This window comes from Sciurus carolinensis, chromosome 4 (genome assembly GCF_902686445.1).
Source record: "Sciurus carolinensis chromosome 4, mSciCar1.2, whole genome shotgun sequence".
Lineage (NCBI taxonomy): Eukaryota > Metazoa > Chordata > Mammalia > Rodentia > Sciuridae > Sciurus > Sciurus carolinensis.
In genome coordinates this window covers 47,944,143-48,088,321 of record NC_062216.1, presented here as the reverse complement: position 1 = coordinate 48,088,321, position 144,179 = coordinate 47,944,143, and the positions used below count along the sequence as shown (strand labels likewise).

The 144,179-nt window shown below is 40.6% G+C and overlaps 2 protein-coding genes across 2 annotated transcripts; one reads left to right on the top strand and one right to left on the bottom strand.

The window, feature by feature from the left end:
- The first annotated feature begins 23,280 nt into the window (after positions 1-23,280).
- Positions 23,281-78,003, top strand: LOC124982694 (prolow-density lipoprotein receptor-related protein 1-like). Its single transcript, XM_047549664.1, has 33 exons — positions 23,281-23,308; positions 25,896-26,009; positions 28,966-29,085; positions 29,497-29,739; positions 30,532-30,645; positions 32,186-32,305; positions 34,463-34,588; positions 35,121-35,324; positions 36,430-36,598; positions 36,919-37,087; positions 37,907-38,132; positions 38,858-38,983; positions 40,634-40,858; positions 52,913-53,224; positions 54,290-54,502; positions 56,936-57,127; positions 57,788-58,003; positions 60,035-60,273; positions 61,594-61,723; positions 61,954-62,138; positions 62,928-63,114; positions 63,644-63,862; positions 64,255-64,438; positions 65,349-65,550; positions 65,639-65,803; positions 66,111-66,311; positions 67,079-67,628; positions 68,013-68,138; positions 69,633-69,743; positions 72,725-72,961; positions 74,707-75,184; positions 76,605-76,713; positions 77,883-78,003. Exons 1-33 carry the CDS (start codon positions 23,281-23,283, stop codon positions 77,910-77,912), a joined length of 6,270 nt encoding a protein of 2,089 aa, XP_047405620.1. The 3' UTR covers positions 77,913-78,003.
- Positions 78,004-84,605: 6,602 nt separating this feature from the next.
- Cldn23 (claudin 23) lies at positions 84,606-86,179 on the bottom strand. The gene has a single exon (XM_047550141.1). The coding sequence runs from the start codon at positions 85,762-85,764 to the stop codon at positions 84,880-84,882; it is 885 nt and encodes a 294-aa protein (XP_047406097.1). The 5' UTR covers positions 85,765-86,179; the 3' UTR covers positions 84,606-84,879.
- Between the last annotated feature and the right edge of the window lie 58,000 nt (positions 86,180-144,179).

Sequence of the window (144,179 nt, the reverse complement as noted above, 5' to 3'; positions counted from 1 at the left end):
GCAAACAGGGGACCAATATTGGAGAAGGATACTTGCAAGCTGACTGATGAACCAATAACTAGCTAGGATGTTCACAGATTGACAAGTGGTTGGGAGGCGGGGAAAATGGCTGCACCAGAAAGGGCGGGGGAGCAGCTTTATACATTACATAACCCAATCAGTGAATTAATCCCTGATGGGATTGATTGAAGTGGTAGGGTGTGACTGGAGGAGAAGGGAAGTGGGGCCTGGCTATGGGTATGTATTTTGTATCTGGAGAGTGGAGTCTCTCTCTCTGCTTCTTGATGATGTGAGCTGCTTCCCTCTGCCACCCTCTCCCACTGTGATGGGCTGACAGATCTGGCTCCATAAGAATGTTATAGGCCAGACTCTAAAGGAAATGATTGAATAGACTCCATTTCTCTCTAAGACTCCATGTTATGTAGGAAATAATTTTCTCCCATGGGAACACCCTGCCTCTGTACCCATCCTCAGTTACTTAGCGTGACATGTTTAGCAATACAAAATGACAATTCTTATGTAATGAAAAATTGCTCTCTTTTGATCTCTATTGCTCTTAACCAATGTACCATGTGAACGGTGATTGTGTGGATGTTAGTAACCATTCTTTAGTTTGTACCTAGGTAAGGGTTGTTTTGATCCACTTTCCCCTCTGTTGATGATCTCATGATGTTAGTTTGTAATTTTGAATCATAGCAACACTTATGATTGATGTGATTTTTGGCATAAGAACCCCTACAACCCTATGGTTGGGGCTGTTCTCTCAATAGCCATTTTTGGGGGCATTGTGTGAGACAGCTGACCAACTTAATAAAGACTCTCAAATTTGGACTTGTCAGTGGTGATTGGTCTGTTCTTAAGTTGCGCCCCATAACACCACCATGATGTTCTGCCTCACCTTGAGCCCTGAGGAATGGAGCTGGCCTTCTATGGACTAAGCCCTCAAACTCTTCCTCCTCTACCGTTGTGCCAGTTGGGTCATTTAGTCACAGCAGCAAAAAGGCTGACTAAAATACTGTTCTTACTGATTTCATGTTTGAACATGTCAACATGCTTTCAAAAGAAATAGCTACAGGAAAACTGCACGAACAACAGTACACGCAGAAGCCGGGCATGCACATGGATGATCCCAGTGACTCAGGAGGCTGAGGTTGGAGGATCTCATGTTCAAGGCCAACCTGGGCAATATAGCAACTCTGTCTCAAAATAAAAAATAAAACAGGACTGGGGATGTGGTTCAGTGGTAGAGTGCCCTAGATTCAACTCCCAGTAACGCACACACACACACACACACAATATACTTAGAGAAGTGCTAACTCCTCCCTGCTCCCTTTTTCTCCATCTCCCAGTCCATCTACCTCTTAAAAATATATGCTCTTTCATCCTTTTTCTGTTTTTGTAGTGTTGGGATTGAGCCTAGATCCTTGAACTTGAACATGCTAAACAAATGCTCTACTACTGAACTCTATCCCCAGATGTACAACCTCCCCATTCCTACAGTTATCACCTATTTCAGGTCATCTTAAGGTTTCTCTTGTAATTGTTTTTTTTTTTTGTTTTTGTTTTTTATTTTCTGTATCAAAAGCATTTATTAGCACTTAGAATTTATAGTTCTCTCAGGACTCCAACAGGGTACAGATGGAACACTCAAATTTGGGTAACCTGTCAGGTTTGGTGGCCCATGCCTCTAATCCCAGTAACTTGGGAGGCTAAGGTGGGAGGATCACAAGTGTGAGGCCAACCTCAGCAACTTAACAAAGCCCTAAGCAACTTAAGCCCTAACAAGTGAGACCCTGTGTCAAAATAAAACATAAAAAGGGATGGGGATGTGGTTCAGTGATGAAGCACCCCCTGGTTCAATCCCTGTTACCAAAAGCAACAACAACAACAACAAATAATCAGCTCATCCAAGGGGAGTTTCTTCTCAAAGAGACTTAATAACACTGTGATAAGCAAGAGAGTTACAAAGCAGAATGCAGAAGTCCAGGTGAGTTACACAAAGAACCCCTCACCCCCGCCAGGTGGATGGAAGAGGGGGCCCTGGTGGTCGCCCTACTGTGGGAGGGAGAAGAGTCCAGAGTAGTCTCCTTGGAAAGAAGTGCACTTCCTCAGAGGGAGAGCCAGCCCAGAGGACCTTGCCAGGTATGGAATAAACACTCTGACCTCACTCTCTCCCCGTCCTCCAGTCTCCTGCCAGTTGAACCCAAATGACACCCGAGGGCAAGGGAGCCCATAAAAGAGACTATGCTTGATCAGGCTTCCAGAGCAGAGAGGACAGAAGGGGATATTTATACTCATTTGCAGCATCTACTTAAATTATATATTTTATAAGAATATATATTTCCTTCACAATTTTTTGTATGCATTCTTTTTTTGGTGGGGGCTTCTGGGGACTGAACTCAGGGGTACTCAGTCACTGAGCCACATCCCCAGCCTGATTTTGTATTTTATTTAGAGACAGGGTCTCACTGAGTTACTTAGAGCCTTGCTTTTATTGAGACTGGCCTTGAATTTGTGATCCTCCTGCCTCAGCTTCCCCAGTCACTGGGATTATGGGCATAAGCCACCTGGCCTAACTTTTTGTATATATTCTTAATTTTTTTACTATATCATTAGGTCTTAGATTTGAATTAATTTGTGTTTTTTCCCTCTGGAATATAATTTCCTTAGTAGTGGTACAAACAGTGGCGATGAACTTCTGAGTCCTTGGCTGTCTAAAAATATCCTTCTTTTCCCTCACATCTGAGTATTAGCTGCCCATACAGGATTCCCAGCTCAAAATTCTATTGAAAGTCTGCATATGAGAAGTTTGGTGCTGACTTGGATTCTATTCAATTTCTTTTCTCTGTTCAAAATGTATTTTTTCCATCCTTGGTATTTAAAAATTTTCATGGTGCATGGCCAGGTGTGTGTCAGTTCTCATTAATTTTGCATGGGAATGGGTAAACACTTTCCAACAGACAATAAGTCTTTCTTCATCTCAGGGATGTTTTCTTTATATTTGTGTTAACATTAATTTTCCTTCATCAAATGCTTTTTCTCCCTGTGAAACTCTGACTATTCACATGATAAAATTCTGGGCTAGGGCCTTGATTCCTGTCTTTTCACTCATGTTTTCTATTTCCTTGCATTTTATTTGGGGTTCTCAGCTATTTCATCCATTTCTCTTCAAATTCCAGTTCCTTCCAGCAGTGACCCCTGTATTTCTCTATTCTCTATTGAATTTCTAAATGCAGAAGTCATGTTTTGAATTTTGGAATGTCTTTTTCCTCCATTGGCATCTCCTAAGAGCTTTTCTGATGTTTTTGATTCAAGTTCTCTCCTGTCCTACCAGGGTCGGTCTGCTTCAGTAGAAACCACCAGTCCTTTTAGCCAGGCTGCCTGTCCTTCCCGGGTGACTGCCTGTTCATGGCGGCGAGGTCCCAAGAAGTCAGGCCCCAGAGATCCATGCCAACTGGTGAACCCGCAGAAAGGGATCAATGAGGTGGCAAACCAGTTTTATGGTGGATGAGGGGAGGTTTTAGGGTTTTGAGGATAGGAAGAGAGAAAGGTTGGGGAGGGGTTCAGGGGAGAGAAGAAAAAACTCTTTCTTATGATGATGAAGCTTAGAAACAATTCAATCCTCATGCAGCTCAGTTCAGGTTCTTTAGTTTCCCAAAAGACCAGGTACAGCAAAAATGCAAAGCACCAAAATGAGATCCAACAGTTTTTTGATTTGGGCTTCCTCAGACAGCCTCAGCATCTGCAGTCTGTACCCTACAGCCTCCGTACTGGAGAGTCAACGTATCCACTAGCCATGGACTCTGCTCTCTGTGGGGCATGCCAGCAGGTTTCTGCATTTGTCCCATCCTCTGGAGAATCCAGTCTTCAGATGTGCTTGAGAGACTTGTGATGCTCAGAAAAGGATCCACAAACCAATAGTCTCAGCCTTACTTGGAAGTTTGTTAGAAATACAAAATACAAACTCTCATCCCAATTCTATTGAAAAGGAATGTACACAAAAATAAGATATTTGATAACTTACATGCACATTAAAGCCTATAAAAGCAAGTCTTGGTCACTGCCCTCAGCCATGGACAATATAGGTTATCTCTCTTTTTTTAGTTTTTGGGTGGTAATAGCAAGGAGGTGTGTCTTAGTCTATTTTATGTTGCTTTAACAAAATGCTTGATGCTGGTTATGTAATGTAATATAAAGCTGCTCCCCTGCCCTTTCCACTGCGGTCATTTCGTGCCTCCCAACCACTTGTCAGTCTGTGAACATCCTAGCTAGCTACTGGTTCATCAGTCAGCTTGCAAGTGTCCTTCTCCGTTATTGGCCCCGTTAGCCTGGCGGAATTCAACTGCTTAAGGCTAGCTTCCCACCATCTTTTTTCATGCTTTCTCTCTCCTCCTTGCTTTTCACACTCTCTCCTGCGCGCACTCTCTCTCTTTTCCTCTCATTTTCTCTCTTACCCTGCAGGGAGACACTCTGTGTGCTTAATAAACCCTCTTATGTCAATTCCCGTGTCTGGCGTGATTTTCTGGGTTCTTACATGTTAACGTATAAATAAAAGAGGTTATTTGACTTAGAAATTTCAATTTCACAACACACCACAAAAGCATAAAGGTAACCAGTGTCATGCGGAGGGGCGAAACATGTGGAGTGGCCTTGTTTTTTAATACCAATAGGCTAATGAAAGCGGGCACTCCTTCTGATACCGCCATTTACCGGTGACCAGTTCTGCTCCCTCTAATGTCGAAGTTTGAACACTAGAGAAGCACACCAAGGCAAGCATATTAAGCAGGTTTTATTTAAAAGTAATAATACGGACTTCTCCCGGGAGGGAGAAGGGGGCCATCGCCAATGTTCTAGAATTCCAAGAAGTGAGCCCACCCTATATCTTTCATAGGCTGAGGTCTCTTTTGTTCTCCAGATCTCTTCCCCCTTATGTCTCCTTCCTGCCTATGGGACTAGACCTGGTTTTGCAGGTGAGATGTAAAAAGTGAGAGGCGGATGGATGGGGAAGGGGGAGGGCCAAAGTGATTCAGCCAGGCAAGGACCCAGGGGGCATTGATTAGCAGCTCCATGCTTGTAGTCCTTGATAAAGGCAGGGAAATTTGGTAATCAATGGGCTCCAGAGATCCTTGACTTTCCATTCTCCCAGGGGCAGCCTCCAACTTCCAGAGGCAGATGGCTCTCATGGCCTCCATTTCCTCGATTTGACCTGATCCCCTATTTCTACACTAACTGCCTGTCCCCAATTCTGGCTTCACTTCTGGACCATTGTAATCCAGTCATGAAGTGGGGTGTCCCCATGACCCAGTCATCTTCTGCTGGGCCCCACCTCTCCAGGGTTCCCCCACCTCAACACTGCACACTGGGACCAAGCTTCAAGCACATGCGACTTTGGGTGGGGGGCACCCATATCCAAACCATAGGAGGGTGGGAAGATGGAGGGTCTGCAAATGTAGGCTTAACCTGACATTTTCTCAGAGTCTCTTCCATAGAGGTGTTCAAGGGTGTTATTAGATGTTGTAATAACATGGTTTTAGATTTATAGAATGCTAAAGTTTAAACATATGTGAAAGAGGACCAGCTCCCACCATTCAATTTTATATACCAAGCCCAAAAGGCTAAGAACCTTAATAAAAGCCATACCGCCAATAAGCAGCACAGCAAAGAATAGAATTCAGCTCTCCCCAATTCTAGGCCATTCCTTTCTTTTCCTATTTCACTTCCCTGATGTTATGGGGCAGTGATTTGTGTTGTTATTTCATCAACAAACGTGCACTGATCTTCAAATATCAGCAGGATAAACCTAAACCAGTACTACATTGAAATGACAACAATAGCAAAATGCAAAAAAAAAACTAAAAACAAATAAAAGGAAATAGAAAAATAAAGGAGAATCTGGTAAAGGAAGTTTCAAGTCACATTCAAAACAAGACAATTCTTTCTCTTAGTCATGATCTTGCAGTATTCGGTAAAGAGAAGCAGAAAAAGGAAATTACTGTCTAGAGGAAGATCTATCTTTAATTGGGTGAAAGAGAATCTGAAATGACTGTGGCTCTGTCTGCTGAAGAGAAATACTGACACTGAGCACAGAAAGTGGGCAACAGATGAGAAGGGTTGGATCTGGGTGAGTTCAAAAGGACGGGGGCAGATGTAAGGGAGGAAGAGGTAGAATTGGTGGAATTATAGGACCTAGTGGACACCAGATTGCACAAACAATGCCAGGGTTAGGACAGGACAAAAATCACTAGGTATTGGTTTTTCTTGTTAGAAATTTATTATGGAAGTAAAGCCTATGGCAGGAACACTGTCCCCATACACTTGGATGCAGCTCTGGAATCTTTACCTGTACCATTTTTGGCCCCTACTTACGATAATTCCATACTGCTACGACCTAACATTTATGCCCTCCCTCCCCAAAATTCACAATACCTAATTATAAAGTGATCGTATTATAAGGTGGAGTCTTGAAAGGGGAATAGGTCATGAATAACCTTCATGAATGAGAAGAGAGGCCCAGTTTATAAAAAGGATCCCAGAGAGCTGCCTCACCCCTTCTATCACGTAAAGACACAGGGACGAGGTGCCATCTATGAGCCAGGAAGGAAGTGAACCTTATCATATCTTGAAATTCCAGAACCTTGATCTTGGATTTCCCAATCTCAGAACTATGAGAAATAAAGTTCTGTTCTTCATACGCACCCTAGTTTATGATATTTTGTTACAACAGTCCAATGGACTAAGATGTGTGATTAAAATTTGCCACTGTTTTTTAAAAATCTTTTATTTGTTCTTTTTAGTTATACATGATAGTGGAATGTATTTTGGACAAATTCTATATACATGGAGTATAACTTCCCATTTTTGTGGTCGTACATGATGTGGAGTTACACTGGTCATGTATTCATATATGAACATAGAAAAGTCCATAGAGTGCAGGCCATATAGCCCACCTTGTAGAGTGCCTGCCTCTCATGCTGGAAGCCTGGGTTCGAGTCCCCAACACTGTGGGATTGTGGAAATCACAAATGAACAAAAAGTCCATAGAAATTTCTAATTTATTCTACTGTCTTTCCTATTCCCATCCCACCTCCCTTCCCTTCATTCCCCTTAGTCTAAATCCAAAGATCTTTTATTCTTCTATATTCTATTCTTCCCCCACCCCTTATTGTGTGTTAGGATCCACATATCAGATAATATTTGGACTTTGGTTTTTGGGGAATTGGCTTATTTCACTTAGCAAGATAATCTCCAGTTCCATCTATTTACTGGCAAATGCCATAATTTCATCTTTTTTATGGCTGAGTAATATTCCACTGTGTATATGTACCACATTTTATTTATCCATTCATCTGTTGAAGGGCACTTAGGTTGGTTTCACAGCTTAGCTATTGCGAATTGAGCTGCTATAAACATTATTGTGGCTACATCATTATAGTATGCTGATTTTAGGTCCTTTGGGTAAATGCCAAAGAGTGGGATAGCTGGGTCAAATGGTGGTTCCATTTCAAGTTTTCTGAGGAATTGCCATACTGCTTTCCAGAGTGGTTGCACAAATTTGCAGTCCCAGCAGCAAACAATAAATATTGGCCACTATGTTTTAAGTTAAAGAATAGTGATGCTGTAAATGAAATGCCAATGAGGTACTATTTTTTCCTGCTCTATAACTGCAAGACCTTTGACTCAGAAACTCAGGTTGAGTCTCCAGGTCATGCTCTTTGGAGAAGTGTAGGAAAAGGAGTAAACAGTGAAAACACAGCAAAAAGAAGTTAAAAGGAGTGAGCTCATTTTTACCAGTGATAACCTTTTAAATAACTTGTTAGGAATGGACAGGGCAACATTTTACATTGAAATAATAAGTGACACAATTTTAAGTGGAAAGTGAAAATCAAATGGACTATGGAGTGCATATCTCAAGTACATGTGGTCAAAATCATTGGCGAAGAAGCAGGTTGTCATTAAAATGGGAGCAAACAGTAGTTTTCAGTCTGTCTCGTGTTATACCAACTTATATTAGCCACCTGCTAATTATCTAACTCAAATGGATGCATGCAAGGTAGACTCAGGGAAGATGAGTCTCTGGTGTTTTATATTAAAAGAGATGGGTTCTTCCAAAGTGACTCAGTTTGCCACATTGCTAAATAAATGGCTGGGAAAATTCACACAGATTTGACTTATAAATGATCCTTTTTTCTTCAAATCACTGCTAAAGTTTCATCTCTTTCATGAAATCTTTTCAGATATTATTTCCTGGCACATCATCTTTCAACATTTATTCCCTTCAGTAGCGTGATGCACACATGGACACCCACACAGTCCTCAGTTTTCCAGCATGAAAGAATAAAATGTGTTCATGAATCAAATCACTGACAGAGATTTATTATGCTTATCATACACGTTATAAAATTTCTGCTAGAAAATGGAATTCATGTAACACTAAATAATTTTAGTAACTGACGTTTCTGTAAAGCTTTAATAGCAATTTTCCCCATTTTATTCTTAGTTGTAACCTCAGAATGTCTGCCAGTGCACTTTGAAGGATCACATTGCATTTACAATGATCACAGATTCATTGTAATGTGTAGATATATGTCATTATCTACACATTACATCTACATCTAATGTGTAGATATATGTCATTAGCACCGAGTGCTAACTACATGCTCTCATTTTCATGAGTCAATGTTCTCCTGGATTATTCCACGAATGACACTATATTTCTTTAGTATTAACTTATGTTTATCATCTAGTGAGATGGATTTATCCCAGGAATGTAAGGTTGGTTTAACATCCCAAAGTAGATCAACACGATATACCATGTTAATAGAAAAGGGATAAAAATTACATGATTGTCTCTATAGATGCAGAAAAGTCATTTGACAAAATTTAGTGTCCTTTTGTAATAAAATCACTGAACAAAGTAGAAATGGAAGGAACTTTCCTAACCTGGTAAAGGGCATCTGTGAAAAAAAATTACAGCTAACATCTCACACAAGGGAGAATGCTTTCCCTTAAGATCAAAAATGTTACTGGTTCTGTTATTGCTAAACAGCAGTCCCGGGGGAGACCCAAAAGCCTCCCTACTATCCCAGAGAGAATAAAGGCTCCAATCATGCTCATTGGTTGGAGGCAAGGACAAGGAGGATACAATTCTTTCCAAGGAAATTCGGGCACTCTTAGATAGGAGCTCAGATCCCAAATGGCCAAAAAGTCAACCAAGTACTGCTTTACAGTAAAACTCCAGTCTTCTCACTCCAAGAAGCATGGTTTTTGACAGATCAGAATATTTTATTTTTTCTTTGATCATTCAGATAATTTTTAAGATCTTAATTATGAACATTAATTTTATTACAGATCTGTGGTTCATGGATTTGGATGCCAGGGTTGTAGCCCATCTTACCCTCAAACCATTCCTTTTCCAATAGGTCTCATTTATGGTGGCTTGTCCCGACCCACGGGACATCAACGCAGGACGGCGAACCTAAGACCGAAGGAATGAAAGGGACAAGAGACACAGGGAGTGACAGCAAGACAGGAATTCTGATCAAGCTGCAAATTTTTATTGTTCTCACGGGTATTTATGCTGAGGAAATGAGGGGTATGACGAGACGCAGGCTGGTTGGCTGTGTTTTTCTTTTGGGCTCCTGATAAGGTGCAAGTTCGCGGCGGGAAGGTGAAATCCCGGAAGAGAAGCGGGGGCGGGCCATAGGCAGAGCTATCCGCCGAGAGTGGGGAGGGGGCGCGCTCTGGGAATCCGTCAACCGTCAGCTGCAGGGTGTTTGTGCAGGGGAGGCAACTGCAAAATGCTCCCTGGGCTGCTGCTTATCATAAAGTTCAGAACGTTCTCAGAATGAGAACTTCTTCTTGGTCCCTGACAGTGGCTCTTCCCTTCTCCTGAGGCCACTGTGGGAAAGTCAGCTCTGTGTGCTGGGCTGATTTGTGTTCCTTTAGTAAGCCATGAACCCATTTACTTAGAACTTCTATAATAACTGTGCTCTACTTTCTACACCTTCTCGCCATCTGGATCTTCTTCTTACTTGTTGATACTCAGGCTGGACCTAGTTTGAATCTTTGTGTGAATTGGCTTCAGAAGACTAGCTTGCCATCATCCAAGCCATGGCCCTCACAAGTCCCTTCTTCCTCCTCCTTCCCTAGCCTTGATTAGCTTCTCTTCCCCAATATGCTATGGAGAAAGACAGACAAGGCACTATCTTCAAACTGCAACTGGAAAGTCTTGAGGAGGTATCAAAATAGTTATTTTGGAAGGGCTTTATATTATGGATGTTTCCATATCTTAAAATATTTTTTTAGACTCTTGAAGTTTTCTGCAGGGCAAATTATGTCACAAAAGAAAAATATGTATTTTCCTTATAATTATACTTTGAATATTGTCAAACTGACCCTTTGAACATATAAATTCAACTGGGGTCCTTCCCCATTAAAATTTCTCAAAAATTCTGCAGAACTCAGCTTAGCTCCAGTACTTCCTGTTGTGAGACCTGCTATCTGTTCAGCCTCATATTCTGCCATCACCCCTATGAAAATCCTTTGTTCCAGGGATCCTGTACTAACAACAATTTCTTAGGACACACCTCTATTCCCTCATATTTTCTATTCTGTTTGCCTGGAGAATGTTCTTCACATGGATGACTATCAAAAATCAGCTCAGTATCATACCCTGTCTGAAGTTTTCCCTGATTGTGCTTCTCACAGACCTATTCCTGTCTTCTCATCTTTGCTTCCATTAGACACCCTGAGAATATTCTGAACAGGCTGATCATACTATCCTGTAGCATTAGGACAATTATTCATTTGATGGTCTGTTCCCATTGCCCTAAATTGTAGGGCATTGTATTAGTTAGAGTTCTCCAGGGAAACAAAATGGAGTTAAAAATACAGATATAGATTTAGACACAGGTATAGATATAGATATAGATTTGTATTTGTCAGGGTTCTCTAGAGGAACAGAATCAACAGGAAATATGATTACAAAAGGGAATTTATTAGATTGGCTTACATGACCAGAAGCTGGATAGTCCACAATAGCCATCTGCAGCTGGAAAGCTGGAAGAACCAGCTGCTGCACAGTTAAAGAGGTGGAAGCCCCAGAACAAGAGAGATCAACAGTGCTACCCTAGTCTGAGACCAAGACTTCTGGAAACTCCCTAGAGAGTCACTGGCAGAGTTCACTATCCCACATTCCAATCATTCCTAGACAGGCCTTCATGGACACACCCCGAGGCCTCTTAATCATCGGCATCTCTTAATCTAATCAAGTTGACAATTCAGATTAACCATTACAGATGTATAGAAGAGATTTACAATGAAGGATCGGCTCACATAGTTATGGAAGCTGAGGGGTCCCATGATCTGTTGTCTACAGGTTGGAGACCCAAGGAATCTGGCGATGTAGTTCTAGATCAAACCCAAAGACATAAGAATCAGGAAAACTGATGGTCTAAACTCTGGGTCAAGTCTGAAGGCCCAAGAACTAGGGCTGATGTCGGGGGCCCTGCTGGTGTCAGTTCCAAACTGAGGCTAAAGACCTGAGAACCAGGAGCACCACGATGTTTGGAGCAGACGATGGATTCCTCAAGCAGTGTGACTTGGCCCTTCTTCTGCCTTTGTTCTATGCAGTCACTTGAAGGGTTGGATGATACCCACCTGCATTGGTGAGGTGATTTTCATTACTCATTCTACTGATTCAGGTGCTAATATTTTCCAGAAATATCCCCACAGACACACCCCCAAACAACAACTGGACATCCCATTGCCTAGTCAAGTTCATACATAAAAGTAACCATCATAGATATGTATCTTTAATCTTTTTGAATCTCCAGTGCTTGGCATTCCACAAAGTTACATAAGTCCTTACTACCTAGGGAGCAGAATAAAATGTCTTGAGAGCTTGTTTGGAGGTTCTAGCAGGGGAGCACAGCTACTCATATACCCTTGACCGAAGAATGGTCCTCCTCTGTCGGGGAAGGTCGTCCTCTTCAACCGAGCCCACAGCTTCGGGAGGGACGCACATGGAGCGGTGAGGGAGGAAGGGGACACCAGCCTAGCCAGTCAGATCAGCCAAATCAACCCTGGCGATCGATGGTGTGACAGATGTCGCAGCCAGATCGCCCTCACATCCATAAAATGTCTTAATACTGTTTTTTTCTTTAAATCAACCAGAGCTGAAAGTGATTATGGTTTTATTATTATTGATTATGATTATGATGATAATAATTGTATTTTTTAAGCAACTAAATCCCATGAAACATCTTTTAGATTTGATAATGACCCTTTTCTAGAGCTTATCAAAGGCTGAATCATTAAATTAGAAAGAAGGGAAAAAAATCCTTAAAAACAGAAGAAGCTTTAAAAGTAGTTCAACTTGATTTGATATTTATTGTGTACTTCCTTTGCAAGACACTGGTTACCAAGATACAGTTCACTTTCACAAAATATCAAATTTTTAGAAAATAGTGAAAAAGCAACCACTTAGCAGGAAAATTTTTAATGTTTTTTTTTTTTTTTCCTGCATAAATGATTCTAACTACAAAGGTACGATCCTAAATGGCAAATATCCTCACTTTTAAGAAATTACCACTTCTTCAATTTTGGTGTTAGCAATCTATATTACTTTCCTAGGAACAACATAACAAACTACCATGTGGTCAGTTTAAAAGAACAGAAATTTATTGCCTCGAAATTCTGGAGGCTGAAATCAAGGTGTCAGCAGAGTCAGTCTCCCTCTGAATCTCTAGGGGAAGGATCACTGCTCTTCCAGCTCCTGGTAGCCCCAGACCTTTGGTTTGTGGCAGAATAATTCCTACCTTTGCCTCCATCTGTACCTGGCATTTGCCCTGTTCTCTTCACTGTGTTCACCTCCCAACACATATGTCTGTCTTCAAATTTCCCCTTTTTGTAAGGTCACTAGTCATGTCGGCTTTGGGTCCACACTCAAGACCTCATCTGAATTTGCTTACATCTCTAAATACCCAACTGCCAAATGAGGTCATATTCCGAGATACCAGAAATAGGGATTTCAATATATTCCTTTGAGAAGACATAATTAAATCCATAATTCTAACAAAGAAGAATATGGACAATTATCTGAAAAACTAATACTTTTCTTATAACCAACCAGATATCTGTGCAAGGCCAGATTTTCTTCATATACTGAAACTAAAACAACATATCATAACAGATTGAAAGCAAAAGCACATATGAGAACTACAGCTGTCTTCTATTAATGTCATTAAAGAGATTTTGAAAATGCAAAAGAGTGCTACTGTTCTCATAAATTGTTTTATTTTAGAAAATATGATTGCTCTTCCTGGAAATGTTATGCTAACACATAAGAGGTTCACCATTGTTCTTTTGATGGAATTCATAAATATTCTTTGAAATCTTTGTTTTAATTTGTGATATACCAAATATTGATAGAAAAAATTCTTTGGGGAGGAGGGATCCTTAGTAATGCTTAAGTCTTTACTTTAGGACTAGTCTTTCAGCTATTAAACACTAGGTATTTAATAACTGCTCAGAACTCAGATGTCTTTGCATGAAATTTGCACTAGTTGATCTTTGTCTGGCTTCATGAAGTCAAATCCTATACATGTACAGCTTAGAATTTAGTCAAGAACTCAAATGAACTCCTATACAGATTTTGGACATCGTTTTTCCAAAAAGAGTTCCCTGCTCTCCAGCACTCTGCCCTTACATTCTAGCTGCTTCAGGTTCCCTGAACTTGGATCTCTGTACCACATCTCCACAGTTCTCGGAGATCCCATACTACCCATCTTCTTCCAGGTTTAGTAAAGTGCCTGGGTGAAAAGTCCAGAGACTGTAAGGGATATTGCTTCCTTTCTCTTAGGAATCAATTTCCTGTGCTGCCTTCAATTCCCTATGTGACATTTGGCAGATTTCTGAAAAAAAAAAAAAATCATATGATTTTCCATTTACAATCATTGATTGTAATTGATCATATACAACTGATCAATTTTCCAGTTGTATAAAGGTATAGGGTTGATTTTTCTACCAGTCACTGTGACTTATGCCTTTTATGAAGTTACATCTTAATTCATCTTTCCAACCGTCTGAATTTCTTAACTGTTCTCAGATGATACTTACAATTATAAGCAACCACTCTTAATGGCATCAAATAAAACTTACATACTTCTGGTATTGGTATGTCCAGTTCAATTTGCTTCAGAGACACTTTTTGAAACCGAAGCACTTAACCACCTCTATGCTATAAATAAGATGCCCCAAAGGCACCTCATGCTACAGCAGGAAAGGAAGAACTGAGGACAGTTTCTTAGTCTGTATTTCACCACAAACAGACCTTGAGATAAAGATTTTAGTGGAATAGCATTATCTGGAATGAGATTCCAGAAAACACCTGTGGAGAAATAAAGAAATTGAACAGAGAAGGAAAAGGAGCTCCAATGTAGTCTACCTGTCACTGTGGCCAACTAGAAAACTGAGAATCCATGTAGAACATGCTCTTCAGAGTTATTCTACTATAGGGTAAAGGAGCCGGGGTATTGAGCTTGCGGTTTCTGTCAGTTGCTGGATGACAGTATTAACTCACTGGTGTTTCTGATAGTTCACCTGAGTGGACCCAGTGGGTTACACAGGCCACAAAACATGCTCAGGCAAAGGGAATCTGGTTACTGCATTTAGCTAGTATGTACAGAAATGGCACTGGACTAGAAGATACAAATGAGGCACAACAGCTTCTACTACATACAGCAGTTTAGTTGGAGAGTGGTGTGTGCAATTTGATGTAATTCACACCAACATTAGGCCCAAAGATGAATGTAATCTCTGTTATGTTCTACATGCCTGAGTTGAAAATACTTAAGCCAAGTAGTTTGTTGTTACACAACCTTTGAAGTTTAAAACAATATTTTTCGTTTAATATCAAAATATTCTTTTCTTAACTCATCATTGCTTATTTTTGGATTTAGTCATAGTTTTTCTTCATTTTTGAAATATCAGATTAAATATGAAAACATGCTATTATTCCTTTTACCCTTGCCCCATGCAGTCTGCCTTCAACACTGGAACCAAAGTGATCCTGTGAAAAATATAACATAAAATATAAAATATCTCCTCAAAAATCTTCCAATGATGACCAGTAGAACTTTCTGGGATGATAGAAATATGCTATGTCTGCACTATCCAATATGGTAGCCACTCACCACAGAGCTGCTGAGCACATGTGGTTGTGAGCACATGTGTCTAGGGGCCAACTTATTGGATGGGACAGTTCCAATGGCTCCCCAGAGCACTCAGAGCAAAAACAGAAGTCTGCAATGTCTGGCAAGGCCCCACATAATCTGTTGACCCCAACCCCTTCCACATCTCTGACCTCCTTTTCTCCACATTGCCCTGGCTCACTCTCCATTATCTGTATGTTCTCGCCGCACCTTGAACATGAAGATCTGCTCCTATATAGGAGTCCTTGTACTTGTTTCCTCTGTCTTTAATGTTCTTTCTTTAAATAGTCTCATGGCTCAGTCCCTTACTTCCTTTAATTGCATTGCTCAGAACATTTACATTTCATGTGCTTATTGATTTAAATCTATGCATTTAAGCCTACCATCCTACTGTTTGTTTTATGTTTGTCCCATCTGTTCCTTGCTTTATTATTTTTTTCCACTTTCTCCTTCTCTTTTGGGGTTTATTAAGCTTTTTTTGGATAACATTTTATCTCTACTATTGGTTCCTTAGTTTCCCAGTTTTTTAACCTCTTTGTTTTATAATTTTAGTGAACCTTTAGAATTTACAGTCTAACTTCAAATAATATTATACCCCAATCCATATAGTAGTGTACCTATAATCATTTACTACAGTATACTTTCATTTCTCCTTCCTGTTCTTTGAGTTACTATTATCATATATTTTATGGCAATGAAATATACATTATGCATCCTAAAGCTCATTTCAATTATTTTTGCTTTTAGAGGTCAACTATTTTAAAAAAGAAAAATGATAACTAACATTTTTATTTACCTAAATTTTTGACACTTCTAGTGAAAAAAGGACCCTAAATGTGGTCTATTTACCACTTTGGCCAAATGGAGGTAAACTAGAAAATGGAGAATCCAAGTAGAACATGTTCTTTAGAGTTATTCTACTATAGGGTGAAGGACATGGGATATTTAGCTGCTAGTGTGTCACTCAGTAGTGGAAGGCTGCTTTGTTCCTTGTGAAGATTCTAGGTTTCAACTGGTATCATTTTTTTGTCCATAATAAAAATTTCTTTGACATTTCTCATAGTACAGGTCTGCTGGTGTCAAATTTTCTCTTCAATTTTTGTTTATCTGATAAATTTTTCATTTTGTCTTCATTTCGTGTGTTCACTTTTTCTGGATGTAGAATTCTACATTTGTTACTTAATTTTTTTCCTCTTAGCTCTTTAAAAATGTTGTTTTGGGACAAGTGCTGGGGAGTGATATTGGCCAAATTATATTTTTATATTATGTGCATGTGTGAATATGTAACAACAAATCCCACCATGAAGTACAATTATAATGCATGAACAAAAAAATATGGGAACAAAAAGACTGAAACATAAACACCTCCTTCCCAAAAGATGCTATTCCGCAGTCTCCTGGCTTGCATATTGTAATTGTTAATTTGAATTGTCAACCCTATTAGATTAAGAGATGCTGATGATTAAGAGGCCTCTGGGTGTGTCCATGAGGGCGTGTCTAGGAATGATTGGAATGTGGGATAGTGAACTGAAGTGGAGCCCCTCCCCAAGTGTGGTCCGCACCGCCCAATAGGATGGAATAAAAGGTGGAAGAACAAGGAAGCAGATGAGGATGTAAGCTTGACTCTTCTTGAGTGGGTTCTTGATTGCTGCTTCGATCCTCTGAGGATATTGGACTTTCACTTCTTTACTCTTCCAAAGCGAACTCTGCCAGTGACTCTCCAGGGAGTTTCCAGAAGCCTTGGTCTCAGACTAGGGTAGCACTGTTGATGTTTCTTGTTCTGGGGCTTCTGTGTCTTGCACTGTGCAGCTGCTGGTTCTTCCAGCTCTCCAGCTGCAGACGGCCATTGTGGACTATCCAGCTTCTGGTCATGGAAGGCAATCTAATGGCTCCCTCTTATAATCACACTTCCTGCTAATTCTATTCCTGTAGAGAACCCCAATACACATAGTTTCTCACAAAAACTCTGCTGTTATTCTTATGTTTGTTCCACTGCCTGCACATGCATCTCTTTGCTCTGCAGCTTTTAGTATTTTTTCATCATTGGTTTTCTGTTATTTGCTTATGAAGAGACATCATGTGGTATTTTTGTATTTATTCTGATTTAGCTGTTGAATTTCTTGGATAATTAAGCTTATACTTTTTAGCTAATTAACAATTTTTTCAGCTATTATTTATTCATGTATTTCCGCCCCCCTTTTTTTCTGTGACTTGCAATATGCTGCATAGCTTGTATTGTCCCACAGGTTGCTGAGCCACTTCATTTCAGTTTTCTTGCCCCTGTACTTCATTCTGAATACATTCTATTCTGTATTCAGATTCAATGATTTTAACCTTTGTGTTTTTTGATCAGTTATAAACCCCATGGAATGAAGTTTTCCATATCTAAAAGTTCCATTTGGTTCTTTTCAACAATTTCCTTTTCTTTACTCACTAAACTGATGTTTTCTTTAACATCTTTTAGTATGTAGAACATATTCATAATAACTATTTTAGAGTTCTTGTACCTTAATTTCATTTTATGTCTTTCCCATTGATTGCTTTTTCTTTTGATTGCTTTTCTCCTGCTTTTTAATGTCTACTGATTCTTACCAACTATCTGATAGTGTGAATTTTACATTGTTGAATTCTCCATGGTTTTATTTCTTTAAAAAGCACTGAACTTTCTAAGACAGGTTGTCACATAACGGTTAATTTCTTTATTTTGAGAGTTATTTTATAGAAAGTCTCAAGTATCATGTGTTATAGGACTATTTCTGCTCTATTTGTAAGCCATTGATCTCTGAAGTCTCTACCAATTGGTTTTGGATTTACTGAAGTCTTTTCACTCTTGTTGGAGGGGACCTGAATGATTACTAACTTTACATAAAATTTGGAAATCATTTACAATTTTCCAACACCTTTTTCCTCTTCCTGTATGTTTTAGTCAGCTTTTCCACTGTTATGTCTAAAATAATCTGACCAGAACAACTGTAAAGGAGGAAAGGTTTATTTGAGGGCTCATGGTTTCAGAGGTCTTAGTCTATAGAAGGCTGGCTCCATTCCTCAGGGCTCAAGGTGAGGCTGGACATCTTGGCAGCACAAGGTGGTAAAGGGAAGCAGCTCATATCACGGTGATCAGGAAGTAGAGAGAGAGAGAGAGACTCCACTCTCCAGATACAAAATATGCACCCCATGGCCTCGCCCTCAATTAACCACTTCCTCCAACCACACCCCACCTGCCTCTAATTACCACTAGTTAATTCTATGAGGGATTAATTCACTGAGATTAAGTTAAGACTCTCAAAACCCAATAATTTCTCCTCCGAACCTTCTTGCATTGTCTCATATGTGGGCTTTTAGGGAACACCTCATATCCAAACCGTAACACTGTCTTTGTGGTTTCAAGGACTTTCACCCTATGCCTTCACAAACCAGTTCAGCCTTCCTATGCAGATTTCTGAAACTCTTTATATAGATTCCCTCACTTTGAAACTCCAACTTGGAAATTTCCTGAACTCTGATCTCTGCCTCCTTAACTTAGTAAGACTGCCAGATCTGTTTGGGGTTCCTCTCCCTGGGATATAGTCTGGGTATTGCCTCCAGGTACTGACGGGGCCCCCCAGCTGCCAAGCTGCTCAGCTGGCCCACTGGTCCCTGCGGACAAGTGGCAGCAGAGCAGTCGGGGAGTGGTGGAGAACAACCTGGGCTGGCTGGACAACAGGCAGCAAGCATAGGCTGAGGCTGCATGGAGCCTGCCATGCATACTTGGGCCTAAGAGGAGTGGACAACACCACCTGCGAGCCAAGTCACGCTGACCTGCCATCCAGTGCAGACACTGGCTCCACATGGCCCTGCACTCCCAGACCCAGCTCCCCGACCCAAGCATGTGCAATTCACTGACCTCAACCTTCAGCTTCCTGAGAAGTGGGGAGAAAATGGAAGTAAGGCAAACCTGACTGGGATTCAGATCTAAACAATAGCGTTAGTACCTTTCCAAACCCTAATTAGCATAATTTCGGGCCAATAGCGTTAGTAGTTTTTTCAAAACCTGATTAGCCTAAGTTTGGAACAATAGTGTTGACCCAAGTGCTATATAAACCTCTAGACTAGAACACTGAAACCGCAACCTGGTCAGATCCCCTCTCACCCCGTTGGAGTTCTGTTTCTATGCACACTCCAATTGTGCATAGAAACACATCCTGCACATCCTGGTTTCCACTCATCCTGATCTTTTGGGGTTTTACACTTTGAGTTCATGAAACAAGAACTCAGAGGAAATTGACTGAGCTGCTATGGTCGTTGCAACTCTGGAGGACACAGTCCACCATTGAGAGCTGCAACACGTTTTTTGACTGCAGAGGCTTGCAACTTATGCATCTCACCTGCCAGTAGACAGGGAGGGTGAGTTTCACCTCAAAACTCTGGACTTGGTAAGACATGAGTTTCTTTCTCTCAGTGATCACAGTTCTGAACTCCCTGTTGTCCGATGTGTCAGAAAAGAATTGTTTCTTACATTTTATTCAATTTTCTAGTGGTTTGTGATGGACAGGTAGATTTAAAGTCTTTAGTCCCTCATGACTGGAGTGAGAAGCTTTCTTTATCTTTAAATATTTGTTCAAATGACACCTTCTCAGTGAGTTGTCTCATGGCAATGATCTTTAGACTTGCAACATCCCTCCCCCCCATCAACATTCCGCATTTCTTTTACCCATTTTATTTTCTCCATAAGAGTTATCACTTTATAACAAACTACAAAATATTTGAACTTATTTTATTTATTATTTTTCTCCCTCTCCTGCCAGTCACATATACTACAATTAAATCTCTACAAAAGTAGATTTTTAAAAATCTACTTTGTTGATTGGTGAATCCCCTGTACTCAGAATGGTGCTTGGAATATACTAGGTGATTGTTAATGTTCAGTGACTTCAAAGGTGTGAATTTCTATGCTTATCCATAGGGGATCTGCTTTAAAACTTTGTGGAAGAGAATTCAAGTAAAATAAACATAAGAACTACAAATCAATATAGCACTGCATTTAAACAATTTCAGGAAAGAAATCAACAGATGAATTTCAAGATTCTCAAGGCCAAGTCTAGTTCTGTGCTGAGATGAACAGTGTGGGCATTACCTGTTGAGGAGGTTTCTGTTGGGGAGGTGAGCTTGGAGGAGATAACAGGAGCCAGGTTGTTAAGCACTGAGGTTTAGTGGTCTGGGGAAAAGCAAGAGGATCATTCTGAATAGGCTCTTCTCTCTTTGCCTCTCTAACCACCCATGCTGCCTGATCTCTGAGCTGTTGACCATATGGAGAGTCTTCAGGGACAGAATAAGATCAACCATGAGGGATACAATAAAGGAACAGTAAAGTTAGGAAGAGAACAAGGATAAGATCACTGGGGATCTGTATTAGCTTGTTGCTGCTCTAACAGATTTCTGTAAACTTAGGGGCTTAGCCCAACAAAAATTTATTGTCTAAAGATTGTGGAGATTAGAAATCTGAAAGAGGTATTATAATCAAGACTTCAGTCAGCAGGGCTCTGCTCCTTCTGAAGGCTTGGAGGAGAGAATTCATTTCTTTGCCTTTTCTAGTTTCTAAAAGTTTGCCACATTCTTTGCCTCATGATATCCAGTCAGCGATTACATCACTCCAACCTGTGTCTCCATTACCAACTTTCCTTCTCTGACCCTCCTGTCTCCCCTTTTCAATACAAGGATTTTTCTGATTAGCTTGAACCGCCCCCCCAATAATTCAGGATAATCTCCCCCATTTTAAGAACCTTAATTTAAACACATCTACAAATTGCCATTGCCATGTAAAGTAACATATTCATGGGTTCTAGGTATTAGAATGGATTTCAGGGGCAGGGGATATTCTGCTTACCACAGGCTAACAGAATAGATTTAAAAGATGAACTGTCAAATTGTGCAGAGAGAGACAAGAAGAGGAGAACACGTGTGACTCAATGAATGAGGTTCAAGAATATAGTAATTTAAAAACATATAAATGTCATTTCTATTACTTGTATCACCTGTCTGTAACTTTCTCAGCTGGCATAGCTATTAAGAGACAATGTTATTTATAAAAATAATAAGGCCACCATTTAGATGGACACATGTGTAGACTTCATGTTTGGGTCCCTCCCATACAATTCTGATGTTGAAACACTAACCCCTAATGGGATTGTATTAGAAAGTGGGGACTTTGTGAGGTAATTTTGTCATGAGGGTGGAGCCTTTATGGGGCTAGTGCCCTTGTAGGAGGCATGAGAGAGAGCTTGGTTATCTTCCTTCTCTTCCCCTCTCCCCCTACCCCATCTGCCATGTGAGAACGTGGTAAGATTACAACCATCTGAGAACTAAGAAGTAAACCCTCACTAGATCCTGAATCTACCTAAGACCTTAATCTTGAACTTCCCAACCCTGCCAAAACTGAGAAAATGAAAGTCTGTTGGTTAAGTAATTCTGTGGTAATGTGTTGTGGAAGCCCAAACTGACAAAGACAATAGGTAATCTCATTTAGCTGAGATTTGATCCAGGTCGGTGGGACTCCAGTTCCAGCTAATTACTTTGCTAATTTTAATGCCTTGATATGAGGAGAACAGGTCTATATTCTTAGTAGTCTGGATGATTCTATCATGTTATTGAATGCCATTAGGCATCTACAATAATCTGGCTTCAAAGCATCAACATTTCAGTGGAAATCAATATGACACCTTCAGAGATTTTTTGCTAAAACTAGACAGGTCTTTTAAATTGGCATATGCAATTAGAGCATACAGTGAATTTAAAGGAAACTTCAGAACATATGGCATTCTGAAGTCTTCAAGTGCAGTTTGATGGAGCCACAGTGAAAATGAAGAGGAGGTATGATTTTAAAGAAAGCTGTTGAACTACAGTGTTGCAAATAAAATCTAAGAAGGCACTTTGCAATTCAGTTTTCTGTTTCTATTTTTTCCTAGTGTTTTATTGCTGCCTCTCATTCCCCCCAAAATATAAATGTTCCTTGCCAGTTTAACATAATAGATTCTAACTCCATGTTCTTTCCAAGAAACTGACATTCACCTCTCCTGGCATACTGGAAAGATGAAATGTCACAGCTTAGCTAAGTGAAGGGGACAGGGTGGGCAGTGCCCATGAGAATTTACCACAGACCCTTGTTGTTATCCATCATCTCATTCTTAAACAGTAGTGTGTGAATAAGATGACCTCAAAGATCTTCTAGCCCTAGTTTATGGCCCTACGGGGGTTATACCTGACTCTGGTTGAGACTGATCAAAAGTGATCTTCCAGTCCACGTTCAAGTGTTTGTTGAAGTATCCCACTTCTGGCAGCCACACAGACTGAAAGGGGAATGGTGTTCTCCGGAGTTTTTATGTTGTTACTCTTGGTTGGCTGACCATTAACCCAAGAAGGTTGCTGCCTGCGGGAAGCTATCATCACAGACCCGGCCTAATTCTCCCTAGATGAGCTGGGAAGGAAGGGAGGAAGAAGGGGAATAGCTCCAGGAAAACAGCGCCAGAGGCACCTGCAGCCACAATAATGCCTCCGGTTTGGAGTTATTAAGCCTTTGCATTCCCAGCATGAGGTCAGAGGACCAGCAACAAAGTCGTGCGAGGGCGATGGATTTAGACTCTCTAGTTCTGCTCCAGACCTTGAGCACATTAAGATTTCCAAGTAATTCATATGCCCTTAAATATCGCTGACCGCGCCTTCCTTGCTCCTAAAGCCAGGACCTGAATAAACTGAGTATTGAGTCTCCGCTCTCCCACTGAGGTAGGGGACAGCCGCTCCTCACCACTGACGAGCTACGAGAGACTGATGCGAGGGCGCAGCAGTTCTCCCTGGGCAGCCCACGTCCTTCCCGAGCAGGTGCTCCCCGGCGGTGCCACGGATTCCCAGCTCCTTCCACGGCTCCTCCCCAGTGGTTCCAATGAGCGGCGGGCGCGGGAACTGGAGCCGCCCCCCGCGCACCCGCGCGACTCGCTGCTACTCCCTGCCAGTTCTTTTCTCCCGCGAGCGCGGCTCCAGCCCGGTTTCCCGCACAACCATGGGGAGCAATAAGCTCCTTTTGCTGGTGCTGGTCGCGATGGGCAGCGCCAGGGTCTCCAAGGCCGGTGAGTGGGGTCCGCGGGCGGGGATGCCCTGGGAAGGGACAGTACCCAGCGCTGCAGGTGTCGCATTCGTCGCGGTACAGTAGGAATTGGAGGCAGAGAACCTGGGGCACCTGATGCCGGGTGTTGGGTCCCTGGATCCGCCGCGGTGAGTTATGCAGGAGGTCATAGGAGGGCAAGGCTAAGCCTTGGAAGTGGCCGCTCTCAGGTCCCTTGACAATCCTGCAGGTGGGGAGAGGGGAGGTAGTCTCAGCTAACAAATCGGGAATCTTTTTCTGTGTCCTCCAGCAGGTGGGTAAAGGAGCTCTCTCCACCTTGGGGGTGCCGCGCACACTCTTGCATCTGGGCTCATCCTTCCCCTCAATGTCCAAGCCGGGTGGGATTCACTTTCTGGCCCTGGTCTCTCATCCGCCCACTCCCGGAAATTTTACAGGCAGCAAATGTAGCATTTTGGAGGTCCAGGACCTCGTGAAGAGGTGCCTCACACCAAAAAACAGCCCAGGGGAAAGAGTGATGAGGCCTGAGGTGCAGTTAGGAATGCATTTCCTGTGGCACTTGTTGATGTCTCTTAGCTATAGGCAGACCCCAAGGCTGAGGTGAACTGGATGGAGGTCCCGGGGTGACTGAGGCATGCACAGGTCCCCAACCGTCAAACTGGGGGCTGATGATTTAGTCAACTGTAGGAGATGTTCAATGTCTATGAACCACTTGCCCTCTGGGATTGTTAATGCTATAGGACATGTGCTCCTGATTGTCCGTAATGAATAAAAGGCACGTTTAGTCATTTTAACTTACAGGGTCAAGGTACTGTTGACATCTTTGGAGGAGGTGTCTTTTTACAACAGTTGTTTTTCTCCTAGGAGAGATTCTAACCCTCAGGATTCGTGGTTAACATGGTCCAGTGTCTCTGTGGTGGCTTATCTACTTGCACTCTTCTGAAACAGGATTTAAAGTTACTTGTCCTTTTTTTTTTTTTTTTTTTAAACAGTGATTTCCAATATCATCTACTATGAAGACATCTTTATTATCTGTTTTAGAACAGCATGTAATCATTGTCCTTAATATGTTGACAGACTGAGAATACTATGGTGAATTTAATATGTAAATAAATGTATTCAGTAAATTTCTTATGTAATCACACAACCCGTATAGAAATAAGTAATGTTGAAACCAGTCTGCAGATAATGTGTAGAATCCTTATGCATTTTTGTTTCCCACTGGAGAATCATTAGGACAAAATATTGTTCGAGTTCTGACTCCCATGATGGGTAGTGTTTGAGGGTTGACTGCAACCCCAATTGAAATCCTTCTGGAAAGATCTGCTGGAAGAGGTAGCAAAAGAATTAATGCTCTGTGAGCACACAGTATGTACTGTGCCAAGCAGCTTTGTGCTCATTTAATCCTTGAATTTTCCTCTTAGGATCACTTATTTACTAGTCTTATTATACTTATTGTGTAGATATTAAAACTGAGGTCCAGAGAGAGCAATTAACTCTCCCAGGGTCACATTAAATAAGTGGTCTAACCAAAATTCCTACCTAGGTGGCCTGGTAACTTAGCCTTTGTTCCCATGACAGCAGTTGCTAACATCGACTGGTCTCAATTTAATAATTTTGTTCTTGAGCTAAGTGAGATAGGCTGGTTGAAATGTGAGTAGGCAGTGGAGTGGTTAGCTGTCCATTGATAAGCAATATTTCCTTGGCATTTTATTTTTAGTGTTTTTATACTTCAGACTTTTAAAATCAAATGTGGAGTAACTACAGAAAGCACTACCTCAGAGGGACTCCGGTCAGAACTGGGACATTGTCCCTTCCCAGGAGGAGTGGTCTGTACAGGGGCCTTTTGTGATCCTTTTCCATGGCATAACTGTGTACAGATGTTGCCAGGAGTAGGACTTGTTGGTCTTCTCCACATGGTGCAGAGACTTCTAGTACAGGATTTGGCTTAGGCTTTGCAGGAATCATCGATTGACTTTTTTTCTCTGAAACTTATGTCAGTATAGTAAATTAAGTACAGTTGGGCCTCTGAGGCCTCTCTGTATCTAGCTTATTTTTAACCCTTAATCATTTGAAAAGGTAAAAAACACAGACTCACAACTTGAATTAAACAGTATGAATTGGTCCCTTGCAAGTGACTGAAAACTTATAAATACATATATCCTGGCTATTAGAGGCATGCCAAAGATATTATGTAGAACCAAATATTCTAATATTATTTTAAGATGTATCTGTACATATCAAATACTTGGAGCCTAAACTTGTAACTATTTCCTACTCCGAGGCTTTGGGACCCAACCAGAGCTGGAAGAAGCACTGTCCTTGTGTCTCTTGGCACACAAGTGTGAGTTGGCTTCTTTCTAACAGGGAAATAGGGAGGCACATAGCAAGGCTTCAGTCACAATTCCATGGCACCAGAAAGAGCAGGTTCCTCAGGAAAGTCACTGGTGAACCTTCATGGGGTTCTGGGGTACTGAGTTCCCCTGGTGTTTTCCTGAAAGTGAGTTGAAGGAAGACCTTCCAAAATGACCGCTCTGTTGTACCCAAGGAAGCCGGGCACTCTCATGGCTCTGCTTCTTGATCATCTAATGCAGATGAAGTGGAGTGTAACAGGACCCGGCAAGCTGCGTGCGGTGAAAAGTGCATTCCTGTGACCTGGCTCTGCAATGGTGAGCAAGAGTGTGTGGATGGGACTGACGAGCAGTGTGGTAAGTTCTTCTCAAGAATAAATTGTGAGCCAGGCGAGGTGGCGCATGCCTGTAATCCCAGCAGCTCGGGAGGCTGAGGCAGGAGGATAGTGAGTTCAAAGCCAGCCTCAGCAAAAGTGAGGTGCTAAGAAACTCAGTGAGACCCTGTCTCTAAATAAAATAGGGCTGGGGATGTGACTCAGTGTTCAAGTGCCCCTGGTACCAAAAAAAAAAAAAAAAAAAAAAAAAAAAAAATTGTGAACTTGTCCTAGATTGCCAATGCAGGTTGTACATCCCTAATCTGAAAACCTGAAATGCTCCAAAATCCAAAACTTTCTGAGCACAAACATGACACCACAAGTGGAAAATTCTGTACCTCACTTTGTGTGGTGGCTCATAGTCAAAATGCAGAGGCACTAAAAATACTGTATAAAATAAACTTCAGGCTATATGTATGAAGTGTATATGAAACATAAATGAATTTCATGTTTAGATTTAGGTCCCATCTCCAAGATCTATTATTATGTATATGCAAATATTCTAAGATTTTTTTAAAAATCCAAAATCTGAAACACTTCTAGTCCCAAGCATTTCAGATAAGGGATACTTAATTTGTACTAGATTGACAGTGTCCATTCTCATGGATTCCAACTTCTTAGAGGGTATGCAAACATGATGAATTCTCTGGGTTGTTGTAGGCTCTCAGGGGTAAGCCTGGGATGGTTCTTCAGATGTTGAGAGCATTATTGTCAGAACAAGGTCTGAACCTTCAACTTAGATGTAACCATATGCAGTGAGTTACTCAAACTAGAGTAATCCAGTGATTGGTTTCTCTTTAGGAAACCCTTGAAGACCCTGGTACATATAGTTTCATTTGGAATATAATCAATTAGTTCAACTTTCTAAGTTTAGAGAAATCGTACAATGAAACAGCCACTTTGCAAATTGAGCATAAAGAAAACTATAAAACCAATAGCCAAGTCAGCCACTTTGCAAAAACTTTGCTGAAACAAAGCTCAAAACTGGGTCACCTGAGCACCAGCATGTGTGGGAAATTTCTTAGTAGGTGACTTACATCCTTGTGTTATGATTATGGAAGGGAAAAAAAATCCTCACAAAAGGAGAAAAACCCCAAGGTACTTGGTGAATACTACATCCCTTTTCTTCACCCTGCCTGAACATTCCTGGGTGGTCACTTACTACAACTAACTTAACATGAATATTTGAACTGGGGATGTAACTCAGTGGTAGAATGTGTGTTTAGTATGTTCAAAGCACTGAGTTCAATCCCTAATACCGCACACACACAATAGCAACAATAACAAAAATATCTCCCCCAAAACAGAACAACTAACAACGACATAATATTACAGATTGGAATAAACTTTTTGACTTGCAGAAATGTCTTGTTCTGTGCCCCCCATACATTTTACATTTACTCTCTAAGTTTACTTGCTGCCAGTAGGCATACTTAGATGGAAATATTTGAGGGAACCAACAGTGTCTAGATTGTCTTAGATCTTTAACTGCCTTGGCCAATATAGTGGCTACTAACCACTTTTGGGGACTTAAATTGATTGAATTATATTAAATTTAAATAAAACTCAGTTGTATCATATTACCCTCTTTTTGAAAATTTTTGCAACATTGGGGAAGGAACCCAGGGCCTTGCACATGCTAGGCACATGCTCTGCCACTGAGCCACCCCCCAGCCCACTTGTGCATTTGAAGTGCTCATCAGTCACATGTGACTAGTGGCTACCATTTTAGACAGAACAAACACAAAACATTTCCATCATCACAGAAAGATTTTCTGGGCAACTGTATTCTAGAAGGACGGTGGGAAGGATAAACCTTACTAATTTGCTAGGTGACTATCCCTTGGTAGGGGACAAGTATGTCAGGGGAGAAAAGGACAAGCAAGTTCAGGGTTGATTCTGGTGGAAAATTGTTAAGTAATTATTCCTTTGCTAATTTAATACATAATGTGAAACCCAGGTTTGTTGATTTTTCTCAGTAGCAATGCAGTGAGCTCTTTTTGGGCAGTGCTATATAGGCTATATGCAAAAAAGAAGTCCCTCACTGGGGGAGTGCATCAGAGATAGAGGTGTGGAACCACAGCAGAAAGAGAAGGAGACAAGGGAACTCCTGGAGAGGGAACCAGAGGGGGTTTCCTTCAATGTGACTACACAACAGCAAGATGGGGTGTCTCTGGGTCGGAAAACTCAAAAGGGCAGCAGAGGGTTGGACTTTTTGTTTGTTTGCTCTTTTGCTTGTTTTTTGGTACTGGGGATTGAACCCAGGGGAACTTTACCTCTGAGCCACATCCTCAGCCCTTTAATTTTTGAGACAAGGTCTCACTAAGTTCCTCAGGGCCTTGCTCAGTCGCTGAGACTGGCCTCAAACTTGTGATCCTCCTGCCTTGGCTTCCAGAGTTGCTGGGAATACAGGCATATGACACTGCACCCCACAAGGATTGAGGGTCTTCATATCACTGTAGGGGAGTTCCTGGATGAGTAGGGTCTTTGGTGTATGTGGCAGAACAAGAATTTCAGCATACACCAGTCAGAGACAGCAGACAGGTTTATTTAGGAAAACAGAGACACATTTAAGGGAGAGTGCAGGCTATCTTAAGAGAGAGACACTTGGGGTAAAGCAATTCAAGGGGGAATGTTGGCTGTCTTCAGAGGGAGAGACAGCAACCTGTGGTCTGGGTTGTTGACAGTTATAGAGGGACAGTAATGAGGGGCTGGACTAGCGGTGAATTCAGGGCAGAATTACACAATTTCAGGCCAATTTTCCCTGTACTTGTATCTTGCTTACATGATACTTTTTGCTGGCAAGGACTCAAGCTGAGGATGTGGGCTAAGGGCTTGGACTGGGCTGCTCACATGAATCCCAAATTGAAAAGCTGCCAGGGTCCTGACAAACTCCTCTTCCTTTGCTCCTCTTCTTGAACACTGTCCCTGGCCTGCAGAGGAAGCATGTGCTGGACATCCCCAAGCCTGGCAGTGTGACAATGGCAGATGCATATCCATCAGCTGGCTTTGTGATGGTGCTGGGGACTGCCTAGATGGCTCTGATGAGGTTGATTGTGGTACGTAGGACACATTTTTAACGTCCCCTCGTCTTCTCTGTTTTTTAGCAGTATTGATTGACATCAATGATATTAAATGAAATAAGAAAGTCTTAAACAGCTGAATGTCATAGGCGCTAAATCTAGATACTCTATTATTTCTGGTATTTTAAGGAAGTTTTTAACTCACTTCTCTCTGTTTTTCAAAATAACCCAAAATGAAAGAGACTATTAGCTTCATTTTCATTTTGAAAACCTCTTCGGGGTGAAACGTCAGTGTATAATGTTGTGACTGTGTCTCCAATGGTTGGCATCTCTTTTAGTTCTCAGGGTTCTGTAGACCAAGTCCCTGAGCAAGCCATAAATACCCATGGAGAAGTAGGTCCATAGTACGCTGGTTCTGTCTCACCAAGCCAACTCCTGCCTTTTCAGACTTGACAGTGACAGCATGTCCAGACCATAAGGTCCAGTGTCCAGGAAAGTCTCAGTGTCTGGATGCCGGGGAACTCTGTGATCTCCATCAGGACTGTGCAGATGGGTCTGACAAAGCACACTGCCCCCAGAGCCATTGTCCGGCTGGGCAGTGGCAGTGCCAGAACAAGGTGTGTGTGATGGATAGTTGGAGGTGTGATGGCATCGACCAGTGTGGTGACTACTCAGATGAGCACATCTGTGGTGAGCCTTGCTTTCTTCCTTGTGCTTCAAGGGCAGATGTACTATGTGGGCTGCTTTATGCAAATTGCATTTTAATCCCTACAACTGAGGCTGCATCCCTGTATCTAAAAACAGGATGCTTCCTAGCAGTAACCAACATGCAGTTATCTGTGGAAATGTAAAGCAGTGCTTGAATAGGAACGCTGGAGAGGGATGGTCTGAGTGTTGCCTGGAGTGTTACCACTATTCAGTTACAGCCAATCCATGGAAAGCCTACTGACAGATGACTCTCAGTCTTACGTAGCCAATACAGAGGGGAAAAATTCCTCCGTAAGGGTGTTAAATCCCCAAAGACGAGTACTACATTTGGCAAATACTACATTTCTCTTCTGGATCTCACATTGCATGGTAGTTGTTACTGACTTCTTGGTGAACCACACCATATTGAGTATCCAATATACTTAGATACTCAAAGTCTAACATTTTTATGATAATGTGAAAATCAGTCTTGTGAAGAGAATACTTTTTTCTAGGTCAGGTGTTGACCAACTCTAATACTACTTCAATCACAACTGTTTAATACAAGGATAATCAATTTAATACTGTTTCCATCCAGCATGCAGATGTCTTACCATCTTCATGATGAAATCTAAGGTTTTACTTCTCTGAAAAATCTATCTTAAAAGATAAAACTTTCTTACCTAGAATTGCCTTAGTGTATAGAAATGATACCACTTTACCCATGAAAGAGTTGTCTATTTCTACCATTCCCTGTGAGTATTAATGAAAAAATATGCTTTGCTTCCTACACAGCTTCCTGTCCAGAAGGCATGGTTGGATGTGATGAAGGGAGATGCATCCCAGAAACTCTGATGTGTGATGGGGAAGCAGACTGTGCAGATGGCACCGATGAACCCACCACGTGTGGTAAGGAACCAGTTGCTTAGCTTAAGGTGGGAGGTGGGAAATAGGCTTAAACAGCTGACCTGCCTTAGTTACCATGGAGTCTACCCTTGGAGAGACTGCTTGGACTAAACCTCACACAGAAGCAATTCTCCTTCAAGGATGGAACTCTTTACCAGTTATAGCCCCTGGCTTTGGTCTTTTGAGTGTGAGCACATATTATCTAAGCTACCAAACTTTGAGGACTAATTCTCTTTTTGTAACTTTAGCTAACCAATTCAAGCCATGTCGCTTCTGAAATCCTGGTAGAAGGCCAGGAATGTGTGTTCGAATGTTGTTAGCGTTGTTATCAGAACAAGGTCCACACCATCAATTTAGGCTTAAATATCTATAGCAGTGTTCTCAAAACAGACTGAACCAGAGGTTCCACTACAAGGACCCCTTGAAGACCTCAGTGCACACAACTACCTGTGTATAATCAATGACTCAAAACAACTTTGCAAATTGAGTATAAAGAAAACTACAAAACCAGTAGAAACCAAGTCAACCGTTTGGCAGATGTCATGTTGACTGGGAACCAAATCATTTGTTTAAGACAAAACCATAAAATTCTCTAAGGATTTAACAGAGACCAGACTCAGGAAGACTCATGTGGCTACTGAGAAGCAACTCCATCCTGAGAACAATTCCTTGTTCTCACTATAAGAATCACTGTGGTTCAGGTGGGGAAAGGAGAGTGGGGAGTCTCTCTCCTAGTTATTTTGTCATCTGTCTCCTACTTCCTCCCCAAATCTGGTCTTAAATATGTATGACAAAACCTCTTTAGTACTGTAAAATGCTGCCAAAGAAATTTTGTACTAAAGGAAAATGAATTTGAGATGTTAAAAAGAGGTGGAGAGAATAGAAATTCAGTAGATTAGACAATGGGTAATGGAGCGAAGGGCGGGGAAATAGGAAAAGGAAAGTGGAATGAATCCAACATAATTTTCCTATGCACATATATGAAAACATCACAGTGGATCCCACCATTAAAAGAATGGGATCCTAACTAGATCAAGATATATTCCATACTTGTATAATTATATCAAAATGGATTCTACTATCAAGTATAATTCATAAGAACCAATAAATAAAAAAAGATGCTAAAAGCATAAACAATGGGAGAAAGTATAGGTTTCTGATTCTATATTGATAATTCAATAGGATTCAAAAGCCAGTATATCACTTCCTGAGGTCAGGGGTCTCAGTCACTCATGCATTCCAGAGAATGTAGATAGGAGGTCTCTGGCCCCTGTGCAAGGACAATAAATAACACCAGCATTTGAAATCATTCACACTGTTGACCTGGAAAGAAACTCCTCCTCCCCTGCTCCTGGGATTCCTATCTTTTGCCCTTCCACACTCCTCCCCCAAACTCCATGTTTCTAGGCCAGAGGGTAGGTCAGAGGTCAGTAATAACCAGTCATCTATTGCTCACCCAGGCCTAGAAGGTATGTGCACAATAGAGTTTATAAAATGATGGGTCTGCTTTCAACTGTTTTGACCACTTCCCTGTCTCTACCAGGTAAAAACTGCTCTCTGGTGAATGGTGGCTGTGAGGGTCAGTGCAGTGACACACACTGGGGTGTCCAGTGTTCCTGTGGGGCAGGGTGGCGGTTGCAGCCCGACGGGCAGAGCTGTGGAGGTCAGAACTGGTTTGATTCATCTTTTTAAAACATTTTTTAATTGCAGTAAAATGCATATAATTGCATATAATTGTAAAATGCATATAATGTAAATTTTACCATCACAGCCATTCTTAAATGTATCATGCAGTGCCATTACCTACTTTCACCATGTCGTGCAAACAAGCATTACCACCACGCATTTTCAGAGCTCCTTCACATCCCCAGTAGAAACCATCCCCATTAAACAATAACTCCCTTCCCCCCGACTCTTTCTCGATTAATTTGTCCATTCTGGGTACCTCACACAGGTAGGATCATACTGTAATTATGCTTTTGTGTTTGTCTTACCCAGCAGAGCATAATGGCTTCAGAGTTCATCCATGTTAGCACATGCACCATAGCATGCTTCAGGATTTGTGTCCTTTTTAAGGCTGAATAAATAGATACTACATACAATGTCTGTCTGTGGGTGGATATCCAGGTTGTTTTCCTCCTCTTGACTATTGTGAAGAATGCTGGTGTGAACGCAATGTACAAATATCTGTGTGATCATTCCATTTTCTGGGGATATACCAGAAAGTGGACTCACTGGACCATGTGACAACTGCTTAATTTTTTGAAGAGTCATCACACTGTTTTTCACAGTGGATGCACCATTTACTATTTCCACCAGTAGGGCACAGGATTCCAGTTTCTCCACATTCTTGCCAATGCTTTTGTTCATGTCCTCTTTTGTAGGAATTGCAGGGCATCTATTGCCAAGTGAGAAAGGGTTTCCCTATGGCGTATATCACACAATGTTTTAAACTTAGCGTCCTTTCCCTATGGACTATATCACAGAATAGAAAGACTTGTCATTTCACGGCCATGCCTAAGTTCCACAGCGTGGGTAGCAGGACAGAATCTGAAATTTGAGCCCATTGTATGTTTCCCCTTGCTTGTCCTGCTGGCTGACACCAGATCCTTCAAGACTCATTTCTCCTCTTTGTAAAGTGAGATTATGGTTCCAGAATGGCTAAAATTAATTTCACATATCTTTATTATTCAGTAAAAGATTATGACTTCTGCCCTACTACACTTGTCTACAAAAAAATACAGGAAGGTATTTTAGGTTAAAATCTGATTGTGAGGGTAAAGGATCTATTGTTTTGTTGCTGTGGCATAAGGGGTTAGTCAGCCCTTCCACCCTAAAGCCTGATCAGTGTCCCTACTCAGTAGTGCCTTCTCATGACTGTACCTGCTTGTATCTTTACCCACTTGGGAAGGCTACAAGAGAAAAGACTGGTTTATTACATACTATTAAATAGTATTATTAGATAGTACAAAGGCTTTTGTATTAGCAATTCATTAACAATGGTTATGATCCTATTTTAGATTTTAATTCATTAATATTAAATTTTAATCATTAAATTTGATCAATTTTACTAATTCAATAGATGATTTAATTTATTAATACTTCATTAGACATATGAAATCAGCATCTGGTCATGGCTCTAGAAGTGTTTGGGTTTTGCAGCCCTCTGCCTGAGCCCTGGAGCACCCTTCTTGGGTTTCTGACCCATTACAGGTTTTGGCTGACCCCTGAGCCTGACTGTAGCCAAGCGTTGCTTATGCTTCTGGCATGGGAAAGCATTATTCTACTTTAGGACCCTGCGGGTTTGAAGGAATAATGTTTTCACATCAGTTCTTCTAAGAAACCGTTTTCCTTCCTGCTTATAAAATAAAGAAATAAATCTCTCCTGGTTTTGGGACTTGCGCTCTAATGGGTCCCAGCCATTAGGCTTTGAGATACTATTGTACCTTATCTAAATCCTGCCGGTGAGACCTGAGAGGCTTAAGCATTTTCCATGACCCCATGGTGCCAGCAGTGAACTCTAGGCTGTAACATTTGTCATTCTCAAATAGACTCTGGCAAATCTTATCTAAGAAATGTCGCTAGGATAACATAAATGGGTATTCTGTAGTCAAACACCTGGGGTCCCAATGTTGAAATTTTTCCTAAATTTTATTAATGTGAGTGGGAGATTGTTGGTGGCCAGCACTGACTATTCCAGGGTCTGGTACAATGATTTCCATAAAATGCCAATCCAGGCAGCATCTGAAAAGTGGCTCCAAAGGACAAAAATACTGCAGAGATTGTTTCTGGATTGCCTCTAACTTATGACTGTCATCAGATGTAGATGAATGCTCGATGGCGTTCAGTCCTTGTGGCCAACTATGTCATAATACACCAGGCTCTTACTCCTGTGACTGTATTCAAGGTTACCAGCTCAACAATGGGAGCGAATGTCGAGTTACAGGTGAGTTTCAATACCAGAAGCAAAGCCCAGCTCCTGTGCTATTCTTAGCAGTAATTGCAGAGAAAAGTGATATAGGGAATTCATTTTTAAGTCTAGTACTAGAGACGACTCCATTGTTTTCATAAAGAAGCTACCATTATACCATTCATGCTCAACCTGAGTGTCAATTGCATTAAATAACTTAGTTACTCCGCAGTCTACTAGGTATTCCACAGACCCAACAAATATAGTCTTAACTTGCCCTGTGCTTCTATAGAAATAAAACACTCAGTTACATTTGGCTACTGTGTACCTGACTTGGACAGGACTTCTGTCTAGGTCAGAGAGGCAGTCAAGTTCCAAAGATTAGTTTCAACATGTTGGGAGTTCAGAGGAAGGACAGAGGACTAAGGTGGCCCACTAGATCTCTAAATACTTAGTCCAGAGTTTAGGGATAGGTAGATTTGGGTATGAGAGATGGGATAAATATTTAAAGGGAAATGTGTGGAATAAAGCTACAAAATTATTCATCTCTACTGTCCTTTGATTGCAGATGATGGTGTTAAAATTCTTATAGCAAGAGATCAAGAGCTTGGTGTCCTGGATCGAAAAACAGGCATCTATGAATCTCTGATACCTATAAAATCAAGACCCATTTCTGTTGCATATGATCTTGAGAGAAGCACATATTTCTGGGTAGATGAAGTCTTAAATGTGTTTGTCCTTGGGAAACCAAACTTTGTTCCCCTTTACCCAGGTATATTTTTTGGCACTAAGAGCCTTAACTTCTTAAAACTACTTGTGTTAGTTAACTTTGCATTACTGTAACAAAATACCTGAGATAATAAATTTAAAAAGAGGAAAAATTTATTTTGGTTCCCACTTTTGGGGATTTCAGTCTGTGGTTGGTTGGTCCCACTGCTTTTGGGTCTGGGGTGACTCATCATATGGTGGGAGTATGTGGTAGGGGAAACTGCTTACCTCATGGTGCCAGGAAGTAAAGGGAGATAAGAAGAGACTGTCCCACAATCCCCTCAAGCTCCTGCCCCAGTGGCTTAAACCTCCCACTAGCCCCCACCTCTTATACGTTTCTGTTACCTTTCAACAGTGCCACAGACTGGGGACTAAGCCTTTAACACATGGACCTTTGAGGGACAGCCCAGATCCAAAATGTAACCCTACCCCCTAGTGTAAGAAGCATGCGTATCCATCTGTACCACCTCCTGGACAGGCCTGTCATGAAGCATGCAATATATAAAAGTCTGGTTTCAGATAAGATTGCTGTAGTTCAGGTCCATAGGAGCACCATAGAATGTAACTTGCAACATGAAATTGTTAGTATTAAAGTACAGAAGGTCTTGGAATGTAGCCTCAGGCCACAGTTGGTCTCAGAGGCCCACACTAGGTATGTGACCTCAGGCAAGTTCTTAACCCTTTGATCTGCCTTCCATAAGATGAGGGTACTAGTACTTGGCCTCATTGTGTAAGTTTGGGGACTAAACTAGACAGTGCGTATCAAGAGGGCTTGTTTGCTGGGGACACAGAAATGCCCTGGGAGCAGTTCAGAGGTAGTTTGTAACAACTTGCCCGACACTTTTACAAGAACTTTAGTCTAAACCAAGGTCACTTCATAGACTGTCAGATTTCTTAGTTAAGCTTCTGCTTTGGTCCTCCTCCTTCCCTGTCACGCCTGCGTGTTGGAAATACCCTGGCACATCTCTGGCCCTTAATCCTTACATTTATTTGCCTCACTGTATAGTTCAAAATCAGAAAATGTAGCAAAGTTGTGTCCAAGTCTCTGTTTGCAAGGTAAGAGAGTGTAGACAAATGCGGGAACATAAAACTATCTCCTTTGTCCCCAGAACTTACGGCAGTGAACAGCATCTCCTTGGACTGGTCCACAGGACAGTTGTATTGGGCTAGCAGTTTTGCAAGGGTCATCTGTGCTGGCTTAAGTGACGGCAGAGGCTATGTCAAAATTTTGGAAAAGGATCTTGTGCCAGAGCAGCTAGTAGTGTTTCCTGAAAAGAAGTAAGTAGCATTTCTTGCGGAGTATATTGGAAATCACTGTTTATTTGGGATATTTAAGTTAATAAGGGACATATCAGTCTTTTTCAACCTAGATTTTATTGGCTCCCCCAAATTCTCAAGTTTGAATCTTCAATTGAATTTTATGGAGTCAAACTTTTCAAAGTCCAGTGACTTGAGTGCAGAAGCAGAAATCTCTAGCATCAACAGCAGTTTAATGATATGAGACCAGTGCAAGAAAGCTATACAAGTCAGGCGGTAGAGAATTAAGTACTCATGCCTGCAAGTGAAGGGACCCTAACAGCACGCACCCCTGTTTGCAGGTACTTGTATTGGGTGAATCGAGGTGGGACAGGCGTGAGGACTGTGGAATCTGCAGGCATGGATGGCTCTGACAGGAAGGTGCTTGCTGTCCTAACCACAGAGGAGCCTTTAGGACTGACACTGGACCACGTGACTGACAGGCTCTACTGGATCAGTGAATATAAAAAGGTACCATAGTTAGATCCAAAGAGAAAATTCAAACTCTTTTGGTGGGAACTTGGTTTGATTCCACAGGGAAGTACAAAATTCTCTTAAGTCTTGCATCAACTCTCTGAAATACCTTCTGGCCACAAAAATCGAGAAGAGCCAGGTGTAACAGCACAACACCTTTGGGTGTAGGAGACCATATCAACACAGCTTGAGAGAGGAGGTGCTTTTCTTCAGTTCTATAGTCAAACACTGTAGGAATTTTCTGGAAGCATTGGTCCTATTCTGTGTTGTAGCCTGCACACAGAATCTTTTAGGATTACTGACTACATCCTTGAAAGCATACAGTTACTGGGCTACTTGTGTCTCATACTTAGATTTCTAGGACTTACTATTACAGTTCATGTTGTCCCATTTTTAGAAAGGCCTATCTGAAAGACCAGGTCTTGTGAGTCACATTTTTAGGCCTCTGATCTTCTACCTGTGATTTTCGCTAATCAGGGTGCCTCTTTGTACTCCCACGGCCTTTTCTGAAAAGAGATAGGATCCCTACTCAGAAGGCAGCACATGGTGGTGCAAAAGGGTTTGGTATAGTGTCTAGTTCAGACAGTAAGTTATAGTAACTCCCTGTGTAGTCCATCTGTGGCCCTAGTTTGTCCAAGAAGCAGTCCAATCTGCTGATTCCAGCATTAACCTCCTTGAATCCTTAGACACATTCATCTCTATCAAGTTGCTATTGCACAGATATATTTAATCAGTATCCAAGAAACTGATGACATTAATGTCGTCAGCACTTGCTAAGGCTACCATACTCTCATAAGATTCTAATGCTTCCTTCAGTCCATAGAGACAGTGAAGGTGGATGGCAGCGGGAGGTACTCCTTTCCTGAGATCTTCCTGGAAGATGAAAACCCAGTAGGACTAGCTGTCTTTGAGAACTCTTTCTTCTGGGCCAATAAGACACAGCTGTTTTATACCTCACCCCGCAGCCCAAAGGAGAGACAGGTGTTACTGGATACCTCCATGTCTGCTTTCTCAGTCCTCCACAAGTCCCTGCAGCCTAAGAGTAAGTAAATGGCTTGCTTTAGAAGTGCTGATGAATCAGAATGCATAAGAGTGAAACTGCCCGAGGTGCTAGCTGTCTGTGGTAGAACTCGCTATTTGGAGGCAGGGAAATGTTCTGGGTATCCTTCCAGACTTACCTACATAGGACTTGTAAGGAAGATGCATTGAATACCAGCATCTATTGGGGAAGTCATTCCAAGTTATATGCCTGTGCCAGTCCAAAGCATTTGCTAGATTTATGAGGCATTTAATATAGAAAATATAGGATAATAAGTTGTTCACAGAGGGGCTGAGATGACTTACTCACCAACAGGACAATGGATAAAATGGAAAATTGAACAAATTCTTGTGTTCTGATAGTAGGAAGAGTCAACTTAGATAATACTTCTTAACTGGATCTGAGAAACTAACCAAAGTAGAGAGGCTAGGCCACTTAGGGAGTCTTGGCAATATGCAAGGCCCGCAGTCATGTTGCCTTGACTCCAAGGGAGGAGGTGTTACTGATGGATGCTTTATTGGCCTAACGTAAGATAGGTAAGTAACTGCCACTCTCTGAAAGACAGTAAGAGATCAGTGGAGTTCAAAGGTCAGCACACCTAATTAGAAGGTAACCAGTGTATCTGGGTTCCTCTTAAGGCAAAGTGGCTTAACTCTTCATCATTATTCAGTTTGGAACTAGTGTGGATAAGTACATCTGAACCTGTCTCACATGATGTTTTATAGCAGGCAGATACCCAGCTTGTGCTCCAGGTTCTTGCAGCCACTTATGCCTCCTGTCTCCTGTCCACCCCAAGGGCTATAAGTGTGTTTGTCCTGAAGGAATGTTTCTTTCACATTCTGGCACATGTAGTGGTAAGTATGTTGGGTAAAACGGGTTCAGCTCAAGGAGGCATCTTCCATGGTAGCCTGGAAATAATGTAGCTTCCATTTCTCAGTCAGCTGGTTTTGTACTGACAACCTACTCTGAGGACCAGTTTTGTTATCAGGTCAATTTGATTCAATTTTTTCTTTTGATTGTGCTAAAATATACAGAACAGAGAACTTAGCATTTTAGTCATTTCTAACTGGCATGAAGTACGACCATCACCACCATCCCTCTCCAGAACTTCTTCATCTTCCCAAACTGAAAACACTTTTCCCATTAGACATTAACTCCCTATTCTCCTCTCTCTCCAGTTCCTTTCAACTACCATTCTGTTTTCTGTCTGTATGAATCTGCCTATTTTTGGTACCACTGTAACCAAAAGTTTGGTCCTTGTCCCCGATGCCAATCCAATAACAAGGACATGGTTTTGAGAAAAAGGAAAAAGAAAGTTTATTGCTCTGCTAGCAAAGGAGAAACACAGGGGACTCCTGTCTCAGAGGCTGTGATTTTGCCCATCATGGGGAACAGGGGGTTTTTAAGAGATGATTCAGAGAAAATGAGATTAAGGAGGAGACATCAGGAAAGATAAGATCAAGGAGTAGAAGGTTAGGGAAAAGAAGATCAAGGAAAAGTTCAGGGAAAAGACTGGGAAAAAGAAAAAAAAACATGTAAGTTTCAATGCGACAAGGGATATAGTTAAAGCATCAAGTGAATCCCTATTATTCCACACTAGGTGAAATTGTGGGATATTTGTCTTTTGGGTCTGCCATATTTCACTTAGTATAAGTGGTTCATCCATGATGTAGCAAGTGTACATTCCTTTTAAAAGTTGAAAGATATTCTATTGTATGTACACACCATATTTTATTTATTTATCCATCTATTGTTGGACAGTTAGATTTGATAAACTTTAAATCAAGTTTTTCATGAAGACTTGCAAAAAAGTTGATATAAGAAATAAAGCCTTTATATTCTTATGACTATATTCTGATTCATGTTTATAAGCAGTCTCTACTGCAATATCATTTTACTTCAACCTAAGTTCTCCATATTGCTGTTTCATCTTCAAAATATTAAAGGTGACATAATCCATTGAACTTCTCTATCCAACTTACTGTTGGGGCTGTTTCCTATAGAATATTGAGGTTTTTAAGGATAAATTATATAAATTATATAAGGATAAATTATATAAATTCTAATAACTTTTACAAATTTGGTTTATGGGAACAGCTCTGAAAGAGATCATGGTGTAATAAGCTATATTGGCAAACTCATCAGCCTGAATCCCAGATACACTCAAGTAGCTGAGTAATACAGTGTTTAAAAGCTTTTAGTAGTAAGACATTATTAAAGGAAGCAGAAAGTTCTTCAGCCCTCATTCTTGCAATGTGCCCTAGCCTTTCCTCAGAAATCCAGAAGACCCAGGGTCTTGGGCACACTGAGCAACATCAGCATTTGCCCAAATGACCCTCTTCTCTAGAAGCTATAGCACACGTGTTGTATGTGTGCTTCAGAGGCAAATATTATAAGACCCCTTTCTGTCAGCACCTGAGGTTGAGATAGGGGCACTGCTAAGGAAGAGGTCATGGGTTTCTCTGACAAAGGTCAAATAGCAAATCTCTTTTTTTCTTTCATAGAATTAAAACTTGTGGTTTCTTCTGGCAAACGTCTGTACTTGTTGAAAGTTGGCTTTATGGGAACTGCCATAGAGAGAACTCTAGTTGAAGAGCATCCTGGGAACATCTATTTATTGGATATTGACTGGAAAAGGAACCTCATCTATTGGACAAATGCTCAGGGACATCTGGTCTACTCAACTGGCTATTCCGGACAAAAGCTAGAGATCTGGACAGCACGTACTGGTAAGTTGGGAAGGCCATCTTGTTTTCCCCTGCTGCTTTTATTTTCTGCATTTACAATAACTAGGGCCAAAAAAATCTTATTCAGTACTGATTTGAATAAACTTTCATGCCAGTGGAAAAGCCCGACTTCCTGAAGGTTCTACCACCTCTCAGTAGCACCATAAAGTGAAGACCAACTCTTCACTGATTTAGGTGTTAAATATCTCTGATTTATTCTTGGTCTTGGGAGCTATGAGCAGATTGTCAGAAAGCTACCATGACTCAGGGAATCCTAGAGCTTGAGTAATAAGACTTTAAAAATTTTGCATTTCTGGCCTTAAATCAGGGGAGGATAGAAATGGACCTTTCATTCTTCAATTTTTGCATTGCAGATTTTTCTTATACTAATTTAGAATTTACTAATTTGCAATGCAGATTTCAGAGTGAATTAGCAAGATATTTTCTTAATATATGATATATATACTTCCCCCTCCCACACTCCTAAATGCCACACCCCATCCTCAAGTTCCGTGTACTCGGCCTAACTGTCAACATCTGCTTTATAAAGGAGATCTGCGACTTGAGTTCAGTGATTAGAAACTAGATTTCTGAACATCTGTCCTTGGGTGGCCTGCCAAGTACTAAGGACAGGCTGTACTGAGAAAAGTGCTGTATTGAGATACGTGTCTCCCAGTCATCCTTCAGGGCAGTATACCCTATCAGGGAGCCCTGTGGGTGAGCACAGTGACTGGCAGCAGCTTCCGAGTGATGTTCAGGAGAAACTGAAATGGGCCGTGATCCTTCTGTACATCTGGCGGTTGTCTAGGGAACCCCTTATCGTGAATATCTTCTCACTTAATTACAATGCTGCCTTCTCCAGTTGGCTGATCTTACTAAATGGTTTCTGTGTTACAACTGTTATATCAGCAATTTGCAAGAGAGTGATAATTTCATTTGAGGGGGTCTCTAATGTCAAGTATTGAGTCCTTGTGTCTGTGATAGTCTTTTGTTACTGTAAACAACACCTGAGATAATCAACTTATAAAGAAAAAAGTTCAACAAATAAAGAAAAAGAGGAAAGGTTTCTTTTGACCTACAGTTTTAGAGGTCCCATTCAGGCAGATTTATTGCTTTTAGGCCTCTGGTGAGGATGCTGGGTGGTAATAGTGGGGAGTGCATGGTAGAGCAAAACTGGTCACCTGTGACCAAGGAACAAAAGAGAGCAAAAGAAAGTGGCTGGGGGCCCATGATTCCTATCCAGGGCACACTCTCACTGACTTAAAGACCTCCCACTAGGCCCCACCTCTTAAAGGTTCTGCCACCTCTCAAGAGCACCGCACACTGATGACCAAACCTTCAACACGTGGATCTTTAGGTGACATTCAAGATCCAAACTATATTAGTGAGACCCTGTCTCAAAATTGACAAAAAAAAAAAGGGTGGGGAACTGGGGATGTGGCTCCTCAATGGCTAAGCACCCTTGGGTTTGATCCTTGGTACCAGAAGGAAAAAAAAATCCTGAAGATTCCATTTTAGAAATACAGTACATATCTCTAAGAGCCAGGGAATATAGCTTAGTGGCAGGTCATTTGCCTGCAATTCACAAGGTGTTGGGTTCAATCCCCAGCAACACACACACACACACAGTAGTGTAGCATGGCTCAAAAGACATTCACTGACCCTGATAATTGGGCTATCAACAGAATCTACAAAGGGCCAAAGTTAAATCTACAATTCCAGAAGAGAGCTCATAGTCTCTGCAGATGGCAGAACCCAACAAAGGAAAGGTAGCATCTGCACCAAGGATGGCCAATCTGTTCTTACTAATTTGTCAACCTTAAGTCAGTTCTCCTTTCCCAGGCAGAGTGACTTCCTGGCTATGCGGAGAGCTCAGATGTATGTTTATGGAGGTTCCTCCCCATGAAAATGTGAGGAATAGTAACACAATGCTCCCCGACTGAGGCCCAGTAAGTGGGAGTGACCTGCAGCACATCAGCCCTGTTCTGACTTCCCTCTTCTGCCCCTGTAGCCCACCCTCATGCCTTGCCTGCTGGTGGTCTTCCCTGGTAGTTAACATTTGAGTTCTTGCTGTGATACCCAGGGGTGTGCTAGAAAATGTTAACAGCCAGCTCTTTAGAGAAAAAATGTGCACATATATACTTACAAATGTTTAGAATAAAGGAATAAAGATTACTGATGTAAAGGACATCAACCTACAAGTGTTAAAACACATGATATTCTTTATTTATTTATTTTTATTGTAAACAAATGGGATACATGTTGTATCTGTTTGTACATGAAGGCATACCATTTGTATAATCATACATTTACATAGGGTAATGGTGTTTGAGTCATTCTGTTATTTTTTCCTCCCCCCACCCCTCCCGCCCCCCTTTTCCCTTTATACAGTCCCTCCTTCCTCCATTCTTGTCCCCCTTCCACTCCCATTATGTGTCATCATCCACTTATCAGCGAGATCATTTGTTCTTTGGTTTTTTGAGATTGGCTTATCTCACTTAGCATGATATTCTCCAATTTCATCCATTTGCCTGCAAATGCCAATAATTTTATTATTCTTTATGGCTGAGTGATATTCCATTGTATAAATATATCACAGTTTCTTTATCCATTCATCAATGAAGGGCATCTAGGTTGGTTCCACAGTCTGGCTATTGTGAATTGAGCAGCTATGAACATTGATTTGGCTGCATCTTTGTAGTATGCTGATTTTAAGTCCTTTGGGTATAGGCCAAGGAGTAGGATAACTGGGTCAAATGGTGGTTCCATTCCAAGCTTTCTGAGGAATCTCCACACTACTTTCCAGATTGGCTGCACTAATTTGCAACCCCACCAGCAATGTATGAGTGTTCCTTTTTCACCACATTCTCACCAACACCTATTTTTGCTTGTATTCTTGATAATTGCCATTCAATTTGGGGTGAGATGGAATCTTAGGGTAGTTTTGATTTGCATTTCTCTTATTACTAGAGAAGTTGAACATTTTTTCATATGTCTGTTGATTGCTTGTAGATCTTCTTCTGTGAAGTGTCTGTTCATTTCCTTAGCCCATTTGTTGATTGGATTATTTGTATTCTTGGTGTAGAGTTTTTTGAGTTCTTTATAGATTCTGGAGATTAGCGCTCTATCTGAAGTATGGTTGGCAAAGATATTCTCCCACTCTGTAGGCTCTCTCTTCACATTGCTGATAGTTTCCTTTGCTGAGAGAAAGCTATTTAGTTTGAATCAATCCCAGTTATTGATTCTTGCTTTTATTTCTTGTGCTATGGGAGTCCTGTTAAGGAAGTCTGATCCTGGGCCAACATGTTGAAGATTTGGACCTACTTTTTCTTCTATAAGGTGCAGGGTCTCTGTTCTGATTCTAAGGTCCTTGATCCATTTTGAGTTGAGTTTTGTACAGGGTGAGAGATAGGGGATTAGTTTCATTCTGTTGCATATGGATTTCCAGTTTTCCCAGCACCATTTGTTGAAGAGGCTATCTTTTCTCCATTGCATATTTTTGGCCCCTTTGTCTAGTATGAGAAAATTGTATTTATTTGGGTTTGTATCCGTGTCCTCTATTCTGTACCATTGATCCACCTTTCTATTTTGGTACGAATACCATGCCATTTTTGTTACTATTGCTTTGTAGTATAGTTGAAATTCTGGTATTGCGATTCCCTCTGCTTTGCTCTTCCTGCTAAGGATTGCTTTAGCTATTCTGGGTTTCTTATTCTTCCAGATGAATTTCATGATTGCTTGCTCTATTTCTATAAGGTACATCATTGGGATTTTAATTGGAATTGCATTGAATCTGTATAGCACTTTTAGTAGTATGGCCATTTTGACAATATTAATTCTGCCTATCCAAGAACATGGGAGATCTTTCCATCTTCTGAGGTCTTCCTCAATTTCTTTCTTCAAAGTTTTGTAGTTTTCATTTTAGAGATCTTTTACCTCTTTGGTTAGATTGATTCCCAGTATTTTATTTTTTTTGAGACTATTGCAAATGGAGTTGTTTTCCTCATTTCCCTTTCAGCTGTTTCGTTGCTTGTGTATAAAAATGCTTTAGATTTTTGCGTGTTGATTTTATAGCCTGCTATTTTGCTGAATTCATTGATTAGGTCTAGAAGTTTTCTGGAGGAGTTTTTTGGATCCTCTAAATATACAATCATGTCATCAGCAAATAGTGATAGCTTAAGTTCTTCTTTTCCTATTCATATCCCTTTAATTTCTTTAGTCTGCCTAATTGCTCTGGCTAGAGTTTCAAGGACAATGTCGAATAGAAGTGGTAAAAGAAGACATCCCTGTCTTGTTCCCATTTTTAAAGGGAATGGTTTCAGTTTTTCTCCAATAAGAATGATGTTGGCCATGGGCTTAGCATAAATAGCCTTTACAATGTTCAGGTATGTTCCTACTATTCCTATTTTTTCTAGTGTTTTGAGCATGGAGGGGTGTTGTATTTTGTCGAACACTTTTTCTGCATCAATTGAAATAACCATATGATTCTTATCCTTAAATCTATTGACATGATGGATTACGTTTATTGATTTACAGATGTTAAACCATCTTTGCATTCCAGGGATGAACCCCACTTGATCGTGGTGCACGATTTTCTTCATGTGTTTTTGGATACGGTTTGCCAGTATTTTGTTAAGGATCTTTGCATCTATATTCATCAAGGATATTGGTCTGAAATTTTCTTTCCTTGATGTGTCTTTGCCTGGTTTGGGTATGAGGGTGATATTAGCTTCATAGAATGAGTTTGGTAGGATACCCTCCTTTTCTATTTCCTGGAATACTTTGAGAAGTATTGGAATGAGTTCTTCTTTGAAGGTCTTGTAGAACTCGGCTGAGAATCCATCTTGTCCTGGGCTTTTCTTGGATGGTAGGTTTTTAATGGCTTCTTCTATTTCATTGCTTGATATTGATCTGTTTAAATTGTGTATGTCCTCCTGCTTCAGTTTGGGAGGAGCATATGTCTTTAGAAATTTGTCAATGTCTTCGGTAGTTTCTATTTTGTTGGAATACAGATTTTCAAAGTAGCTTCTCATTATGTTCTGTATCTCAGTGGTGTCTGTTGTGATATTTCCTTTTACATCATGTATTTTAGTAATTTGAGTCTTCTCTCTCTTTCTCTTTGTTAGTGTGGCTAAGGGTTTGTCTATTTTGTTTACTTTTTCAAAGAACCAACTTTTTGTTTTGTCAATTTTTTGAATTGTTTCTTTTGTTTCAATTTCATTGATTTCAGCTCTGATTTTAATTATTTCCTTTCTCCTACTACTTTTGCTGTTATTCTGTTCTTCTTTTTCTAGGGCTTTGAGCTGTAATGTTAGGTTATTTAGTTTTTATTCTTTTCTTGAATGCGCTTCATGCAATGAATTTTCCTCCTAGTACCACTTTCATAGTGTCCCAGAGATTTTGATATGTTGTATCGTCATTCTCATTGACCTCTAAGACTTTTTTTTATCTCCTCTCTGATGTTTTCTGTTATCCATGTTTCATTCAATACCATATTATTTAGTCTCCAGGTGTTGGAGTAATTTCTGTTTTTTGTTTTGTCATTGATTTCTACTCTCATTCCATTATGATCTGATAGAATACAAGGCATTATCTCTATTTTTTTTTTGCATTTCCTAAGGGCTGCTTTGTGGCATATCATATGGTCTATTTTTGAGAAGGTTCCATGTGCTGTTGAGAAGAAAGTGAATTCACTCATTGATGGATGGAATATTCTATATATGTCTATTAAGTCTAGATTATTGATTGTGTTATTGAGTTCTATGGTTTCTTTGTTTGGTTTTTGTTTGGAAGATCTATTCTGTGGTGACAGTGGTGTGTTAAAGTCACTCAGAATTATTGTAGTGTAGTCTATTTGATTCCTGAAGTTGAGAAGGATTTGTTTGATGTACAGGAATGCACCATTGTTTGGGGCATAAATATTTATGATCGTAATGTCTTCCTGATTTATGGTTCCCTTAAGCAGTATGAAATGTCCTTCTTTATCCCTTCTGACTAACTTTGGCTTGAAGTCCATTTTATCTGATATAAGGATGGAAACCCCTGCTTTTTTACTGAGTCCATGTGCATGGTAGATTTTTTCCCATCCTTTTACCCTTAGTCTGTGGATGTCTTTTTCTATTAGTTGAGTCTCTTGCAGGCAGCATATTGTTGGGTCTTTCTTTTTAATCCATTCTGCCAGCCTGTGTCTTTTGATTGATGAGTTTAGACCATTAATGTTCAGGGTTATTATTGAGATATGATTTGTAATGCCAGTCATTTGGGCTTATTTTTGGTTTTTAACTTCGCTTGGTTTCTCCTTTGAGTGGTTTTTCTCTGAGGTAGTTTCTCCCTTTGCTGACCTACATTGTTGTTTTTCATTTCCTCCTCATGGAATATTTTGTTGAGAACATTTTGTAGTGCAGGCTTTCTATTTGTAAATTCCTTTAACTTTTGTTTATCATGGAAGGATTTTATTTCATCTTCAAATCTTCAAATCTGTTAGTTTTGCTGGGTATAGGATTCTTGGTTGGCAACCATGCTCTTTCAGAAATTGAAATATGTTGGTCCAGGCCCTTCTAGCTTTTAGAGTCTGGGTTGAGAAATCTACTGCTATCTGTATTGGTTTCCACCTACGTGTAATCTGATGCTTTTCTCTCGCGGCCTTCAAAATCCTATCTTTATTTTGAATGTTTGGTATTTTCATTATAATGTGCCTTGGTGTGGATCTGTTGTGATTTTGTGCATTTGCTGTTCTGTAAGACTCTTGTATTTGATTTTCCATTTCACTCTTTAGGTTTAGGATATTTTCTTATATTAATTCTTTGAATAGGTTGTTCATTCCTTTGGTTTGTATCTCTGTGCCTTCCTCAATCCCAATAATTCTTAAATTTGGTCTTTTCATGATGTCCCATAGTTCTTGGAGATTCTGTTCATGGTTTCTTACCATCTTCTGTTTGTGCAACTTTATTTTCAAGATTAAATATTTTGTCTTCATTGTCTGAGGTTCTGTTTTCCAAGTGGTCTAGTCTTTTGGTGATGCTTTCCATTGAGTTTTTTATTTGGTTTATTGTTTCCTTCATTTCATGGATTTCCATTTTTTTTTTTTTTTTTTTTTTTTTTTTGAGAATCTCTATCTCTTTGTTGAAATGATCTTTTGCTTCCTGCAGTTGCTATTTCAACTGCTTATTGGTATTATCATTCATTGCCTGCATTTGCTCTCTTATCTCATCCTTTGCTTTGTGAATCATCTTAATCATGTATAATCTGAAGTCCTTTTCTGACATTTCTTCTAACATACTGTAATTGGATTCTATTAATATAGAATCTAGATTTGTTTGGATCATTTTCTTCCCTTGTTTTTTCATGTTGTTCATGTATCTTCCCCTCTAGCAGAGCAGATCTGGGGTATTGTAGATTCCCCCCTATAGGCTTATAGTGGTCCTATAGATTTCCAAAACCTTTTCTTTAAGGGGAGATCAATATTAGCAGTACCCAATTCAGACAGTAAGCAATCCTAGACCAAACAGCCCCTATGAGAACATTAACAATATTGTCATAATAAACAGAATGAGCTCAATTATTATTTTCAGTATAACAAACAGATTTGCAATAAGGTCTGCAGTTTCTAATGGAGGACAAAGATGATGCAGAAGGATGTAGGATGTAGCTGTTAATGGGATAAAAAAAGAATATACAGAAGTTCTAGATAATAGAAAGGGTGAGAGTGTAATCAAAAGAAATTGGATGTTAGCATGCAAAAAGGGAGAAAGAGACTCTGAGGGAACAGGTAATCAAAAGGAAAAGAGAGCATGAAAAGTAAAGAAATAAAAACTTAAAATTGTTCAATAAAGAGAAAAAAGAAAATCTACACTATAACAGTCATATAGTATTCAAACCTCCCAGTCTTCAGTAGCCTGATGCATGAGAGGTATCTGACGATGAGCTTCAAGCCTCCAGCAGGCGTCTCAGGATGGGATTTGCCCCACCTAAAGATCAGAGCTACGGCTTCCAGGATCATCCAAGATGGCCGCTCTGGCTTCCAAATGTGTTGGCAAATGAGGAGCTGCAGCTCAGGATGTGGACGTGGTCGGCTGGAGGTCCTGGAGGCGGGGTGCAATCAGTCGGTCTGGGGTCCTGGTGATAGGGCGCAGTCAGTCGGTCTAGGGGTCCTGGCGGCAGGGAATAGTCAGTGGATGTGAGGGCCTTGGGCTGAGGGATCCTGGAGACCGGGCTCAGTCAGTCTGGCCAGGAGTCCTATGGGGTCTGGCTGTTGCCTCAAAATGGCAGCGGCAGCCACGTGTGATCAAACCTGGAGGTACTGTAACAGTGAACTTCCAGGCAACAGCAGGCAGCTGGTGCTCCACTGGCGGTCTGTGGTCAGTTTGCTGACTGCTGTCGGATGATCGGGAGGTGAACCTCAGGCGGTGGGTGATGGATAGGGGTAAGGCAGGCAATGGACAGGCAAGAGGCAGGCAAATGGCGGGTAATAGGAGCCTGACAGTGAGCAATGAAGAAACAGATATCCTCTGCTTGAAACCAGAGTTACGGAGTGATAAGGAACACAGCCTCCCTGTAGTCTGCCATCTTGGATCCTCTGATCGATATTCTTTATTGTAAACTTTTTCATTGTTATTTTGATTGATTTTCATGGAATGCTTTTTTATGGTGAAGTCTGAGATCAGAAGCCATTCAGTTGGTTGCAATTCAATTAAGTTTTGATAATCTGTGAATAAATGCTTGCTTACTATCTGATTAGTTAATGACATTATTGAAGGAGTAGTTTTGACTTGAATGTGGTTCCATGCTTTTGTTTCCATAAACAAGTAAGACAAAGGTGAAGTGATAAAAACTTGGAATTAGTTCATCAGTGACATAAATGACTTCTTTGCTGAATGGGATAATAAATTTCAAATACTAGAAAAATGTTTCCTTAACTTTTTATGGTATTTAAAGTGTAATGGCTATAGACATGACACAGGCAGGATTAACCTTATAATTATTTACACTTTCTCTATTACTTTCCTAAATCTGGACTAGGATTTGGTAAATGTTTTGTGTAAAAGACCAGATAGTACCTATTTTAGGTTTAGTGGGCTCTCTCTTGTTATATCACCAAAGTAGTCATAGATAGTGTGTAAATGATCAGCTCCATTCCACTAAAACTTGTATCTACAAAACCAAGCAAGGAGATAGATTTGGCCCAAGGGCAATTGTTTTCTATTCCATGGTCTACAAAACAAAATAAAAAAACCAGTCAAACCCTGGTTTGTAATATTTACAATTTGCACCATGTAAATACTCCCACGATGACAGATTTCAAGCTACAATGTGACATTATTAAATGTGGAGTTGGGAAGAGATGTGTGAGCAAACCTTTATATAGTATCTCCACCATATGGGTACAATTGACATAAACATACAAGAGTACAGATACAAGTTGAGTGGCCCTAATCCAAAGATCTAAAATCTAGAATGCTACAAAATTCAAAAGTTTTTGAGTACCCACATAATGAAATAAGTTGAAACCTCCATGACTGGTCTGTATTTTAAAAATTTTTAAAAATTTATTCTTTTTAGATATACATGACAGTAGGATATATTTTGACATACATGCATGATATAACTTATTCTAACTAGGATTCCATTCTTATAGTCATACATGATGCGAAGTTTCACTGATCATGTATTCATATATAAACACAGGAACGTTATGTCCGATTCATTCTACTGTCTTTCCTATTCCCATCCCCTCTTCCTTCCCTTCATTCCCCTTTGTCTAATCCAATGATCTTTTATTCTCCCCCACCCCCATTATTGTGTGTTAGTATTCGAATATCAGAGAACATTTGGTCTTTGGTTTTTTGGGATTGGCTTATTTCACTTAGCCAAACAGTCTCCAGTTCCAACCATTTACTGGCAAATGCCATAATTTTATTCTTCTTTATGGCTGAGTAATTTTCCATTGTGTATATGCACCACGTTTTCTTTATCCATTCATCTGTTGAAGGGCACCTAGTTTGGTTCCATAGCTTAACTACTGTGAATTGAGCTGCTATAAATATTGATGTATCTGTGTTACTGTAGTATACTGATTTTAGGTTCTTTGGGTATATGCCAAGGAGTGGAATAACTGGGTCAAGTGGTGGTTCCATTCCAAGTTTTCTGAGGAATCTCCATACTGCTTTCAAGCATGGTTGCACCAATTTTAAGTTCCACCAGCAAAGTATGAGTGTACCTTTTCCCCCACATCCTCGCCAACATCTGTTGTTGTATTCTTGATAATTTCCATTCTGACTGGAATGAGATGAAATTTCAGTGTAGTTTTAATTTGCATTTCTCTAATTGGTAGAGATGTTGAACACTTTTTTCACATATTTGTTGACCAATCATATTTCTTCTGTGAAATGCCTGTTCAATTCCTTTGCCCATTTATTGATTGGGTTATTTGGGTTTTTGGTGTCAAGTTTCTTTGAGTTCTTTATATATCCTGGAGATTAATGTTCTATCAGAGGTGCAGGTGGCAAAGATTTTCTTCCATTCTATAGGCTCTCTCTTCATATTTTGTTTCCTTTGCTGTGAAGAAACTTTTTAGTTTAATACTATCCCATTTATTGATTCTTGATTTTATCATGCCTAATCTTTGTGGTGAGTTGTAGTCAAAGTTCGGATGCACTAAAAATACTGTATAAGAATTATTGTCAGGCGTACATGTGTAAGGCATACATGATACATAAATGAATTTTGTGTTTGGAGGCTTGGGTCCCATCCCCAAGGTACCTCATTATGTACACAAATATTCCAAAATCCAGAATCCAAAACACATCTGGTCCTAAGCATTTGGGATAAGGAGTATCAACCTATAATAGTGAACTCAGGAAAACAATTGGGAAGTGATGAGTAGTTACTGCTTCTAATAAATCAGTATAATTCATTTAATTGTTTATATTAAATAATCAGCTTAAAGAATTTTTTTAATTGAACAATTGACTGTTGTGAGCTTGTGCAAGTCAGCTTTGTTACCTTACTGTAAAATGACAGACACTATTCTAAGCTTTGATTTGATTTGTTTTAACTCTAATTCTCATAACCCTAACAAAAAACACTAACCCTGTTACACATTTAAGTAAACTGAGGCATAGAAATTAGTTGATACCATGTGATAGAACAGTGTGTTTTTGTTTTTGGTTTTGGTTCTGGGGAATTGAAGCCAGAGTCACTTGACCACTGAGCTTCATCCCTAGTCCTTTTTATTTATTTATTTATTTTTTATTTTGAGATAGCGCCCACTAAGTTGCTGTGGCTGGCTTTAAACTTGGCCATCTACCTGTCTCAGCTTCCTGAGTCACTGGGATTACAGGCCTGCCTCACGGCGCCCACCCAGCTGGAACAGGGTTTTGAAGGAGGCGACCTGACTCGCTAGCTTGATCCTGCTCTTACACTGTGTGCTAGATGGCATCCCAGCACAGCTGGACACCTAGCTTAGACCCAGTGTATGGTGCTGTAGTGGGTGAGGGTAGGAGTAGAAAGAGTGCTTTGCAGGCTACAGCCTAACTCAGCTATTGCCATCTAAAAGCAGACACGTTATGACTCTTTATACTTGGTCCCTAGCCTGTCTCCGCCTTCTAGTTGTAAATTTCCTCATTGTCCATGCACTCTACCAGTGTCCTTCCATACCACCGAAGTGGTGTCATGGTCTCCGCTTTCCTATAGCAGTTTCAGTTCTAGTCACTTGGCATGCTGGGGATTGATTTCCATATTCATCTGTGAGGAGGAAGGAAGGTGAACCGTGAATTGCAAACCTGCATTCAAATGCAGGTTTTGCTACTTGGACTTCTAACCTACAAAATGTCATGAATGCCTCCCTTGCTGGTGGTTACTGGGATCAAAGGAGCTCATGTGACAAGGTGCTGATCCAGAGTACGTGTGATAAGGCTCATCATGGAAATGAAAGCTGTCAGTTGGTGAGGGACATCCTTGCCCCACCTCTGGTCTCCCTTCTCTCCTTGACCCCAAGTTTGAGTCAGTAAATGAATGGTTTGAAAGTCCTTTCTAATAGAGTTCCTTTTCTTCCTACAGTCTGCTCAGCAAACGTGGACATATCAACAGGGAACCTGTTCTGGCTGCCTTGTGACAGAGGTGCTATCCAGAAGACCAGAATTCCTGGTGCAGACACACATACCCTGTACAGCACCAACAGCATTATACTGCAGCTGCTTCTCGATTGGCCAAGGAGGATGCTCTATTGGGTGGAAAGTGGGAAACACTTGCAAAGTCTAACCCTGGATGGCAAAAGCAGACAGGAAGTCTGGAGAGGCACTTGGACAGCAGACACTCAGATGGCCTTAGACCTGGGTTCAGCTAGCATTCTCTGGACTACCAAAGGGTCAGGTAAGCCCTTGAACTGCCAATGCATGGGAGGAAGCACCACAGGACAGTGAGTTCTGGACAGTCTTGTCTTCTACTCATTCTTTCACATTTATTTTTCTTCTTTTTTTTTTTTTTTTTTTTTTTTGGGTGCTGGGGATCAAACCCAGGGCCTTGTGCTTACAAGGCAAGCACTCTACTGACTGAGCTAACTCCCCAGCCCCTCACATTTATTTTTAATTTCTTAATTTTAAAGATTTTGGCTGTGTTGGGGAGATTCCTTTTTGTTTTCATCCGACACACAATACTTACCCATATTTATGGGTGCAGTGTGATATTTTGACACATGTATACAAAGTGCTGTGATCAAATCAGGGTGCATCTATCACCTGAAACATTTATCATTTCTTTGTGGGGAGGACTTTTGAAATCCTTTCTTCTAGATATTCCAGTTATTCCAAGTACCAGATAAACACAGAATTTGACTAAAAGTTTGACAGTTAAAGCTAGAGAGTCACTTACCTCAAATTCACCTCTTCTCCAAAAGTCTAGTTTGGGGATTTAAAAGACAGAAGACCTCAGAAATGACATACTTAATGGCTTTTAAGATATACTGAATAGCTTTTTGTCATGTCCAGGATTTACTTCTACTTCTGTAAGAGATGTAATGGCACTCAAGTTCCGTTACAAACAAGAGCAGAGGACTGCAGCCATAACTAGGTAACAAGCACAGGTTATGTCTCTCTAGCTGAATTTGCTCATTTTCTTCCCCAGAAGCTGTCTGTGAGGTCAGGTAGGTACATGCTGGTGGCCAGGTGGTTTTGGTGTACATGGAAGCATAGTCACATCTGATGTTCCCTCGTGGCAGAACAAAGCCCCTTGCTTTCCTGGAGCTTAAAGCACCTCATTAGACTATCTTTACATAGAAAGTTAAAATCTAGAAAACTTGGTACGAAGAGTACGTGCTTCATTCTGTTTAGGATCTTTGAACTTCAATCTGAATGGCACGTATGTGCCCCAGCCACCTACTCACCCTGGTCACAGGTTACTTGTTCAGCATCCACTTCTAAGACTTTGGTTGTTCTTTAGGGTTGCAAAGTCTGAGTCTCCTAAAAAATAGAACATACTCTTTGAACAAGTCCTGGAGTGATGGGCTTATAGCGGCCCATGAGCCCTACCTCGTGACTGTGGACAAGGCAGTTCTCGTGCTGTGGAATCGGAAGACACTGGAGCCCTTCTCAGTGCTGAAGGAATCATACATAAGGAAAATGATCATCTTGGCAGAGAACCAGGAGGTGTCAGGTGAGTCTTTCTTGGTCCGGTTATTGTTTGACTCCACTTCACTTGACCCTTCTCAGTGTGCTTTTCTAGGATCAAGTCCTGGGTACCTGTATGTTTGCACTGGCAGTTGTCTCAAGCCAAAGTTCAGCAGGCTGTCTCCCTAATGTCTCCATGTGTTGGAAATGTAAGAATCTAACCCATTTCTTCAAGTTCTTTAATAATGTAGGTCTCTTGGCAGTATTCAAAGGGTGCAGGCCATAACCCCTTTTGGAAATCATCATGCACATCAACATATTCAAAGCTTTTTGCTAGTAAAAAAAAAAAAAAAAAAAAAAATTTAATTTGCTCTAAACTAGTTTCCTGAACGGATTTACCAAAGAACCCATTTTTTTTTAATGTAGTACATAGTAAGTAGAATTTTTTGTTGTTGTTGTTTTAGTACCAAGGATTGAACCCAGGGACCCTTAACCACAGAGTCACATCCCCAGCCCTTTTGAAGTTTTTTATTTTGACACAGGGTCTCACTAAGTTGCTTAGGATCTTGTTAATTTGCTGAGGCTGGCTTTGAATTTGCAATCCTCCTGCCTCAGCTTCCTGAGCTGCTGGGATTACAGGTGTGTGCCACCATGCCTGGTTAAGTAGTATCTTGAAGGGGACCCTCTGTGACACTCCTTTAAGGTTGTGGATGCAAGCTGAGTTTCCCTTGTCTGAAATACTTGAGACTAGGAATATTTCAGATTTGGAATTTTTTTGAACTTTGTAATATTCGCGTATACCTGATATTTGGAGGATAGTACCCAAGTCTAAACACAAAATCCATGGATGTTTCATATACACCTTATTCACATAGCCTGAAGGTAAATTTTATACAATATTTTTAGTGCTCCTGCATGATGCCTGTGACCCATCACATGAGGTCAGCTATAGAAATTTCTACTTGTGGCATCATGTTGGCACTTAGAAAGTTTTAGATTTTGGAACATTTGGGATTTGGGATGCTCAACTTGTACCAGGAAAAACAATCCTCTTCCTTTTGTTGAAGTTGTGTCAGGTTCTTTGGATGAATCTGTTTAAAGCTGGTTTTCCTTTTCATGTGTGGTGTTGGCACCGAGCCCAAAAAAAAAAAAAAAAAAAAAAATCTGATCTTGGATCACAAGGCAGGAAAAAAAAAAAAAAGAGGAATTTACATCACAGGTGTCATGGTCATTGTTAGCAGAGGCAGCTGGATATCTTCAGAAGTGTAAACAGTAAGGACAGACACATTCCTTCTGCATTCCATTCTGTTCTCTCATCCCCTTCTTCTGTCTAAATTGCCTTACTTTTGGACTCACTGGTTGGTTACACTTTATCGTAAGAGTTAAGAAGCATTAGGCGTAGGGACATATTTCTTAGGAGGTGAAGTGTGCCAATAAAGTTGTTTTTCTGTAACGAATCCAATTGCGATTATTCTAACAAATCTGTTCAGTTGCTACAATGGTGGCTAAAGAATACTAATTGATAACTTTTAGTACCGTAATTTATGCTTTTCAACAAATGAGTACCCATTTTATGCTGGCTCTTGTTCAAGACCATGGGATGCTGTAGCAGGGAAGCAGAAGGACAGTTATACGTCTCTTAATGATAAGGATATCTTCTGCGAAACGTGTAATGTTAGGTGATTTCATCATTGTATGAACATCATAGAATGTACTTATACAAACCCACAAGCCCAGATGGCATAGTCCTTATATACCTACTGTACATATTTGTAATATTTGCTAGACCTTTTTTTTTTTTTGGTACCAGGGACTAAATTCAGGGACATATAACCACTGAGTACATCCCCAGTCCTTTTTATTTAGAGACTTAGGACCTCGCTAAGTTGCTGAGGCTGGCTTTGAACTTGCAATCCTTCTGCCTCAGCCTCCTGAGTGCTGGGATTACAGGCGTGCACCACAGTGCCCAGCTGTACTGGACTTTTATATGACTGGCAGCATGGTAGATTCGTTTACACCAGTGTCACTGCAAACACATGAGTAATTCATTGTGCTTGATATTAGGACAGCCTCAACTTTGTGACATTAGTGATGTTCCCAAGGGCTAGGAATTTTTCAGCTTCATTTTCATCTTATGAGACCATTGTCATAAGTGGAGTCTGTTGTTGACTGAAACATCATCATACTGCACAGGACTGTACTTTACTTTTTCTTCCCCAGACTGGAATAGAGTATCAGACAGTGAAAAGAATCAAGGTTAAAGTTTGTAGACTGGAAAGAAGAAAACAATTTGCTCAAATTCAAAACCAGTAGATAATGATTCTAATGTACCACACTTAATCTAAGGATGTAAGATCATGGCAGTTTCACTTTTGCTTCCTACAAAGTAGAAAAATGTTGATACTCAGCCATGACATGTCTCAGCATGACCCCCAGTGCTGATCCATACTGGCTTGACTTGCTGAATGGTTTGCTCTAGATCCTGAGGTTGAAGGAGCCACAGTGGCCCCTCCTACTTTTCCTCCTCCGCCACCTCTACTTTGCACCCGGTCCTCTGTCCCCTGTCGGGATGGGAAGGAATGCATTTCTCGGGAGTCCCTCTGTGATGGCGAGCGTGACTGTCAGGATGGCTCGGATGAAGAGAACTGCTCCCAGCTCTGCCACAAACCAGGTCTGTCATCCTCTCCTGTCCTCAGTCTTTTGTGCCAGGTACTCCGAGTGTATGGTCTGAATTGCTAGAGTGTTTACTTGATTATAGTCCTGCTAACTTTCCCTAGGCAAATTTGCATAGATGAAAACCGTAGCCTGTCAGGGTTCTGATTCTGCAAGTGTCCATTTTATCACACTGAAGCCAAGTGCTAGACATTGCTCCCTTGCTTCTTCAAAATTTGCTCAGTATTCCAATCTGAGCCTCTAGGATATAGCCATAGGGCGACCTAAATGGCCCACTTTTAACAGAGTTGGTAGTGGTCTTACAAGTCATCAGAATAACCAAAACAAACATGAGGCTTTTGTTAAATGACCTCGTTTAGCTTGCTAGTTTCATTGACCGGAGCATGTTATGAATCAATTAGATATTAGAACTCAGATTAAACAAGATGCAGTCTGTGTACACCTCAAATTCCAGAATGACAGTGAGTCCATCTAATTTTTTTTTTTAATATTTTGTTTTAGTTGTAGATGGACACAATACCTTTATTTTTTATGTGGTGCCGAGGATTGAACCCAGGGTCTCGTGCATGCTAGGCGAGCGCTCTACCAATGAGCCACAGTCTCAGCTCCAAGTTCATCTAATTCTGAACCTTCTAGCTTTTGGCCCTTTCCATTTAAGGAGTCTTTCAGTGTCTGGATGGAAGAAGGTGCATAGAGGAGAGATACCACTGCGATGGGGCTCAGCACTGCTGGGATGGGTCTGATGAGCTTGGCTGCTGGAAGCCTGTCGAAGACTGTTCTCTGCGCTGTGATAACAAGACTCGCTGTATCCCTAAGAGCTGGCTATGTGATGGGAACCCAGACTGTTCTGACAAAAGAGATGAACAAGGATGTGGTAGGTTTCACGGGGCTTCCTGAAAGTATTTTGGCTTCCTGAAAGTATTTTAAACTGTATTACAGTTTGATGCTGCTTCTTCATAGTAGGTAGGTGCTACAAAGTTGCTGTGAACACTCAATGAGCAGATATTGAAGCTCATCTCTCCTGGGAATAATGTCACATTGGGTACTTACGAGCCTCTGGTGGCAATGTTTTTGCCAACCGTTGATACTTCACCTTGTTGTATATGTATTTCTGTTTAAAGATGTCTTAATGTCTATTGTTGACTCATTAGCATTGAACTCACAGCACTGTAATTCAACTTTTAATGCAGCTTACCTAACACAAGCATTTCTCTTTAAGGCACATCATAGCCATCTTGTGCTCAGGAACACTAGACAGCATTTCAGCACTGTGCTAGGAGGCCATGAGATAGAAAAATCACCAAAAAGTACAGGAATGAGAAATGTATGGCCATAAATAGACTGAAAAAAGGATACTTGCTTATAGTTTGAGAACCAACATGAGAACATCCCAGTGTCTCTGTCTGACCTCGGCTGGGAATCTAGACATTGAATGACTCAGATTTCTTGCCACTCTGCCTGTGTCTGCAGATGACCATGAGAGAATGGAAATATTGACCTGAGTTTACCAAAAAAGTTAGTAAGTTGTTGAATGTTCAAATACTGAATCCAAAAATAATGAGGATCAAAGACTCTACTTTCTACAGATGTAGCAGATTAAGATGAAAGGGCTTGAGGTAGAGGGATCTTAGAGATTAGCCCAAATGTCCCCTCTATTACAAGAGTATGAGTGGGAAATCCATCTATTCTCCAAAGTTATTTTTTGTTGAATTAGAATCTACCTCCTTAAAGATTTAAAATTTTGGCCCAGCTTCCCCCTTGTGGGATCAGGGTAGAAGAGAGAATCAGGAGAATCAAAGTGGAAAAAGGGGAAGCTGGTTAAGTTACTATGTTAGTCGACCTTTTGTCATTGTGACCAAACTACTGGACAAGAACAACTTAGAGAAGAAAATGTTTATTTTGAGCTCATGGCTTCAGAGATCTCAGTGCATGGTTGGCTGGCTCCATTGCTCTGAGCATGAGGTAAGGCAGAACATCATGGCAGAAGGGCATGGTGGAGAAAAGCTACTCAGATTGTGGCAGCTGAGTGGCAGGAAGTAGAGAGAGGAAGAGGAAGGGGCCAGGCCACGCCACACCTCCAGCCACACCCCACCTGCCTGTAGCTAGCACCCAGTAGTTCATTCAGTTATCAGTGAATTAATCTGAAAATGGATTAATCCACTGATGAGGTCAGAGACCTAATTATTTCTAAAAGCACCACCTCTGTACCTTGCCATGCTTCCAAAACTTGAACTTTTCAGAGGACATTCCAGGTCAAACCATGACGGGTACCATGATAGATTTGAATGTGGAGGTGACTGCATAAGCCAAAGGCTATGACTGCATTTGGATCCATGAAAATATCAGGAGGTAAGAGATAGAGGAAGGAAGTAAATCATACTCAAGGTATGCCCATTATAGTTAATCCTAGTCTTGTTAATGTCCATTATAGTTAATCCTAGACTTGATTCTTTCTTTTTTTTTTTTTTTGAAATCGATTCTTCCTTTTAGTTTACATCAAGTAGTATCTTTCTGTAGACATTGAGTTCAAGAATGTAAATTAGAATATTCTGAATGTTGTGAGAGGAGTTTTTTTTTAAATAGATGAGTAAAGGGCCCCAAAGAGTGTTCTTACTTTCACTACCCCAGTGTCCTACCACATATTATCCCATCCCTTCCTTCAGCCCTTGTTCTCTAGGACAAATAGAGGATTTCAGGGATAGCTTCTGTTTGGGGCTTGAGCTGCTTATGAGGTCCTTTCTGACACGACTTTCGACTTGAACCACCTTCTTGCTCTAACACTTGCTTGGGCTACTTCCTAAAAGGAGGTGACGGAAGAAAACTGAGGGGCCTTCTAGCCATTTTATTTGCCATTGAATTGCTTCACATATGGCTTAGTTCTCACCTAAAGCTTTGATTTTTTCAGTTCATGAGAAATGCAGCCCATCTGAATTTAGATGTGAGAATGGCCAGTGCATATCTTACTCCCTGCATTGCGATGGGAACCAAGACTGCCTGGACCACTCAGATGAAGAGGGCTGCCCTGTTGCCCGGCCCCTGCGGTGCCCACCAGGGGAGGTGAAGTGCAGGAGGAGTGGAGAATGTGTGCTGGCAGAGTGGATATGTGACCATGACCTGGACTGCAAGGACGGAAGTGATGAGAAGGTAGGACACTCTTCTTTCAGAAAAACAGGGGTATGGGCTGGGGAGATAGCTCAGTTTAACTCAGTTGGTAGAGTGCTTGCCTCACAAGCACAAGTCCCTGAGTTCGAACCCCAGTACAGAAAAAAAACAAAAAACAAAAACCAAACAAACAAAAAAAAACCGGGGGCATAGTCAGGCCTCAGAGTGTGTGGGGAATTGGCTCCAGGATTGCCTTGTGGATATTCAACTATCCACAGAGGCTCAAGTTCCTTATATAAAACAGTGTAGTATTTGCTTATAACCTGAGCAATGTCCTCCAAGATTCTTTAAGTCATTTCTAGATTGCTTACAATATCTAATGCAAGAGAAATGTTATGTACATAGTTGTTACAGTTAATTGTTTAAGGAATAATTTCAGGAAAAAAACCTGTATATATTTAGTACGAACACTTTTTTTGCAAATATTTTGGATCTGGAGTTAGTCAAATCCATGGACAAAGAACCCACAGATATCGATCTGACTGCAGATTTCTAATCACAGCATAACACATGATTTCTGTAGAAAATTTGGGAAAATACAAGACCAGAGAAGTCACCATAATCACTGCCCAGAAAGCCACTCAGCTACATCAAAATGTCCCAAGTATTAACAGGAGGCTGTTGAAATTCATACTTTCAAGAGGCACATTTGTTGCAAGTGGTGGAATGTGATAAACATGACTTAAATGCCCTACCTAGGTATGTGCTCTGAAGAACTGAACAATCCTGTCATTAGCTCCACTTAATTGTCACCATGAATTTTACTAAAGCTCCAGGATTGTATAGATACAGCCTGGACTCAAATCCTACTACTTGCATGTGACCTCAAGCAAGGCCTTACTCCTAAGTGTTCGATTTCCTCGTCAGAAACTGGGTGTAGGATATATCTTGTCTTGCCTGAGGGACTGAGAATGTATCTAAAGGCTCTGGGGACTAGCAGGTGCGTGGATGTCCCTCTCCCTTCTGAATACCTAACTCAGAGTAGATGCAAAATGTGCTCCATTTTAATTGCCGGGGTATGTGTTAGACATGCAGACAGAATTCTGCATTAGAGTTTCTAGAACAGATTCCTTTGCATATGTTTCCTAAGTGAAATTAAAGCTTCTCTTCCCACTTAACACCCTAAACTCCAGCTACAGAAAGACTTTCTCATAATTCATGTCACTTCTGAGAGTTTGGACTCTATCTGGTCTCCTTGAAGTGGGGACTTGAGAGCAGTCTCCTGATCAAGGCCTCATTCCTCCAAGATCCCTTTCTGGGTTCTGGCTGCCAGAGACGCTGACTAAATCACTGTCTCCTCAGGACTGTGACCCTGAGGTGCTTCAATGTGGCCCGACCCAGTGGAGCTGTGCCAGTAGAGACCAGTGTGTGCCCGACTCCTGGCACTGCGATGGGCACAGTGACTGCAGGGACGGCAGTGATGAGGCTGGATGTAAGTACAGGGAGCTCTCCATGTGGGTGGGGCGGGGTTGCAGAGGTCACTGGCTTTCAAGAGGTCCCCACTGGTGGTTTACTCTGGGAGTGAGAAACCAGTTCACAAGCAAATGCTACAGAATCAGAAACCTGTTCTGTTCCCAAAACGGAGGCATCTTGAGACCACGCTGAGGGAGGGATGCTGGGGGTGGGGATTATAACTCTTAAGTAAAAAGCCATTCCCGGCAGGCCCCCCTCAGAAGTGCCTGGGTTCTGAGTTCCCGTGCGGCACCGATGCCTGCCTGCGCCTCAGCGTGGTGTGTGATGGGAAGGAAGACTGTGCTGACGGCTCTGATGAAGGTGGAGCGTGCTCCCTGGCAGCCTGCCACCCAGGACAGTGCTCCCACACCTGCTACCAGTCTCCCGCCGGGCCTGTGAGTTGTTTCTGTTCTTGAGCAGCCGTAAACTTGGTCTAGGGAAATCAGGAAACTCTCTCGTTCAGTTTGTCCTTGATTGCTCCTTGACCTCTAAGTCTTACAGGGCAGAACTCTCCTGACATCCGCCAATGTGCCCGGGCCTACCTGGCTCCTGGTGAGTCCTTTTTAGCACCTCTCCTACCTTGACTCTTCATGTCACCCAATTTGCCAGAAACTATTACCATCTGAGCTCTGGATGACATGTAGGGCTAAGTGAGAACTGTTGTGGGTTGTCCTAAGAGCCAAACAGTCCCCTCATGTTGCAGATCTGGAAATTGACTACCTATTTCTAAGCAGTTGCATCCATGTGAGCATCCGGAATCTGACCTGCCCTTCAATGGCGAACTGTCTGGGCTCTAGTTACTATTGTTGTTTGGCTGAACACAGTGAACCTGATTCTAATGGGCAAGTAGAGAAAAACAGTTCTGATATCTGGTGGTACTGGCATCTTTATTGGTAGAGAGCCAGCTAGTTAAGTCTGCATGCCTCTCTCCTGCTCAGGCTCTGGGTGTCCTGGGCTGAACCTGGACACCTTTGCTAACTCAGTACCCATGATGGTGAAAAAGATGTAAGGGGTGTGGCATGGTTGATAAGGCAAAGAGAATTACTATATTAAAAATCAAGTTTGTTCTGAGAACAGTTTGTGTTGTCAGTGTAGCACCATGCACATTTCATACCAAGGCTGATGCTGTTTTATCCATGTTGTTCTGTCTTCAGAAATTTTTGATGTTTTCTCGTCTCTTTCAGGTATGTGCTTGTGAGCTCGGTTTTCAGCTGGAGAGCAGTGGTCGGATCTGCCAGGATGTGGATGAGTGCCAGGAGCCAGGGAGTAGGCCTTGCAGCCAGACCTGTGTCAATACCCAGGGCTCCTACATCTGTACCTGTCGTCCTGGCTACTTGCTGGAACCTGATGGCCACACCTGCAAAGCAACAGGTACACTGGAACTGGGAATATCTTCAAAGTCCTGGGCTGTGAGCTTTGAGTTCCTAAATCTTCCAGGAATACCAGTGCAAATCTACCTTTCTTAGACCCTAAACACTCCTGCTTATTTGTCTTCAGAAAAAGCCAAGTACCTCCACACAGCCATCCATTCAAACCTTGCATTTCACACTGAATTAATGTGAAACTATCTGCTAATAAGGTGTTACTGAAACAAAACCATAATTCTGGCACTTATAGCTATGGCTCAACCTTACCTGTAGAGTCCAGCATTTCTTTCTGGTCCACCTGCTCCCAAATATTTAGTTAGAAATTTTTTTTCATTTTACGCTAATTCTCTTCTAAGTAATCTTAAACTATGGTTATTATTCTAACCATTATATCACAAAAACTACTCTGACATCATCTAATCGGCATCTTAGCCCTGTCAATGAGAAGGCAAGAGACTACTTTGTCCTTTAATTCATTAGTCAGTGTTGGATTTGACTGTTCAAACTCCTTTATGGCCATGTTTATTTGACAGGTACTGAACCAGTCCTGCTTGTTGCAATTCAGTTTAACCTCTTCCTCTATGGATTGAGAAGCTTGAAAGAAGATATTCTGGCAACCACAGACAAGAATCTGATTATTTTCTCTGTTGACTATGATTTAGTGGATCAGAAGGTCTTTTGGGCAGATCTCAATGCAGAAAGTATAAAGTGGATAAGCATGGACACAAAAAAGAAAGGGACTGTGGTAAAAGGTATGCACCTTTGTAGGGCTTCCATTCTCTGCTTACGAAAAACACATAGCATAAACAATAAAATGAGTGGCTATTAACATTCTAAACATGAGTTCGATCATATTTCCTTTGCTAAAAGAGGCCAGGCTTGCTAGTTGGTAGGAAATGGAAAGATGCATGTGTTCTTGGTAGTCATGGGGGTCTGCCAAACTATCAGCTGGTGAACATTGTCTCTAATGGTCATCTTCCTCTATAGTAGTATTGGAGAATTTTAAAGATTTGCGTATTGGAGATGCATAGAGCAGTTGGAAAATGAATTAACATGGTGTACAGTTTCAGAATCCCTGAATTCAAACCTAGTAAAAGTTATAATTTAACATGCATACACACATTGAATGGTTTCTTCTTCGTAGGGATAAAGTCAGACTGTCTAGTGGTGGACTGGATTGGAAGGAATCTCTACTGGACTGATGGGACAGCCAGTCAGATTCTGGCCATTCAGTTGACCGCCATTTGGAGAGGGAAATCTGAGTATACAATTGTCCTGGATGATGACTTGACTCAACCCCAGTCTTTGGCGTTGGATCCTCTAAATGGGTGAGTCCTGGTGTCAGAAGACTGGTCAAGATCTTTAAGTTGGTTATTCCTCTTTAGTTCTAGGTTGCTTGTGTTCCCTCATCACAGAATGAATCCAAAACTTACTTGCCTTGAGATGTAGTGATGTGTGTCAACTACACAAAGGTAGTCTTAGAAACTTTTGGAGAAAAGGTAAAATGAGATGAAAGTGTGGTTCACTTAGTGGTCCGCCTATACTTCCTTCAGCTCAAATAAACATATATACCTTTGGAGGATCTTTATAACTTTAAAATGGTGGGTAAGTGTGGAGCTAGGACAAATGTGAAATTTACAACAATATGCATTGGTGGCAACCCTGGTTTATTCCATCTAGGCTCTTTTTCTGCAAAAGCAAAGAATTTAAAGGTAACATTCCCATCCCCTCACTAGGATAGCCTTACGGATTGCAAATAAAAGAAAAAGACACAGAAACAAGATCCAAAGATAACCCAGATTGGGTACCCTCTCTCTTCTTTCTCACCTTTTTAATACCTTTAACCAGGAATCTATCAACATGGTCCCCAGGAAATGGGCAATAGTTTTCAATGCATCTAATTAGACTATGGTCAAGAATGAGGTCTGCCCATGGAACTATCCTACTTTTTAGCCAATAAAAGATTGGCAGGCACCCTGGATATTTCCAGGCTAGGCACTAATGTATTCCCAGGATTCATGTTACCACTATTGCGATAGATATTTTACCCACCAATATGTCTAAACAGTCACCATAAAATGTCAAGAAAAGGTGTATTCTAATATTTCACCAATGCACTTAGACCTAATTAAAGCTTATTTTTAATAACTGGGCTGCTAAACAGTGTTTTAAGGAATGCATTGACATTATTTTCTATAAGTCAATGCATTATCTTAAAATTGACTTTTATTTACACAGATTAATGTACTGGTCTGAAATTGGAGAAGAACCTCAAATAGAGCAAGCTGGAATGGATGGCAGCAACAGGAAAATACTCATCAGTCAAGGTCTTGGACGGCCAACTAGCATAGCACTTGACCAGTTAAGTTGGAAGATATTCTGGTCTGATGATAAATTTCACTGTATTGGCTCAGCCAACCTAGATGGTACTGGCATTAGTGTAAGTGTCTTTTGAACATTAGGCTTGTTTGAAATGTCATGTGTCTTGTATAAAACTCACCCTAGAAAGGTCACCTTCACCGTTTTAGATGTTGCAGCTAACACAAATCAAGAACCCCTTTTCAGTTGCTGTGTTTGAAGACGAAGTCTTCTGGTCTGAGATGAAGACAAGAACAGTGCAGCGTGTGCAGAAGAGGACAGGCAAGAACAGGGCTGTCCTCATCAAGCGTTCTGGACAGCCCTATGGACTCAAGGTGAGTAGTGTGCTCTTTAAATTATCTCCTTACTTCTCCCTGAAAAGGTTATACATATGAGACATATGAACTGTTTACATATCAACAGTGACATCTGTTCATAATGATTGAAAAGCAAAATTTGGAATTAGAGTGTAACTCAGTGGTAAAGTGTGTACTTAGCATGCATGAGGGCCTGGGTTCAATCCCCAGAGCCATCAAAAAAAAAAAAAAAAGAAAAAAAAGAAAAGAAAACTTTACTTACTTCCTGTTTTTCTGTTTTTAAGAATTCAGTAATAAATAGTAGCAACTAGCTGTTTTCTTCTAGATAATGCATGAGGTGCTACAGCCCAGGTCTTCTAATCCCTGTCTGGATACTGGATGTTCTCACTTGTGCCTTCTGAGTCCACGATCCAAGGGAAGCTGTCATTGCCCAGTGGGGTTCCTGCTTGCAGATGATGGAACCAACTGTGTCCCACTCAAGGAGTCTGCATTTGTTTTTCTTGTATTACCCACAGTTATCATGCAGGTACTGTTCCAAAGCTTTCCTCACGGTGTCTTTGTTCTAAGTTCTATTTCAGACTGTGGGTCTTTGAATTCTCCACATACAGGTGTAAATGGTAGGGGCCCTTGCCCTTGGACTATTCTTGACTTACAACTTAAATTTCAGTATTCAGTATATGTTGGTTGGCATCATGACCAAAATAAATTATGCTAAAACACTTAAATGAAGACCATGCCTACTTAAATTCCCTGGAGAAGTTCTTAGTACACCAATACACAGTGAGGGGAGGGATCTGAGAGTGTGCTTACCTTTGTTTAGTTGTCCAAGGACCTAGTTGATGATACAGAGAAACTCCAGATATAGCTGCTAAGCAGTTTCTAGCCTGGGGAGGAAGCTCATCTGGTGAGGAAACTTGACTTTATTATAGGAGGAGATAGTAATAACAAAGAAGTCACCCCTACCTTCTGCCATTCAGAGGACTTGTCAACTTTGGTAGTTTAAAATGAAAAAAGAAATTTTGGGGTGGAAGATTGGCTTCAGTCTCAGTAAGGAATTCATTAGTAGAGTCTCAGTTAAAGAGGAGATACAAATCTTCAAAACACATGGATTCCAGGAATTTTCAGTCCTTGAAGCTCCAGGAAGGGAGCAAAATAGCTTCTCTCTGCTTTCAGAAGGTAGACTATCTGAAAATCTGAACTTAAGAATTCTAACATTAATGCAAAATCAAGATGAAGAATGAGATTAGACTCAGTTGGTTCTACCCACCTATTTTTTTTTTTTTCCACCCATAGATCTACCTGAAAAATCTGAAAGCTTTCCCAGGACAAGCAGCTTTACCAGAACATAGACTACTTCCTTTTACCAACGTGGACCAGCTTGCATCAATAGATTATCTTGTCCAGGAAAAAACTCTCTACCTTTCAGAGCTGAATCATGGTGATATCAGGTTGCTAAGACTTAAAGAACCTGGGATACTCTCATGGAGGAAACTCACATCTGTGCAGGGGACTGTGGTTGACCTTGCTGTGGACTGGCTAACTGGAAACATATATTGGATTGACAGTGAACATCCCCATATCAACGTAGGTTCCTCAAAAGTCCAGTATTCCATTGTCTTGCTCAGTGAAAATCTTTACCGCCCGGTGTCTGTTGTGCTCCACCCACCTACTGCAGTCATGTGCTTCGTGGACCTGGGTTCCCTAGATGATAGGAAGCCTGGCTCCAGCATTGAATGTGCCTCCATGGATGGCAGCAGGAGGAAGGCGCTATGGCAGAAATCCCAGGTGCCTGTGGGACTGACCTTTTCCGATTCAGGGACCCGCCTGTACTGGGCTGATACTGGTAAGCAATTGCTACCTACACCCTAGAGCCAGAGTGAAATAATGAAGTTCTGCTCTTTAGTCTTTGGCCACAATTTCAAACAGCTTTTTGTTCTGCATGTATGTTTTCTACCAACACATCCTAAACAGTCTTTTCCCATCCTAAGGAGCATATCATAGCCTGCAGAGTCATGCGTTTGCTGTCCTGTAAAGGAATAAAATTGAGAACTTAAGAAATATGCATGAGAAAATCTTTGCATATCACTATTAAACAGGGATGAATGAGGCAGACTTGACTTCAGAGAAGGCATGGCAGACAGGAGGGGAAGCAGGACAAGACATAAAGAGCTATAAGATGTAGTACAGCTGTTTGGGCTGAATGAAAGTAACTGAACCTCTCTTCTAGGAAGAGGACTCATAGAAAGTATTCAACAAGATGGCTCTAGACACAGAGTAGACCGCCAAGGAATTCAGGGCCTTAACCTCTTTACGTTTGGTCAAGGCATGATGTTCTGGACAACAACGGATGATGGTAGGTCTTGATTCTCCATTAGATTATCTTTGTGATCTGAATTTACTCCTGGATATCCAGAGAGTATCTGCTACTGCTTAGCACCAGTCTTTGTTAGTGTCTTTCCTTTGGAAGAAAAATTAATCTGGAAAAGGATACTGTAGCAGCAATTCTGTGACTTGGAGAGAACTTTGACTTCTTTGGTTATTGTTCATATGGATAAGCTTAGTTCCTTTCTTCCTGAAATTCCTGACTTACATATGAGGCTCTCTGCTTTTGATGACACCCTGGTTATGTTAATTTTCTCTTCCTGTAACAAAATACCTGTGATAATCAACTTCAAGGAGGAGAAGTTTATTTTGATTTGTGGTTTCTTAGGTTTCCATCCGTGGTTACTTGACCCTGTTGCCTTGGGGCCTGTGGTGAGACAGGACATCATGGTAGGAACATGTGATGAAGGAAGTTTCTCACCTCGTGGAGGGGGCAACAGAGGAGAAGGGGGACCCAGGGTCTCAATATCATCCCCTCCTGGGATACATCCCTAATGGTATAACATCTTTACTAAGTTGCCCCTCCTAAGGGTTCCAACCTTAGGAGGTTCTACCTCTCAGTAGTGCCACAGGCTAGAGACCCAACCTTCAACACACGTGGACCTGTGGATAACACTTATCCAAGCTATAGCAATGGTATAGTACGTAGAGAATGGGCCGGGAATTAGAGCTAGGTGGTATGCCTGCTGTCAGCAGTTGTAACTCCTTACCTATAAAATGAAGACAGTGCCTCTCTTGGTTGATGAAGTACCCTTGAGAGTACAGGTAAATTAGTGAGCATTTTAACATGGCATTTCTCATAGTTCAAAGGGGTTACACTAAATCAGTGTTCCAGTGTGTTCTTATATATACTAGCTTTTGGTGTATAAATTTCTGACTCATGTTGGAAGAAACTGTAAAATGCTGTTTAAGATAAGTCTATCCCTTTATATTTTCAAATGCCAGTCCATTGGCTAGTTGGACTGGTCGGTCACATCAGAATTGAAAAAAAAAAAAAAAAAAAACATAAAAAACAAGTTTTCAGTTCCTACCCCAGAGATGCTAATTTATTAGTACATTGTGAAATCTTTGCCATCTATTTTAAGATCCCATGGTGATTCTTGTTGCAGATAAGCCATTTCTAGAAATGTTGCTCTAGAATACTATTTAAAATCATTACTCATCAATTGCATGAGCCACATTTAAATGTCACATATCCTCACTTTCTTTTGAGACTTATATGGATATTCTGGTCATGCTTACTAACATGACTTTATCATGCAGGAAAGTGTGTACTGGTTTTTATTTCTCTCCTCAGAAATAAGATTTAGAAAAATACATGTCTCTTTGTAAAATTGTTGTTACTCTCCTGGAGTTTAGGTAAATGAGTGAAAGTATTTATACTGAACAATGTTCTTTGACCAGGAAGTTGTCTTAAGATAAAATTCTGCTTTTGTTAATGATTATTCATTGGATTTTGTTTTAGCCCAAATCACTAAAGTTTGGTACAGCAAAGCAGAAGTTTCAGAAAACCGATGGTTCCAAGTAGACCAGAAGATTGTGGACTTAAAAGTTTACAGTAAATTTAGTCAACAGGGTAGGTAAACTTGCAGTGACTGCCACAAAACTGCAGTCTCCTGAACTTTGGAATACTCCATCATCCAATATCTCCCTGAAATATCTTTGTGTTTCCCATTAAGTGTTGAAATATTTCTCTGGCAAATTCCTATAGATCTGCATAAACCTCTTGTTTTTATGTACCTCTACACAGACTGGTTAAGGTACATAATTAGTCCCATTACTTATCTAGCAGTCACAATCTAGTAGTAAATTCCCTGGTCTGGGGGTTGGTAGAATTGGGGTGTTAGTCAACTTTCCATTACTATAACAAATCCCTGAGATAATCAACTTGTAAAGATAAAAGGTTTACTTTGGCTTGCAGTTTTAGAAATTTCAGTCCATGGCTGGTTGCTCTCAGTTACTTTGGGGCCTGTGGCAAGGGGATACATCGTGGCAGATGTATTTGTGGCAAAAGCAAAACTGTTTGTGTTATAGCCCAGAGTCAACAAAGAAAGAGGAAGAAACCAGGGTCCCACAGTCCCATTTAAGGGCATGTCTCCAAGAGCTAAACTCTCCCACTAGGTTGTACCTCCTAAAAGTTTCTACCACCTCTTTTTTTTTTTTGTAATCATATGTTTACATAGGGCAATGATGTTTATTTTTTTTCCCTTCCCCCCCACTCCTCCCACCCCTCTTTTCCCTCTATACAGTCCTTCTTTCCTTCATTCTTACCGCTCTCCTTATTCCTAACCCTAAACCTAACCCTAAACCTAATGCTAACCCCTCCCACCCCCCATTATATGCCCTCATCCGCTTATTAGCGAGATCATTCGTCCTTTAGTTTTTTGAGATTGGCTTATCTCACTTAGCATGATATTCTCCATTTTCGTCCATTTGCCTACAAATGCCATAATTTTATCATTCTTCATTGCGGAGTAATATTCCATTGTATAAATATATCACAGTTTCTTTATCCATTCATCAACTGAAGGGCATCTAGGTTGGTTCCACAATCTGGCTATGGTGAATTGAGCAGCAATGAACATTGATGTGGCTGTATCTCTGTAGTATGCTGATTTTAAGTCCTTTGGGTATAGGCCAAGGAGTGGGATAGCTGGGTCAAATGGTGTTTCCATTCCAAGCTTTTTGAGGAATCTCCACACTGCTTTCCAGAGTGACTGCACTAATTTGCAACCCCACCAGCAATGTATGAGTGTTCCTTTTTCCCCACATCCTCGCCAACACCTATTCTTGCTTGTATTCTTGATAATCGCCATTCTAATTGGGGTGAGATGAAATCTTAGGGTAGTTTTGATTTGCATTTCCCTTATTACTAGGGATGTTGAACATTTTTTCATATATCTGTTGATTACTTGTACATCTTCTTCTGTGAAGTGTCTGTTCATTTCTTTAGCCCATTTGTTGATTGGATTATTTGTATTCTTGGTGTAGAGTTTTTTGAGTTCTTTATAGATTCTGGAAATTAGCGCTCTATCTGAAGTATGGTTGGCAAAGATATTCTCCCACTCTGTAGACTCTCTCTTCACATTGCTGATAGTTTCCTTTGCTGAGAGAAAGCTTTTTAGTTTGAATCTATCCCAGTTGTTGATTCTTGCTTTTATTTCTTGTGCTATGGGAGTCCTGTTAAGGAAGTCTGATCCTAAGCCAACAAGTTGAAGATTTGGACCTACTTTTTCTTCTATAAGATGCAGGGTCTCTGGTCTGATTCCGAGGTCCTTGATCCATTTTGAGTTGAGTTTTGTGTAGGGTGAGAGATAGGGGTTTAATTTCATTCTATTGCATATGGTTTTCCAGTTTTCCCAGCACCATTTGTTGAAGAGGCTATCTTTTCTCCATTGCATATTTTTGGAACCTTTGTCTAGTATGAGAAAATTGTATTTATTTGGGTTTGTGTCCATGTCCTCTATTCTGTACCATTGATCTACCTGTCTATTTTGGTACCAATACCATGCCGTTTTTGTTACTATTGCTTTGTAGTAGAGTTGAAGATCTGGTATTGCAATACCCCCTGCTTCGCTCTTGCTACTGAGGATTGCTTTAGCTATTCTAGGTTTTTTCTTCTTCCAGATGAATTTCATAATTGCTTGCTCTATTTCTGCAAGGTACGTCATTGGGATTTTAATTGGAATTGCATTGAATCTGTATAGCACTTTAGGTAGTATAGCCATTTTGACAATATTAATTCTACCTATCCAGGAACATGGGAGATCTTTCCATCTTCTAAGGTTTTCTTTAATTTCTTTCTTTAGTGTTCTGTAGTTCTCATTCTAGAGGTCTTTCACCTCTTTTGTGAGATTGATTCCCAAGTATTTTATTTTTTCGATGCTATTGTGAATGGGGTAGTTTTCCTAATTTCTCTTTCTGAAGATTCATCACTTATGTATAAAAATGCATTGGATTTATGAGCATTGATCTTGTAACCTGCTACTTTACTGAATTCACTTATGAGTTCTAAAAGTTTTCTGGTGGAATTTCCAGGTTCCTCTAAATATATAATCATGTCATCAAAGAACAGGGATAGTTTGAGTTCTTCTTTTCCTATTTGTATTCTACCACCTCTTTTAATAGTGTCACACTGTGGACCAGGCCTTTACCTTAGGAACCTTGGGGGACACTTATGACCCAAACTATAGCACTTGGGTTCTATTTTCAGTTTTATTATTGTGTACTGGATTATAACAACAGTATAATTGAAATATTGCTTCAGCTCAAAAGTGGAGCTACTCTTCAATCTACGCATGGTGACTAGTATCTATTTTTTATGTTAACTGATTCTTGAAATTTCATTGTGGGAATGTGTGTTTCTCTTTACCTTTCTCATAGACACAATTGGAATATCTAACTCAATGCTTGGGGAGGGTGATGAGGAGTTTAATAAAGTAAGAAGAGATGAAATTAAAGAGATCAAAGCAAGCAATATGAGCTCAATTCATTAACCACAGACTCTTCTGAAACATAATCTAACTCAGTATGTTTGGGGTTGGGTTGGATCCACAGGTAGTAACAGCTGCTCAAAGGATAATGGAGGATGTAGCCATATCTGTTTACCAAACCCTGAGGGAAAGATTTGCAAGTGTCCCAGTGGGTACTACTTGACTGATGCAAACAAATGTATTGAATCTGTCCGATGCTCTGAGCCATCAAAATCTTGTGAGGATGGTCAGAAATGCATTTCCCTGGAGCAAGTTTGTGATGGTCATGCTGACTGTCTGGATGGATCTGATGAAATGGACTGTGAGTAATTCCAAACCAAGACTTATTGTGCATCAACCTGCATGACTTTCAGTAATATCTAATTCTGTAGAATTCCTCAAGTTTATATCCTCTATATTGTTGCCTGGTGATCACTGAAGTGAAACTGAACAATATGAAAATTCTACGAATGGGCAATTGGATATAGATTATTCTGGATTCCTTGTGTAAAGCTGATTTGATTGTAGGACAACAACATGATAGTGAGTCCCAAAGAGCTGGACAGTTGTATGTTGTCTGAAAGGGCACTTAGTTAACCTAGAGTTGATTCAGTTGATTTAAATTGATGACATAATAACCATAACCTAGTGGAAGGAGCTTGGGAAAACTATTTGACCTGTCTTTGGTTTTCCTTTTTTAAAGAGGAAACCACATTTTCAATTCATAGGTTTATTAGGAAATGCAAGAGAATTTCCATAAGTCATGTTGGTACTTAAATTTAAGTCCTGTCATGTTAGTACTTAAATACTAACTATAGATGGTTTCTCACAGAAGTACTGTGCCAAATAGTGCTTTCATGGAAAGGCCATGGCAATTCAGCTGAGTGACCACAATATGTCTAATTCTTCTGTAATCACAATCCTTGAATTCCGGAGATACTGTTCCAATGGTATCCAAGCCCCATAATCTACAGAATTGAAGGGAAATGGGTACACTACTGAAACTAGTCATAACCACTAAAGAAAAAGATTTGGAAAAGGAATCTTATAGTGAAGGATTCTCATTCACTTCTCAATCTAAACTCACTTCTTAAAACCTATCTGGAAGAACAAATAGCTATTACCCTAATCACTTCCTCCTAAATAGGAAATAAAATGGATTTTGATTCCCAAAGTTGATTCTACCACCAGCTTTTTGTCAGTTTTCACCAAAACACCTGACCAGAATAACTTAGAGGAGGAAAAATTTTTTTGAGATTTTGGTCCATAGACAGCTGACTTTGCTGCTCTGGGCCCAAAGTAAGGCAGAACATCTTGGTCAAAGGGCATGGTGGAGGAAACCTCTTGCCTCATGGCAGCCAGGAAGCAGAAGGAGAGGAAGGGTAAGGGGCTACAAGGAAGATGAACCCTTCCAGAGCATGTCCCCTTGTGATCCACTTCCTCCAGCCATGCCCCACCCACGAACAATCACCACCCAATGAGTGCATTCAAACTAGGATGGACTGGTTAGGTTAACACTCTCACAGTCTAGTCATTTTACCTTCACACATTCCTGTGTTAACACATTTGGGGGACATCTCATATCTCTCTTTCTATCTGTAGCTATATGACTTTAGCAGTGTTTTGTTTAATCAAATGTAATGGTAGGCCCGGCCCAGTGGTACATATCTGTAATCCCAGTGACTTGGGAGGCTGAGGCAGGAGGATTGCAAATTCAAAGCCAGCCTCAACAACTTAGTGAGACCCTAAGAAACTTAGTGAGACCCTGTCTTAAAAATCAAAAAGAGCTAGGGATGTGACTTAGCATGTAAGTGCCCCTGGGTTCAATCCCTGATACTAAAAAAAAAAAGTAATGGTAGTGGTTATGATCTCATAAATTCAAACTTATCTAGTCAAAATTATTAGAAATTTTGTTCTGAAATGGTTCTTAACTGATACATATACATATATAAGTACCTATATGCAATTATAAACCATATATGTTTGTGTGTGTGTGTGTGTGTGTGTGTGTGTGTGTATGTGTGTGTGTGTAAAATCTACCATACCACATACCTGTTGTGCTTATAGGTACTGAACCAGGTAAAGCTCATTCAACATCAACACCAACAAAGTCAGAAGCTGGCAAAAGGTTGACTCCAGGAGTTTCCCAACCTCTCCAGGCTACTAAGTCCTCCACATCTGGATATCCAGGCCAAGAAAGAATGAGATATCCTGTCAGAAAAACACTAACCACTCGGCTACCTACCAGAGAGACCAAGACCCCAGAAACCAAGGAAAGGGGGACTTCTGTTCAGCCCAAGGACTCTCAGAAGGCAAAACATGTGCCCTGTAGCAGTGATTTCTGTAATGGGAGGGGAATCTGTATAACAGAAGGAAAGTGGAGAAGATGCAGCTGTCTGAGGGAATATGGTGGAGAGTTCTGTGAGGAGGCAGTGCATGGACCCACCCCTGGCTACATAGCATTCAGCGTAACCACTGGCCTATCAGTTGTTCTGGTAGCCCTGGGAGCATATGTATATTTCAGAAGAGAACATGAAATAAAAAGGTGAGTATCAGCTCAGGTTTCCATGAGAGAATTATATTAACTTATAAGATAATAAGGGCATAAGTCCACTCTTGAAATTTGTCTTTTGAGGAAGGACTTAGGAGGGTAAAGCAACCTTACCTATTTAGATGCCCTAGAAAAACAATAATTGGGACCATTTCTTTGAATGAGACCTGAGGTAAGCATCAGTATATGAGGTCTGAGGTTTGAATACAGGTAAAATCTGTTTTAACCACAGTCAGTGGCAGAAGCTGAGAAATGAAGTGAGAAAATTCCCCTTCAGTGAGACAGTAAGGTTAGTGCCAACAATTGGAGGGAATATTTGTTAGGAGGTGTATTAGTTTGCTAGGGCTGCAATAACAAAATACCAGAGACTAGGAGTCATAAACAGCAGAAGTTTATTTTCTCATAGTTCTGGAAACTGGAAGTCCAAGATCAGGGTGTCAGCAGGAGTGGTTTCTTCTGTGGCTTTTCTTCTTGGCAGATGGATGACCAGTTCTTCCCTGTGTCTTCTATGTCTTCTCTCTGTGTGTTTGTGTCCTAATCTCTCTTTCTTATAAAGACATCAGTCAGATTGGATTAGGGTTTGATCTCATGGCCTCATTTAACTTAATTACCTCTTTAAAGACCCCACAGTCACATTCTGAGTTATTTGGAGTTAGGACTTCAACATATGGATTCAGGGCACTTTGGAGAATCACCATTTAGTCCATAAATGGAGGTGAAATAAAGAAACTCAAGAATAATTTAAAGCAAAAGTGCTAAGTTTGGGCCCAGAGCAAGAAAGTCATTAAAGATACAGCAAGAATAACAAATGATGTTTCTGAAAAAACAAGATATAGAGTAGAAAGATGTGATGGAAGAAACTGATTAAACACATTGAGAAGGGACATTAAACAGCATATAGATGAAGAAATGTGGAGATGACTGATGCTTTAAAGGTGAACTCTCTATCCTGCCTGCCTTTTGCAAACTGAGGGAAGGGCCAGGAAAGATGGCATGACATTGCCCAAAGCAACACTGGTTAATATTACACGAACTGAGATGTAACCCTGGGGCTTCTGATTGCCACCTCAGGTCTTTCTGCTACGTTCACCTGCTTTCTTATTCACTGTTGTCCACTTACCTACTGTGTACGTGTCCTTGGATCCAGTTCTGATTGACTTCAATCACATGGCTTCTCTCAGTTGAGCAGAGATGCCATTTTTGAAGCTAAGTGCATGCCTATAACAAAGAATAATTATTTAAAGTATTGCTCATTCCTGATCATTTACTTTAAGTGGGTATTAACTTAAAATAGGGCACAGTTTCTATAGCAACAACCTTTAATAGGGGATAAACTGACCTTTTCTAATCTTACCCCAATCTCAGCTTCTAACTCAAGGAACAACTCATTTAACTTTGCTTCTTTGATTTCTAGAACCAGCATGACATCATCAAGAAATTTGGCCTACAATAAAGAAAATGACCAAGAAGAAGAAAATCTAATGAACAGTGAGGTTTTTGTTAATGAAGCTTATGATGAACAGGTATGCTGAGGAAGACTGACAAGTCTAAGGAAAAATGGATTATGAAATGTGGTTAAAGAAAGGTTCCTTTTTAAAAATTCCTGCTCAGTGAAAGTAGTTAATGTCAACTTAAAGGGATCTTGTTTTTGGTGAACATTGCTGTTATGTATATCAAGCTATTGCCTCATAGCTCTATTGTCCTTAGATGCTGGTTTAAAGAACCACTGGTTGCCGGGGCCGTGGTTCAATGGCAGAGCACTTGCCTAGCATGTGTGAGGCACTGGGTTTGATCCTTAGCACCACATACAAAACTAAGCAAATAAAATAAAGCCATACTGTCCATCTACAACTACAATAAAAAATAAAAAGTAAAAATAAGTAAAAAGAACTATAGGTTGAGCAGGGTATGGTGGTGCACATCTGTAATCCCAGTGGCTTGGGAGGCTGAGGCAGGAGGATCTGGAGTTCAAAGCCAGTCTCAGCAATTTAGTGAGGTCCTAAGCAACTCAGCAACACCCTATCTCTAAATAAAATATAAAAAAGGGCTGATGATGTTGCTTAGTGGTTAAGTGCCTGTGGGTTCAATCCCTGGTACCAAAAAAATAAAAATAAAAATATTTTTAAGAAAGAACAAAGATATGCATGAAATAGCAATCAAGAAATTTAGCTTGAATTTAAATTAAAGTGAAGTAGGTTAATCCCCCCAAATCAAAGGCTAAGGATTTGTGGATGTTAACCCAAAACAGGGGAGGTTGGGGAAGGGAATAATAGAAGTAGATTGGACTAGATGGGGTCATGGAGGGAGGGAATGTGGAGGGGAATAGGAAGGACAGTAGAATTAATTATTTGTATACACAACCAGGGTAACTCTACATTATGTATGACTATAGTAGTGGGAACCTAATGGAAGAAGTTATACTTTATGTTGTATATTCTGCCAAAATACATTCTACTGACATATATAATTTTAAAAAAAGGAAAGAAAAGAAATTTAGCTTTTAGTGGACTCCCACAAGGGGCCTAATCCCATGGTGGGGTGGGGTCATCTGTTATTAGGGTTACTTGGAGTTATCCCTTAAACTTAGGTCCACCTGTGATCTCTGCTGACTTCTGAATAGTTTAACATTCTCTATTTTTGCTTCGTGTTCATGGAGTGTATATTCTTTAACTCCAACTCTCTTTTCCCCTAGGAATTACTCACCTCTTTACAAACCGACTGACCTTATAAAAATGGACTGAAACATCCCAATGATAATTGTTTATACATTTTGTTGTGTACTGTTTTAACTTCCTTAACAGCTTAAAATAGCGCTAATGGTTATGACTTATTAAAATAACTGCTTCTTAAATTGGAGGAAGTTGTCTGGTTTTGTTAATGTTGCTTCAGAAAACAGAATATTCATGGGTATGGTCAGAATTCAGTTCAGCATCCAGTATCTTAGATTATGACTCAGCCACAAAACCTTTTGAATCCCATAGTATCTGGCCAAGTACTAGTCAGAAGTTCTGGATTGGAGTCTTGGCTCTAACATTAATTTAAAGGATTAACTAGGTAATCCTCTGGCCTGTTTCCCTGTCTTACCAGAGATAGTCATCTCTTTGCCTTTTAGGATAAAGGCCAAGTTTCTGCAGAGTAGCAAATGCTCAATCAAATGTTAGTTCACTACCACTCCCTCTTTCAGATAAATTTTACTAAGTGAGCACTCATTTTTGTTTAGAATTTATAAAAATTGTTTTTCTTGTGCTTTTGTTCAATTCTGAAATTAATACCAGAACAGGTTAATATACTTTACAGATGTAGCAGCTCAGACACATGATTTACCTAAGGCTTTTAAAGTGGGTAGTGACTATAGTTGGCAACACAGAGTATAGATGTGCCCGGAGATTAATGTCAACTAGCTCTTACCTGCTGGGGGAACATGCAGGTACTTGGACTGCGAACACCTCTGTTTGTCTTCTTGGGTTATTACTGAATTCACACCCATATAAGAATCAAGGGCACCAAATCCATGGTGGGAGATGGGGTAACAAAGCAGGAGTATGGCCTGAAATTGGGTGGGTAGCAGCCTTGGGCAAATCACTTAGTCTTGAACCTGTTTCCAGTGCTAACAATGGGATTATAAGAACCTATATCATCAAGCGAAATGAACATGGAATGCAAATGAAAAGGTCTATACATAGCACCTTTATCCAATAACAGGAGTCTCAATTATAATAAACAACTTTGTTTGGCAAATTTTTCTTGCTTGGAACTAGATTTTTCAGATTTAGTGTCTCAGTGAATAAATTCATGTAGATCCCCAAATATTACTATGGGAAATATATAAAATAAACTGTGATTCTCAACGAAACATAAAAATTTTCAAGTAAAGATCAATTTGACCGGCAGAACAAATGCCAAGGAACCCCCTTTCCTGCTGAGACTAGGCTGGGTCTCTGGCTGGTGCTCAACTGTATCTGGGAAAGACCATTTCAGCACCACGGTAATCTCAGCCCTTCTCGTGCATGGACAGAATTAGGTTTCTCTTGCGATCCCCTGTTGCAAAAGCTAGTCTCACTGTCAATTTTGTTCTTGGCAAGTCTTTGCCTCTATTGGTACACAAAATGCATAAAAATGACATGGAAGAATCAAACTCAAAAGCATGTAGGAATGATGCACAACAGTGTTCCCTTTTCTCTGCACAGGTTCGAGTCCCTGCCTTGGTCTCCTTTGGATTTAAAGTTCTACACTGGACTCCCAGGGCATGTGTTCTGCCCAGCTCTGTTTGCTTCTGAAGGCTGGAATGCTATTCTCAGCCCCACTCTGCAGGCCCCCTTTCCAGTTTGGGACCCAGAAACACCTGCCATTTCCTCTTCTTGGGAAAAAATGACCTGAGTATATTATCTCACCTGAATCTAGTTTAACATTGTTATGTTTCCCCATTCAAGAATTTACAAAGCAGCCAGGGGTGGTGGTGCATGCCTGTAATCTCAGTGGCTCTTGGACCTGAGGTAGGAGGATCAGGAGTTCAAAGCCAGCCTCAGCAACAGCGAGAGGCACTTAGCAACTCCGTGAGACTCCGTCTCTAAAATACAAAATAGGACTGGAGATGTGGCTCAGTGACCGAGTGCCCCTGGGTTCAATCCCTGGTACCCCACCCCCCAAAACAAAAAGATTTAATCTTTTAAATGGATACTTCCAATTTTATATTTAATAATTCTGGCCATTCCTATTCCCTAAACTGGTTTTAGTACGCTAATTTCATCAACTTATCTGCTGTTTGTAGAAATGGCATACCATCAACTACAAGAGCCTTCTTGTGATAATCTCTATGTTAATTTCTTTATTTTTCTTCATCTAATAGATGGAGCAGTAAGCCCGTGGCAGATGTAAAATCCAAATTTCTTTCTAGAAACTCAACTTCTCTAATACAGTGATAAGGTTTGGGTTTTCTTCTGGAAAAAAATGAGGAGCTTTAGAAGTGTTAATTGGTTCAAAGAGTGCTGCACAAAACTTAAGCTTTTAAGTCTGCTGTTAGCAATTAAGAGTTAAATCAAGAACTTCATACTAATTCTTCTTAGGACACAATGGGGGAGAGGTCAAGGATGGTGGTAGGAAGCACTAAGTCTCTAATATTTAACTCCTGGGAGGCTTATGGATTTCAGAGAAATCAAGAACTAAAACATGGATTTTGTTGCTTTCAGAGTGACACAAGTATTATTGGTCAAACAGCTTCCGCAGCCTCCACTGTTCAAATTTCATTTCTCTTCTCCCAGCTCATCTAAATTTTAACTGTCACCTTCAGAGCACTGAAGTTAGAGAAGCCCTCGGATGATATTTAATTCAGTGCAGTCCTACAGATGAGGGTACAAATCCAGCAAGAGCAAGGCTTACATTAAAGGCACATATCACGTAAACTCCAGAAACATCGCAGTGACCTCCTTTAGCCTCGTGCAGCCTAGCAACGCGAGGCAGCCACTACCATGAATGGTGGTCTCATGGTGGTTGGGAGGGAGGTGGTGAGGGAGGTGGCGGGGACATTTGCCACACAAATCACAAAGATACTTGTTACCTGTGAAATTCACACACTTACCTTTTTAGGCTCTCTCTCCACCTGAGTCTGCTTGGTTTGTAAGTAGGACTGCTGGCTCACCTCCTTGTCAGCCTGTGTAACTTGGGCAGACCAGTTGGACAAGAATTTTAAAGTCATAATTAAGTCTGAAGCCATTCTCCCCACATGCCCCACTGAAGAATCAAGTCCCCTAGTCGTCACTAGCCCCTACTGAGCCTCGTCTATGTTTTCTTTGATTTGAGCAAATTAAACCTTGTTTCCATATGTTCAGTCCCACTTAATGGAGAATGACGGGAGAAGGTCACGTTACTGTGCGTGTGAGGAGATAGAGGAATGTGGGTGGAGATTGTTGGGACAACTGGGTAAGAATTTCAAACAAGGTTTTACAAGAAGTAATAATCGAGTCCCTTATTTTCCTTCCACATGGGAGAACAACCTCATCGGTACTGACTCCACCTTTGGGTTTTGGGGCCAGTGGCCTTGGGCCACATATCACTTTCCACATGATGGCGAGTTGTGTATAAGGGGAGGAAGCTCTTGTGTACAGAAAAGGCTTTTAGAGGTAACCTGATAAATTGCTAATAGTGAAGAAGTGTTAGCATCCATTCTAGGACTAAAAGATAAATGGAACTATCCATGCCTTTACCTTCAATTTAGAGGTAAAATCTAAAAATGCACCAAAGGTTAAGCCACATGTAAATGATATATTCAGATATGACACCTCTAAGCTGATGGTGGCAAGGAGACTTTTAGGATGTGAACGGGTTCAGGAAGGTAACCAGGGTGAAAACTCAGGCCTTGGCCAAGTCAAGTAATTTGAACTAAGCTAACAGTGGATGACACTTAAGGGAGTTCTTGAGGGCTTTAGAGATGGATGACAAGACTTCACTTTAGGAAGGTCAGACTGGAGATATGAGTGGTTTTTTGAGAAAGACCCTGGTTGAAAACTTTTCCAACATCCCTGAGAATGTGATTGAGGCTCTCGGGCTTAATTTTTTACCTGCCTACTGGATTGTGGGGCTGTCTATACCCTGACAGAATAGAACATTCCATCAACTACTCACACCTCAAGTGGTTTATATTTGATTCTGGAACATTCTAGAAAACTGAAATTGTTCAGACTGTTTTCACTTCTTCAGAAGCTAACTTCCTGGTAAAGGATAAATGTGGATTTGCTCAGTCTTGATTGTACCATGGGTTTCTTGTGTTCTTACCACTCTATTCTAAAATGAAGCAGAAGTAAAACAAGCTGTGGAAACTTGGGGTTTGCTGTTCTTTCTGCCTAGAATATGCTTCATTCTCTTTTCACAGTTCTCTGCTCACATCTCACCTCCTCCCTGACTCTTCATAACCTATCACCCTTTCCCCTCCACCCCTGGACTCTGCTTTTCCATTTTTCCTTTCACTTGTACAGTACCTCTCATGCTAGAATACCACAAGACCTGAAATAGTTCTGTTCCATAGTGCCCACAAATGTGCTGGCAAAATATCAGGTGTCCCCAAAACTTACTGGGTGAGTTATTGATGCAATGACAAGAAGGGAGGTTGCTGAAGCACCCTGACAGCACCTCCCACAGACCCCGCAGTGCATGAACAGTTCATGTGCTAAAACCCACACCCCTTCTTAATGGAGATGTGCATCCAGAGGAGAGTGGACTGGAGGACAGGCAGAGCAGGAGCTGCGTTAAAGCAGTTTCTGCTCCACTTACCCAGATCCCTTGGTCCCCTAGGCACAATGTGAGTCATCTTGGAAAGACTTTAGGGACACGTGGTGCTTGGTATGCTGATTGAGGGGCTTAAAAATGAGCTGTGATGGTACATCACAGACAGGTGTGAAGAGCTTGGGGGTGGGGGGCAGTGCTACTCCACACTAGTGGGTCACTGCCAAGCAGTTGCTAGGCTGACCAGTACCAAGTTCAAGATAGAGTCTCATGCACAGCAAGACTCCTGAGACTCTGCTGCCTTGTCAAATGTGTGCTGCTGTGGCAGAGAATGACCGTCAGTCCAAAAACAGATTGCAGCAGGATGCAGGAGTCTCTTCCCATGCTCTCCTGAACATTTTTATAACAGCAACAAAAAGTATGTATTATTTGCAATGGAGTTTTGGACTTGTTTCTGTTGATAGGGCGAAAATAGAACTTGAATTCTTAGTAATCAAATCCTAATCATCAGAGAAAAGGTGTTTTGCATCTAAACCAGTGGAGAATAATTGGGAGAAAAGGGAAAGTGAAACATACTAAACACCAGTTTTGCTTTCACCAACGCATCTTTAGAAATGTTTGGAATTAGGATGCAGGTGAGATTCTGTACTTGCCAGAAACCTCTGCTTTGTATGTTGTATGCAAGGTCCTGATTTCCCAGGGGGCACTAGTGACTGTCTTTTGAAGTGTTAGCTGAGAAGAGTAGTGCTACTTTTTCTCCATTTTGACTCAGCTCCCCACAGCAAGTCCCCAGATGCACTGAGGGCAGGTGCTCAAAGGTCTACCTATGAACAGCCAGCAGTGACTGAAATTTAAGTAAGGCAGTCCCAACTAAAGCCTGCTAACTCCAAGTGGGTCCATGAACCATCAGCATTGGCATCTCTTGGAAGCCACTTGGGAAATCAGTTTCAGGGTCCCCAGACCTAGGACATCAGAATCTGTATCTGAAAAGGGTCCCAAAGTGATAGGGCTGCCCATCATCAAAGTTGGGTCTCAAAAAACAGAAACAAACAAACAAACAAAAAACCCCAGGAAATTCCACTACAAAATCGCAAGGGATGTGAAGGCATGTGACTGTGTCCACTGCACAAGCAATTACACTTTTTTCCATCAAAGTTCTGTATAGTCAGTGCTTACTGAACTGACTCCCACTTCTAAACTGCACATTTTAAAGATGAGATTCAGTTCGGGGAAAGGTACCTTAAAATCAACCACTTGGAATGAAAGCCAGCCCTCTGGAGATCTCGTCCCCTTCATGGAACACAGAACTTCCTACCTGTGACTTTAAGCATGACTGCAAGAAGAGGAAAAGATTTCAACTCTCACCTGAGGTGGAAACTGGTGCTTCTAGTTTTGTTCAACAATAGACTTGGCTTGGTGCAGAACACCGCACAAACCTGAAAACAAAGCAAGCAGGGATGGGGGGAGATTCTTTTCATAATCTAATGCCAAGAGGTGCAAAGGTCTGAGTGCTAGATTTCAGAAACAGCGTTGAGGTAGCCAGGAAATTGTTTGTAAAGAATGCTGCAACTGTGGAAAGGGAACTGAAGACATAGAAAGCTTTCACGGCCTCACTGAAACTGATGTTTAAATTTTTTATTCATAAATAAAAGATATATACATATGTACCAAATGTGGCTAAGAGGTTCCATCTTGTAAAAAATATTAAATCTAGAGTCCTCTGTGTCCAGGGTGAGGTATTCATGGAAGAGAACAGTAGTGTCCGAATGCCTTCATTTTCCTGACTTCTGGAAAAAAAGCTCTTGAATGACCTTAACTTTCACACCAAAACAAGTAATAAAAAACCATAAATCCTATTTATCCAAGAAGAGATGTAGATATGAGTTAACCAGATTATTTTGTTCCATAAAAGCCACTAAAGCTGCTGGCATTTGCATGACAAGCTTAAGAGCCTGAGTTCAAACACAAACAGAAATACACTGGCCCTTCCGGAGTTTGCATGACAAAAAGATATAAAGCAAAGGAAAAAAATTACAATGATTATATTGATCCAAAAATCATGAATGTTAGAATACTGTAGTTTCAAGTTAAGGTTTAGCCGTTTTTTTTTTTTGTTTTGTTTTGTTTTTTTTTTTGTTGTTGTTGTTTTTTGGTTTTTTTTTTTGAGCTTCTGTTGACTTCAACTTTTCATCATTGTTTATTGTCCCTGGTTAACACGATGCCAACACTACCTTTCTCTCCTTGAGCAAAGGAACACGAAATTCAAAAAGAAAGGAAACTGTCCTAACCAGAACTAAACGTCCAAAGAGCCTAGTTTCGTCACTGGAAAGGAAGATCGCCCTTCAAAATAGTTCCAGGAAGGTGACGGGGTTCCAACCCCAAGTCAGATTGCTTCTCAGCTGGCAATTCAAGATTGAATGGTGCAGGGCATCTCCAAGCCCAGAGTCTCCATCGACAGGTGGAGGGAGCGCAGTCTACAGGTCAGAATCGCAGGGCAGAGAGCTGTGGCAGGGCCGGGTGCTGCGCGAGGAGGTGCCCTGGGAGGCGGCGGCCTTTTCTCCCTCCCCGTAGAGCACGTCCACCGGGTTGGTGTAAGCCTTGGGCGGCGGCCGCGGCATGGGAAAACCGACCTTGGGCTTGCTGGTGGCTCCGTACTCGGCGGGCGGCGGCCGGTGCTGGCCCTCGCTGTAGTACTTGATGGCCGGCGTGAGTGCTGGTTCTGGCCAGTCCACGTAGACTGTGCTGATGCTGCTGCGGCGAGGCCCGGCTGGGGGCGCCTTGCGACAGCTGCGACAGCGCTCCTCGCACCAGGGCGCGAAGCTGAGCGCTAAAGAGAAGCCTCCCAACAGCAACAAGCAGCTGCCCAGGTAGCCCAGCACCAGGCTGTAGCTAACCTCTACTGTGACCGGTTGGGGCGGGGCGGGCAGGACTTCGCGGTCCCCCAAGAAATGATTGTACCAGGAGACGGGGATGAGGCTAAAGAGGCCCGCGGCGAAGAGCACAATGCCTGAGAGCCCCGCCAGCACGAACTGGGGCTCCTCCTGCCAGCAGCGCACGCCCAGGGACGCCAGCACCAGCCCGACGACGGTGGTGGCCAGCGACGTGATCATGAGTCCCCGCGCCACCTGCACTGGCTGGGCTCCGAAGTAGCTCCACTGGTCTGGCTGGCCACACTCGCGCTCACGGCTGCTCTGCTCACGGCACATGTCCCACAGGCCCTGGTACAGCACCACGTCCACCGGCTGGTCGAGGAAGCCCTTGACCAGTCGCCAGCCGGGGGCCAGCGTGCTGATCAGGTTGAGCAGCAGCCCGCAGGGAGTGAGCACCATGCCCAGCGTCATCACCACCGGCGTCCGCATCCCCGGAGCTCCCGCCGCACGGACGGCTCACCTGCTACCTTCCTTCTACGCCGCCAAGCTTCGGGGTCCCGGCCCCCGGGGTCGGCGCCAGCGCCAGCGCCGTGTCGGGTCCCGGTGCTGCGCCCTGCTCTCTCGGCCGCTCTTTGTCTCCTGCACCGGTCTGTCCCCACTCCGCGGCTCGCCCCTAGTCCCCTCCTCGCATCCTGGCCGCTCCGCCCTCCCGCCCGGCTCCGGTCCCTAATCGAAACCAGTTTGCGGGCGGGTCTGACCGAAACCGCGGGCCCAGGTGCGGGCTGGGGTGGCCAAACCCAGCCTGGGTGGGAGGGGCAGGAGGTGAGCGCAAGAAGTGGCGGGGCCACCTGGCACGCTGCGACCTCGGACTCGGGGACTCTCGGACACCCCGCCTCAGCTAGACCGCTCGGCCCCGCCCGCCCGGGATGGCTCGGGGACTGAGCAAAGGTCGCCCCGCCCCTGGCTCCTGGCTGGGGCCTGGCTGGCCGTGGGCTGGGAAGGAAAGAGGCGGTGACGCCGCGGTAGCCCCACAGGTCTTGGTGGCTGCGCAGCTTCCCTGCTTCTCAGCGGATCTCAGTGCTGAAAGTTTCTCTCTGGTCTCTGCTGTGGGCCCTGCAGAGAGAGCGTCTCCTTCCACTCTTAGCCGCTATCCGATGATCCCTCGTTCTGCACAGTCTACTTGCTGCCACTCGCTGCTGAGTGGGCGGCAACAAATGCGCCCCGCTGCCTGGGAATGGGCTGGACAGGTGTGCACCAAAGAAGCCGAGGAGCGCGCCCCCAAATATTGCATTTAAGTTGTTTAATAAAAGCTCCACCCTGCGGACTAAGTTTAACTCAAAAGAATGAAAGCCAGTGTATTTCTGGATTGAGGAATTACAAAAGGAGTTTTTTTTTTCCAGCGTTGTGAAAGAATTCGAGGGGGAAAAAAGCGAGGCAGGGCGGGTTACTGGGTGCTCTTTGCAGGTCTCCTACCTCTGTAGGGTCTTGTGGTCTTTCCTTGGCTTTGGGCTATTTCACACCTCTGTAAATTGTAGAAAAACTGTAATATTGCAAATTATTTTTTGTCCATAGGATGCAAATGAATTTGTCCAGATGAAATGTAATTGATTATCGCCCAATGGATACTGACTAGTTAACACCGGTTTGTAAATTCATATTAGCATTCTTGTTTGCCTTAGGTCTGTGTTCTTTGCATTGTCCTTTTTTTTTTTTTTTTTTTTTTTTTTTAGGGTAATGATGTTTATTTTATTTTTCCCCTCCCCCCACCCCTCCCACCCCTCTTTTCCCTCTACACAGTCCTTCTTTCCTTCATTCTTGCCGCTGTTGCATTGTCCTTTGAACTACTTTTAATATCATACTGTTTTCCTCCTTAAATATTGAATTAAAATATTTGACACATATTTTATGTTTGAGTGAAATTCATGATTTTTACTTTATAAATTATCCTCTAACAATTTTTTTCTGTACTTCTCATATTATGGACAATGGGAATGTATTGTTTTTTTATAATTTGTTAGAATTATAAACCTATTTCTAAATGTCAAAACTAATTCAGAGTTGATTCGAAATAATTTTGGGTATTCTAAAGTGACCAATCCCAGGGATGGGGATTAAAAGTTTGGGGGGTTCTTTTTTAACTTAAAAAATTGTGGTAAATACATATATTTTAAAATTTACCTTCTTAACTATTTTAAAGTGTATATAAGTTGGCGTGTAACCACCACTACCATCCATCTCCAGAATTTTTTCATCTTCCTTGTTATGATTTAGATATGAGGTGTCCCCCAAAAACTCATGTGTGAGACAATGCAAGAAAGTTTACAGGTGAAATGATTGGGTTAAGAGAACCTGAACAAATCAGTGTGTTAATCCTCTGATGGGGATTAACTAGGTGGTAACTGTAGACAGGTAGGGTGTGACTGGAGGAGGTGGGTCATTGTGGGGGGTGTGCCCTTGGGGTTTATATTTTGTCCCTGCCCAGGGCAACACTCTCTGCTTCCTGATGCCATTTCCTGAGCTGCTTTCCTCCACCACACCCTTCTACCATGATGTTCTGTCTCAACTAGGACCCAGAACAATGAGGTCAACTGACTATGGATTGAGACCTCTGAAACTGTGAGTCCTGAAATAAACTTTTCCTCTTCTAAAACTTTTCAGGTTTTTTTTTTTTTTTTTTTTTTTTTTTTTTTTTTTTTTAATCACAGTGGTGAAAAAGCTGACTAAAACATCCCCCAATTTCAGCAACGAAAATTGACCAAAAAAACCTTACAGCTGGGTGTGTGAAAGGAATCCCTAAACAGGCACGTGCCATGAGAACGTTGTAAGGAAATGGAAGGTCATGACTAGACCAAGTAAAGTCCTTGCAGCAGCAACAAAACTGATTAAAACATTCCCAAACTGAAACCCTTTATCAATTAAATGGTGACTTCGCATTCTCTTGTATCCCTGCAGCCCTTTTCTACCACCATTCTTCCTTATTTCCATGAATTTGACTACTCCAGGTACTTCATATAAGTGGAAACATACAGTATTTATTTCTGGCTTATGTAAATTAGCATAATGTCCTCAAGTTTCATCCATGCTATAGCATGCCTCAGGGGTTCCTTCTTTTTTAAGACTGTATAATATTCCTCACTACATATATACTACTTGTGTTTCCTCATTCATCTCAAGGGGCACTTGGGTAGCTTCCACCTTTTGGCTCTTGTGAATAATGCTGCTATGAACATGAGTGTACTAAAATCTTTTTTAGTCCCTGCATTTAATCTTTTTGGGGATATGCCTAGAAGTGGAGTTGCTGGATCATCTGTTTTCCATAGCAGCCACATCATTTTCCACTCCCTCCAACAGTACACAAGTGTTCCAATGCCTCTGACGACCTTTGTTTTAAATGGAAATTCACAGAATTCATATTTCTTTTTGGTAAAGTACCTTTCAAATGTTTTTTGATCTTTATTTTAATGCAAAGAATGAGAACTGGAATGATGATGTTTTCCTTAGTTTTATCCAGAAATAATAGATTAAATATTCAGTTTATTTCAGAAATAATGGAGAACACAGAGGTTGACTCTTTATGGGTTACAATGAATGTCTGAAGTTTACTTCAAGATGCATCAGCATGGTAGTGTGATATGATTCATTGTTTTTGTCTATGCCCAAGTAAGAGTTGTGTGCCCAGATTATATCTAACTGCTTCATTTCAAAAATTCTAATCCAAAAAGCCATACTCCAGAGGCAGCAGCTAAGGGATTAACCACTTTGGTTTCCAGTGAGTACCAGAGACCTTGATATTTCACATCATACTTGTAATTAATGGTTTCTCTCTGAAAGTGAAATTCACTGCTGACCAAGATTTGTGGATTGCCTAGAAATGCCAGCAAGACTCTTGCTTTACTATAGTTTGGTCATAAATGTCTCTCAGGGCTCGGGTGTTGAAGACTTGGTCCCCAGCCTGTGATGATAGTGGGAGGTGGTGGAACCTTTAGGAAGTGGGGCTTAGTGAAAGGAAGTTAGGTCATTGTGCATGTGCCCTTGAAGGGGATATTGGAACCCAGTCCCTCCTCTTTCTCTCTTTGCTTCCCGGTCATCATGAAGTAAACAGATTTGCTCTACCATGTGCTCCCTGACATGATGTTCTTCCTCATCACAAGTCCAAAAGCAATACAGCTGGTGACCATGGACTGAAACCTCTGAAAATGCAAGCCAAAATAAGCCTTTCTTCCTCATCAGTTGTTTACCTCAGGTAGTTTGTTATAGCAACAGAAAACTGATAAATACACCCTTATTGTCTCTCCAGGAACAGGATGTTAGAATCTAGGCAGCATAGTAACACTGCCTATAAGAATGTTGCCTCAGCCTTGACTTATAAATTCTTCCTGTTTAGAAGCTAACACAGGATTCTCCCCCTACTGACCCCATCCAGAGGGCTAGCAAATCCTCCTGTGAGAATTGCCTGTAGGGAATTCTCCTGGTAAGTGTTATTGGAGCATTTAATGAACAGAGGACCTTTTTTTAATCAGATTTACAGACAGACTGAAGGTCTGTATTTGTGTCTGCTTGCTACTAAATGAATAAATATATTGTGAAATTCAGTCTAAGACTTTCTCCAAAGCTGTATATTGAAAGTTACTTCTATATTTTTAAAAAATATTTGAAACACAACCCTTGAGACTTAGGGTTCCCTGCTATAAAAAAGATTTTTGAACCATTATAGATGCTAGCTCCAAAAGACAGGGTCAGGCCCTGGGACAAGATCCCACAACTTTTAGCAGAACTAGGCAGTAGTTGGAAAATGTCTGACGGCCCAGAGCTAAGACCAATCTTTCATAATGAAACTCGAAGGAAGTCAAGTATTCATTGTTACAGGAAACTAGATTGCCCATAGAAAAGAGGGGCAGGGTAGGAGAACTGGGAAAGTTTTAAGATGGGGCAGGGGGAGTTCATAAGGAGAAGTAACTGTTGCTTCTGGTTTGATTGGGGCTGAACCAGGACAGTGTTACCTGGGGGTCATGCTGGGATTGGAGTTGATGTTTTAAAAGTACTTCCAGAAATATAGAGTGGTCTTTTGTTCTTGTGCTTGGGAAAACACAGATTCCTGAGCCACATATTCGAACTACTGAATGAGGTTTCCCAGGTAAATATGATGGAATCCATGTGTTGACAAACTCTCAGGAGACTCTGGGGCTCAGGGAGGACATTTTTTTTTTTTTTTTTTTTTTGCTTTTGAATGCACTTTATAGTTTATCTCTACCTTAGAATCTAGATTATTTTTGCTTAGAACAGCCCGAATGCTTCATAAACCCTTTATGGGATTTGAATCCTCTTTCAAAATAGTTTCCTTTTTCATTTGGATCCCCTCCCCCAAATGGTGGAGGAAATGAAACCTAAGTATCATTTATCTGTGGGGAGGAAGGGAATCCTGTGTCTGCCTCCTGAACCCTTCCCCAGGCCTTCTGCTTCTCTTTTCCCTGCTGCCTCTCTGGTGGCCCAGGCTATTCTCTCATCCTGCTCCCTAAACTCACTCCTACGTGGTCTCCCACGCTCTTTCCCTATTATGCACACGCTGCCCTCAGAGTTGGCATAAAATTCAACTGGATCAGTTGGTGGACTAACCCTTTAGGAGACTCTGCAGTCCAGCCCCAGCCTGCATCAGCCTGGTCTCGCCCTCCCTCCCTCCTCCTCCTCACACTCCAAACCTGGGTGGGTTAAGTCCTGCCTGCCACTCCCAGCTCAAGAACACTTCAGATCTCTGCTGACCTGCCATTTTCTCTGGAAGGGTTTCCTCATTCCTTGACACTTCCTGTTCTGTACTTCCTTAAGGCCTCTTCTATCAGAACGCCTGCCACAACTCCTTAGCACTCCATTCGTTTGGTTTTCTAGCCAGTCTGAGGGCCGAGGTCAGGTTCATGCTATTCTGTTTTCTTCCCAAAACTTGTTCTGGTGTCTGGGCTCCTCAAGAAATCAATTTTATCCTGTTCTGCCCTGTGTTCTTCATAGTTTTCTATGTGCGCCTCCATAAGCAGGTTCGTTTGTTTTCTCAGCATACTAGATAATGAAGTACCTGATAAATTCAAAAATTCATGACAAAGAAGTGCAGGCCTGTGCAGGGATCCTTTTTTAGGGCAGAGCACTAAGAAAGGCATCCGATTATAGAACTGGCCTCTCATTCCAGGGTTCCGGGGTTCATGTTTAAGCTGAGTGAGGAAAAGCATGAATCCTCATTGGGCAAGGACAAGGGATTGCCGAGAACAGGTTTTTTTTTCTGAAGAGGGACATGGAGGTAATGCAAAAATCTGTTGAGCTTGCTCTAGTTAGATTTTCAGCACCTCCAGCAACTAATTTTAAAGAGACGAACGGAGTCCCCTGTTAACCTGTACAGACTGGACCCCAGATACTGCCACGTACAAAGTCGCAAACGTCTGCAAAGGCTTCATCTTAGAGATTCTCACTACAATCTTTGGCAAGTCAAGAGGGGTCCATCAGATCAATTTGCTGTTCTGAGGTGACCTCAGATTCCCTATCCCAGGCCTTTGTATTTTACTCTCTCCAGAGAATAAGGCCCTGGATACTACTGCTACTCTTCCCCTCGTCAATCCAGTTCAGTAAGTTATAAAGTTAGACCATGAAAAACATTAAACTATGGTTGTTGTCTATTTTAAAATTGCATTGAAGCAGCCTGGATTGAATAACGCTGTTCAAAATAGCTTTTACTTTCTCATTGACATATGGCTGGTCAGTTGTTTTCTCAGTCACATGTGCCTAATATGGTAGAAACTAATACCTTTGATACCCAATTTAAAGTAGGTAAAACTAGCTTCAATTAGCTCAGTATCACATCCACTCTAATTTGTTTTTTTTATACTACTTATCATTACCAAATATTTTCTTATTCTTTTCTATTGTCTCCTCCACTAGCGTCCTTGCTGGTCTTGCATGTGGCCATATCCCAGCCCTTAGACTAGTACCTAGCTCATAGTAGGTACCCAAGAATACTCGTCAAGTAAATGAAAGAAGTTTTATGAAATTCCTACATAATACCACAAAAGGAGGAGATAACATATATTATTTTTTAACATGTAATTAAATACATGTAATTTAAAACATATTATCTTAATCATTTTAAGCACACAGTTCAATAGTGCGAAGTTCATTCACATGCTTGTGCCAACCAATGCTCAAAATTCTTTTCTTTTTAAAAAATTTGTTCTTGTTAGCTATATGACAGCAGAGTATATATTGACATATTATACATACATGGAGTATAGCTTACTCTAATTAGGATTACATTCTTGCAGTTGTACATGATGTGGAATTTCACTGGTCTTGTATTCATATATGAACATAGGAAAGTTATGTCTGATTCATGCTACTGTCCAAAACTTTCTATCCTGCAAAACTGAAAGTCTATATACCCTTTAGTCAACTCCCCTCCCCAACTTCCCCCAAACTCTGACAATCACCTCTTCACTTTCCATTGCTATGAATATGACTTCTCTAGACACCTTATATAAGCAAAATTATGCAATGTTGGTCTTTTTGTGACTGGTTAACTTCACTTAAAGTAATGTCTTCAAGTATCATCTATGATGCAGCATATTTGAGAATTTCTTTTCCTTTTCAGGATGAATCCTTCCGTTCTATGTATGTCCCTCATTTGGTTTATACACTTATTCATCAGTGAACACTGGTCATTTCTGCTTTTGTCTACTGTGAATAATGCCGCTATGACAGTATATGTCATTTTTTACCTGTCTTTTCATTTTCTGTGAGGTGATGGCTATCTAAAGCAAGAATCCATTTGCCATCCCTCTCATACATGCCACCTTAAAAAATATGTTCAAGTTCTAATTTCTGGAGACTTCCAGCTCTTCTCAGCTTTGGCATCTAGTTGCCTCCTTTGCAAAAGTGGGACTATAGGGTGGAATGGGGCTGCTCTCCGGGGCCAGTTGAAGTCACTGTCTCACCTTGTCTGCTTATCTTCAACTCCATACAATCCTGTCTACTGAGGGACAAAAGTATTTTTCTTGCCATAGATTGATTCATTTAGGTCATTGAGATAATTTTCAGCTTCAATATGATATTTTTTTTTAAAAAACAAGCATTTTGTTTTTGTCAAAATTTACCTAAATTTTTAAAAACTTCATGGTCAAGCTGGGCATGGTGGTGCATGCCTGTAACCCCAGCGGCTTAGGAGGCTGAGACAAGAGGATTGCGAGTTCAAAGCCAGCCTCAGCAACTCAGTGAGCCTCTAAGCAACTCAGTGAGACTGTCTCTAAATAAAAAATAAAAAGGGCTGGCGATGCGGTTCAGTGGTTAGGCACCGCTAGGTTCAATCCCTGGTATGAACAAACAAACGAACAAAAAAACTTCTCAGTCAATCACTGGGCAAAGCCCTAAATGGAAAAACTAATGCTTTCCAAATTAATGTATAGATTCAATTCCATCAAAACAAAACAAAACAAAACAAAACAAAACAAAACAAAAAAACGAAAAAACCCCCCCAAAACAATTGAAACTAGGATTGGGGAGGTGATTTCAAAGTTCGGCAGGATAAATAAATGACTGAAATAAGCCAAGAACTTTTTTAAAAAGTAGTCCTGGGAGGGTATGCATACTTTAGCTGCTTTGATTATTTAAATAGCATGATATTAGCACTAGAATAGAAAGGTAAACAGGCTGTTGAGACCAAGAAGTGAACTCTGATTATGTACAAAATGGGATTTCACATCATGGAGAAAAGCATGAAAATCCAGTAGTGTTGTGGCAATTGTTAGCTTGGGGAGAAGCAGAAATGTCAGTCCATACATCATGAAATGTGTCTGTCCCAGGTCTAGGTGAATTGCTGCTGTAGTTTGGATCTTGAATGTCTCTCTCAAAGGCCCATATCTTATAGACGTGGTCCCCAGAGTGCTGCTAATGGCAGATGGTGGAATCTTTGGGATGTACGGCATGTGGAAAGTCTGGAGGTCATTGGGGGCATACGCTTGAAAGAGATTATGGGACCCTGGCCCCTTTCTCTTCCTCTCTTTGGCTTCCTGGCCATTAGGAAACTGCTTGTTAATTTTATTAACAAGGTTCTACACTGTAGTGCTTTTTTTTTTCATGTGCTACTTCACTACAGGCTCAAAGCAACAGGGTCGATTGTTCATGGAGTTGAACTTCCCAAACCATAAACTGAAATAATGTTTTCTGAAATAAGTTAATTTTCTCAGGTATTTTTTTATAGCAACAGAAAACTGATTAACACAATTGAATAGTGACATATAGAAACAAAATTACTGAAAGAAGAAAGAGGAAGTGAAGATAAATCAATAGAATATGGAAGGGTTTTCTGAGCAAAACATCAAAGATGACAAATATAGAGAAAAAATTTAGCTGATTACTGTATACATACATATGTAAGTTTAAAATCTTTTGGTTTCAAAATGCCTTAAACATAATTAGGGCAAATCTTCTAAGTTTATGTGTCAGAAAAGAGTTTAATATTTCTTATTCACTCATTTGGCAAATCAATTAGAAAACTTAGCATCACAGTGAAAAACAGACACAGAATGTGCACAATCACAGAAGAAAATAAATATCTAATAAACACACTCAAAGGCAAATGTTAAATGATTGTTTTATTCATCTAAGTGCAAAATGAAACTAAGAGAACACTTTTTAATTCTTAAATTGGGATATTTGAAGGGCAAAAAAATGCTACCTCATTTTGGCCAGACATGGAAGGTGGGGAATATTACTGCTGGAAGTAGAATAAATAGTGCATTATTTCAGAGGTGATATTATAATTAAAAAAAAAATTAAGTATAACTTCCCTTTAATTTCTCAATTAACTTGTAAGATATTTTGTTCCAACAAAACAAACAGTATATTGGAAAGACTTATGAAGATCTTCATTACAATACCCTTTATAATAAGACAGTATTGCATTATGAAGTGAATTAGGTAAAAACAAGAATATATGTGTATAGAAGGAAATAAGCAAAAATATTAGTTCTGGATCTCTTGGAGTGATAGGATTTATAGTCAATTTTTATTTTACACATTTGCTTTCTCTAAAACTTAAAATAGGAAAAATATTATTTTAAGGTAAGCTCCTCCACTTCTTTGAAGTAAAATCTCACATTCTTGTGACACAAAATTTTCTTCCATAATTGTGGATATACAATAGTTTATGTTCACAAGTAGGCCAGGATTCGTGTAAAAAGTATAAGTGCTAAATTCTATTTTGATGTACCATCAAGTCAGTCACAGAAATGCATGCACAATAAATGATCTGCATATATTCCAGGAAAAAAAATAAGGTAGCATGTTCTATAATTCTAAATATTTGTCATATTTATGCATGACATGGAAACATTCTTCACATGGAAACACAGCAATTGTGAGATTGAACTTACAAATTAGTCATGGCACACAAAATTTAGATTTGGCATTTACTTTAAACTTTAAAGATGTGTTTTGCAAATGTACTGTAGACTGGTAAGTAGAATAGCCATACACTCTGATTTCTCATTTTTATATTATTTTTCCTTACACAGGTTATTTTTTTTTATTATCATGTTTGTAATTATGGTGAGGACAGTATACTGAGAAATATTAGAAAACGTATTTTCTTGTTTTCTTCCGGGAACTCTGAATACCCTTTCCTATGGTTGCTATGGTCGTTTTATGAATGACCTAATGTTATGTTTACAATGTCATGCTATGTGAATTCTGAATATGTGTGAGAAAGAAATGTGTTGAGCCTAGTACCACAGGCAAAAAGGTATGTGACTAGTCCATAATCTTTAGTAAGCAGTTTAAATTAGATTAAAGGTGCAAATTTTAGCCTAAAGGGATAGAACTATAGTGACTTTAAAAGAAGGAACTATTGCTCCATTCTGTGGGCTTTATTTTGCATGAAATGAAAATTAATAAAATTAACAAGCAGTTTTGACTGATGAATCCTGCAGACTTGAGACTACAAAAGGAGTATAAAAACAAGTGTCACCTCCTTATATGATAATCATTCCCCAACACAGTAATACTCTTGTTGTACTCCTGAGTGGCGGGACAGGTTTATTCAGTGTCGCCTGTTATTAAGAGTAGGAAACAGTGTGGAATTGTGCTGGAAAGTTCTTTTCCTGTCTTGCTGCTAAGTTTCACCCAGACAGAAATTGGATGAATCGCCCTAAATAGAGGAGGTACCCCTCATTGACACTTACATAGTGATTTCAAAACCACATCATACCGATATATGCAGAAATGCATATTGCTCACTTTACGGTTGGCATGACAATTGTTTAAAATACAATAGGTGAAAATGAAATGTTGTAAAATAGAGAAATTTCCAGCAAAAGTTCCTGAGAAAGCCCATTTTCTCATCAGTGCAGCTTCCTCTGCCGCCTCCACATTACAGATGCCATTTGAAAAGGAACCTGTTAGACTTGCACAGCGTGTCCATTGTTTGTGAAACCTGATGCCATCAGTGAGACATTTTATCAGTTTTTTGGTTCACTTGGATCAATAGCAACACACAGTGTTAACAATTGGCCAAGTATCCTCAAGTTCCTGACTGTTCCTCGTCAGAAAAACTAGGACAGACCCCAAATGCCCAAAAATAAAGAAATGGGAATGTTCAGATACACAAATGGTGGAGCTGGAAGAAGCTCAGAGAACATGTAAGCTGACCTTCTTATTTTCCTGCTGTGAGTTCTGAGATACGGAGAGGGAAAGCTACTTTCAGGCCAATGCAGTGAATCTGATTAGTGCCAGCTCTGGCATGGAGCTGTCCTGAGCATGAACAGGACTCTGCCACTTGCTGTTTACCTTTGGGCAAATTAAACTCTTGGAATCTTTTTTCTTCAGGTGTAAAATGGAGCAGTTTCTACTCAGTAGGATTGCTATAGGGACGGGTGAGATAACTGTCATAAAATATGTAGCACAGAGAAGGCACTTCCAAATTGTACTTTTATTAATATTTTAAAAACTGGATTAATCTATATTTAAACTATTTTGAATTTCAACCTACCTCATTAAACTCTTCAGCTACCATTTCTAAAATTTATAATAAAATAATTGTAGGTTAAACATGGCAACCCACAATTCTCAAGAATAATGTAGTCAAGAATAATGGGTTCGGGGCTGGGGAGACAGCTCAGTCGGCAGAGCGCTTGCCTTGCATGCACAAGGCCCTGTGTCACAAGGCCCTGTGTTCGATCTCCAGCACCGCAAAAAAAAAAAAAAAAGAAGAATGGCTTCCTATTGGTGATGTGGTTAGTGATTTGAAACTATAGGCAGTATTCATGTCTATCTAGTTTTCTGTAGCTGTGGGAGATAAGACAAAGAGCAAACATATGGTTTGGCTTCAAAACCAACGTCTTCAGTTCACTAACCAATATAGAGCATGGGGCATTATCAATAACCTGAATTTTAGCTCTTGTTCCATTTGTATCTAAACCTGAGTTATTCATTCTTCAAGTCAAGTTCAAGTGGGGAAAGCCTGGGCACTTTTAAAATTGAGGGAGTTTTGCAGGAGGGTTTATATTAGTTTTGGAAGTTGGTTCTGGCCAACTTTGAAACAGAAGTCTAAAACTAATTTAATATTTTTTTCTCAGTCATTCAAAATAGAATTTGGCATTTCTGAATTCTAGTATTTGTATTTAATTGAAAAATATGAATGCAAAAATGTCAAATGGGGATAATAAAATGACACTGTTAAAGGGAAACAGAGTTCAGTGAGTAGAAGGAGGAAGACAGAAAGTCACATGAAAGTGAACACATTAGAATTTGGAATCTCTTTGTGAGAATCTAAAGGGTGGTCAGGAGATGCCCTGCGCTGCTGTCAACCCCCAGCCAAATGTTATTTGTGTTTTGATTTAAATGTTTGAAATCTCTTGCACAACTGCTTTTGTTACAATACAGTTCATGACCAATTATGATCACGATGCTGCTTGACTACTGACTCTCTAAACAACAGCTTTAATTAACTGGAAGATGTGAGTCCCTCTTTTGCCCAGAGAACACCTGCTGATCCCAGGGGGAGGAGGTTGGCTGGATTTAGAGGGCTTAGTTTCCTGGAAAACTCTCGGAAGAGACGTTAGTCACATTACCAGTGAATAGTTACTGATTTTACAGGCAATAAAACCTACCTCATGGAGTTAAGAGTCCGTATCTATAAATGGTTAGGGGAGGAGGAAGTTTCTTGAGAGAAACCTCCAGTGAATTTTGAACTGCATGATAAGCAGGTGAGAGTAAGGGTGTTGTAAGAAATGACATGCAGGTGACAGCTGTAGCTAGTTAAAAATCCTATTGCAAGGGACATTATAGAATTTAGAATGGTTTTACTAATTAAACTGAGTGTGTCCAATCCTTAATATACAGATAACATAATTTCTATTTAAAGGCAAAAAGTATTCAATCAGTTGACTTTTTCTACGTAAAATTATATCAAAATTTCATCACTTAAAACAATAATTATCACTTTTGGTTTTGCGGCTTGGCTGGGTGGCACTTCTGTGGGTCTTGCTTAGGCCTGGTCTTGTGGCTGAGATCAGTTGGCAGCTGGGCTGGGATGTGTAAGTTCTCATGACTTCTCTTTCCTCGCATCCTCTATCCTCTAGGGGTCTGGCCTGACTGTTTGCTTGTGTTTCAGGGTCCCAGCAGCAAGAGAGGTGACAATAATGCACAGGCATCTTTAAATCCTCTGAACACATTTGCTAAATCCAGAGTGAGTGGGGGTTGGGGGTCTATCCAGAGCATGGACAGGAGGTGAGAATAAATTGGGGCTGTTATTGTGACTATCCTTCAACTATCTTTGAAGAGAAATACCAAAATTTCTTAGGAATGTGAACAACCAAAGAGTCGAATTCATGTAGATCAGTGCTGCCAAAAGGAGGTTTATGTCATTACATGTGTGCTATGGTTTGGATATGATTTGAGGGGATCCCCCAAATTCATGTGCTGGAAGCTTGGTCACAGTGTGGTGGTGTTGAGATGGTAGAACCTTTAAAAGGTGGGCCTCATGCAAAACGATTAGGTGTTGGAGGGCATTGCCCTTAGGAGGGATTATTAATGCTAATCTCATAAAGTGAGCTGTTCCCATGAGAGTGAGCTGTTATAAAAAACAGAAAAAAAAAAAAAAAAAAATGAACCTAGTCAGGTGCAGTGGTGTGAGCTTGTAGTCCCAGCACTTGGGAAGCTGCAGCAGGAAGATCACTTGAGCTGACACATTTGAGACCAACCTGGGCAATATCTAAAAAGGGAAGGAAGGGAAGGGATGGGAGAGGCTGGCTCCTCCCTGATCTCTTGCTCCTGACTCATCATGACATTTCTCTCCTCCTCCTGTGCATACTCCCAACATGATGTCATCCACTATGCCATGATGTAGACAGGAGGTGCTCACCAGAGCTGAGCAGGCTCTGGTGCCAAGGCTGTAGACCTCCAAATCTGTAAGCTAAAAAAAAATTTTCTCTACAAGTATCCTGCCGCAGGTATTTTGTTATAGAAACACAAGATGGACTAAAAGTATCCAGTATAGTATACGGTACAGATAGTATATAACTGTAAAGTAATATTTCCTTGCAGTCACATTAAAAAGGTAAAGAGAAACTGTGCAGGTTTAATTTTAATACTATATTTTATTTAACCCAGTGAATTCCAAGAAGTATCTTCTCAATATATACTCAATATAAAAATCATTGATGAGAGATTTTGCATTTTTCTTTTTTTGTACTGAGTATTCAAACTCTAATGTATTGAGCACACATCCATTCAGACTTGCCACACAGAGTGTAGCTTCATGTGGCTAGTTGCCTTTGTGTTGAGAGGCACAGATCCAGATGCTAACATGTGATGAAGAGAGAAGTGGAAGTGGGATGGAAGTCATTGACTCTCGAAGCAGAACAATCATGCCCTTCCCCTGGGAATATCCACCTGGGCGGAGAGAATGGGAGGTGGAGGAGGGAGGCTTTGTATAAGAAATAGAATGAATGTTCAGTAGTAGGAAATTGATAAATATAAACCACTAGGCTAATAAATCAAAAGCAAACAAATACTCGTACTGAAATATCCTTTTTGTTAGCATTCAACATGAATTATTAATTGGAACAAATAACAACCACACAAACCTGTAGTGAAAAAAAATACAGTCATTTAACGTTTAATGTTGGAGACAAGATCTGAGGGATGCATCATTAGGCAATTTCATTGTTGTGTCAACTTCATAGAGTGTACTCACACCAACCAAAACAGCTATGATGTCACTAGGCCACATAATCTAAAGTGACCATCACCATATCTGTGGTCTGTCCTCAACACAAATGCCATCATGTGACTTACAACTTTTGAAGGATATTCTTCAGTGGTAAAGAATATCTGCTTAAGTCAATACAAAACATTTGAAGTGGTGAAATAGCAAAAACATTCCCCATAAGTTCAAACCTATGTTTTAATATTGACCAGGAAGGACTAAGCTATGCAATTAGATGAGAACATATATTTAAGGGTAAACACATTGGCAGGAAGAGGCAAAACAGAAAAAAAATAATAAAGTTCCATTCACCAGGACAGCCATAACAAAATTAACTTTTAGAATTTATATGAAGTTGTGGCAGATTAAAAATGACTACAAATTCTTTGCTGCTTTGTTTGTAAGAGGTAGAGTCTAATTTCCTCCCTCATTGAGTAACCGTGGCCCATGGGAGACTAGCACATGTGACATAAGCGAAAACTTGATTGTTGCCTGTCCATAGGAGCTTGTCCAAGTAAGTAATCTTGTCTGGTGTATGAAGGAAGAGAGGACTCTTGGAAGAGAACCAAGTTACCTGACTGAGAGTGCCAAGTCCTCTGACGTGTGCTGAGTTCATCCTGGACCTTCCATCCCAGCCAGTTGAGTGCAATCACACAAAAGGGCCCAGACAAGACCAGCAGGGGTACTGCTAGTCTTTTCTATGAAGAAAAAATAAATAGTCAGCTATCCATTCTGGGGAGTTGTCATGTAGCAATAATTAACTGATACATGAATAAACTGCTTTAGAGCCCTAGAGTTGTGGTTACTATTTTAGAGATCATCTAATGGTGATTCCTTGAAACAAAGGAATACTGGAAACTAAGAGCAGAGAGGGAAAGCAAGGGCTGACCTGTCCACAATGTTCAGAGTTAGCCTCCATTTGTGCAACGATGTATTATGAGCATACATTAAGCATGCACTAAGCTTAGGGCAAGTGACAGAAAGAGGAAACTGGTTCAGTTTAGGGGGAGAGACAGACATTTGAGTAGTCATGACACCAAGAGATAAACACTACAATAAAAGTATGTGCAGGGTGCTGTTTCTGGGGACACAGGACCAACACGGGAAGGTCATAGAAGTGATATTTATGCTAGATCATAAAGGATTAGCAAGATTTTCTGAGTCAGAGAAGGATGAGAAAGGGCTGTCCAGGTGGAGACGGAGGGACTCAGGAATGCTTGCAGGTAAGTCAAGTCTGGGAAATTGTTGGAGCTCTGGAACAGCCAGGCCACAGGAGGACTTGATTCAATTTGACTCTTGTCCTTTGTGGACCTTGTTCTGCAAGTCCATTTGGGAATGCCTTCCCATAAGGAATCTTAATTTTAACTACTTTTTCACCATCCTTTTTTTTGTTGTTGTTGTTTTCTAAAAGTTCCAACTAGGAACTACTAAGTGAAAAGGACAAATTCAGGATTTACCCTTTGACTTCTTTCTGCTGTTCTCTCTATAATACGTCCTTAGTGTCACTGCTGATTAGTTTTATCCATATCAGTTCCCATAACTCCCCAGGTGACATTTGGTATGGGGGGTCTATACTTGTGACATGAACTGAAGAATTTCCTTCCTGGCAGATGATGCAATAAGAGAATTCTAGTTCATAAGTAGTTTCCTTCACCACATCCCCTTTGCCCTTAAATAAACCCTTTTACTTCCTTATGATACATCTGAATATCATTTATTAGAATTTGGCTCAGAATCAAGTGCTCTACATTATCTGTCTAAGTAACCAAGGAAATTTTGTTTTTGAGAGTTTTAACATACCAGTCCATCATCTGGCTATTTTTTATCCTTATAGATAAATAGAAAAATAAATATCAAACATTGCTTTTATTTTTACTAGCCCACATCCTCATTCAGAGGGTGCACTGTTGACAATATTAAGAAAATCAAGTTCTTTTCTAAACACCTGACACATTGCTCCTCCTGGTGAACACAGATATAAATGTCTCTCTTTTAAAAGGCTGGACTGAAGTGCTTTCAGTGCTCAAAGCAAAATTGAATGGAATGTCAGGTCAAGTCACTTGAAAGTAAAACGGGAACCAGAACCATCTTATCTCCTTGTTTTGTGACATGCTTCATTCTTCTCAAGTTGATAATTATTTTCATATTTCTTTAGTTCACCTTCATTTGTGTTCCTTTACAACTATGCCTCTGGTCTCTTTGATTTTTGAGTTGCTAAAACCACCCTCCCCTCCAGACACACATAGTTATGCTACCAGGTATTGTGCTGGACCCTCAGGAGGAACATGGCTAGCCACAGTAGGGAATCCCTCTTCCTGGAAAGAAGGGAGCACATGAGATGCCAGCAAATGAGCCTCTATCAAGCAGATAAAGGAGGGAAGAGATCCAGGTAGAGGAGAGTAGAAGAACTATGGAGGGTCAATGGTTTAATCATCCATGTACCAAAACCTCTGAGGACCATCAAGTGTATGTCTGTATAAATGTAAAAGCATGTGTGTGCGCATGTGTGTGTGTGTGTGTGTGTGTTGTATGCTATTTATCATCAGCATCACCTGAAGTCTGCTAAGGCAGTTTCATAAAGAACTCAAATGCCTCGATGGCAGTATGGTCTTCACTCTGAGAAATAGGACTGGTTTCAAAGCAGGTTAAGGTCATTTTCCGATTAGTTTTGATCCATGGCTCTGTAGCAGAATGAAGAGAAAAGCAGAGGAAGAGACTGATTAGCGTACTATTTAATTGTAGTGTGCCAGGTGACAGCTGTTAGACTTGGACATTGGACACATGAGTCTTGGAAAAGAGCAAAGAGGACGTGGTGAGTGAAGGGGCGGATCAGCCTGGTAACCGGGTGAATGGCAGAAGCCAAGGCTCAGAGTGAGATAGTGAAAAGAGGGGTGTTGGCGGAGGGAGGCCGGACTTGGGGACGTGGGAGTGGATGAGCTTGACTTAGATAGTTTAGAGGGATCAGAAAGAAGCCTTCCATAGATGACTCTGAGGTCTGATACAGATCCGGATGTGGTCTGATGTCTTTTGCTTGGTGGCTTCTTGGGCCTGCTGACATTTTCAGACCTTTTCCCATGCATCTGGGTGCTCTCTCCATCACCTTGATTTCAGTGCCACTTTCCACCAACCACAGTGAAAATTTCACATTGCTTTTTCCTCTTTATTTTTCCTTTGGCTGGAATGTACTTATCCCATATTTAAAATGAAAGCGAACAGAATGTCAGGTCAACCCACTTGAAAATAAAACAGCCCATCTGTCATATGAAATTTTTACCAAGGAAGTATGACTATCATTTCCCCTATTTGCCTGTCTCTCTTGCTCTGTTTTATCTTTATAACTCCATCTTGCAATTTATCCACTCCCATATTCTGTTCCAATATTCTTTTCCCATTTAGAGTGAAGCAGTGAATATTGTGACATTTTCCCTGGCCATCTTCAGAGCGTTGGTTGTGCATTTAGCCTGGTTAATTACTTACCATCTACCTAGGAGGCTTGTTGGAGGATATTAATGCTGTCTCTCCCCAATACCTCCTTGAAACACTTAGGAGCTCTGGTTAACAATAATCCTGTCCCCATACTTTGAAACAAAGAGATACATGAAAATATCCCAGGAATGTCCTCAGACAAAGATGTCAGAAAACACATTCTATGTAAAAAATTCAGCCTTCTATTGCCACACTTATCTGTGGGCACATCATAGGTCTCAAAGAATATGCGTTGAATGAATTACACCTAAATTATTAAGAAGTATTTCTCAATTCCACAAGTGACTCCTCCTTCTCATTACAAACCACCGCTACAACAAAACAATCATGTCGGTCTTGATTTCTAAACTAGTTTGTACCATGCTGAAAGTTCAGGTTGACTCACAGATACTTTGACTGTCAGAGCCAAAAAATAAAGAAGCTTATATTTAATGGGAAGAGGCCTCACAGAGAGTACCTCAAGTCAGAAAACAAGTGATTATTAAAATGGATTCTAATAATAATGCCGTCTACGTTCAGTATATGATATTATATTATGGCAGTTAAGACACTTTTTTGTAATTACTATTTATTAATACTAATTTATTCTAGTTAAATAGAATAAGTTTTGAGTTTCTACGTAATGACACAATCATTAGCTGTTTCTTAGAATGTTGTGATGATGTTTTTCATTATGTTTTCTTGTTTGTTTGCCCTACTGGGGTAGAACCCAGGGCCTGTGTATGCTAGGCAAATACTCTACCACCAAGGTACACTCCCACCCTCAATGTTATTTTAATGAGATTCAGGTGAATCAGGTTACCTGTCTGTGGTTAGGCATCAAATCAATACACCTAAGGCAGATTCAAAGCTTGTCTACATTATTTTCCCTTAATGAACTTTCCAGACTTCTGCTACCCAATGACAAGGACCTGACACCTGTTTCTTTCTGAATTAAGATCCTGTTAAATAAATGAGCCATCTGGATTGAAACACACTGCAGGAGCAAAAAGCAATGGATGATCCTGGAACTGGGGCTGGACTAGAGTTTCTTATTCAGTATTTTTGTTCCCACAATGAAAAACCACCATCTTAAAGCCAATTTTATTATTGAGAGTGGAATTTCAGGTTATAGGTACACTTAAAGATTTGGGAGGATTTTAGTAACTGTTCTGCTCTTGATAGAATGTGACTGATGCACATACTTAGCTCACATCTGTTTCTGTTCTTTTGTATCAGGATGTGAAATGTGACTTTTCCTGTACTGTCCATGTTTGGCAGAGGCTTCAAATCTTGAGAACAGCAGGAACCAGACCATCTATGCAGAACCAGTTCTTCCACCACCATCATGGCCCATCACTCACCCACAAGCTCCCTAGGAGAAAGGAAAAATTCCTTAAGAAGTGTTGGGCAGAGCAGATTCCTTCCTATGCATCTGCTCTTCCTCCACCAATGGGACCCCCTGCATGCAAGTTGGGCTCTAGCAGATTCTTTCAACTAGAATGCAATTTGATTCTTTATCAACTCTGTCTCATATACTTTTTTGTAGAACTGTTCTTCTCTGTCCTTGCAGGTAGTTCTGATTGAGTTCATTGGGTTTCTTGTCACTTCTAGATATCAGAGAGGCCCAGATGGTCCAATATCACAACGCCGACACACTGACCTTACAGCGTTCCTTCTTAGGAAGCCCAGCAGTGTGGCCCATCAGTATGTCAGGCACTGACCTTTCTTTCTATGCCCTCATCTTGCTTCTCTATTTCCCCTACTCCCATGTTTCTTTGGGATTCAAGGGAAGATGGGGAGAAGAGTTGAGGGGTTGAAAGTATTTATCCAACTAAGACAGTTATAATTTACCCGCTTAAGTACAGAAAGTGGTTAAATACTGATTCTTTATCTTTTGGGGCCCTCTTGTGGGAATGGTGGAGACAGCTAGTAGGCACAACCAGTGGTGGTTCCCTGGTCGGCCCCTTCTGACTACATCCTACTGGAACTCCCTGAGCTCAGGATTGCCATAGCCATGTCTCCCTTCCTCCCCAGGTGGTCTTCTTGGGTGGAGGCTTGTTCTTCTGTTCAGCTCAGATCAAGGTTGGTGCCCTTCCACTGGGTGCCCTCTGGGTCTTGGGAGCCACCGTCCCTGTGATGCCTTCCATGAAGTGCCCCTGGCTTCCACTGTAGGCCCCTCCTTGCCTCCCTCTGCCTTCAGGAAGCTCAGCCACAGGCTCAGACTGTAAGTCCTTTTGTAAAACAAGCAGGAGTGGGTACCAGTCCTTATACTTCAGGTTTTCCAGTCGTTTCTTGGTTCTTTCTCTCCTGTTTGGTCTGAGAGGTGAGTTGTACAGGGGGAAGCCCTTTCCCTCTTTCAGCTGGAGTGAATTATACAGCACCCCATAACCCTCTACCAGCCTCTCTAGTGAACTTTTGACCTTCTTTCCAAATTTTGAGGAGAGTGATGGGGTAATAGGGTAATGTTGGCAAGTGGGTTTGGGGATAATGCTGCAGGTCTTGCAGGAATGGCCAGCAACCTGATTGGGAACGTGAGGTACTTGACACCTCTGGTTCTCAGTTTTGGGTCCTTGGCCTCTCCTTATGTGAACCTGTGGATTAGGAGTTACTGTTTGCTTTTTACAAATATTGAAACCGAGACTCAGAAAGGTTCAATAAGCTGTCCAAGTTTGTATGGCCAACCTGTAGTGAAAGGGAATTCTGCCTATAATGACTTCTCATCATTTCTAGACTCCAGTGAGTTTACAAAGTGTTGACAGAGAGGGAAGAGAGATCATGACTTGGGCTCAGTCAGCAGTTTTATTGCTGTAATGGAAAACCACGTTCCAGAACACAACTTCACACACCCATTAGACCTGATCTGTCCTATGAGTCACAGTTAAGGCTGATGTCCTATTTCTTAAACAACCCAAGGTTATGTGGACTCTAGGTGAGCCCCTTATGATTCCAAGTTTGGAACAAAGGTTCAGGATAACCCACACTCTCCAAAACCTATTTTCCCATATAAATAGATAAATAGGGCCAGTGCAGAAAGTGGGAAATGAATCTATTATTAAAATCTCTCAAGAATAAGAAATGCAAGGACACCACGAAGCTTATAACTTTTGTTGCCTTTTCTTCTTGCATGGATCTAGTGTAATGTTGGCCTTTGGAACTAGTTGATTTTTCAGCGAACACTCATATTAATTTACTAGGGCCACTGTCCAAAAGAGTAACACAAACTGGGTAGCTTAATGCAACAGATACCTGTTCTCTCATAGTTGGGGAGGCCAGAAGTCAGAAACCCAGGTCTCATCAGGGCCCTGCTTTCTCCAGAGACTGGAGGGAAGGGTTGGTCCTTTCTTGCCTCTTCCAGCTTCTTGTAGCCTCAGGCATTCTAAGGCTCCTGGTAATTTCATTCCAATCCCTCTTTTCATGGTTATATCACATTTCCCTGCTCCATATGACTCCAAATTCCTATTTTTAGAAGGACAGTGGTCATACTGAATTAAGGACCCATGCTACTTCAATATAGCATCATCTTAACTTAGCTAATTATATCTGCACATGCCCTATTTCCAAATAAGGTCATGTTCTAAGGTACTGGGGAGTTAGCACATATATATATATATATATATATATATATATATATATATTTTTTTTTTTTTTTTTGTTGTTGTTGTTGTTGTTGTTGTTGAGGGCACCTAATTTAACCCTTAACAACAATTATAGTTCCATCTGGAAGCAGAAGTCTCCCACCCCCACTCCAACAGGCACTTTTGTAAAGAAAGCTAAGGTTATCTTTAAAAGCTGTCTCCTTTTTCAATGGGAGATGGAAATGTTTCCACCACTCAGCAACCCAGGATTCTCAAATCTCTCCACTGGGACATGAGGAATTTCACACATCCAGACATACAAGGTAGGTCAACTATTGCTAGTCCCAAATTGTTTTGCAGTTCTCTCTTCTAGAATCTTTACTTTTTAAATGTTGACAATCTCACTTGAGCAGAAAGAATTTCAGGATAGGGCACACAGAGAAAGGAGAAAGAAGCATAAATTATTGAGAGGAAGTTGTCCAGGATGCTAAGGCTGTGGGAATACGCTAGAAATGTGTCGCCGATCACCTTGGCTCTCTCTGCACAGCTTTTTACGGAACTAGCAAAGTGGTTCCAGACACTCTAAGTTTGAGAGGCACAAAAGTACTCCTGGTTATCAACCCCGGAAGACTACTACTGAGCTGCACACTGGAGAGCTCTACAAAGCAGTTAGAACTGTGTTCTCATCCAGAAACCAGCCAAGGGGAATTTGGCAGCCACAACCAGCTGCAACTCTAGCACCAAGAATTTGTGGCATAGTGCATGCTCCAAGAATAACTGACTAGGTTCATTATCTAAAATTTAAACGAGTTAACATATGTTTTTTATATGTTATATATTTACATATTATATTACATAATTTAATATATTTTATCTAAAATTAAAATTAATATACCTATAGTTTGTGGATCTGTACATTGTGTTCTAAATAGTTATATGTGTAATATTTAATATAAAACAGTCAAAAAACTTTCAATAAGTTTTTTTAAAAAACTGTAATTCTAGAATAATTCCAAACAAATGAGACTGCCTTTACCCTCAGTGTATGGAATGATTTGATTGCTTTGTAAATAAATTCAAGTTCATAACAAGTAGTTTTCTGTTGGTACCGGCTGCAGCCTTGGCAGGGTTTCTCTGGGCTTGTTCTCATAGGTTCTCTGTGGGACAACCTGCCCACCACAGCAAGAGCCCTGCGGGCTTTGTGCCCACCATCCTGCCTCTATAAACATAATTCCTGGTATGGAGATATTGCATAATAAATATCTATCTTAATTGATCTGAGTTTTTTTCCTTTGAAGGGCAATCTATTATGGGTAAAGACAAATTTCAACTTTTTAAAAAATGTTTTATTTATTCTTATTTTTACAGACTGCATTTAGATTCATTGTGTCCCATGACTGGGCCAGCCTTGCGAAGTCTTGAAATCTTGAGTAGGAGTAGTAAGGTGACTAATTCTGAGAGTTAGAGCAGGGCAGAGCGGGGATGTATGAGGTCCTGGGTTCCATCCCCAGCACTAAAAAATTAAAAAAAAAAAAAAAAAAAAAAAAAAACCAAACTTAGAGCAGCAATAGCAACATAAAGTGACTTAAAAATGTTTGAGTCATTTTGTAAGAAAGATTTGAGAGGTGCAGCTAGAAGGAGGTGTGCCAGCTGAATAATGACTAAAATGTGACAAAAGCTTCCGGCATTTAATTAAAGATTCTAAGTCATCAAGTAACACGAAGATAAAAATAAGGCCAATTATACTGCTTGGCATACAAATGTGTCATTTCCTTCAGCAGGAAAACAAAAAAGTACTTAGCCTTTGCTTTTGTGTTTTAGTTGAAGGCGGAAACAGAAAGAGTCTAGTGGAAATAATTCACTTTGAATGATATTTGCATTTGTTGTTGGTTAATTTTTAAACATTTTGATGTGTGGGAAATGAATGAACTCTTTTGTTTTAAATTTTCTCAAGTATAAAATGAAGAGAACAATATCTGTAGCATTGTGATACTATAAGAATTGAGATTCATATAATGCATGGTACCATATTTAAAAGTTAATCCTCTGATCCCATGTACCCTTTTAGTTCTAGCCCTAGTACTCTATTTCCAGAAAAGCAAGTTCTCTCCAAAAAGTTGACCTCATAACTGTGTTCTCACCTACTCTTTTCTCTTTATGTGGTTCCAATCAGTTCTCTGTTTCTAGTATTCTACAAAAATGGTTCTATTGAATTCAACAATGACTTCTCTATCTGTTAAATCTCATGGCTCATTTTCTGTTCTCAGAGCAGCGCAGCTGAACATTCTCTTTTTCTGGAAATACCTTTTTCTCCAGGTTTCTAGGACTGCATAGTTGCCTGGAATTCTGCCAACTGCACCAATCTTTTTTCTGGTCTCTATAGTTTTCTTCTCCTTGGCGAACTGCTAAATATGGGAGTGCTGCAGGGTTCTGTCCTGGGATATCTTCTCGTCTCCATCTCCCCTCACTGCCTGGACCATCTGACCATAGCCAGCATATGCTCATGATTCCCCTATTAGCCTCAGAATTACATATGGAGTTGTCCACTTGGATTGCTAAGGGACATCTCAAACAGCTCTTTATCCTGTGAAGCGCCCCCATTCTTCATCCCATGCCACCTCCTGACCAGTCTTCTTTTTCTTCCTCCATGGGTCCACCTTCCATGAGTTGCTCAGACAAAAATCCAGAAATCATCCATCACTCCTTTCTTTTCCTTTCCATAAACAATCCATCATGTTCTGTCTGAGCAGCTTCCAAAATATATATTGAATCCAACCACTCTGATTATCTGCATGACTCTTTTATCACATCATCTGCAATCCACATCACCACCACCACCATTCACCTGAATTTCTACTGGTCTCTTGTACCCTAAGGACCCATTATCCAAAGAGAATCTAGATTATCTTCCCAAAGCATAAACCAGATCATGCTTGAAAACCCTCGGAAGCCCTTATTGCCTTTAGAATAGAATACAAATTCTTTGGCCCGGCTGCACTTCCTATGGGATCTGCCCCAACTGGCTCTTCAACAGCATGTTTCCATCTTGTTTCCTATCCATTGTGGTTCAGTCTCCGTGACCATTTTCCTGTCTCGAACATGTGCTCCTTCCTTAACATGTTTGTGTTTGTGCCTCCCTCTGCCAGGTATTTGCTCCCTGAGATTGTCATACTCTGGTCCCTGCCCATCATTCGGGTTTCAGATGCTGCCTTCCTGGAGACTTTCCCTAGTGGAGGGTTCCACCCCACCCAACACTTTCCCGTAGCCCCATGGAACCTAGCTCCACCTCACCCAGCTATCATCCCTTAATGTGTCAATGGTACGCCTCACCTCTGTAGACAGAGGCTTTGTCTTCTTCACTGGTGTACGTTTCCAGTGCCTGACAGAGAGGACATGCTCATTAAATATGTGTACAGCGAGTGAAATTTTTGAAATGCTAACAGCAAAGCATTCAACAGACTTGGTTTCTGTGTGTGTGTGTGTGATTTGAAATCTATTTATCTTTGTATGGTTGTTTGTTTATTTTGATACCGGGGATTGAGCACTTTTTTGTATTTTATTTTGAGACAGAGTTTCACTGAGTTGCTTAGCACCTGGCTAAGTTGCTGAGGCTGACTTTGAACTTTCGATCCTCCTGCCTCAGCCACACAAGCTGCAGGGATTACAGGCGTGAGCCGCCATGCCTGGCTCTTTGTATGTTCTTAATATGACTCCCTTTATTGTGGTGTGTTAGGTTCTAAACTTGAAGCTGAGAATACCAAAATGAACAAGATCTGGTCCTTTGGAAGTTGTAATCTAGTGAGTGAGATAGGCAAACAGATTTTTAAAAATTAGTGGTCAAATAGATATGCTTCATCATTTTAACCATTTGTAAGTGAAATACTCAGTGGCATTAAGTACATTAAGAATGTTGTACAAACATTACTATTTTCTTCACACAAAACTTTCTTCAACGTCAACATAAATTCTGTACCCATTAAACAATATTTCCTGTTTTACCCTCCCCACAATCGCTGGTGAACTCTATTTTACTTTCCCTATGGATTTGCCTCATTTAAGTGGATTCATACAATATTTGTTCTTCTGCATCTGGCTTATTTTACAAAGCATAATATTTTTAAGTTTCAACTGTGTTGTAACGTTGAAATTTCATTCATTTTTATTGCAGAATAATATTCCATTCCATATCTATACCACATTTTGTTTATCCATTCACCTGTTCATGGACACTTGGGTTGTCCCATCTTTTGGCAGTTGTGAATAATGCTGCTATAAACATGGGTATGCAGTTATCTTTCAAAGACCCTGCTTTCAGTCCTTTTGGATATGTGAAAAGGAGTAGAATTGCTGGGTAGCTTAATGATTAACTTTTTGAGGAGTCCACTGTTTTTGATTTTGGTTGTACTGTTTTATATTCCAGCCAGCAGTGCACAAGAATCCCAGTTTCTCTACATTCTAACCAACTCTTGCTTTTTTGATGTTTTTTTATAATAGCCATTCTAATAGTTGCAAAGGGGATAAATCGAGGCTAATAATTCATATGGTGCTGTGGGTGAAATAAAAGAGATGTGACTTGGCTGCTATGGATATCTGAGAACTAAAATGTGAAGAGGTGCTATTGATTCATCACAACAGGGTACACGTTTTCAGCTATTTGGTAGTGATAGGTATTATTTATTCTACTTTATCTATGCTTATGTAATTCTCTTTGTAACTAATGAACCCCTTTTTGAGATAGCTGGTGGAGTCGCTATAGGTGTAAACTTCTCCAAGAACTAATGAAGTTGACTGGTTTACATGAGACCAAGTCCCTGTAGCACCACATCTAATCTTATCCTGTTTATTGCTCAAAGTGCCATCCACCTATGCACACATCCATCATCCATCCACCCACCCATCCATCCATTTAAGTTCTAATAGAAAATAATTGCAAACTCTGTTCTAATATTTGGAGTATGTATGTGGTCTATAATTTGACAATCTAAAAAGGACTTACATGGAGCTCAAAAATGTTTTTCTATTAAAGTAGTATTATAAAGGAAAGAAGATTAGTTTCCAGTATAGTTGAGAAATACTACTTAACATATAGAGTAATTGAATAATGTTATTAACAGGACTCTAGCCCCCAACAAACAAAACAACGAACAATAACAACAACAAAAACCCTGTTCCTCTGGGAGCCAGTTTAGGCTCTAGACCAGGGTGCCCTGAACATTTCTGCTCTCATAGAGGAAGGAGTTACAGTCTTCTTCCCTCTCTCTTTCCCATCACCACCAACTTCCTTGACCCCCACATTCCCAGAGAATTGATGCTTAGTGTCTTCCTTCTGTGGTTCCAGAAGTTGACACCCTGGTATAGGTGAGAGACCAGATGGTGGCTCAGATAAGATGGAGAGACTCATGAAATGTAAGTGAATCCTGATGTGCCTTCCAGATGTGCTGAACTTCAGTTTCCAGAGAGATGAAGTGGGAATAAAGACATAATTTCACAGTGATCTTTTGTTTTAAATAAGTGCATTTTAATTACACAGAGTAATGGATTTCATTGTGGCACATTTGTACATGCATATAACACATTTTGAGCATATATGCCCTTCCATTACCCTTCCTTTCCCCGCTTTCCTTTCTTCTTCTCTAATGGTCCCACTATCTTGGGAATTAAATGAGCTCTCAGCCTAGCACTTGGCCCATGTAGTGCTCAACAAACAGTAACAAGATTATCACCACTATTAACTAGAATCAAGTGACATGCAAAAATACCCGAAATATACCAGGTACTCAGTAGATGTTAGTTCTTTCATTTTTAATTAGCAGCATCTGTGAGGTGGAGTATTTTGGCATGTTGATGCCCACTTTTAGGCCTGAGATTGGAGAGAGAATAGAGAAGGGCAACCAGGAAGCAGGCAAGGTGTTGGAAGTCCGAGGTCTCATCTACACCTAACACCGTGGTCGTGGTGGAAAAATGCGTTAGGAATAGAGGATGGAAAATGCGTGGGACACAGAAAGAAGTCCTACTACCTTGTACTCTGATCCCAGACAACTTAAAACTTAAGGATGGGGGCAAAAAGACTGGTAGCGCACGCCAAGTCTGGCAGTGCTGCACTATGATTCAGGCATGATCCTTTGGCGCCACCTAGTGGACACAAGTGGTACTTCATTCTTTTAAATCCCCAGAAATTCCGGTGGCCTTTCTAGATCCAATTGTTTTCAGTAAAAGGGTTTGTGTATTTGTTATGTGTTTATTTTTGTTAACTTAAACATATGTTGCATCGATAAGAATATGTCCCCAATGAGAACTACAAGGAGTTGGAGCAAGGGGTTGCTTAGGGTTACCCACTAATAGTTTTATTATTTGCATTGTTAGGTGCAAATTAATCACCCATCACGTGCTTGCTGCGCAGAACACAGATCATCCAAGGCCTTGCTTAGGCCATAGAGGTCGGAGTAGCACAACCAGGAGTCCCAAGCATCTAGCTGCGTGGTCAGGCTGAGATCTGTTCAGATCTGCTCAAACACTGTCCTCATCATCATCATTTCAGGGAAATTCCTATTGGCCTCCGAGGGCTGCCACTGCCCAGAGCAGCACAAAAACCTTTTATGGAGCCGTCTTCCTTCAATGTTGTCCTTACATATGTCAGCAGGTGTCAGCACATGCCAGAGAATAGAGTACACCGTGTCGAGATGCTGGCTTCTGTCATTACATTGGGGCCTGGGTGGGCAGTAGAACAGGACAAGAAATCTACAGTGATTTATAAGTGATGCCCACAGCAGAATTTTCTTCGGCTTCCTTAAAAGAGGCAGTGTCACCCCTGAAAAATCCCTTAAGCTCAAGTCTGGGTACTGTCAGTCTTTGAGGTATTCTGCCACTCTGGCTACTGGAGATAACTTACACTCTGAACCACAGATTATTCACTTGCAAAAACAAGAACCACACTGTACCAACTTCTCAGGATGAAGTATGAGAGAATACGTTACCTTTCCTTATGAACTAACTAGTGCTCTTTAGAAGTGCAGAGCATTAGTAAAGCATTTTTGATGAGAGACATCACTGAATACCACCTCTCCTTACTTCTTCAGGTGACACCAGTCCAATTTATATTAAAAAGTAGAATGGGCAGTCTCTGGACAAATAGATTCCATAATCTGGGGTAAAATAAGGTACATAAGGTTCTTGGTTTTCAGGAAGGTTCCTGGTGCTCCTGAATATGGGTTTTTTGGAGCATTCTGGGACATTCATTTGTGGCAGTGACATGAGATTCAGCTCATCCCCTAGAAACTCTCCTAGTAATAGGTGGCAGAAGCAGGAGGACTGAGTAGAGATTTGTTCCTTCCAATTTGCATCTTGCCTTGGATAATTCTTGGGAAGGTGTCCGACTCTATTGAAATTGAAATGAAAAGAAGGTGTTATTAGTTTCCTACACTTTACTGAAGATCCAGTGGCTAAAAACAACAGAAATGTACTCTCTCACAGTTCTGGAGGCTGGAAGTCTGAACTCTGTAGAGCTGTTCTCTCTTCGAGGCTCTGATGAACATCTGTTCACTGGTTCTTCCAACTACTGGAGCCTGCTAGCATTCCTTGGCTGGTGGCAGTCACTCGTCTCTGCCCTGTGGCCTCTCTCCTCCTGTGTTGGCGCTCCTATGAGGTATGTTGATGACAATCAGGGCACATCCAGGTAACCCAGGATGATCTCCACATCTCAAGATTCTTAATCACATCTGCAAAGGCTTTGTCATGTAAAGTAACACAGATCTCACAGATTAGGGCCAGGTATCTTTGGGGGACTATTTTTCACCTGCTAAAAAAGGAAATCAGAGAATTTGTTATTTATTGCCAGACATGGAACCCAGGGGTGGGGTGGGGAGTAAGGTTACTTGAGCAGAGGTTCTATCATCGGCTCTCCTTGATCTCCAAACAGGTCAAGGATGTGTTCAGAGAGTTTTGAGGACCTTTCTGGCTCAGTAGATGCAGATGGCAGAAGTGTTAGGGTGGGGAATATTGCTGTAATGAAGTAGAGAGGCCTCCATAGAGACAATCAAGATCTGCAATTCAGGAAGCTGCATGCAATGAAAGAGGGTTTGACAGACATTTCTTCCAACTACTTAACTCAGCCATGTAGTGGTAAGCAGCTTCAGAGACGGGAAAGAAATGGTCATGACTCCACTTCAATAATTTTCCTGTGATTATATGTGAAACAGATTTATTGGAGGAAAGAGATAAGGAGAAAGAACAGGGAGGAAGCAGGGGAGGGTAAAGACTCTAGAGCAGGTCTAACACCTATGAAAGGAGAAAAGGAAGTGGGGTGGGGAGTACTGTACTGTAACTCTGAGAACGTCTTGGCCAGGTTATTGGGGAGCCCTAGAGTGAAGACTGATTATCAGAGGATTCGTGCTTTGGGCAGGAATGGCCTGGCTCCACACGGACTGGGGACAATGTGGCCCCAGATTGACACACAATCTGCAATGGACCCAAGCTTTGCAGGGTTACACTCTCCGCTGGCTTGGTCCTCACATTGAGTCTTATAAGAGACTCGAGGGTGGTTCACCTCCCTGGTCACCCTCATTATTTTCACATAATCTGTATGCTCCTGAATAAAGTAAACATAATCATTAAATCATTTATTTGAAAACCATACCAGCTTAAAACCCTTCAAACCATTAATGGCTCTGTAGATTTTTACCAAGTTGGGAGTAAAAGAAAGAACAGTGAATTAGATACCAGGATAACTGGCCTATAGTATAATCCCAATGCTGACAGTCTTGAATTTTCTGAGCCTCATTTTTTTCTTGCATAAAATGCTGCCAATGATTACCTGCTGTCCTACTTAGAATTTCAATGTATTGCCAGCAGCCTGAGGTTCCAGTCCTAATTCTGTTATCTACCAACAGGACACTGGTGGGCACATTTTCCTCCTCGCTATAGAGGAAATGACGTCACCCAAACTTCAGCCATCAGTTCATGCTGCTTCTCTCTAGGGTTTGTTGTGAGTGTCCCTGGTAAGGGGCTAATGCATAAGCGTTATTAAGGAAAGGACTACAAACTAATGGATATGAAAATTATGGGAGGCCTGGGTGTATAGCTCAGCTGTAGAATGCTTGCACAGCATGCATGAGGTCATGGGTTCATTCCCCAGCAATGCAAAAAAATTGAGAAAAATATGAAATTAAGTATTATTATTATTTGGGGGGTTCCTATGTAACCCTACAACCCTCAGCTATAGCAGTATCCAGGCAGGATGACTCACAACCAGTAACATCACTGGAACCTCAGTCCCCTGTGTGTCCCTCCTTTACCCTGGCCACTTCTTGGATGGTTCATACGCTCTCTTATTGTCCTTGGTATTCCCATTGAGATTTCACTGGTCTCATCTCTGGTCTGCTGTTTTGCTGTCCATCAGCCCACCTCACTGAAGGAGGCGCCTTTATTTTTATGTCTTATGATGCCCCTGGAGAAATGTATTTACTATGTTTAATTGAATTTAAAATGCCCCTCATTTTTAAATGCCATCATTCATTTCTGTGCACAAAGGTGGAAAAGCCACTGCCAATGAGACTGTGGCACAGTGTCTTAATGACAGCCCTGCCTGATGAGTGGATTGGTCACACTGGCCTCTCATTGCTACGTGATTTCTTTCATCCACTCTGAAGGTCTTGACAACCTCCCCTCTCTTCACCTGCACTGTTGGTGTCTGATGAGCATTTCCTTTAGACACCTCAATCGGTTGACATAATTTGCCTCCACGTTATATCCTCTAAGGTAGTGCTCCCCACCTTTAACATGCATAGAAATCACCTGGGGATTTTGCATGAAATGCAAATCCTGAGTCAATAGGCTCAGGGCAGAGTCTTAGATTCTGCATTACTAACAGTTTCCGGGTGATACTACTGGCTCCTGGACCATGCATCCTTTAAGTAGCAAGGCTGTAAAGCAGGTGGTTTGTTTTGAAAGAAAATATGGAATTATAATCACTTGACATCCAATGAATATTCACTACACAAATAACAAATGTGTGCCCCTGCTTTGTCTCCTCGCCTCTCCGAGCGTGCTGAGTTTTCCTTTCAGTGCTGAATCGCGGCATAATCTTTCTGAAGACATTTTACATGGCAATTAAGCCCAGCACACAGAGTACTAACGATGCACATAATTCCGTTGAAGTGATGACAACAGCAACAGCTGTGAGCTTCGCACATGCAAGCAACGACAAGGCAGTCACGTGCATGCCCGAAGGACAGCCGTCATAAGATGCTTTTGATCATAAGATATATTCCAGTTTTAGAGAGTTCAGAGATGTCGAGATGGGAAAAAAAAGTGCATGTTAGAATCAATACAAAAGGAAAAGTAATTTATTCTTTCAGTTCTTTCTATTTCTCCCTTTCCTACTCTCTGCTTTGTTCTCAGCATGAAGAAATTTCCTGCAGAGACTGATTGAACCTAATACCTGCTGCAATTTGGATTGGCTTTTTGGAGGGAGAATCCTCTGCCCATTCAGTCCTATCCAGAGTCCAGCCTGAGAGATCAGGGCAGCTCTTACCCCGCGGTGACCTTGTTTAAGGCTTTCTCTACTGGAGCTGCCTGTCACCCTCCAGGACTGGGCACTCATCTTTCTCAGAAGCCCACGAGTTATAATTCTTCCTGGATTTCTCCATGGCATGACCATCCTTCTGTGAGCTTGTAAAACGATCCCGGCTGGGATGCCTGCTAGTTAGTAATGCATTGAGCCTAGTGCAAGATAGATGCTTAAAAAATATCTGTTGAACACTTTGGAGAGATAAGCACACTGATCAGTAAGCCCTGAAATTATTGAGTTACTGAGGATGCATTTTATGTGACGTGGCTGTGCGCGGCGTTAGTGCTTCATATCAGCTGGGGTAAGATTGGGGTGGCAATTTCCATTAGTTATGCTAGGAATTTTTCTCACCACTGGACATAGTGTCAACCCTTGACCTAGAGCGCACTATCATCAGAAAGAAGGGACAAGATAAATAAACATGTAAGAATTTAAATCACTCGCACCACATTTTCCAAAATATTTTCCATGCAGAGATTTTTTTCCCATTGTTTTATTGTGTTAAAATACACGCATAAAATTTACCATTGTAACCATTTTTAAGTACACAATTCCGTGGCATTAAATAAATTCATAATATAGTGCAACTATCAACTCCATCCACCTCCATAAATCTTTTCCTCTCATAAAACTACAACTCTATACTCATCAAACAGCAGTTCTTTGTTTTCCCTTCCCTCCAGTCCCTGGCAACCAACTTTTTACTTTCAGGTATAATAATCTTTTCTTTCCCAAAACAAAAACAGTTTGATTAGAAGAGTAGTATCCTTTTACATTTTTATTTATAGTATTAGTCAACTTTTCATCACTGTGACAAAATACCCAGGAAAATCAACTTAATGGAGGAAAGATTTATATTAGTCCGTGTTTGCAGAGATTTCAGGACATAGTCTGCTTACTCCATTGTTTCCGGGCCTGTGGTAAGGCAGAACATCATGGCGGAATATCACAGAACATTAGGGCAGAATATCATGGCAGAACATCATGGCGGAATATCATGGCAGAACATCATGGCACAATGATGTAGAGGAGCAAAGCTGCTCGCCTAACAATCTTCCAGATGATATTACTGGCCAAGAAGCAGAGAGAGGGAGAGAGAAAGCAAGGAAAGGGCTGTGTACAAGATGTATCCTTCTAAGACATGCTCCTCAGTGACCCACTTTCCCCAATAGACCTCACCTCCTGCAGTTTCTACCACCTCCCAAAAATGTCATAAATTAAGAATTTGTCAATGGATTAACCCCATAATGGATCAAAGCCCTTATGATCTAACTACTTTCCAGAAGCTCCACCACTGAACATTATAGCATTGAGGATCCAGCCTTCAACACATGAACCTTTGGGGACCTTCCAGAAACAATACACATGTATTCTAAAATTTTTGTTAACATGTAATAATTGTACATATTAATGGGGTGCAGTATGATAAAGCATGCACTGATCAAATCAGGTTAATGAGTGTTTCTCTCTCATTATTTCTTTATGTTTGGAGTCTGAGCTCTTCTCTTCCAAGAATTTTGACAGGTGTATCTCCAAAGTGATTCTACCTATCATGTAAAGTAAGTAAATACACACCTTCTTTTACCTCTCTGAACTCAACTATAAAATTAAGACAGAATACATACCAAATAAATTTCAGAAACTCTGAGACGAACTAAGTTAATTTTTGTTAATTGTACAAACTTGGGTCATCTTCAAGCACTGCGAATCTCTTAAGAAGGACCAATTTATATTTACTATTTCCCAAACAATCTGATTACAACTCTTTTTTCCTTTAAGGTTTATCTCAAGAGATATGCTGCTTTGTTTGTGTCCTGTGTCCCTACATGTGAATTAGATGGATATGACACTTTGCATGTCTCACATGGAAATCACACTTTCTTTTGATAACTGTCACATTTGGGGGAAAACAACCTGTCATTTCATGGTGACTTTAATTTGGCCTCTCCAATGGGTGGCCATAAATGGATGCTTCTTCTACTTTACTAATTAGACCAGTCTTGCTTTTAGTTCCTGTTGAGTGCTTCACGAGACAATAATTAATGCAATAACGTGGTAAGATTAACTCTCCCTCCATAAAAAAGTTGAGTTTGATGAACCAAGAGGGACAAAGGACATAGAAGTGATTGAGTAGCTTATAATTGCAGAGATGAGTCATGAGATTCAATACTGCTGGGGAGTTGATGCTAACCAATTTGAAACTTTGAGATCTTTTCCTAATTCTATATTGAGAATTCAGAGGAAGAAAAATCCACAAAGATCCTTGGTAGATGTCACTGGCTTGTTTCATTCTCTTTGTAGTTCTATATGTTTTTGTTTCCTATGGTCTAAAACTCTATTATATGCCACTGTGCTATTAATATTGTCACTGCAGTATTCTTCTGTTTAGAATTAATCAGCATTTTAACTAATTAAAACCTCAGAAAGTAAAAAAATGTTTGTAACTTTTGGGACCACATTTGCTCAAAAATAGAGTACTTAGGCTGTCTCTTTCTTTCTTTCTTTCTTTCTTTCTTTCTTTTTTTTTTTTTCTTTCTTTCAACACGGTTGAAAGGTAAGATAAAGTATAGTAGATTTTTGCAGTACAACAAATTACTGCTAACTTAGAAGCTTACACAATGCCCTTGATTGGGCCAGTTACTGTAAGTCAGAAGTCCAGGCAAGGCCCAGCTACTGCTTCTGCTAAGGTTCTCACAGGACTGCAATCAAGAGATCAGCTCAGGCTGGGGTCTCATGTGAGACTCAGTCTTCTTCCTCAATCATGAGGTCATTGGCAAGAATCCCTTGCCATGAGCTGTAGAGCTTACAGAGGCTGCATCTTCAAGGATGACCAGAGTCTATATGGCTTTGGATTTCTCTGACTTCTTTTAAGCACTCATCATACTAGATTAGGTCCATCTAGAATAATCTTTTTTCATTATTAATTTAAAGTTGACATATTAGGGTTCTTAATTATATCTGCAAGATCCCCTTCTGCCTTATAAAGTAACAAAATCATGGGAGTGACATTCCACCAGATTTACAAGTCCTGCAGAGGATTACAAAGGGTGTTTAAACAAGAGGGCAGGAACCTTGGGACCTATTTTAAAATTCTGTCTGCCATATGAAGTAAACCCATACCTCTGTTTAGTTCCCACTAAACTATGAATTTGGGACAGGGCTGGGGATGTAGCTCAGTGGTGGAGCACTTGCCTAGAGCAAGCAAGCAAATTCAATCCTCAGCACCACAAAAAGCCAAGCAAAATAAAATGGACGAATAAAAACCAAAAACCTAGACAGAACACAGGATGGCTCTTTGAGATCTCTGCAAAATGAACATCAGCATGTAAGTCAGGAAGGAACACCAACAGTCAAGCACTGTAAACTAGCAATCTAAACAAGACCCAGTTTCACAACACACAATTCAAATTGTCCAAGATACGAAACTAAAATTACTTGTTACCTGAAGAGCTACAAATACCTCTGCTTAAATGGGAAAAGGTAATCAATAGACAACAATGATTAGATTATACACATACTAGAATGTTCTATAAGAAGTTAAAGCAGCTATTTAAAAAGTACTTAGATGTGCAGGCTCAAAAACTCTTGTAGCTTTGGATTTAATTTGGCTTTTTTTTTTTTTTTTTTTAGCATCTTAGGGTGGAAGTTGAGGAAACTGATTTAAGAACTTTCCTTTTTCCAGTCTATGCATATCATGCTGTAAGTTTCTTTGAAGTTCTGCTTTAACAGCATCCTGTAAATTTTTATATGCTCATTTTCATTTAGTTGAAAATACTTTCTAATTTTTTTCATTTTTTCCTTTAATCCATTTGGTATCTACAAATATATTATTTAGTCTCCATTCATCAAATTTAGAATTTTCCAGGGATATTTTCCTAGTTCAGTTTTAGTTTAATTGTACTTTGGTTAGATTATATACTTTGCATGACTTTAATACTTTAAAATTTATTGTTCCTTATTTATAGTTCAAAATATGATCTATTTTGGTAAATGCTTTGGGTGCATTTGAAAATAATGTGTACCTTACTGTTCTTGAGTATTTTATAAACGTCAATCATGTCAGTTGGATAGCAGTAATTTTCAAATCTTTGACAAACTTGCTGATTTCTTTTCTATAGGTTCAAGCAATTATTAGAGACAAATATGAAAATTGCAAAGTGTAATTTTGGATTTATTCATGCTCTTTGTAGTTCTACAGGTTTTTGCTTCCTGTGGCTTGAGGTTCTATTATGTGAACCTTTGTTGCTAATATTGCCACTGTAGTTTTATTTTGATTAGTATTAGTGTTGTCTATTACTTTTATCCCCTTAATTTTGACATATTTGTTTTAATTTTTAAAGAGCATTTTTGATAGCATTCATTTGGGTCTTGACTTTTTATTCAATCTTATAATCTCTGCATGTTAATCGAGAGTATATAGATTATTTACAGCTAATGTGATAATTGATTTGAGCTCATCATCTTGCTACAAGAGTACCCCGTTATGTGGGGTTTTACCTTCTGAGTTTCCACTTACTTGCAGTCAACAGCAATCCAAAAATGTTATATGGAAAATTTTAGAAGTAAACACTTTTTAAATTTTGAATTTTACTCTGTTCCACATAGCTTGAGGAATTCTCATGCCACACTGTATTTCCCATCTGCCCTTTCGTTTCTTAGTACTCATCTAGGTTATCAGATCAAGATTGTCATGGTATCACAGTGCATGGGTGCAAATAACCCTTATTCGACTTAATCGTGGCCCCAAAACGAAAGCATAATGATGTTGGCAGTTTTATCACAGCATAGTGTCATAATTGCTTCATTTTATTATTAGTTATTGTTTATCTCTTATTGTGCTTATCTTATAAATTAAACTTTACCATAAGTAGGTATGTATAGGAAAAAACAGTGTATTATGGGTTTGGTTCTATCTGCCATTTTGGGTATTCTCTGGGGATATTGAAATGTACCTGCCTTGGATGAGGGGGAAGAATTACTGTGTTTGATTTTAAAATGCTGTTCTTTTTTCATTTTTTCTATTCTTTTTTGTCATGTTTTGAATTAAATGATTTTTAAATGATTTCACTTATTCTCTATTGCTGACTTATTACCTATACATCTTCATTTTGACATTTTAGTGGTGAACCGCAGTGCAGAGTGTATGACATACAGTATATAACTCAGATTTGTCATTGTCTTTTTAAAGTGATAATCTATCACCTTATATACAATATAAAAATCTTAAAACATTTTCTTCATTATGCTGGTGGTTTATGCAGTTGTCATATATTTTATTTATACATATATTATAAATTCCACAATACATTATTACTTTGATTTAAATAGATTATCTTATAAAAATATCTAGTAAAGAAAAAAATCACATGTATTTACTATTTTTGTGTTCTTTATTCATTTGCATGGATTCATGTTTCCATCTGGTATTATTTCCTTCTGCTTAAAAGATTTCTTTTAAAACATCCTATAATATGGGTTTGCTGGTAAATTGATTCAGTTTTTGTATGTTTGGAAACATCTGCATTTTACCTTTGCTTTGAGAGATAGTTTTGCTTAATGTAAATTTCTATTTGACAGTTTTTGCCTTTAAGTATTTTAAAGATGTCTTCTCAGTTCCTTTGTTTCCTATAAAAAATCCATTCTCATCTTTGTCCTTATTTTTCTATATGGAACATCCTTTCCCCCCCTCTAGCTATGGTAAGATTTTGTGCTTATATTGGTTTCTACAACAATTTGATTATGTTAAGCCTGATGTTGTTTGCTTCATGCTTCTTTTGTTGGGGGTTTACTGAGCTTTTTGGATTGTGGGTTTATAGATCAACTAAGTGTGAAGTATTTTCAGTCATTATTTCTTCAAATATTCACTCTGTCATCTCTGTCCTCTTCTTTGGTAAAACCATTGTACATAGGTTAGGCCACTTGAAATTATCTCAAAATTCATTGATACTTTTTAAATTAAAAAAAAATTATTTATGTTTTAGGAGAGTTTTTATTATTAAGTCCTCAAATTTACAGATCTAGTCTTATGCAATGTTTAATCTACTACTAATCCCATTCATTTATTTTTCATTTCAGATACTGTTTTTCAACTGTAGAAGTTCATTTTGGTTTGGTTTTTTAGAAACCTTAAAAATTTTTCTACTTAGCCTTTTAAATATTTGAATACAGTTATAATAACTACATTAATGTGCCCCCGACTGATTCTAACATGTCAGTTTCGATTAGTTGAATGTTCTCCCCATTGTGGACTCTTTGTTTCTTGTATTTTGAATGACTGGTGATCCTTGACTGGATTCAAGGCATTGTGATGGTTATCCTCTTTGAATGATGGCTACTTTGCTTTTCTATAGCCATTCTTGAATTTTGTTCTTGGATGCAATTAAGTTACTTAAAAAATAGTTTGAGCCCTTCAGGTTGAGATTTTATAACTTGTGAGATAAATCAGAAGCAATGCTGGTCTGCAGTTAGTTATTTCCCACTGACCTTCATCAAAATTCCTCCCAGTTTTCCCCAAATTTTGACATTTTTGAGGCAGCCTGATGGAGGGGACAAGCTATCTTCATGGCCCTCTGTGAACAAGGAGTAGTAGTATCTTACCTAATTCTTTCAGAAGAGTGGAGGAGATCCTTCCAGATCTCCAGGGTTCTCTTTGTGCAGCTATCTCTTCTCTGGGTCTTTGCTCCATAAACGCTAGCTGCTTTGTTCTTCCTGCGTTTGTATTTCCACGTTTGCCTTAGGGAGTCCCCTGCTCTCTGCGTGGGTTTCCCCTTCCTGGGCAAGAGTAAGGCTCACCTAATTTGTTTCTCACCTCTCAAAGATTACTGTCCTCCATGGTCTGGTAATCCAGGTCTGGAAAAATTGTTTCATATATTTTGCTGGGTGGACACGTGTGTTTGCTTCAGACAGGCGGCAACACCTGTCCCTGTTACCCCACCTTGGGTAGAAGCAGAATTCTTCAAGCAGGGTAACTTTGCTGTGTGTATCAAACAATCCCACAGTACTTGGCCCATGGGAAAGTGAGACCCTGAGAGTTCAGGCCTCACCTGGAGCTAGTCCACCTTCTGCTCATGCTGCTGCCTCCTAGTGGAAAGACACATCCTACTCTTGTTCTCAAGAAAGAAATTTCGGTAGTCTTTCCAGCATGGCACATTATTTGACTGTAATTACATTATAAGTGCTAATAGGAGTTATAATCATAATTATGCTAATCTCTGTGCTTAGTGCTCAATACTTCAAGCAATTATGGTCAAAGAGCTCAATTTGTAAGTTAGAATTTATTAAATGTGGCCACTTAAATATACATCTCCCTCTGTTTTAGGAAGATTGCTTCTAACACTTATGACTACAGCTATTTACTTTGAAAATTTCCTCATAAGGCATAAGTACTTATAAAAGGCTTTTTGTCTTTATTTTCCTTTGATGGAACAGAAAAAGGAAATAAGCCTGCATTCTGTTTTGGCATATCTATCAGATAACAAAGACTCTGTGAAACTCTTGAAAAATATTTCAGAGAATGTTCTCTGAAGAAATCGCCCTGTCTGGCTTGGAGCTCTGATAGGAATTGTTTATATCCCAATGGCAGCAAATAAGAGAGTTAGCAGCATGGGTAAGCAGTGGAAGGCATTCAGGAAAGGAAATTAAACATAAACAAGGTCTCATGATTTACATTTTATGCATTTACTTGGGCAACCATGCAAAGAAAATAAGTTGTGTGAATGTAAAAGTAGACATAGAGAAGATTCTAAAGTGGAAATTATTCTCACTAGTAAAATGAGAGATGTAACTGAGATGGACATGAAGGTACTTACTTTTCCCAAGGGTTCATACTTCTCTGATCCCAGCCTCTAGGACTCTGAAGTTCCAGGGTCTCAGGCTGGTCTGAGCCTCCCAGGACCCACCTCATGGTGCTCAAGAAGACCCACCCTATTGGAGGATGGCTCTCCTTCAGTTGTCAACCTTGACCCTTTCTGCAGTTCATTTCCTTTAGATTTGATGTCTCCGGATTCCTGTGATCAATGAGTACAAAGAAATTTTCACTTGTATTGTGGGTATACTCTGGTGGGGCAAGCAGAAAGCACACCAGATGTGCACTGGGGTGAGAGAAGAAAATTCTAGAGCTATTAGTAGTATTTTCTTTTTATGCCATCCTTTCCTTATGTATATATTTTATGCTTACACTATGCCTAACACATTAGTCATAATAGTATACACGTGCAATTCAAACATATACACACACAATCACATAGTATCTAACAATCATGCTTCCAGTAATGATGTTTTGGTCAGTGATGGACCATACCAATGATGGCATATACCACAGAGCCTATATGAATCACTCTATCATGTCCACACAATGACGAAATCACCTCATGCTGCAGTTCTCCAAATGTATCTCCGTTTTTAAGTCACGCGTGACTGTACATAGCATCAATCCTAAACATGTCCTAATTATGTAAATCTGCTGTCTACACTATAAATTCATATTCTTGAAGTGCTCTCCTCAGAGCCTTCCAACCTGTGCCAATCTTGGTTTCTGACCCTCTAGGTTTTCCAGCTGCTTGTCACCTTGTACTCTCTTTTGACCATCATATCGGGCTTGTCATTGCTTCTCTCTTCTCCCGGTTCATCTAAGGCCTGGGCCTCATGTCTGTCTTTTCTGGGTCTATTTCTCATGTATCTAGCTTTCTGGAGCTCTCAGTAGCTTCCCAAGAAAGGCAAAAGGAGAGTAAGCCCTTAATGACCTTGTGTGTCTGAGAACATTTTTGTGTGTGTGTGGTTTGTGTGTGTGTGTGTGTGTGTGTGTGTGTGTGGTGCTGGGGATTGAACCCATGGCCTTGTGTATGTGAGGCAAGCACTCTACCATCTGAGCTGTATCCCCAGCTCCTGAGAATATTTTTAGTACACCTTCACAATTAATAATTTGGATATGGAAATCACTTTCCCTCAGAAATGTGAAGGCATTGCTCCATTATCTTCTAGCTCCCAGTTGTTGAGAGGTTGTATGCCAGCCCAATTCTTGATCCCTCCAGAGAGCAACCACCTTCCTTGCTGACTTCATTCTAACACATGGCTTTGTTAACATATGTAGGATTAGCATATTAAGATATTTTAATTATTCCAATGTACAAGTATTACTTACTAGATTATTTCCTGGGTTCCTTAGGAGTCTTTTATTGTTGGGGCAAATGTGGCAGAATATTTTTAATATTACTCCAAATTCCACTCAACATATGGATTGAACTACAGAGAGGAACTTAATCTCCCCCCTCTAAGGGGAAGTTAAGGAATTTATAAGCTAAGTAGGCATTATTGCTTTTATTTAACAGTGTTCCTTTGGACTTGGAAAAGCATAGCATCAACTCTCAGGTCTGCCACTTCTTAACAGTGACCTGGGATAAGGTGTTTATTTGTTTAGTTTTTAACTTTTAGAGATGCCTTCCTTATTTATACAATAAGAATAATAATACCTAACTGGCAAGACTGATTAAACACATTAAACAATAGTGAAATTTCTAGTAAATTTAAGATAGCCTAGTTTCTGGTAAATAGCAGTGGTCAAATAATGGATTCTTTTTTAGGTAAGGAGAGTAACCACTAAGGACATCATAAGAGGCCTACATAGCATTCAGCAAGCATGCCTTTCTGCCTTTGCCAGGTAAGAACACAGTTTCCTCCCTTCCAGAGGGTGCAGCAACTGGGCACCCTCTTGGAAGCAGAGAGAAGCACGACCCAGGCAACTGAACCTGCTGGAGCCTTGATCTTGGACTCCTCAGTCTCCAGAACTATGAGAAAAAGTCTGTTCTTTATAAATTAGCCAGGGTCAGATATTCTGTCAGAGCAGCAGAAGATGGATTAAGATGCTGTGTGTATTAGCTGTGCATCCCTGACAAAATGCATGAAAAAAAAAAAAAAAAAAAAAAAAAACGACGTGGAGAAGGGAAGATTTATTTTGGCTTATAGTTTCAGAGCTTTTGGTCCATTACCAGCTGCTCCATGCTATGGGTCTGTGGCGAGGCAAAGCATTCTGGTGGAGAGGATGTAGTGGAGCAGAGCTGCGTACCTCACGGTGGCCGGGAAGGGTCGGGGGGTAGGGACAAGATATCATCCCTGGGGGCACACCCCCTAAAGCCCATTCCTTTTGCTAGGTCCCACCTTCTGCTGTCTCCACCACCTCTCAATAATGCTGTTAAATTATTAATTTACTGATGAGGTCAGAGCCCTCATGATCCATTCACGCCCTCAAAGCCCCACCTCTGAACATTGCTGCATTGGGGACCTCAGCCTGTGGGCCTTTGAGGGATGCTTCATATCTAAATCACACAGATTCCCTTAGCAAAGTGTCACCTGCCTTGCCCAGAGATGCAGAATTGTGGCATTGCCATCCAGGAGCTCTGAGCCTGCTCGAGGAGAGGAGAATATGATCACCAGGTCCTGTAGGGTCTCAGCAGATTCTGACACAGACACACCAAGATCAGAAGGTCTTATAAAACACATCCCTACATATGTGCTCACTGGGCATTGTGTGAAGAGTTCTTCCACTAAGGTCAAAATTCCATATGTTGTGTTCAATACTAAAATGAAGAAGGTAAGGTCAAGATGAAAATACTGCTGGGAAGTAAAATAAATTAAATTCTAAGGAACCTGAGGGGGGGCAGTTCTCCAAGCAGGCAGCCCTAGCCTCTCCCTTCACCTTTCTCTTCTCTACCTCTTGGAGTACCATTTCTGGTAATGTCCCAAACACCCAAAGTTTCTTTCTTGAGTATATCCCTGTTTCCTTTCCTTGGTACTATACCACCCTCAAACTCCCTTGTGAACATAGATTCCAAAGGAGTACTGGTTTCTAAGCAAGCACCTTTTGCATATTTAACTCAAATTCTTACAAATAATGGTCATTTTGGAGCTGATAGTAGAAAAATGCATGGGACAAATGATTTTGAGAGATATCTTAAGGAAATAAAAATAATGTGATAATAAATTAGATATTTTCTCTTTTTCAAAGATAAAATTATGTCATTACAGTAACACATGCTCTGTTTTCTCCACCTTTTTAAACTTTCTTGTTTAGCCATGTTGTCATTGATTTCTATCTGCAGAGTTCAAATTTGACCACTTTACCCTCACTCCATCAAAAGTGAAATGACAGCATTTTCTTGGTTGTTGCTGGGATCTCATTAGATGTTCTAGAGTTTAGAACCAATTAGTACTCTAAAAGTGATTTCTGATGTTGGGACTTGGAAGATACAATTTTCTATATCACTTTTACAACACATACACACACACACACACACACACACACACACAGAAACTGGGCTTGTGGGTGTTGAGTCTTTACAGCGTGGGGAATTGTAAATGGAATGAATTGATTTTCCCCCTTTAAGTTTTAGTGTGACGTGTCCCCCAAAAGCTCATGTGTGAGACAATGCAAGAAAGTTTAAAGGTGAAATGATTGGGTTATGAAAATCTTAACTTAGTGCACTAATCCCCCGATAGGGATTAACTAGTTGGTGACTGTGACTGGAGGAGATGGGTCCTCTGGGGTGTGTCTTTGGGGTTTATATTTTTTTCCTTGTTAATCAGAGCTCTCTTGCTCTCTCTCTCTTTCTCTCTCTCTCTCTCTCTCTCTCTCTCTCTCTCTCTCTCTCTCTCTCCTTCCTGTGATGTCCTGAGTGGCTTTCTTCTGCCACCCTTTTCTGCCACGATGTTCTGCCTCACCTTGAGCCCCTGCGAATGGAGTCAGCTGTTTATGGACTGAGACCTCTGAAACCGTGAGCCCCCACATAAACTTTTCCTTCTCTAAAATTGTTTTTGTCAGGTCTTTGGGTCACAGTGGTGAAAAAACTGACTAAATACCACTTAATCTCAGTGGCCAAAATTGATATGACCAAAAAACTACTACAGTTGGGAGGGTGAAAGGAATCCATACGCTTGCCAGGAGAACATCATAAGGAAATGGAAGGTTATGATCCTAACAAGGTAAGGTTGGAAACATCTGGATAACCTGAGATGGATTTAGCGAATGTAGCAAATCAGAGTTTCGGTGAAGGCTGGGAACCAACCAATTGTGCCAGCGATGCTGTCACTTTGGGTGCGGAATATTTTGCTCGTTTCTACAGATGAAGCGGTATTTTAGAATGGGAAAGTTTCTAACACCTTTGTGGGTCAACTGGGCACTCCTGGCTAAGGAACATTCCAGAAGATTGAAGTCAAGCTGTCCTTTTGCCTGAACACAAAACCGAGAGAACAATTCCTGGCAACCAAATGCATCATGAATGTGACCCTACTCTCCTTGTGTTGGAAAAGAGAGAGAGAGAGAGAGAGAGAGAGAGAGGGAGAGAGAGAGAGAGAGAAAGAATTGAACCTGGGCCAGTTAATAATGCAGTCCACTGGTTCGTGCCCAAGACATTGAATCTGGTATCCATTTCCAAAAGATGATCTATGCCTGAAGGAAGCACATAACCTTTCTCCCAGTTTGTCTTTTAAGCCTCAGTTACCTTGAAGTCACCTCTTTATACCGGTGCTAACACCCCAAATTAGTCTCCATTCACAAATTATCTCAGATGCCGCCTCCCTGGAAAACTTAAAAGCCTATTTAACTAGAGAGGAGTCGCTGCCAAGAAGTTAGCCTGGGAGAATGGCAGTAATTAAATGATGATAATAGTTAGGATCTTGCAGGTATAACAAAGCCTCCTTTCTTTGTCTCAGGTGGGGACACGTTGCCTCTGTCTGGGAAAGGAGGTAGGCAAGGGAGGAAAGGAAACTTGTGGGGGTGTGAGAAGGGAAGAGGGGAGACTGACTTCTGAGGACTGAAAGGAGAGATGGATGCCGGGAGGGAGAGACGCTTAATGTTAATATTCAGCAGGGACGGCCCTGTGGCATTTCAGCCCCAGACATATTAGAATAGGTGAGGAGTGGAACAAAGCCGTGTTCTTTGTTCAATGGTTTATTGTCTGTAGGAGGAGGTGCAAGCAGTGATGCTGGGAAAATAAGAAACAGAAGAATAAAAGGCAGTGCCCTAGGAGGATGTATTTGAGTGCGTCTCACACCGTACACTTGGCTGGAGCTGCGAGGCTGCTAGAACCTTTGGCAGCAGCCTCACCTCACAGTCTAGCAGTAGTGGGAAGAAAGTCCTGGGAAGGTGGAAATTTGAGCCATCATAACCAGCTTCCCCTCTTTTTAGCTGTGTGATCTCACGTAAGTCTTTAAACAATGAACCATACGTCTAGGAAGGGAGCCGCTCTGTGCCAGCCGACACTGACTGAGGGCCATGCTGCCCGCCCTGCGGGCTGGAGGCACAAGCCTGTCTGTCTGCACTCTCGTCCTCCCCGATGTGGATCTGTCTCACGGGCGGGGTTGATCCAGAGGTCGGAATGATGGATGCATCCTGCGAATCTAATAAATAAGTAAATTCGTGCCACTTCCTTCGGCTAAAGTAATTTCATCTGTTTAGCCCACAAAAAGGATAATGGAATGCGCAGCTCAGGGATGGAAGCCAGGCTTCCAAACACGTGGGAAGGGCCCTCATTTCTTGGTCATTACTGCCTGAATTGGAGGGAGTCCATCCAGGAGGCCTGAGTCCCAGATGGAATTTTCTGCCCCTCTCTGTTGAAATTGGACTCTGGTTAAGATAGTCTGGACCTTAGAGGGCCATGGTGCGGGGACAGATGGGGATGCTGCGTACAGAGGCTCTGGCAATGGGAGAAAGAGGAAAGGAATTTGGCCACAAAATCTTCTCTTTCTCTCTTTCTCCCTCTCTCCTTCTCTCTTTTGGTCATATCGGGGATTGAACCCAGAGCCTCATGCATGCTAGGCAAGTGTTCTACCACTGAGATACATCCCCAGCCCTTTAATTTTTTAAATTTTGATTACAGAATCTCTCTGAAGTTGCCCAGGTTGGTCTTGAACTCACAAACCTTCTGCCTCAGTCTCCTCAATAGCCGAGATTACATGTGGGTGTACTGTGCCTGGCATAACATCTTTTATTGAAAAAAAGCAAGTTTGACCTGTGCTAGCATGCAGATCCAGCATTGTTTACTTTTGAAGTAGGCAGAGGAACAAGAAATTGGGAAATCCTACTGCAAGAAGGGTTGGGATGGTGTAAGGGAAAGCAGGAGCCATGGACCCCTCCTGTGCCTCCATTATTTTTATTTTTTCCTCATTTCAAATATAACACATATTCATCATGGACATCTTAGAAAGCACAGAAAAGTCTAAAGAAGTAATCTAAAACGATACCACAATTAAAGGGTGCACACAATTAGCCTTTTAGAGAAGTTTATCATTTGATAATTGTTATATATCCTGCTTTATTTTCCCTCTTCATCATCATTTTGTGAGCATTTTTTCAAGGACATTGCAATATATGCAAACTCGTGTCTTTTAAAAATCAGCTGATCCACAGTTCATGGTGTGGATAAGATATAAGGTTTTTTTTTTTTTTTTTTTTTTTTTTTAAGCATTTCGTAATGCTAGGTATTTAGATCATTTAAAAGTTTTCCTATTGTGCAAGAAAAGTTCCAATGGGTACAGTGGCTCATGCCTGGAATCCCAATGACTTGGGAGACTGAGGGAGGAGGATCACAAATTCCAGATCAGCCTCAGCAATTTAGTAAGGCCCTGACTCAAAACAAAAAATACAACGGGCTAGCAATATAAGCTCTGTGGTAAAGCACCCCTCAGTTCAATGCCCAGTACCAAAAAAATAATAATAAAAGAAAGAAAAGTTCCAATGCCCACCTTTGTACACATGTTGTGTGTGTATGTAAATATGCAATTATATTCTAAAAGTGTAATCTTAGAAGTAGAATTATTAAATTAATTTTTGTGTTCTTCCAAATCTTAGCAGGCAGAAACTTTCTGGAAAATGATCTTGATGTCAGACTGAGGGGGCTCCAAAGCCTTAGCTTTGGAACAGAGGACAACCTACGTATGTCTCTGGCTCACTTGAGTGGCAGTCTCAGGTGGCATGTCCACAGGACATGACCACAGTGGGCCAGGTGAAGAGAATGCATGGGGTCCTAGCTGGCTTCCTGCATGTTCATGACACATCCTAGGCGTACCCTAAGCCTCTGAAGGATTTTTTTTACCACAGGGAAGAAATAATCCCTCAGTAGAAATGAACCAATTGGAGCTCGGATTTGAATAGTTGGGTGTTAACTGAGTTAACCTCCCCTAGCCAGTGTAAACCCAGAGCATCTTAAGGTTGGGGAAAAGCCCCGAACATGGACAGTTGCTGAGGGCCACTAGTGAGCACCCTCAGGTACCTCTCAGGCCCTCTCAACGTGCTTCTTTGAACCTCAGGATGTTATAGCTTGTGCTGCCCTGGTTCTGGCCAGCAGCCAACAGAGTCAGGAGTCTTATAAGACTGCACATGGGTATGTGCCTTGCAACTGGCATAACACATTCTCTGACACCTACTCTAATGTCAACATGTACACACACACATACACAGAGTCTCTATGCACATGAAAATTATCTTTTCCCCCCTAATATGGAATCTGAGTTACTGTAAACCCATATAGCTGATTCTGTTCTCAGATATGAACAGACAGATACAGGACTGCCTCTGTGGACAACCATAGTGTTGCTCACTGTTGAACTATAACCCTTTAAATTTCCTATGTTGAAGTACTAACTCTGAGTACTGAAGAATTTGACTATATTTGGAAATAGGGTCATTGCAGATGCACTTAGTTAACATAAGGTTACATTGGAATAGAATGGACCCCAATCCAATATGGCCTATTTTAAATAGACATGTACAGAGACAGACATGCACACAGAGAGAACTCCGTGTGAAGATTGGAGTTAGGTTACCTCAAACCAAGGAATGACCTAAGGCTGGGCAAGGACCCTGGAGTAGATCCTTCCATGGTGCATGCAGAGGGAGCTGGACCGTGCCAAAACTTTGATCCTGGACTTCTAACCTCTAGAACCATGCAGGAATAAGTTTCTCTTATTTAAGCCATTTGGGTTGTACCATTTTGTTACAGCATCCCTGGGACCCTGATACACACTATTACCCAGGAGCTCAGAAATTTTATACACCCTTGAAGAACTCTATCCTTCCCATCCCTTTTCTTTAGTCATGCTAATCATACAGATGGAGAAAACATCCTAGAGAGATGAAGTGATTTATTTGAAGTTGCTTTCTTACAAAGTTTTTCAAAAGAACAAACCAGAGATTTAACTTTGCAACTTGCTAGTTGTCTGCCAACCCCCAACCTCGTATCCAGTGTCTTGCCTGCCTGAAGTTTAGACCTTTGGGACACCCTGCTTCTAGAGGCAGAGTGGCTACAGGTGAGGAGCAAATCAGGGAATGTTGAAGGGCACACCAAGCCAAGTCCTATTGGAAGTTCACATTTTTGTAAAATCTGCCAACAGAGAAGGGTGTGTACTCCTAAAGTATTTATTGTTATTCTGTGAAATGCCAAGGAATGCTTTGATTTTTTTTTTTTTGAAAGTGATTTTCACCCTAAAGGTGAAACTCCCTGAGTTCCCAAATTCTTATACAAAAATCTGGACCGTAATCACATTTTAAGTGCCCAGCCCTGAGGGATTAAACTTGGGAGACTTTAAAAACCAACTTGAGGTATAGAAGATGGAGCAGGGCTCTGGAATCAAGAGATGACATTAAGAGTTTCAGTTGGGTTCCCACTCAGGGCTTAGGGGAGGTGACTCTGGGTTCATCTCAGAGGGGAGTGACCAACCACACCCAGTGTCAGAGGCATCCAAAGGAATAGCAAATGTGGAAGTGCTTTACAAAGCAACCCACACAGTTGGGTTTTAGTGTGGAACAAGGCATCACAACATCACAACATCTGGGGCATCACAACACCTGAGATCCCCACCCTGACCCCACCAATGTCTACCCCTGAGTTCACATGGAGAAGGGGCTGGACAGTACCTTGGTCAGAAGAGGGGGAGTTCTCCTGGAGAAGAAGAGAAATGATTTTTTTGTTTTTTCAAAAAATGTTGCATGTGTGTTTATTTTCAAGGGAGAGAATCCATGGCTATAGGAGTCTATAACCAAAGTTAAGTCCCCTTCTTTAGAAAGGTTGTGGAGGGGGATTGGATGGAAGAGTAAGGGGCGCTGAAAGATCTGGGGCACTTTGAAAGAGGTGCCAACAGTCAACCTCGAGCGAGAGCTGTGTTCATCAAATTAAATCGACTACTCCCTCTTCCCACCTTCTCAACCTTACTCAACACTACACCGTGCCTATCCTCCTAGCAGAATGTCCTTCTGTGACTCCTGTTTTCCCTCAAGCTCCCTTGTGTGTTTGGGGAGGAGAAGGAGGTGACGCTATGGTTGTGGTGCCATCACCTCCTATGTCCCCTGCCCCCTTACTGGAGCTGGGTGTTCTCTGCACACCCTTGGGTGATGATGTCAGTGGACCTGGGAAGGAGTCAGACGGGGGTGGGGGTGGGGGTGGGCTGCCACACCCCATTCCATTCCCCCAGGAAGAGGTGAGAGGCAGATCCTGAACACAAAGGGTTGCATACTTGTCTGAGCCTTGGAAAGATGCCGGTGGAGGTGGAGTGGGCAGGGGCAGGGGCGGGGAAGGAAGGTGAGAGCGCAGTGACTCACTCTGAAAGAATTGGGTTGTTGGACCTTATAAATCCTCAGGGGCTGGGAAAACAAACAAGAATGACCTCAAATTTAGCTAATTGAGAACATTGATTTCCTTTAGGCAGCGCAGCCAAATGCATTTAACTTCTACCTAAATATTGCCAGCAAGTATGTTTCAGTTCTTATAATAAAACCATTTTTTTTTTTTTTTTAGGTCACCTTTGAAATTTCCCAACTATCCCTTGGAAGAACCACCTTCAGTGATAAGGTCTTAAGTCAGCAAGATATCTGATGGCTAATTATACGGCTGATATGCATTTCTTCCTTTCTTTTTCAGAGAAATAAAGAGAAAAAGACAGATCCTCATTCTTCTAGAGCCAGTTTGTTGCCGTGTGTTTGTAGCACTACTGAATATACATAATCCCCTCTTTGGCAGTCTGACCCTAGACTCACCTGTTCACCAACCATTCAGCCCAGTTCAACGATAGTAACAGGGTGGGCCATTGACCATGGCTTTGTAACAGCAATAAAAGGAGCAAGGGAGCATGCTTTTCTTTGTTAGTTTCTCCAGCTGACTACATCATATTATGGCTTCATATAGCCTCTGTATTCCTTTAATCTGACTGTAGGTGACAGTACAGGAAGCAATCGTGCTTTTATTCTCACATGCATTAATGGCAAAATGTATATGGAGCCTGTGAACTGACAATTTTTAGGAACTAAAGAAGGGTTTATTTTCTAAACTGGTTATCATTGTCATATTCCGTCTCACAATAGGAAAGTTTCTATGTCCGTCCTCCATGGAAGCTGTCTAGGAAACACATCTCAAGGGCTGGAGAAATTCTCATGCTATGGGTGTTCCTGGCTTCCTGCTATTTTCTCCCTCCTGCTCCTCTCTACCCCCATTCTAATGAATATTCAGGCTGCATCCTTTACCCAGGATTTTGAATAAGATGCTTCCTGTTTTTCCTATTAAAGATCAACTGTTGTCCTGGGTAAAAGGGATTGTTTAGTAAGAATTTGCAGCTGGGAATTCCTGTTTATTTTTTATTCTGACCCTGGTTCTGGGGACAACATATATCTCAAGGTTTCAAATAATGTCTTGTGTATTCCAATGATTCTATTACCCCTGGCTCAAATTGCTTTTTTTTTTTTTTTTTTTAATCTGTTTACCTCTCCCCTGTTACTATGAGCAATTCAAATGCAGAGAGTAGGCTTAAGTAATTTCACTTTTCTGGTGCCCAACACAATGCTCAGAACAAAGTAGAAGCTCAATAAAATCTGCTAAATGGATGAAATGGCATAAAAATGATAAGTTCTAGAAAGAGGTAATCTTAACTATCCATCCTTTTCCTTAGGCTAAAAAAAGATAAGAAGAGATGAAAATTTATTCATGCCAGTTGTGTGCATTTTTAGCTAAGTAATGATTACCCAGGAATGTTGCAGCATGGTCTTGGGTCCAGGTATTGGGTTATTCTGTTCCTCCCCACCAGTGGATTTTTCCATACTATACTCAACCACTTAGTACCTGCTACAGCTTTATCTGCTTACAGTGGCTCCACGGATCTTGAATGTTATCCACTGTGTTGTGTCCCTGGGAAGTCAATAGCCGAAAAAGTTTTGTGCACCCTTGTTAGTTGTTACCTGGGTAGACTGGAAATGGTGCAGAGGAACTAATTTACAGTCAGGTGATGGCTTTGTCATTTTGCAGGGACTTATGAGCCAAAGCTTATCTGAAAGTATGATTCCACTAAAGCTGCTTATAAACATGTGGACACTGGACATTCCAAGCATGTAGCCTTTTGACCTGTGGTTTCGGTTTCGTGGGATTAGCCATGAGGCAATGTCTGGGAGCCCTTCACAACTGAAAGACAATCCTTGAGTTTCTTCTAAAGACAGTATGTATGGTGCCTTGCATTTGACAGCAGGGAGAGGAGATATAAACGCCTTGGTATTTCCTTAGTACTCATTTTAAAGGCTGCAAATGTACTTTACAAACATTATTTGATGAATGTTTAAACCAAGCCTAGAAAATAGTAGATACACTTAACATTTACTGAAACCCTTTCCTGGCTTCCTGTTGCCCTAGGGGTAAATTCCTCCACAGCTCACCTCTGCCTCATCTCTTCTTGCCCTTTCTCAAACACTAACTTCCAGTTACACAGAAATATTTTAAGTTTTCGCTCTGGAGCACTCTTTCACCTTCAGTCATTTGAATTTACTGCACCTTCTTCCAGAAATACTCCTGCCACCCTCCTTCCCCAACCACTGGTTCTCTTTTATAGTTCAGAAACTTTTAATGTCACCTCTTGGAAACAGTTTCCTGACTCTGACACCAGATTGGGTCCCTTGCTATTTTCTTTACAGAGAAACTAAGAGTCCATGGTGCAAATGGTTTCAGAGTAATCACAACTTTTTTGGGGCTATTTTAGAGATACATAGGAAATATTTGAGTTCAGGGCTGTCCTCTTTGTGATAATCCATGTCCTTCTATTTATGTGTTTGAATTGATATCCTGTGAAAATTTGCCGCCAAGATTGAATTTTAGAGGAGCCAGGAAGAGCTTGTCAAACATCTTGACTTGTGGTTAGGAATAGTTTAGTTTTGTCAGACTACCCAGACTGTCCAGGGAAAAAGTAAATCACACCTCTGTCCTTGACTTCTTCTTCTGGATACTTTAAAGTATTGCTAGTAGTTTGATCATAATTCAAATTCCATTATTAGGAATGTCAGAAAAGCATATGACTTTTCTGATTATATTAGAACATTCTTTTATTTAATATTACTTAAAACAGTTAAAAGGCAGAGGCTATATAAGCTGCTTTATGATGGTATTAGTGTAATCACCTTAGGTACTCGTTACCCTGAGTATTCTGAGCCGCAGAAGAATTAAGAGAGCAAATTCAGGAGACTATGGCACTTTAGATGTTGAAATCAATGTCTCTGGGGCTTGGCAGTCTCCTCTATAGGGTGGAAATAACAATAGTACCTACCTTACAGGATTACTGAAAACGGGGTTTAAATTCAAAATTTATATGGTCAAAATTACAGATGGCTTAAGATAAGCTTTCAATAAGTGCTAACTACTCTTTTCACTTCCTGGAGGGAGTTTAGTCATTTCCTTGCTCAAATCAACCTCTTGTAGCTGCTTCAGAATTTATGGCGGTAACTGGACAGTGAGTTGGATCCAGTTGTCCCTTCCTGTGTGACTAGGAAGCTGACTCAAACTCTCTCAGGCCATGTAAGTCTCATACGCTCCCTGACGGTAGAAATATCTTTTCTGAAGCCCCTGATGCCCACAAGGCTCAGTGTGGGACCAGACTTGCCTCAGCTATTTGCCTGCATTATGGGGCTGTCATTCTGATCTCTCGCCACGAGATAAATGACGGGTGATTGTCTTTCTCCTCCACCGGCCACGCATGAACTGATTGATTTTTTTTTTTTTTTCTTCATCTAGCTATAGGAAGAATTGGAGGAGGTCTCAACAATTTATAATAAACCAAAGGTAAAAGAATCCCATTCCTTAAAAATTCCATTCTGCTAGAACTATTAAGACCCATCTGTGAGAAATACATGATTTAGATACCATTATCTGCGGAGGTGGTAAAACTGTGGGTATCATGATTTACCATATAATAGCGGCTTACTCTGCTAAACTCAAGATTTTGTTTATTGTTCCTAGAAACTATTGTAATCAAATTAATAGGAAGTAAGGCATCCCTGAATTCAGGTACTTGGAATTTCCTGGAAAGAATCCAGAGTTAGTAACTGACTGCCCTAAAGGTAGAATCCAAGCAAATCCAAGTGATGAAAACCTCTCTGGAAGTCTCCTATTTCATTTAGTTATATTCAGGTTACTTCCTTTTAAGATAGATCATTGTAAGAATTTTATTACAGCAAATTTGGAGACAGAATATTTAATTTCACAAATATAGAAAAGGTGCAATCAATCTGTCCCAAGCCTAAGGTAAGTTATATTTGCTAAGTGATTATACCTGAGTTAGTGGATTCCGATAATTTAGGAGGCTCCATTAATGTCTAAACAGGAGACCCCAGTCCACTGGCAAGTAAATCATCTCTTAGGAATTACTTCACCTGTTACAAACCGTCTGACTTTTCTTGCTGGAGGTATCAAGTAACTAGTAAAAAGAGTTAACATGAATGGAGTTTTCACAATTAGCCATTGGTAAAATGAGGATTAGAAGGTTTTCCTGCTTAGCAGCATTGGTTTAATGGTTAATGAAAGTAGTCTGTGGAAGAACTTTCAGGAGTGCCTGGCATATGGATGGTTCTCAAAAAAATTTTAGGTGGTATTATTCTCATCAGCAATAAACAAGTTTAAATTTGTGATTGATGCTATTTGGTAGTCTTGGGTCTTAAAAAGTTACAGCTGTCTACTTTCTTCCAAGGTTATGACAGAATCTGAAGAAACTCCTGTCATTCTTTTGTCTCCTAGCTCCTTAACTCAAAGATGGATTAACTATCTAATGGGGATCTTTTAGCAAGACCTAAAGTCAAAGTTTCTATCATTATGGAAGCAGGTTTCCATGACCATTTTTACTCTTAAAGAAAAAGTGTTTTTAACAGTTTAAGAATAGCATTAAATTTAGAAGATTACTAGGACTGAAGAAAGAGTTATAAAAGAGCACTTTTTAAAATTTTGTAAAATGGGCATGTAAATTACAAAAATATACTTATTACAAAATGGAAAGTGTCTACAGCATCTATATTTGGAGACTTCCTGAAGCCTGGGTGACCCATTTCCTGAGCAGTGGTTTCTGGAGAGGGAGATAGATTCTCCACTGGTCACCTTGGGCTGGCTCCAGACTTGCCTTTCTTCCCTCCATCCTGTTGACCCAAGCTCAGGGGCCCTTGGTTTTGTCCTACAGTTTTAACTGAAGCACTGACCCTCACCTTGACTCGGGACATGATTATCCATCCCTCCTTTGTGCCCACGTAGATATCTTTCAGTCCCCGTAGCACTACTACTACTGTCCTTGCTATGGTATGAATATTGTTTGTCCTTCCAACACTCCTGCTGAAATTCAATTCTCAATATGTGACATTAAGAGGTGGGACCATGTGGAATATTTAAGAGGTATTTAGAGCTCTGCCTTCATGGTTCATGCAATTAGTAGATTAATGAATTATCTCCAGAGTGGGTCTGCGGTAAAAGCCCATTCTTCTCTTGCCACGTCATGCTCTGTGTTGCCTCAGGATTCGGCCAGCAAGAAACCCATCACCAGATATGGTCCTGGACCTTGGACCCAGAATCAGGAACAGAAATAAACCTCTTTCCTTTATCACTGACCCAATCTATGGCATTATGTTATTAGCAATAGAAAATGGACCAAGACAGTAATTATTTGATTCAGGTCAAGTTTCCTTAGAGTTTCATTTGTAGTAAAAACTCTTTACTATTTTTCTTATATTTCTGTGTTTAAAACAGTGTCTTATATTTAGGAGGTACTTTATAATTTATTAAATAAATGAATAAAGTAGTAAAAACTTAAATGGGATAATCTTTACCTTGGCACTTGATGTAAATTAGGTACTCAAAACAGGATAAATAATGGTGGTATATGAATTCATAACTAAGTTTATTTTTGCCATGCATGACATTTCTCAACTAATATCTGAGATACTGCTTTTGGTACAAAACTTTAACCTTCTAGACCATATTTGTGAAAAGTTTTCAGGCAATGAAAACCTAACCTATAGTAGAATTTCTCTTGTACGTTAAACTCTTCAGAATATGCTTCTGAACTTATTCTTTTCCACAATAAAGTAACTTTGTTTTCCCTATTATTAAAAGCCTGCATGACTTCATTAGCCAGAGATAACCATATCAATACAAAAATTTTGTTTCAGTCTCTTTTTCTACACAGGTTTCTTTCTTTAAACATACTGTGACCCATTCATTTACTCCTTTAACCAATATTTATGTAATGCTTCTTATTTGCCAGCACAGTGTTCACACTGTATACATTGTGATTATATAGAGAATATAATTTTGCAACCAATATTTTAGTTAATATGTTAGCAAACATTTGCCAATATTATTCAAAACCATGTAACTGTAATCATGTTTGTTTGAAACCAAGCATCCTCTGATTAAATATTTCAGTCCTTTGTCAAAAAAATATAGTGGTGTAATAATGTTTTGGATATTTAGGACCCTTTGTTTAGGAAAGATTCCCAGTTATCCATTTGCTGGGAGAAACATTGATGAATATTTTAAGACTTTGACACCGCTTGCTTTTCAAAATGAGATATAAATTAGCTGAATTGAGATTCCATTAATATATGGAAATGCAGAAACATAAGTAGAAACATAAATAAGTTTCTATATAGAGAATACAGAAAATTACAGTAAAATTAATCATACCTCAATATTAAGGCTTCAGTGCACAACATGGTGAGTGAGAAAGTGGTGCATAACCCAAATTAGTCTCTCAAATACTTGAAATTCATTAGGAGTTGCCAGTTTGTCTGGAGCTTTTGACCAGGGAGAGAAGACAGGGCCCGGCAGAGGCGCCTGGATCCTAATCCAGCGTCTCCTGAAAGCTCAGAATCTTGGTAATTTAAGCAAGATGTCTCTTTGGTATGCCCAGAAGCACCTAAAACCATGACAAAGTGAGGACAAATATAGCAGTGTGTACACACAGCAGAGTTTCATGTGACAAGTAAAACGAAGGTTTCTTTGAAGGCTTAGGATTTCTTTCATGTTAAATATACTTTTTTTATTTTTAGATAGGAGGAACTCGAGGCTGGAGCAAGCTGTGTAATATAATCTTGTATTGTCTTGTCTTGAAGGAAATTAGACAGGGAATTGATTCATGTTTAGTCAGGACATTCCAAGAATCTTTTAAGCTGACGATAGGGAATTAATACTTCCTGAAATTAATTTTGGCCAAAAGAGACACAGACTTCTGAGGAGAAGATGCACACATGCACGCAGTCTTCATTTCAGTGACATTCTTCTCTTTCTGTCTTCTGTCCATGCATGACATATACATTTAGGAAACTTAGGTGACTTCAGTGATAACTCAAGATTTTAATTACAAATGACAACTGAGTTTAAATCTCAAAAATTGGGTTGTGAATAAAGAGAATATTTCCCTGAATATTTAGCTCCTGAAGTCCTTTCCTAAGGTATGTTCATAAAGGGCTTAGCATCTAATTCACTGTTACAAATGCAAAAGTTTATCACCCCTTCACCGAATGAGTATGGTGTTATGCACATGAGCTCATGATTTCAGTCACCATATGACATGGTTAATTGCACTTTAATTCATATCAGACTACTCAGTCCTTCACTGAATTAGTAGTATGTATAAGAAGAGAGCAATGAGGTAGGCCCTGGGAATAAAAAAAACTTGGAAGTAGAAGTTTCTTTTCTTGATTGACAAGGATATGCCATTCATTTTAAAAGAAAGGCAGATAATTGGGTCACTATAAATCACAAACTATTAATTCATCACCAAGTGGAAGGAAAGAACATTAATGGCGAAGCATATTTATGTGTACAAAGTTCATTTCAAATTTAACATACAAAATAAAAGTATATTATCATTAACCTCTGCCAGCTTAGGTCCCTTATTTCTTATCTAGCATATTCACTCATTTGTTCAATAAATATTTGCGAGGGGTCAAAGTTTGTGCACAGAAAGTTAATTTCTTTTATCTAGAGATGGCTATATGACACAATCTTTAGCAAATCATAAAACCAGATGTCAGAGTCCATATGGGCATATATAACAATACCATAAATTGTGTGGCTTATAAATGACAGAAATTTCTCACAGTTCTGGAGGCTAGGAAGTCCAAGATCAAGATCCTGGCAGATTTGTATCTGGTGAGGTCTGTCTTGCTGCAACCTTACATGGTAGAAGGGGTTAACAAGCTCCCAGAGCATCTTTTATAGAGGCACTAGTTACTTCCCCAAAAGCTCCATCAACCAATGGGGATTAGGTTTGAATGTATAAAGTTTGAGGAGTTAATAAACATTGAAATCATAGCACCAACCTAAACGTTGGTAGATCATTGGAACTAGTAACTAGTATCTCAATAGATGGATCTCTTGTTCAGGGGAACAACTACGTTACTATGTTAACAATGTATCTCAGGTAACAGATTCCCTGGATAATAGATCCCATGGTCTTTTGAATAAAGGTGAGATATAAGACATAAAAACTAGTATTCCAAGACATCAGAAGAGAAGTCATTGAAGATGATTTTAAAAACAATGATGGAAAGGTAACCACTCTTGTTCTTCAAATCAAACCAAGGTTTTGCCAGGCTAGAAATGGAGTGTCTCCTTTGAAAGGGCCACTTGATCACATCAGAAATTTGACTGTTGCTGGGGATTCTGTTTCTTCAGATCAATGTCTCTCTTCTGCCATAGGGAAACTTTTTCCTCCTCCTGCATTCTGATTGAAATGAGGACATCTGTCAGGTTAGTTCCCTGTAGCATGACTGAGACAAGGTCATGTTTCC

Coding starts and splice junctions, on each gene's coding strand:
- LOC124982694 (XM_047549664.1), top strand. CDS start 23,281: ATGGGCAGCGCCAGGGTCTCCAAGGCCG. Junction 34,589..35,120: donor GAGCGAATGTCGAGTTACAG/GTGAGTTTCAAT, acceptor CTTTGATTGCAG/ATGATGGTGTTAAAATTCTT. Junction 63,863..64,254: donor GAAAGGGACTGTGGTAAAAG/GTATGCACCTTT, acceptor TCTTCTTCGTAG/GGATAAAGTCAGACTGTCTA.
- Cldn23 (XM_047550141.1), bottom strand. CDS start 85,764: ATGCGGACGCCGGTGGTGATGACGCTGGGCATGGTGCTCACTCCCTGC.